Source organism: Hylobates moloch, unplaced genomic scaffold (genome assembly GCF_009828535.3).
Source record: "Hylobates moloch isolate HMO894 unplaced genomic scaffold, HMol_V3 SCAFFOLD_12, whole genome shotgun sequence".
NCBI classification, from domain to species: Eukaryota; Metazoa; Chordata; class Mammalia; order Primates; family Hylobatidae; genus Hylobates; species Hylobates moloch.
Genome location: NW_026652287.1, coordinates 33,850,097 through 33,991,191, shown reverse-complemented (window position 1 = coordinate 33,991,191; position 141,095 = coordinate 33,850,097). Strand labels below are relative to the sequence as shown.

Genomic DNA, 141,095 nt, shown 5'->3' with positions numbered 1-141,095 from the left:
AGAGAGGGGAAGATGGAGACTCAGAGTGAGGGGAGGATGGAGACTCAGAGAGAGGGGAAGATGGAGACTCAGAGTGAGGGGAGAATGGTGACTCAGAGAGGGGAGGATGGAGACTCAGGGGAAGATGGACACTCGGGAGGATGGAGAGTCAGGAGGATGGAGACTCAGAGAGAGGGGAGGATGGATATTCAGAGAGGGGAGGATGGAGAGTCAGACAGGAGAGGATAGAGACTGGAGAGGGAACAGAGACCCAGAGAGGGGAGGATGGACACTCAGGGGAGGATGGAGAGTCAGTAGGATGGAGACTCATAGAGAGGGGAGGGTGGAGAGTCAGGAGAGGATGGAGACTGGAGAGGGAATAGAGACCCAGAGAGGGGAGGATGGAGACTCAGAGAGGGGAGGATGGTGACTCAGAGGGGGGAAGATGGAGACTCAAAGAGGATGGAAACCCAGAGAGGGGAGGATAGAGATGAGGCAGAGACTAGGGGAAGCAGGATAGAGACTGGTCGGGGGCAGAGACTCAGGGAGGATGGAGACTCACAGAGAGGTGAGGATAGAGACTTGGGCGGGACTCAGGAAAAATAGTGACTGTGGGGCTGAGAGTCAGAGAGGGGAGGGTACAGACTTGAGAGGGCAGAGACTGAGAGACAGAATGTTCCCATTAGGGACATGGTGTTGCGGGGAGCTGCCTCCCCCAGCCCCTGCTCCCTCCCTCACCACCAGACTATGATGAGAGAAGCCACCTGCATGACACCTTCACCCAGATGACCCACGCCCTGCAGGAGCTGGCTGCTGCCCAGGGTGAGTGTGTGGGCAGGGGGAGATGGGAGATGTGGACTTGAAGCCCCCAAGAGATGGGTATGTGGGAGGGCCCGGGGCAGAGGAAGGAGGCCCCTAAAGTTGGGCAGTGATTTGGGAGGTGAAAGCTGGGAAGCCATTAAGCTCAGCTGCTTGTCCAAACGAAGGTCAAAGGCAGCTCCAAGAGCCAGGGGCTGAAGCTGGTGAAGGGGAAGGGACACTGCAGAAATTGCCTAGAGCTGGAAGTCCAGATGGGGTCGGGTAGGCATAGGTTCTGCCATGGCTGCATGGCTCATACTCTACTGGCTATGAAGTTCTGGGTGGGTCACTACCCCTCTCCTGACCTCAACTTACCCATCTGTAAAGTGGGACAATCTTCTTGCCTCCTAGGATGGCCACAGAGCTCAGTGCAGGTGTTGGGGCTGCCTGATGAGCCTGATCTTAGGGAAGGCAACTTCCTCTAGGATAGAACACACACACACACACACACACACACACACACACTCGCACACAGACACACTCAGAGACACACACTCACACACAGATTCCTTATAAAGCGAATCCACATTTTTGAGGTATGAGGCAATTAGAGGGCAGGAAAACAGGAACAGCAGAGTGGATCGCTCAGGTGACAGCAGTGAAGAGAGACGAGGTGTGACTGTCCTGGTGAGACAGGCACATGTGACAGCCTTGAGGTGTGTGGCCATGTGAAGAGACCTGAGGGCTGGGGGCCACGCGTGGCCGATGGGCAGCATGGGCAGTAATCATGCCTGGTCACCATGGCCATGATCCCCATGAGGTGCCATGGGGCACCCGGAACTGTGGAGGCTCGGAGTTGCAGGAGTTACAGAGCCCTGCGCTGTAGAATAAACCGGCTTCCTCTTAGGTCCAGGAGCTCAGGGCTTATTCCCACATCCACAGTCGCTCCTTTTGCTTCCTGTTTTGCCCTCCAAGCGTGTTGTCAACGATCCCAGAAGAGAGAAGGTTCCCATCCACCCAGGGGGCATGCAGGGCCAGCCTGGAGAAGGCCTCAGCTGTGGTTCCCCCACTCTCCACCCTAAAGGGAAACCTGAGGCCCTAAAGCTCTCCATGGTAGGGGGGGGCGGGGGTGTGCAGGATTCCAAGAAATGCCCTTTCTCCCCACGTAGGCGGCCTTGTCACAGAAGCTTTTGAAAAGATCAGGAACCTTTGGATCTGGGAGTGGAAGCCTTCTGTGGGGCCGCATGTGGGACAAACTTGGAGGGGAGAGAGAAGGGGCTGGGTGAGGGTCCAGCCAGAGCGGAGGCCCAAGTGGGGGCTGGGGCTGTGAAGGTGGAGAAGAAGGGCCAGGGCCAGAGAGTTCGGTCTGCTGGGCTGTTTCAGGAAGCGTAGAGAACAGCATCGGAGACAGGTCCTGCCCCGTGCCTGTTGGGCGGTGGGTCATCACTGAAAGAAGGAGCCTGAGAGAAAGAGCCAGGGGCAGATGATGAGCTGGGTTGGAATGTAGTGACTTTGAGGGGTCCCGGCGACGTTTAGGAGGCAGCTAAATACCCAGGTACAAAGTTCAGCAGAAAAGTCAGAGAGTTTTGAGTCTCTTTCCTCAGGGCACTGGGGAGCTGCAGCAGGAGTGTGAGCAGTGAAGAAGTAGGGGCAGCTCTGGGTGTAGAAAGAACCCTCTGGGGTCGTGTCAAAGATGGACCAGAGGGAGAGTCTGGAGGCCGGGAGAAGCTGGTGCAATACGTTCAATGATATTTACTGAATGTGCCGGGAACAACCCTGGGAACACAGCTGTGACCAAAACTGCGAACCACCTGCCCTGGGGTTGCTTATATTGGGGTGGAGTCTGGGGAGACAGGCAATAAACATAATCGATAAAATATCTTAGTATCTCAGCATGTCAGTTGGTGATCCCTGCTGTGGAGGAAAACAGAGAAGGGGAAGAGAAAGGGGTGATCTTTTTTTTGTTGTTTTTTTTTTTTGTTTGTTTTTTTTTGAGATAGGGTCTCACTTTGTCACCCAAGCTGGAGTGCAGTGGCGTGATTATAGCTCATTACAGCTTCAAACTCCTGGGCTCAAGCGATCTTCCTGCCTCAGCCTCCCAAGTAGCTGGGACTATAGGTGTGCGCCACCATCTTTGGCTAATTTTTTAAATAGTTCGTAACGATGGTGTCTTGCTATGTTGCATGGGTTGGTCTTGAATTCCTGGGCTCAAGTGATCTTCCCACCTCAGCCTCCCAAAGTGCTGGGATTACAGGCATGAACTACCGTGCCTGGCTGGGTGATAATTTTAAATAGGTTGGTCAGGGCAGGTGGAAATGACAGGGTCCAGTTGAGCAAAGACCTGAACAAGGTGACAGCGACAGCGACAGCCATGCAGATAATCTGAGGAAAGAGATTTTCAGGCCACAAGGAATAGCCAGTGCAAGACCCTGGGGCCCGTGGGGCTGGAGTGAAGGTGAAATCAGAGAGATAGCAAGGGGCCACCTCCTGTAGATCCTCATAGACAGGGGGTTCTCAAGCCCCAGCATACATCAGAATCCCCTGGGAGCTTATTTAAAATGCAGATTTCCGGGCTTCACCGCCTCTCACCAGAAGGTCCAAGGTAGGGCCCAGAAATGGACGTTTCTGTCAAGATCCCAGGGAATGCTGCTGCTGCTGCTCCGGGAACACTCTTTGAGAATCACTGTTGTAGGCCCTTGGAATGACTTTTGTTTTTCGCTCTTGAAATGGGGGAGCTATTGGAGGACTTTACACAGAGAGACAGGATCTGACCTGGGATTTGACAAGATCTCTCTGGCAGCTGTATGGGGCCTGGACAAAGGCAGGAAAACTTCCAGTGAGAAGCCGGCCCGTAGTGGCTTGGACCAGTCACAGTGGTCCGTGGGGCCCAGATGAGGTCTGAGCAGAGTGAGGTGGGCATAAGGATTTGACCGTGTGCCGGGCCTGCCCATGCGTGTGAAAGGCTGTGTTTGCCATACACAGAGTCATTCATATTAAGTATCTTCCTAAAGGATATCCTCTACCGGCCCTGTGAGGCTGGGTTTTATAGCCCCGCTTATCAGATGGGAACGCTGGGGCTCTTCTGGACAAGAACAGTAGGCCCAGGATATATTTGGAGATAGACTGGACCAGATGTAGGTGGGTGAGGACAACGGGAAGAATCAAGGATGACTTTTGCATCTCCTCCAGAGGGAGCAGCAGAGAGATGGAGGAGCTGACGCGGGCTGACTGCCTCTTGGTGATCCCAGTTGATCTTATTTGTATATATGTATATATAAACCATGGAGTAGATGACCTGGTACAGACTGGTTGCAGTATTAGGTGTGTAGATTATGTATGCAGCAATTAGGTGTGGAGGCTCTGGAGCCTGACCACCAGGGTCAAATGTAGCCCTGTGACTTTGGACCACTTCTGTAATCTCCCCATGCCTCCGTTTCCCCATCTCAAACTTGGAGATGGCAATCCTAAGTTTGCCAGCCTTCTCTAACACTCACTACATGCCAGGAGCCATTCTACACACTTAGCGACACCATCTCATACAATCATTAAACGATGCCATGAAAGAGTGGGGTTGAGGATGCTTTCATGGTCGTATGGCGTCTCATCCTCCCGCTAATCCTGTGATACAGACACTGCTATCATCCTCATTTGATGAATGAGGAAACTGAGGATCAGGAAGGTGAAATCACTTGGCCAAGGTCGCATGGGGAGGAGGGCTTGTGACTGATACTCAGATCTGAGACAGGTGTGCTCAAGACGGAAGCACCAGGACTCAGACCCAGATGATCTGAACCAGGGTCAGAGCTCCTGACGATATGCAACTCCTCTAGGGGAGACTTGACAACACCTACCCACGCCGCTTTATGGCCTGCTTGCTATAACCCAGGCCGCTTGGTCTGTTGGGAACATTTCACCCCACTTATACTCCCCCGGTGGGTTATAAGCCCCCCCCCCCCCGCCACCATGGCTTACTTGGTATATCCCATGCTCACCCTGCCCATGAGTCATTTGATTTGGCCATAGAAATTCTTTGGATGACTCCTCCAACATCCCGGCCTCTCATTTGTGCACCCCAATCTGACCACATGCTCCTGATCATTCTGCCATCTTGAGACCACACTCCTGCTCTGTGGCCAAGGAGAGACCACTAGGTCCTCATTTGGAACCCACTTCTCGGCATCAGTGCTTCCTCTCTCCAAGTGTATATCCAATGATCGTCGTTTCAGCCACTGTCTTGCCAGTATCCTCAGTTCCCTCCCTTTTTGTATGGCTTTAATCACAGAGGACACTTTCCCCTGTCCCTGCAATGGCTTAAGCCCATAGGAAGTTTATTTCTCCTATATAAAGTAAGTCTTGAGGTAGGCACTTAAGGCTAGTATGGCACCTCCATTTCTTGGGCATCCAAGCTCCTTCAAGACTTAGTATCCAAGGGAGTAGCCCTTGTCCTCATGGTCCTGTGTGGCTGCTAGAGCTCCAACCATCAAAACAAATTTTCAGGCAGCGGGATGGATGAGGGAAACAATAAGATGGCACCACCTTCTCTGTCTTTGTTTTTTTAGAGACAGAGTCTTGCTCTATTGCCCAGGCTGGGTGGAGGGTAGTGGTGCAATCATAGCTCACTACAGCCTCGAACTCCTGGGCTCAACCATCCTCCCACTTCAGCTTCGTGAGTAGCTAAGACTACAGGCACGCCATCACACCTGGCTGATTTAGAAAAATGTGTTTAGAGATAGTGTCTTGATGTGTTGCCCAGGCTTGTCTCGAACTCCTGGCCTCAAGTGATCCTGTCACCTCAGCCTCCCGAGTAGCTGTGATTCCAGGTGCGGGTACCACCTCCCTTTTAAGGCCACCTCCTGTGACTCATATAACACATCCATTTACATCCTATGGCTACAACTTGGTCACATGACCACAACTGCAAGGAAGGCTGGGAGATGAAGCCCTTTATCTGTGTTCTGTGGATATAGATTATAGATATATAGGTATTTGGAGGCAGTGGACAATTCCTGTGTATCGGTTTGCGAGGACCACTGTAACAAAGTACTGTAGACTGGGTGACTCGAACAACAGAAGTTTCTGCCTTCCAGAAGTCTGAGATCAAGGTTTTGGTGTCAGCAGGGTTAGTTTCTTCTCACGCCTCTCTCTTTGGCTTGTAGATGCTCTCTTCATATGTCCCTGTGTGCAACTCTGTGTCCTAATTTCCTCTTCTCATAAGGACACCAATCATACTGCATTACGGCCCACCCTAATGACCTCATTTTAACTTAATCACCTCTTTAAAAACCAAGTACAGTCACATTCTGAGGTACTGGGAGTTAGGACTTCAACATACGAATTTGGTTGCGGTGGGGGGCAGGCACGATTTAGCCCATAAAACCCTGCCACATTTCTGATTTCCACAAACCACCACGAGATCAAGTCAGCTGTCTATTCTTATTCCACTGGAACAAGCCACAAACCCATACAGTTTGGAGGCCATTGCAGTGGTCAAAACACAAGGCCAGGCATGGTGGCCCACACCTGTAATCCCAGCACTTTGGGAGGCCGTGGCAGGCGGATCACCTGAGGTGAGGAGTTTGAGACCAGCCTGGCCAACATGGTGAAACCCCATCTCTACTAAAAATACAAAAATTAGCCGGGCATGGTGGTGGGTGCCTGTAATCCTAGCTACTGGGGAGGCTGAGGCAGGAGAATCGCTTGAACCTGGGAGGTGGAAGTTGCAGTGAGCCAAGATCACACCACTGTACCCCAGCCTGGGCAACAGAGCGAGACTCTATCTCAAAACAAAACAAAAACACCTACAACGACAAGGAACATAAAAGAGTAAAAGATGGGTAAATATAGAAGTGAATAGAGGCTGAGGACTACGGAGAAGTGGCCGGTGTGTGCCCCATTTCAAGGAAGTGACTGCTACACATCTCCAGTTAATCGCTGCATTATGGAAATGTGATCTCTGTGTTACAGCTCTTCCAACTTCGTAAAAAAGAGATGCCAAACATTTTATGTGACATTCCAAATTTTATATGTTGGCAACTGGTTCATTTTCTTTTAAACACTTTCCAGGCCAAATATAACACATCCCAGGGATGGATTTGGGTCACAGGCCACCAGTTGGGGTCTCCAGTTCAAGTTGGATCCTGGAATTCATTGTACAAATACTTACTGAGCACTTCTAAGACTGAGGGCCCTCCAGGATTCAGAGGACAGCGCCACAGAAGAACATGTTTATTTACTTATGAGACAGACATAAATGGTCATCATCTATATATAAATATATGTAATTGCAGACGGATGAGAGCTAGGAATGAAATGATTGCGATGAGAGACAAAAACAGGGAACTTGGTTAGATTTGTGGTGGTGGAAGGATGATTAGGAGAAGGAAAAATGTGCTAAAAACAAGCTAGCATGTGCAAAGGCCCTGAGGTGCTAGGGAATGTGGTTGTTTTCATATTAAAGAAAATGAGGCCAGGCACGGTGGCTCATGCCTGTAACCCCAGCACTTTGGGAGGCTGAGGTGGGTGGATCACTTGAGGTCAGGAGTTCGAGACCAGCCTGGTCAACATGGTGAAACCCCGTGTCTACTAAAAACACAAAAATTAGCCAGGTGTGGTGGTGCACACCTGCAGTCCCTGCTACTCGGGAGGCTAGGGCAGGAGAATCACTTGAACCCGGGAGGCAGAGGTTGCAGTGAGCTGAGATCGCACCACTGCACTCCAGCCTGGGTGACAGTGAGACGCTGTCTCAATAAAATAAAATAAAATAAACGAAATGAAAGGTGGGCAGTAGGGATGGGACAGGGAGGGAGGGGGAACTAGGCCAAACCATGTAAGACCTAATAGGCCTTGGTGAGGAATTTGATCTTTATCCTCCCCTTCTCCCCCCAACAAGCTACATGCAGGTGATGTCCAGGAGGGCTTCCATCCTGGAGAGATTCAGGAGGCAGAAAGGAGACTTAGGGACTTGTTAGCCTTCAACTACAGAGGGCGGGAGATGAGAAGAGGAGCAGAGAATATGATAATCAGAGAGGGGTGAAGAGGGGCCAGGGAAGGGCAGATACCATGACGGCACGCCCTGTGAGCTAGGGCCAGCCTAGCCCTAGCCAGGCTAGATCAGAATGCAGGACCAAGGACCAAGCCCTAGGGGGAAGGGCTTTACTACACAGGCCGTCCTCCCCTCCACTCTCCAGGATCCTTTGAGGTTGCCTTCCCTGATGCTGCGGAGAAAATGAAGAAGGTCATTACACAGCTTAAAGAAGGTAAAATACACTCCATCTCTCCTTCCCCTGACACACACACACAATTAGAAAACCCCACTTTTGGCCAGGGACAGTGGCTCACGCCTGTAATCCCAGCACTTTGGAAGGCTGAGGCGGGCAGATCACTTGAGGTCAGGAGTTCAAAACCAGTCTGACCAACATGGTGATACTCATATCTACTGAAGATACTAAAATTAGCTGGGCATGGTAACGCATGCCTGTAATCTCATCTACTCAGGAGGCTGAGGCAGGAAAATTGCTTGAACCCTGGAGGCGGGGTTGCAGTGACCGGAGATCCTGCCACTGCACTCCAGCCTGGGTGACAGAGCAAGACTCCATCTCAAAACAAAACCCACTTCTGAGACCCCCATCCACTCCCCTTAAAATCCCCTGGCCCCATCTCTGAGCCTCAGACCTTGAGGAACGACTCTTTCCCCGCGTGGACCATTTTTGATCGGGCCCCGCCCCTTCGATGAAAGGTTTCGTCTCCAACTGAGCCCCTTTCAGGGACTACTTCTAGCCTGGCCACTTCTCTAACTGGGCCACCACCTTAGCCCCGGTCTCCTGCAAGGATCTCTCAGGATCTAGCCCCGCCTCGGTGGAATACACCTGGATTGCCCATCCCCATCAGGGCCTACAGCAAACCAGTGTGTTTCCCTCTAAACCCCAAGTAGAAGGCTGGCAGCAGGCCTGGGCCTGACCTCCTAGTGGAATGCTCAGGCTTGGCCCCGCCCCAAGGTGGAACCCAGCCGGCTTGACCCCGCCCCCAGGTTATGACGAAAGCTTGGCCCCGCCCCCCCCGGAGCAGTGCGTCGGGCCTTGTAACATCAGGTAGGGGAGCATCAGGCAGGGTTCTTCCTACGACTTTAAGGTAGTGATGTTTCCTTTTCCTCTACAGCCCAGGCTTGCATCCCTCCCTGCGGTAAGGACTTCATTTAAAATTTGGAATTGCGGGGTAAGGGAGGCGGTCGTAGCCGAAACCTACGACATCAAGTGGGGGAAATCGGGTGAGCTTCAAATCCTTAGGAGGCCAGTAAGAGCCCTGGAGAAAAGGAAGTAAACCAGGTATTGCGCTCAATCCTCAGGAGGTGGGTGTGAGAGCCGAAGCAAACCAATAGGAATCCTAGAGGGCGGAGAGGAGTGAGAGTCGGCCTAGGACAGCAGGGAGGGCGGGGTCAAGATGCCACCTGGCCGATGGACCCCGGGAAGCTGCATGGATCTCAAACGGGCCAAGGGCCCCGGGCTTGGGAGGGCAGGTGGCGCCTAGACCCAGCGTACCCGCTCCACAGGTCTCCAGGAGTTCGCCCGGCGTTTCCTCTGCAGCGGGTGCTACTCCAGGGTCTGCGACCTCCCGCTGGACTGCCCAGGTGAGGGGGCGGGGCCTCGGGGTGCAGGAGACCAACCTGAGAAACGGGACCAGAGCACCGAGGGGCATGAGCTGGTGGCGAGGCCAGACGTGGGCGGGGCCCAACGAGTGAACCCTGCTCCGTCTCCAGTTAAGGATGTGACAGTGACTCGGGGCGACCAGGCTACGTTTTCTTGCATCGTGAACTTCCAGCTGCCAAAGGAGGAGATCACCTATTCCTGGAAGTTCGCAGGAGGAGGTGTGAGTCGGGGCGGGGCCGGCGCGAAGGGTTTAGACGGGCGAGTTAGCCTTCACTAGAGGTTGGGGAGTCAGCTTGCGGGGACGGGACTCCGGGAAGCTCCGTCCAGACACAAGCATCAGCAAGAGGAGGGTCGCGGGATTTAGGGGAGAGCTCGAAGATCAGAATGCAGGACCAAGGACCTGGGGCGATGGCTCACGCCTGTAATCCCAGCGCTTTTGGAGACCAAGGCGGGAGGATGGCTTGAGCCCAGGAGTTTGAGGCCGGCCTCGGCAACATACTAAGACCCCTCCTCTACCAAACAATTTAAAAAATAGCCGGGCGTGATGGTGCACGCCTATAGTCCCAGCCACTGGGGAGGCTGAGCGGGAAGACTGCCTAAGTCCAGGAGTTCGAGGCTGCAGTGAGCTATGATCGCGCCACTGCACTGCAGCCTGGGCGCCAGAACGAGACCCTGTCTGGAAGAAAAAAAAAATAATCACATACATAAATAAAAGCAGATTCTAGGGGTAGGTTATGCGTAAAGGTTTAAGGAGTGAGGGGAAGGGGTGCGTTTAGGGCAGGGGAGCGAGAAGGCTCGGGGGCGGGCTCAAGACTCAGGGCCAGGACTCCAGGAGGCGTGGTCCGGCTCGGGGGCGGGGCTTGTAGGTTACCCAGTGGCAAGCCGTCGTTGAGGAGTTTAAGCCCGCGTGTCCCGCAGCTCCGGACTCAGGACTTGTCCTATTTCCGAGATATGCCGCGGGCCGAAGGATACCTGGCGCGGATCCGGCCGGCGCAGCTCACGCACCGCGGGACGTTCTCCTGCGTGATCAAGCAAGATCAGCGCCCCCTGGCCCGGCTCTACTTCTTTCTTAACGGTGGGGCGGGGCGCGGCGGCGCGAGTTAGCGGGGCGGGGAGAGGGGTGGGGCGCGTGCCTGGCTGACGTGCGCGCCCCCGCAGTGACGGGCCCGCCCCCGCGGGCGGAGACAGAGTTGCAGGCCTCGTTCCGGGAAGTGCTGCGCTGGGCGCCGCGGGACGCCGAGCTGATCGAGCCCTGGAGGCCCAGCCTGGGCGAGCTGCTGGCCAGGCCCGAGGCTCTGACGCCCAGCAACCTGTTCCTGCTTGCAGCCCTCGGGGCCCTCGCATCAGCGAGTGCGACAGTGTTGGCGTGGTGAGTCCTCGGGACCCCGGAGCCCCAGCATCGAGCTCCCCGCTGTCTCAGATCCCACCGAGAAGTCTGGGTTCCCAGCAACCTCCAACCCAGGAGGTCAGGCTTTCAATCCCTGCTCTCTCAGACCCACGAGTCCAGGTCCCAGCCCCTCTTTACTCAGCCCAGAAATCCAAGTCCCCAGCCCCCTCCTCCCTTAGATCTAAGAGTCCAGGCCCCCAGCCCCTCCTCCCTCAGACTCTCCTTCAGACCCAGGAGTCCAAGTCCCCAGTCCCCTCCTCCCGCAGATCCAAGAGTCCAGGCCCCCAGCCCCTCCTCCTGCAGACCCAGGAGTCCAGGGCCTCAGCCCCTCCTCCCTCAGATCCAAGAGTCTAGGCCCCCAGGTTCCTCCTCCCTGAGACCCAGAAGCCCAGGCCCCAGCCCCTGCTCCTTCAGACCCAAGAGTCCAGGCCGCCAGTCCTTCTACCTGCAGACCCAGAAATCCATGCCGCTAGCCCCTCATCCCTCAGACCCAGGGGTCCAGGACCCCAGCCCCTTCCTCCCTCAGACCCAGATTTCCATCCAGGCCCCTGGCCCCTCCTCCCTCAGACCCAGAAGTCCAGGTCCCCAGTCCTTCCACCCGCAGACCCAGAAATCCAAGCCCCCAGCCCCTCCTCCCTAAGACCCAGGAGTCCAGGCCCCCAGTCCCCTCCTCCCTCAGACCCAGGTTTCCATCCAGGCCCCCAGCCCCTCCTCCTTCAGACCCAGGAGTCCAGGCCCCCAGCCCTCTCCTTCCTCAGACCCAGGTTTCCATCCAGGCCCCTGGCCCCTCCTCCCTCAGACCCTGGAGTTCAGGCCCCCAGGCCCCCTCCTCCCTCAGACCCAGGAGTCCAGGTCCCCAGCCCCTCCTCCCTCAGATCCAAGAGTCCAGACCCCCAAGTTTCTCTTCCTTCAGACCCAGAAGCCCAGGCTCCAGCCCCTCCTCCCTCAGACCCAAGAGTCCAGGCCCCCTGCCCCCTCCTCCCTCAGACCTAGGAGTCTGGGCTCCCATCCCCTCCTCCCTCAGAACCAGGAGTCCAGGCCCTGTCCACCTTTTCGACCCTGGTGTCCAGGCCTCCGGGACCTAGGTTTCTAGTCACCAACCCCTCCTGTAACACACATACCTCTTTGTTTCCCCAGGATGTTCTTTCGATGGTACTGCAGTGGCAACTAACAAAGGTATCTCTTTCCTCCTTCCGTATCCTATTTCCATCCTGAAAATAAAGAATATATTTCAACTCTAGATTGTTTTGTCTCTGAAGGTGGTCACTACTAACTCAGGTAGGAGGAGGTGCAGCAAGCCCACACGTGCCCAGATGAATATGGCCCACATAATGACAGTGATAGGCATAGCTATCCCAGTGCAAGTTAGGTGGGAACCCAGATACCCCCCTCAGGTTACTGGCTGTCTCCTTGACATTTCCACCTGCAGAAGGTACCCTCAAATAGAGTCCTCCTTGTTGCCCTCAGAGGCTGTTCCTCCCCAACGCTTTCCTCCTACCAGAAAGAACAACACCATCCACCTAGCAGTTCAAACCAGAAACCTTGGAATCTAACTTCTCCTCCACTTCCAATTCATTTTCATTTCCAGCTCTCAGACTTTTTAACTCCTAAATATCTCATGAAGATGCCTTCTCTGTGGTCCCAGTCACCCCAACCTCATGTCTGGATCACTGGAGCAGCCCCCCGCCTCTCCTTGGCCTCTCTCCACTGTAGCCCATTCTCTACATACTAGCAGGACTTGTTTTATTTTATTTTATTTTTTTCGGAGACAGGATCTCACTCCAAGGCCCAGGCTGCAGTGCAGTGGTATGATGTCAGCTCAGTGCAACCTCCGTCTCCCTGGTTCAAGCGATTCTTCTGCCTCAGCCTCCCAAGTAGCTGGGATTACAGGCATGCACCACCACACCCAGCTAATTTTTGTATTTTTAGTATAGACAGGGTTTCACCAGGTGGCCAGGCTGTTCTCGAACTCCTGACCTCAAGTGATCCACCTGCCTTGGCCTCCCAAAGTGCTGGGATTACAGGCGTGAGCCACCGAGCCCGGCCAAGGACTTAGGTTTTAAAGTGTGTTAGATTGAGTTACTCCTCTGCCCAGAATCCTTTAGTGGCTCCCTGTTGCCATTGAGACAAAATCCAATTCCTTGTCAAAGCCTCAGAGGTTCCACAGGTCTGGCCTTTGCTGACCTCACCAGCAGCCTTGTCCCGTACCCCTTTCCTCCTTGATCTTGCCACCCTGCGGTTTTTCTGAGGCCTTTCCGCCTTCCTCGCATTCATCATGATAGTTCTTGCCCTCTCTAGGGTCTTGATTCACATTGTTTCTTGCCTAGAATAGTATTTTCTCCTTTTTTTTGTCTAGTTAACTGTATTATGATTTCCCCTGAGTAGCCATTACATGTATTAACCCCGTTAATCCCCTTGACAAGTCTGCAAGGCTGGCACTGTATTGACTTTACTGACTCTACCTCTTCCCTCAGGCCCCTTGCTGCTTTCCAGCCCCAGTGGCCTCCTTATATGGTCCCTGGAACATGCAAGTCTCAGTCCCATTTCCAGGCCTTTGCTGTGCTTCATACTTGAAATGACTTTCCTCTGAACATCACAAACCCACCTCTCTCTCATTGCACAGATCCCAGATCAAATGTCTCCTTCTTTAACTACCCCTCTCTCCCTGTTTGACATTGCCCAATTTCACCTTGTTCACTGAGCTCATCTGGACCTAATGTTAACTCTTTTTTTTTTTTTTTTTTTTTTTTTTTGAGTTTCGCTCTTGTTGCCCAGGCTGGAGTGCAATGGCACGATGTCAGCTAACTGCAACCTCCGCCTTCCGGGTTCAAGCGATTCTGCTGCCTCAGCCTCCCGAGTAGCTGGGATCACAGGCATGCGCCACCACACCTGGCTAATTTTGTATTTTTAGAAGAGACAGGGTTTCGCCATTTTGGCCAGGCTGATCTCGAGCTCCTGACCTCAGGTGATCCACCTGCCTCAGCCTCCCAAAGTGCTAGGATTACAGGCGTGAGCCACTGCGCCCGGCCATTAACTCATTTTTTCATTTGGTTTTGCCTTTCCTACCTGAAAGGGAAGCTCCTTTTGAGCATGTACTCATTCTTGTTCACTGGTCTATTTCCCTTTGTTGATTTGTTCATTCGGCAAATATTTATTGAGTGCTTACTATTTTGTCATGTATTTTCAAGGCACTGTAGAGATCCCAATGAAGAAATCAGAAGAGACAAAAAGTTTGTATAGTACTCACATGGAACTTACATTCTAGTGGACAGTAAAAGAAAACCGTTTCTCTCTCTCTCTTTTTTTTTTTGTTTGTTTGAGATGGAGTCCTGGAGTGCAGTGGCAAAATCTTGGTTTACTGCAGCCTTCGCCTCCTAGGTTCAAGCAATTCTCGTGCCTCAGCGTCCCAAGTAGCTGGGACTACAAAGGCGTGTGCCACCATGCCCGGCTAATTTTTGTATTTTTAGTAGAAATGTGGTTTCGCCATGTTGGCCAGGCTGGTCTCAAACTCCTGACCTCAAGTGATTGCCTGCTCAGCCTCCCAGAGTGCTGAGATTATAGGTGTGAGCCACTGCGCCCGGCCAGAAAACTGTTTCTCTACTCCCAACATTTCTGACACTACATGTATGGGATTCTACCTCCTGCCCCCATACCAACCAGTTCTCTAACTCTCTGGGACACCAGTTGAGTGTCCTATAATTCATTCAATTCTAAAATCAACAACCCAGAGTTAGCGTCACACTACACAGGTTTTAAGAGCTCAGGCCCACAAGACTGCCCCCACTTCAGATACCAGTCGCAAGTCGGGGGCTCCTGCAACCTGCAGCCCCCAGCTCAGTAATTTGCTAGAATAGCTTGAATAACTCAAGGAAACATATTTACTGGTTTATTATAAAGGAGAATGTGAAGGAAATAGGTTAATAGCCAGATGAAGAGGTAGATAGGGTGAGCTCCAGAAGGGTCCCAAGTGCAGAAGTTTCTGTCTCCATGTGAGTTGGGATGCAGCAGCCTATCAGTGTGTGGATGCATTCACCAGCCTGGAAGCTCTGCAAACCCCATAGTTCAGGGATTGTTCTGGAGGCTGCATCATGTAGGCATGATCACTTATTAACTCAGTCTCCACCCCTTTTTCCTTCCCCAAGGACTGGAGCGGGGGCGGGTGAGGCCGAAAGCTCCAAGCTCCTAATCATAGTCTAGTCTTGCTGGTGACCAGCGCTCAGCCAGGAGACCACCAAGAGTCACTTGAGTAGAACAAACGATGCTGTTATCACCCAGGAAATTCAAGGGATTAGGAGCTCTATGTAAGACGCTTCTGTTGCCCACATCATTCCAGAAAGTACAAGGGTTTAAGACTGTCAGAAACCAGGGATGGACACCAAGTATGTATTTCTTACTATGTCACAGACAATAAGAAAACAAAGTAAAATACGAAATATGGTAATATGTGTGATGGAGAAGATAAGCAGAGAAATGGAATATGGGGCCGAGGGAAGTAGCAGTAGGATCTTTGGAGAAACCCTCACTGAGAAAGTGACGTTTGAATAAAAACTTGAAGGGGATGACGGCATGAGCCATTATGGATATTTGTGTGAAGAGTGTTCCAGGTGGCCAGGCGAGATGACTCATGCCTGTAATCCCAACACTTTGGGAGGCCGAGATGGGTGGATTACCTGAGGTCAGGAGTTCCAGACCAGCCTGGCCAACATGGTGAAACCCTGTCTCTACCAAAAATACAAAAATTAGCCTGGCATGGTAGCACATGCCTGTAATCCCAGCTACTCAGGAGGCTGAAGCACGAGAATTGCTTGAACCCGGGAGGCAGAAGTTGCAGTGAGCTGAGATTGTGCCATTGCACTCCGGCCTGGGCAACAGAGTGAGACTCTGTCTAAAAAAGGAAAAAAAAACTGTTCCAGGCAAAAATTTAAAAAGGGAAAAGCCCTGAGGCAGGAGTGCCAGGCACGTGGGAGGACAGCCAGGAGGACATCCAGGAGGCCAGTGTAACTGGAACAAGGCCTTAGGAAGTGAATACACAGTGAAGTCAGAGACCATGGGGACCAGATGGTGCCGCTGGCTGCTGTAAAGTCTAGACTCACCTCTGTAAGAGATGAGGGTCGGCTGGGTGTGGTGGCTCACACCTGTAATCCCAGCACTTTGGGGGACCGAGGCTTGAGCTTGAGAGGTCAAGGCTGCAGTGAGCCATGATTACATCACTGCAGTCCAACCTGGGCTACAGAGTGAGACCCTGACTCAGAAAAAAAAAAGGGCAAGGTGCAGTGGCTTGTGCCTGTAATTCCAGCACTTTGGGAAGCCGTGGCAGGCGGATCACATGAGGTCAGGAGTTCAAGACCAGCCTGGCCAACGTGGTGAAACCCTGCCTCTCCTAAAAATAAAAAATTAGCCAGGCGTGGTAGCAGGCGCCTATAATCCCAGCTACTTTGGAGGCTGAAGCAGGAGAATCGCTTGAACCCGGGAGGCGGAGGTTGCAGTGAGCTGAGATCGCGCCATTGCACTCCAGCCTGGGCAAAAAGAGTGAAACTGCATCTCAGAAAAAAAAAAAAAGAGATGACGTGAGTCATGACTGCACCACTGCAGTCCAGCCTGGGCTACAGAGCGAGACCCTGTCAAAAAAAAAAAAAAAAAAAAAGAAAGAAAAGATGAGCGTCATGGGTGGCTTTTGAGCCAAGCAAGAGCAGGTCATGATTTGATTTCCATGGCTACTGTATGGCTAAGAGACTGGGGCAAGGTGGAAGCAGCCATCACTGTGAGGTGCTGCAGTAATCCAGGGACGAGATGCAGCCCTGGGGAACAAGGTCGTGAGGAGCAATGGCTCTAGATATGTCTTGAAGGTAGAATCAGTGGGATTTGCTGACAGTTCAGAACGTTGGATGAGAGGAGGAGAGAGGCCAAGAGTAACTACAGTGGCACTGTCACTGTCCAGTCGAACCCTCTGCCATGTTGGAAATATTCTAGATCTGCACCGTCCAGTAGCGCAGCACCAGCCACAGGTGGCCATGAAGCACGTGAAAGGTGACCTGTGCAACTGAGGAACTGAATCTATAATCTTAGGTAGCTCTTCAGGCAAGAAACGGTGTCAAAAAAAATAAAAGTAAGAAAAAATCAACTCAGGTAGCTTTAATTACTTTAACATTACATAGTTCCTGCTCTATGACAACAGAATCATAGAGGCCTATGTGAGTATTCTTACCTGTGGATCACTCTTAACTCTTTGTTTACTTGACTAAGAGCTCCTTGAAGGCAAGCTTCTTAATTGTTTCTATACTTGCAGACTTGGCAGAGTGTGTGGCATTCAATAGGTACTTGAATGTTTTGGTGACTGATGAATCAAAGAATGCATGAATGGGAAAAAAATGTTTTAGATTTCCATGTGGTAGTGGCTAGTGATGGACAGTTAACAGCTCTAGCATTTTTTGGCCTGAGCAGCTGGGAGGATGAAGTTCTGTTTACTGAGATAGACTGATGGAGGAGCAGGTTTCACGGGGATTAGCAGGGAGGAAGGCGAGAAGATATTAGGAGTCTGGTTTGAGACGCCTATTAGGCATCCAAGTGGAAATGTCTTGGAGGCAGTTGGATATACAAGCCTGGAATTTAAGGGCGAGGTCTGGTCTGAAGATCTGTTTGAGAGTCCCGTCTCCATACATGGAGCATGAATGAAGTATTCAGAGCCATAACACTGGAGGCACAAGGGAAATGGGTATAGATGGGTAAGAGACGAGGATGAGAGGATCCAGGAAAGAAAACAAGGTGGAGGAAAGCAAGGTAACTGTGGCTTTCTGAAAGCCAAGTAGCTGTGCTTGGTGGCTCACACCTGTAATCCCAGCATTTTGGGAAGCCGAGGCTGGTGGATCACTTGAGGTCACGATTTTGAGACCAGCCTGGCCAACGTGGTGAAACCCCGTCTCTATTAAAAATGCAAAAATCAGCTGGGTGTGGTGGCACATGCCTGTAATCCCAGCTACTTGGGAGGCTGAGGCAGGAGAATTGCTTGAACCTGGGAGGCAGAGGTTGCAGTGAGCTGAGTTCACACCACTGAACTCCAGCCTGGGCGACAGAGCAAGACCCCGTCTCAAAAAAGAATAAAAGGAAGTCAAGTAAAGAAAGCGTTTCAAGGAGGAGTGATCAACTGTGTCAGACACAGCCAAATCAGGAAATAGGGCTGAGAATTGGCTATTGGTTTTAGCAACATGGATATCATTGATGAACTTGACAAGGGCAGTTTCTATGGAGAACTAGGGGAAAGCATGACCATCTGATTGGCTTGGGTTTAAGAGTTAATGGAAGTCAACATCATTAGTCATTAGGGAAGGGCAAATCAAAACCACAATGAAATGCCACTTCACACCTGCGAGGAGGGCTGTAATCAAAAAGTCAGGTAATACAAAATGTAGCAAGGGTGTAGAGAAATTAGAACCCTCATACATTGCTGGTGGGAATGTAAAATGGTACAGTCCCTGTGCAAAACAGTCTAGCAGTTCCTCAAAAAAATTAAACATAGAAGTAACATAGGACCCAGCAATTCAATTTCTAAGTATATACCCAAGAAAATTAAAAAGCTGTGCCCACACCAAAACTTGCACACGAATGTTCATAGTAGCATCATTCATACAGCCAAGAGGTGGAGACATCCCAAATGTCCATCAACTGATAAATACATAAACACAATGCAATATAGCCATACTGTGGAATATTATTTGGCCATAAAAAGGAATGAATCAGTGATACATGCAACAACATGGATGAACCTTGATATGCTAAATGAAAGAAGTCACAAAAAAAGCACATACTGCAGGATTGCATTGATATGAAATAGCCAGAATAGGTAAATCTATAAAGAGAAAGCAGATGAGCAGCTGCCCAGGTCTTAGGGGGATAAAGGGGTGAGAAAGGAGAAGTGAGCTGCCAATGAATATGGGGTTCCTTTTGTGGGGTGATGAAAATGTTCTAAAATTAGATCATGGTGGTGGCTGTGCAAACCTGTAAACTTACTAAAAGCCATTGACTTATACACTTCTTTTTTTTAGATGGAGTCTCATTCTGTCACCCAGGCTGGAGTGCAGTGGCACGGTCTCAGCTCACTGCAACCTCTGCCTCCCAGGTTCAAGCGATTGTCCTGCTTCAGCCTCCTGAGTAGCTGGGATTACAGGCACACGCCACCATCTCTGGCTAATTTTTTTTGTATTTTTAGTAGAAATGGGGTTTCACCATGTTGGCCACGCTGGTCTCGAACTCGTGACCTCAAGTGTTCTCCAAGCCTCGGCCTCCCAAAGTGCTGGGATTACAGGTGTAAGCCACCGCGCCCAGCCAAATTGTACACTTTGCATGAGTGAACTCTGTGCGAGATAAATTGGAGGCAAATATGGACAACTCTCCCGAGGAAATTTGCTATTAACAGAAATAGAAATGGAACAGTTGTTTACGGGGAAACTGAGGTCAAGAGTGGGGGTCTTAAAAATGGGAGAGTAACAATATGTTCAGATGCTGATGAGAAAGGCTCCGAAGGGAAAGGAGAATTGACGGAGGATCAGGTGGAAAGAACTGCTGGAGTGAAGTCTTTGAGCAGACAAAGAGGACATAGGGTCTGGTGCCCTGATGGAAGAGGTTGGCATTGGCTTGGAGCACAGACAGGTCATCCTCAGCAACAGGAAGAAGGTGGAGTGTATGGACACAGGGGCAAGTGAGTGGGAAGACGTGGAGATGGGGACTCCAGCAAAAGTTTTCTTTTTTAACCCCTATTTTCTCAGTGAGATAGGAAGCCGGCTAAGAGGCTGGGGGAGGAGGTGCTGGAGGTTTGAGAAAAGGGCTGTGTTACCTTTCTAAGTAGACGGACCAGAGATAAAAGCACCACCTGCAGTACCTGACAGTGTGCGGCAGGTGGCAAGTGCTTCGTAAGTACCCGCGAATGAGTTGAGTAACCCTTACACCAACCCTGCCCCATGGGATTAATAATCCCTGTTTTCAAAAGAGGGAACCCCAGGTTCCAAGGAAGGAGAGTGTCTCGTCCAGGTTCAAACGGCTAGCACCCAGCACTGAGCCCAGCGTCCCCAATTCTCAATCATCCAGTCCCCTTAGTTCTCAAAAAGGAGGAGGCTGGGGGAAAATAAATAAAATTCTTTATTACATCGTGATCACACAGTAGAAATGGAGATTAAATAAGAACGAGGAGAAAGCAGGACCCTTTCCCCTCCACTCCTCACATCCCACACCCTGACCAATAAATACCCTCCCTAGAGACCCAGAAGTCCCAGTCCCAATATAGTCCAGACCGAAGAATCTTGGGCTGACCCCCTCGTTTTGCAGAGGAGGGAAACTGAGGCCCAGAGAACCACCCAGCAAGTTCGTGGCTCGGGGCCCTGCGGGTCTCCTCCGGCCTCCCTTGAAGACCCTTGGGGCGGCATCCGCGTGGCTGGACTCACACCTGGACGCGGTAGCCCCCGGTCCGCCGCCGGCAAAGCCTCCGCACGCCCACCCAGTACAGCGTCAACATGACTACCCAGTAGCCCACGTAGGCGCCGGCCCCCGCGGCCAAGTGGGAGGCCTCGGCTGCGCGGGAAGGGCCGCTCCAGTCGGCCCCGGCCTCGTGTGCCACGCTGCGGACCAGGCCCCCAAGCAGCAGCAGCGCCCAGAGCGCCAGGGGCAGCAGAGGGACGTAGTTAGCGGCCAGCTTCCGCCGGCCCGAGGTGCCCCAGCCACTCTGGTTCATGGTGACTAGCGCCAGGAACTTGGCAGGCAGGAGGCCACACATGTAGAGGGGAGCGTAGAGCGACAGCAGCACCATGCGCAGGCAGCCCCGCAGCCAGGCCGCGAAGGCCGCCTTGGCCAGTGCCACGCCCTGCACGCATAGCAGCACCCACAGCAGCGCCCACGGGCGGCCCGCGTAGAACAGACGCAGCACGGTGGCCGCCACGAAGAAGGGGAACAGGCCGGAGACCACCGCCTCGTAGGTCATCCACGCATGGTGCCGGTGCCACCAGAGCGCGTTGTACAGCCACTCACGGAAGTACGACTTGGACCAGCGTGTCTGCTGGCTCAGCCACCGCAGGAAGGAAGAGGGCGTCTCTGAGTAGCAGCGGGACCTGGAGGTGTACCTGCACGGGGGCGAGGAATGAGGGCATCATCGCGTGCTGCCTGGGGCCTGGGCAGGATTCTGGAGGCAGAAATGACCACTGTGGATGGCCACTGGGGGCGAGTTTCTTAACCTCTCTAGGCCTCAGTGTTTTCATGTGTAGAATAGGGTGGATAACGGTTCCTAGGCCTGGACGCGGTGGCTCACTCCTGTAATCCCAGCACTTTGGGAGGCTGAGGGATAAGGAGTTCAAGACCAGCCTGGTCAACATAGCAAGACCCCATCTCTACTAAATAAATAAATAAATAAATAAGCACCAATGGGTGGGATGCAATGGCTCATGCCTGTTATCCCAGCACTTTAGGAGGCTGAGATAGGGGGATCACTTGAGGCTAAGAGTTCGAGATCAGCCTAGGCAACATAGTGAGACCGCATCTCTAAAAAAAAAAGAAAAAAAAAAAATTAGCTGAGCGTGGTGGCCTGTAGTCCCAGCTATTTGGGAGGCTGAGATGGGAGAATCACTTGAGCTCAGGAGTTTGAGGCTGCAGTGAGCCGTGATCATGCCCCTGCACTCCAGCCTGAGCCTGAGCAACACAGCAAGACTCTATCTAAAAAAAAAAAAAAAAAAAAAAAAGGCTCTCATAAGACAAGGATACTGTAAGGATTGAATGAAGATTAAATGCCAAGTGCTTAGGACCAGTAGATAGTATTGGCTCAATAAATGTTAGCTACTACTGTTTTTACTATGACTAATACCATTACTATTGCTGTTACTAATATCATGTTGGTTACTGACACTATTACTAGTACTATCACTAACATATTACTAATACTACCATGCTTACTATTACTGGCAGGCCGTATAGTGAGGAGCAAGATGGGCGTGGTTGCTACCCAGGGTAGTCTACGTATTAGAACTTCTCAAGGGAACCATCAGGCCTTCTTCCTGTTTTGTGGCAGACATCATTAATCAATCCCTGCATGGTTTCCAGCCAAGCCCACACAAGACTAGAATCCTGGGCATTACTTGACAGTGTCCAGTCTCCTTCCCCTGTGTCATTTGGCATCCTCAGTGGCCTCCCTGCTTCTGATCTTGCCTTTTGTAGTCTGTACTCAAAACAGCTGCCAGAGGGACCCCATTACAACGAGTCACTTCTCTGCTTAAAACCCTCCCATAGCTCCCTCATCTTAGTCAGAGTCCTTAGACCTATAAGTCTTTCATGAGTGGACCCCTCCTTAACTCTCCATCTTACTCTCCTAATACTCCCCCAGTTCAGTGCTCCAGCCACACTATTCTCAGCCTTGAGCCCCATCCTACCTCAGGCACTCCACCTAACACTTCAGCCTCCACCCCAAAACTTCCTATCCACCCCCCTGCCTGGCATTATTTATCTCCATAACACATACCATGAACATACTGTATGTTCTACTTATTTATTTCTTGTGTGTCTCCCCAACTGATGTAATCAATTGGTGCCCTGTCTGCTTATTGCTGTATCCCCGCAGCTTAAACATTCTAGGCACCGACTGAATATTTATTGAGTGAATTAATGCATGGATTCCCTTGGATTATCCCAAGTTCCCTCTGGGTCTTTCAGTGGACCTGGCTTTGCAAAAATCACTCTCCCCTGAACTTCACTTGGTCTAGGTCATCCTCCCCTGAGTCTCATGGAATTACTTGTCTTCTCTTGAAGAACTTACTAGAGTTCAGGTGCTCCTCTTCTCTCACTTGATTCTTTCTCCACGGCTCTCTCACTAGTTAGATCCCACTCTATCCATTTGTCTCTTGCCCTTCCTACTTCACTCCCCACTGTGCTACCTTGGTCTCCATGGCAGAACCAACTCACCCTATCTCAATTCTAGGTGGAATTCTCTACCCTCACCTTGCCTGTCTTGGTAGAGTTCACTGCATTCCATGGTTCAATGCAAATGCCAGCCTTGTCCCTTATAGTATCTTCCCCTCTCCCCTAATATCTCACTTGGTAGAGTCCATTGGCTCAATGCAAATGGCCCCTCTGCCCATTATGGTATCCTCCTCTCTCTTCTAAAGTCTCACTTGATAGAGCCCATTGTCTGGTGAGTTACTTTGGATTTGGAGAACTCTCAGCATGCACACACGCTAGGATATTCACTGGCCTCCACACATACCCGACCACCTGGTCCCCTCAACTTACTTGGTAGCATAACCCATGCTGAGCATGCGGTTGGTGAGGTGCCGGTCGTCCCCAAAAGTACAGTGGGTGCCCAGGAACTTCTGGTTGTACCAGGCCTCAAGAAACTGCTGCAAGAGGTTATTCCTATATAGGCCTGGGTGGAGGGGAGGTGTGAAAGAGGGTCAGCCTCCGCTGTCACCAACACCAACTCCAATGCTGTTTCCAGCCCCAACCCCACTCCAGTTCCAACCCCATCCTCAGTCATCATAATCTCAATCTCAGCACTATCTCCAATCCCATCTCCAGCCCCAATCCTGTCCTCAACCTCATACCCACTCCAACTTGCCTGTCATTGAACTATACCCACTGTGAGTGCAAACCTGCCCACCCCAGTCTCATCACCAATCCCATATCCACTCTCAGCCCCATCCAAAACCCACTGCAACTTCAAACCTGGCTCCAACTCTGTCTTTGACTCCAAGCCTATCCCATCTTCTTCCCCAGCCCCAGCCCCAATCGTCATCCATATCCTTTCTCCAACCTCACTCCCCACACCAAACTCAGCTCGAGCCCAAGCAGCATCCTCATCGCCAGCTTCCAGTTTTATCCCATCCCCAATTCCTGCCCTGCTGCATCTTTGTTCCCAACCCCAGTCACATCCTCAGCCCCATCTGGCTTCCCTTCTCCCTTTCCAGCCCATCCACGGCCCTCCCAATCTCTGCCCCTGCTTACCTAGAGGACCGCTGATGCAGGACACACAATGGAAGTAGCTCTGACAAGCCCGCTCCACATTGAAGGCTACCCAGTATCGCAGGCTGCTTAGGAAGCTGACCCAGGAGTCCAGAGGGTTAAGGATCCGCACGTCCCCACCAACAGCCCCTACCCGGGGGTCCTCGTCCAGTACCTGCACGAGCTCCAGCAGTGCCATGGGGTCCAACCTTGTGTCCGAGTCACAGACCTGTGAGGTGGAAGGGGCCAGGATCAGCACAGACCCCCGCATCAGGCTGATGCTTGAGAGGAGGGCACCAAGGGGTGCAATGCAGCTGGGGCACTCTGCAACCGATCTGAACGTAATTTTGAGTTTTGTTTAGTCATTTTCAATGTGTAATCGCAGTTTAACATGTACTCCAAGATGCACATCCTTGTATGAACATGAACAATAAGACATATACCATCTCCTCTGGTGTGTGAGTGAGACCCCTAACTTGCTACTAAGCAATAGAATATGGCAGAAGTTATGGGATATAACTACCGTGATTATATTACCTAATATGGAAATGGTGAATGAGTTTTGCAATGTAATCAAGTCCCCAAATCTCTTGATTATAAGTTAATCAAAGGGAGATTATCCTGGGTGGGCCTGACCTAATCAGGAGAACCCTTTAAAAGCAGATCTAGAAGTCAAAGAGTCTCCTTGCTGGCCTTGAAGAGGCAAGCTACTGCTACCATGAGTTCTGTGGCTGCAAGAAAGTGAATTCTGTCAACCAACAAATACATAAGCTTGAAAGATAACCCCAAGCCTTAAAAAAGACCCAGCTCCAGCTGACACCTTGATTGCAACCTGGTGATATCCTGAAAAAAGGACCCAGTTGAGCTGTGCTGACTCTTGGCTTATAGAAACTATGAGATAATAAATGTGTTTTGTTCAAGCTGCCAAACATATGGTAACTTGTTATGCAGCAGTGGGAAACTAATATAATGCATTAGAATTGCTACACTAGGCCGGGTGTGGTGGCTCACACCTGTAATCCCAGCACTTTGGGAGGCTGAAGTGGGCAGATCACCTGAGGTCAGGAGTTTGAGACCAGCTTAGCCAACATGGTGAACCCTGTCTCTACAAAAATACAAAAATTAGCCAGGCATGTTGGCAAGTGCCTGTAACACCAGCTACTGGAGAGGCTGAGGTGGGAGAATCACTTGAACCCAGGAGGCGGAGGTTGCAGTGAGCCGAGATTGACCCATTGCACTCCAGCCTGGGCAAAAGAGTGAGATTCCATCTCAAAACAAACAAAAAAAGAAGATTGCTACACCAAATGGGATGGATGAATGAGTAAATAAATGAAATTAATCTGTATATTGAATACATAGATAGATGGCTGAATGGATGAACAAAAGAATCTCAACAATGAAGGAGGGGAAAGGAAGGAGGGAAGAAGGAAAGAAGAAAGGGAACAAATCTCCACATTTAATAGATAAATGAATGAATAAATGAGTAAATGATCTCCATATTGGATGGATAGATGGCATATCCATGAGTGAGTGAAGAAAAAGAATTTCTACACTGAATGAAGTAAGGAAGAACTTTTATTTATTTATTTATTTATTTATTTATTTGAGACGGAGTTTTGCTCTTGTTGCCCAGGCTGGAGTGCAATGGTGGGATCTTGGCTCACCGCAACCTCCACCTCCCGGGTTCAGAAGATTCTCCTGCCTCAGCTTCCTGAGTAGCTGGGATTATAGGCACTTGCCACCATGCTCGGCTAATTTTTGTATTTTAGTAGAGACAGGGTTTCACCATGTTGGCCAGGCTAGTCTAGAACTGGTGACCTCAGGTGATCCGCCCACCTCAGCCTCCCAAAGTGCCCGGCTGGAAGGGCTTAATTTTACATTGAATGGATGGATAACTGAGTCACTGGATGAATGGATGAATGAACAAATGAATCTCTATATTGAATGGATGGATAGATGAATGGATGAGTCAAGAATGAGTGAAATTGTCTCTTCCTGGAATGCGTAGGTGAATGAAGAAAGGAAAGAATGCCTCTACACTGAATGGATAAATGAATGAATAAATGAACGAATGATCTCCATATTGGATAAAGGGATAGATGGATGGATGAAAGAATGAGTGAAGGAAAGAATCTCTCCACTGCATGGATGAATGAATAAAGAAAGGGAGAGAGTCATTCAAATCTGTACGTTGAAGGAAAGACCCCAGGAAAGTGGGATTCGGGTGTTCGGGTCACGAGTGGGCTGAAGGCGCCTCTACTCACCTGCACGTAGTCCACCGAGTCTCCGAGCGCCTTGAAGGCCGTGTACATGACCTCGCGCTTGCCGCCCCAGCGCTGCGCCACGCACACGCACCTGCGAGTCCTCACCAGCGCCTCCACCGCCAGCCGCCCGGGATCCTCTGCCTCCACCTCCCGGTAGGCTCCGGCGCCCACTGCGCCCGCCGCCGCGGGTTCCCAGGGCTGGTGGTAGTTGCCGTCCCACACGTAGGTGGCGGGGTCCTCGTCAGCGAAGACATCCCGGAACATGTCGACCATGTAGAGGTCCTCGGCGCGGTTGCCATCCACCACCATGAGGACGCGCAGCCGCGCACGCGGGTACAGCAGGGCGCGGGCGGACGCCAGGCACTGGCGCAGGTACGCGGGGTCCTCCTGGTAGGCGGAGATGGTCAGCGCCACGCTGCGCGCGGTGGCTGCATCCAGGGGCCCCCGCGCCGCCGCGCGCCGCGCCGCCGCCGCCACCCGCCGGTGCTCCAGGTACGCGAAGAGGCTCTGCGCCACCAGGTGCGCTGAAAGGAAGGCCCCGTAGAGGCCGAAGGCCAGGAGGCCGTAGCGATCGGAGGCCAGCGGCACCCCGGCGGCGTAGGCCCAGGTCATGAGGCCCAGGATGAGCAGGGCGAAGGCGATGGTCAGCACCCTCCGGGCCAGGCCGGAGCAGCGGCGGGCTGCAGGAGTGGGCTTGGGCGCGTCCTGCTGGGAGCGAGAGGGGAAAGGAAGGGGCATGAGTCCCGGGGGCATGAGCCTCCTCCGACAGAAGATTACAAAATCCCTTCCTTCCTTCCTTCCTTCCTTCCTTCCTTCCTTCCTTCCTTCCTTCCTTCCTTCCCTTCCCTTCCCCTCCCCTCCCTCCCTTTCTCCCTTCCTCCGTCCTTCCTTCTCTTTATCTCTCTCTCTGTGTGTCTGTCTTGCTGTCTCTCTCTCTGTCTCTCTCTCGCTCTCCCTTTCTCTCTCTCCTTTCGCTTTTTTTTTTTTTTTTTTTTTTTTACTTTTGAGACAGGGTCTCACTCCAGCCCAGTGTCGCCATCTGGGCTCACTGCAGCCTCAGCTTCCCGAGCTCAGGCTCAGCCTCCCACCTCAGCCTCCCGAGTAGCTGGGACTACAAAGCGTGTGCCACAACTCCTGGCAAGTTTTTAAATTTTTGGTAGAGCCGGGGGTCTCCCTACATTACCTAGGCTGGTCTGGAACCCCTGGGCTCCAGTGACATGCCTGCCCCCGCCTCCCTAAGTGCTGAGGTTATAGGCATGAGCTACCTCGCCGGGCCCAAAATTATTTTCATTAACGAAAATAATTGGAGCAAATAGCTATCTAGGCTTCATGCTGATTAGATTCCTTCTTTTCATTATTATTTATTTATTTTTATAGACAGGGTCTTGCTCTGTCGCCCAGGCTGGGGTGCAGTGGCACCATCATAGTTCACTGTAGCTTCTAACTCCTAGGCTCTGGCGATCCTCTCACCTCAGCCTCCCAAGTAGCTAGGACAACCAGGCTGGAGTCACAATGCCTTGCTAATTAAAAAAAAAAAAAATTAGAGGAGAGGTCTCACTATGTCACCCCAGTCTCCCAAAGTGCTATGAATACAGGCATGAGCCACCAAGCCCAGCCTGATTTTGTTCCTTCCAATACAGCTTTTTTCCACGTTTTGAAATCTCTTAAATCCGTGAGGATGATTGCATGCGGTGGAGTGTCACAATTTAATTACTAGGGCGTTTTCCTCCTCTTTCTTAGTGGCACATACAATGAGGATTTATCTCCCAATCAAAGGTTTCTTAGGGTTGAGACAGTAATAATAATAACACGTACTAAAAAACCAAAATGCTATGTACCAGTCCCTGCTCTGAGCCTTTAAGATGAATGAATTTATTTTAATCTTTACAACAGCACTGTAAGGTAGGTACTGTTATTATTATCCCCATTCTACAGATGAGGCAACTGAGTCACATAGAGGTTCAGCAATTTGCCCAAGGTCATCCCCGGAAAGCAGAGGAGCCTGGATTTGAACCCTAGGAATCGAATCGCTAAACCTCAACCTTTAGCCCTCAGGAGAGCCCTAGGGGACAGATAGTGCTTGCTGCCACCATGCAGGTGGCCAAACTGAGGACTGATTGGCCAGAAGGAGTGGCTTGCACAAGATCAGCAGCCCACGGCGGAGGACTCTTCTCTCCGACTTTCCAGAGGCATAGCCTGGTTCTCCTTTTCCACTGCCCAACTCCCCAGCAGAACCAGGTGCCCCAGTAAATGTTGCTGGAAGAGCCGAGAATCAGAGGAAAAAGTACTTTCTGTGTGCCAGACACTACTGTACAACAACCTTAATATATATATATAAATTTTTTTTAATTGAGGCAGGGAGCCAGACACTGTGGCTCACGCCTGTAATACCAGCACTTTGGGAGGCAGAGGCGGGTGGACCACCTGAGGTCAGGAGTTCGAGATTAGCCTGGCTAACATGGTGAAACCAAAATACAAAAATTAGACAGGCTTGGTGGTGCACGACTGTAGTCTCAGCTTCTCAGAAGGCTAAGGCAGGGGAATTGCTTGAACCCCTGAGGTGGAGGTTGCAGTGAGCCAAGATGGCACCACTACATTTCAGCCTGGGTGACAGTGCGAGACTTCATCTCGAAATTAATAATAATAATAATAATAATAATAATAATAATAATAATAATAATTGAGACAGGGTCTTGCTCTGTTGCTCAGGCTGGTCTTGAACTCCCAGGCTCGAGCGATCCTCCTGCCTTGGCCCCCTAAAGTGCTGGGATTATAGGCGTGAGCTACTGCACCCGGTCTCTACAACAACCTTATAAGGCAGATACCTTTACTGTCTTCTGTTACAGATGAGGAAACAGACACCGAGAGGCAAATACTTTTACCCAAGGTCACTCAGGTAATAAGCAGAGTTTCGAAGTAAAACTCAGGCAGTCTGGCTCTGGCGTCCCCTCTACGCTAAACTGCCTCCTATGCCACCAGTTCCTGCCTCATAGGCTTACTGTGGGTTATTTAAATGCGTCATTAAGATGTAGATCTTTGTGTCCAATACAGGTGTCACCAGCCACATGTATCTACCGAGTACTTGAAATGCAGCCAGTACCACCGAGGAACTGAGTTTTAAATTTTATTTAATTTTAATTCATTTAAGTTTAAAAACTCTTACTTGATTCAGTGATTGGAAAGCTTTTAAATATGTCTGGAACAAGTTGCATCTACGATGCCCTTTTTATAACTGTAAATTTTATAAAATCTAAACCCGGATTAGGTATTTCCAATGAAAAGGTAGCATCTAAGTGAGAAGTGCTATGAACACACTGGATTTCGAAGCCCAAGTCTGGGGAAAAGAAAGTAAAATAGCTCATTAACATTTATGTATTGATTACATATTGAAATGATCGTGTCTTATACATAGCAGGGGTCAGCAGTCTAAGACCTGCCACAGCCTGCAGGCTAAGAATTTTTGTGTGTGTTTTTAGATGGTTTTTGAAAGCTAAAAGAAGAATAATAGTTTGTGGAGCACGAAAAATATGAAATTCAAATTTCAGTGTCCTTAAAGGAAGTTTTATTTGCATACAACCATATTCATTTGTTTATACATCATCTGTGGCTGATTCTACATTTACAGCATTGAAGTTGAGTACTTTCAAGAGACCAGATGGCCCCCAAAAGCCTCAAATATTTAATATTGGGCCCTTTATTTAAAAAAATGTGCTGGCCCCTGGCACACTGGGTTAAATAAAAATATATCATTAAAATTAATTTCACCTGTTTGTTTTTAGTTTTTCAAATGTGGCCACAAGAAAATTTTAAATTAGATATTGTGGTTTTTGTTACATTTCTAGAGGACAAAGCTGAGGTACAGCTTTTAAACTCTCAACATTAAACGTTATTCTTTCTTCTCAAATCCCCCTTCTCTCTTCCTTTGCCTCAAACCTGGCCTTGTCTGAGTTCCTAAGGGTGGCCCAATTCATGCTGGGGATCCAGAGAGTTGATTCCAGAAACACAGATGAACACACGTGTAGACACACTCCCCCACACGTGAACTCACACATGATGAGTGACACACAGAACGAAATTACTCGTGTTCTACAGGATGACCCGAGACACCCACTCAGGCCAAACACAGCAATCCCGTGACCCCCACCGACGGCCACACAGGTGAACCTGCAGACACACACCCCTCGGCAGGAAAAAGCAACACCAGCAAGGGATGCCCACGTGGCCACAAACACATAGAGCCCCAACTGAGAGTCTGGGGCAATGGGACGCACAGGGAAGATTTCAAGAGAAATAGTAGGTGACTGTCAAGCTGATACTGAACCAGATGAAATTGCTACTCTCCCAAGTTTAGAGTGGCTCAGTATCGGCGATTTCATTTGGTTCAACTTAATAGCTGTTGAACGCATGAAACAGAAATCCATTCCCACGTGCCACAGGCAAATCCAACTCTTTCTCACTCAGTCTCTTTCACTCACTCACTGTCTCACTCCCTCTTTCTCTCTGCCTCCCAGGAAACATAGACATACACAAGTTTATAGCAAGATACACAGACACAGAAATACGGACATGGCACATCTCACCTACATGTACTTGGGATGGCTGCTCACACAGCCTCACATGCTCACTGTCCCCTACACACATACGGTCACTGTCACGCACATGGATACACACATGAAATCATGCACACACAGTTCCCCAACACACGTGGTCACACATATGGCAGTAGTTTTCCCCACATGGCTGTACACACACACACACACACACACACACACACACACACAACCTGTCTCATCGCAGTGGGTCTGGCCGGGCTCTCTCTTCTCTCCGGCTCGCTCTCCCAGCCTCTCTGTGGCCAGAGAGCTGGAGGGGGTTCATTTGAAGACCAGCACAGGCGGGGGCGGGAGCAAGCGCTGACGTCAGTCAGGCTAAGCTGGGCCAGGGGCTCTGAGGTCACGGCCCAGCCGGGCAGCTCCACCCGCTTCCCGCTATTACTCCCACCCCCCTCAGCCAGACGGGCCTCCCTTCCCAGGCCCCCATGTCTACCCGCGCCCCTCCTCTAGTCCTCTCTGCCATCGCTCCCCCTCCTCTCCCTCTCTCCTCTATGTCTTCTTCTCTCTTCCTCCCCCCTCTTGTCCCTTGCCTCCCCTGAATTTTCTCTTCCACCTCGCTTGCCTTTCGGGGGTTCCCCTCATCCCCCTCATCCCCTATCCTTGTATTTCCCTCCATCCCTTCCTTTCTCCCCAACCCACTATTTCTCCTCATCTCTGTCTTGGTACCCTCATCTCTCTCCCCATTACCACATTTCTCCAAGTTTCTGTCTTTCTCTCCATCCCTTTCTTCCTCTCCACTTCTCTTGCCTCCTCTCACCCTCATTTCTTTCTCTTCTTGCTTTAAAGCTCTCCCCACCTCCCCCTTCTCACCTTCCCCAGTCACCCCCGCCCTGCCTCTCCACACAGCCGCCTCTCCTGTCCCCAGAATCCATCTTTGGGTTGGGCCCCCCAGGGACATGTCTCAGCAACTGGTAGATGGAACGAAACACACACACGTGCGTGCTGTGGGTGTGCCTGTGTGTACGCTGGCCCGAGGCACGGCTGCCTGGAACCGGAGCTGTGAGTGAACGTCTGTCCATTCAGCGCCTAACTGACGTGGGTCTGCGTGTGTGCACCAGGGTCTGGGGTGGAGAGCTGGGGCGCTGGGATTTGTATCCCCAGGGACTCAGGGATGAACACAGAGAGTTGTCGGTCAGCTGCCCCTGGGGAGCCAGCCAGGGTCTGTCAGTGCTCTCACCCATCAGGGAAACTGAGTCAGAGGAAGGGTGGAAAAGAGATGCGGGACCTGGGGTGCCTGGACTCCAGGCTCTTAGGACCAGATCTGTGATAAATGTCTGTTTACATGCCCTTCTTTCCATGAATTAAAAAAAAAAACTATCTGTATCTAATTCTGTTCTTCTCTCTGCTCCTCTTACTGTGAACTCTTGATGTCTCACTTTCTGCCTTGGTAGCTGCCTCGTTCTTTTCTCCCTGCCTGTGACTCCAATGACCTTTGGTGTCTGGCACGGGCCAGCTCCAGGACAGGCTGAAAGACATGGAGCAGCAGAGAGAAATTCCCCCATCCTTCTCTCTCCTCGTCTGTGTCTCCCTGAATCTCTGTCATTTTGTATCTGTCTCCCCATCTCTGTTTCTCGGTCCATCTATCTGGGTCTCCGCCTCTGTGTATTCCTGTCTGTTTCTCCCCTCATCCCCCCTCACAACCATTCTCTCTCTGTTTTCACCCGGGAGTGTCTGTCCCTTTGCATTTCTCAAGTCTCCCTGACTTTGTTCTTGTGTGGCTCTCTCTCTTTCTGAGTGACTCTCCTTGACTTTCTCACTGTGTGTCCATGTGTGTGTGTCTCTTTCTCTTTTTCCCTCTATCTCCCTCTCTAGCTCTGTCTCGATCCTCCCTCCGTCTCTCTGCATCCCCATCTCTTTTTTTTTTTTTTTTTTTTTGAGACACAGTCTCACTCTGTCACCCAGGCTGGAGTGCAGTGGCGTGATCTCGGCTCACTGCAACCTCCACCTCCCGGGTTCAAGCGATTCTCCTGCCTCAGCCTCCCGAGTAGCTGGAACTACAAGCGCGCACCACCACACCCGGCTAATTTTTTGTATTTTTAGTAGAGATGGGGTTTCACTGTGTTGGCCAGGCTGGTCTCCAACTCCTGACCTCAAGTGATCCATCTGCCTTGGCCTTCCAAAGTGTTGGGATTACAGGCGTGAGCCACCGCACCTATCTCTTTGTAAGGCTCTATCTCTGTATGTGTTTTTTTCTCTCTCTCTCTCTCATTCAGTTTCTCTCCATTTCTCTGTTTCTACATCTTCATCTTTCCCTGCAGTTCCATCTCTTCCAGCCCGTCCCGGAGCTGTCCCCTGCCAGACACCAAGTCCTCAAACCCTGGGGTTTTCCCGAGGAGGCTGCGCCAGGCCAAGCCTCTGCCTGGGCCTGTCAGGGAGAAGGTGCATTCCCAAGGAGCCCGAACGCCCCGCCCACCCACCAGGGCGGGCCGGGCTGTGTCTGACGCTGCTGCCGGGAGCGGGGCCGCCTGGTGTCTGGCTGTGTCAGGATGATGGGTCCTCAGATGATCTGAGGCCAGCCCAGAGCAGAAGGGGAGGGTGAGTCCTCCGCCCAGTGGGAGGGGGCAGCGCAGGCTCCTCCCCAGAAGTGGGGCATTTGGCTGCCCAGCCCCCACCCCGCCCTGCTCGGGTGGAGCAGCTGTATAAAACCAGATGTTTCTAAAACCAGAGTGCGGATGAGGAAGGATAACCAGGACTTTAATCCTCAAAGGTTCCCTCCTCTAAGACCCAGGAGTCCAGGTTCCCAGCCCCCTCCTCCTTCAGACCCGAGAGTCCAGACCCCAGCCCTTCCTCTCTCAGGCCCAGGAGTCCAGGTTCCCATGCCCCTCCTCCCTGAGACCCAGGAGCCCAGGACCCCAGCCCTCCTCCCGCAGACCCAGACATCCGAGTTCCCAGTCCCCTCCAAGTCAGACTCAGGAGCCCAGACCCCCAGCCCCTCCTCCCTCAGACCCAGGAGCCCAGACCCCCAGCCCCCCCTCCCTCAGATCCAGGGTTCCAGACTCCCAGCCTTTCCTCCCTCAGACCCAGGAGTCCAGGCCCCCAGCCCCTCCTCCCTCAGACCCAGGAGTGCAGGCCCCCAGCCCCTCCTCCCTCAGACCCAGGAGTCTCAACTCCCAGTTTCCTTATCCCTTAGACCTACATGTCCAGTCCCCAGAATTTCTTGCAGGAAGAGATCACCAAGGCTGGAAGCAGCCCAGACAAGTGCTGAAAGACAGGGAGCAGTGAAGCTGGACACTCCCACAGGAGGCCGAGGCTGGTGGTGGAGGGACAGGTAGGGACCCCGCACCCCTCGCTAATACCCATGGCTCCTGGAAACCCCCACTCCTGTGGTGGCTGCTCTCCAGTCCCTGCCCTGGGTCCACAGTGGCCTTCCCAGCATTTCAGCCATCATCAGGAAACCTCAGGGTACAGCTTACAGAATAGCTGGACAGAAGGAGCGCAGGGTGGGAGAGGTAAGGCAAAAATGGAGCAAAGGTAGAGGAGAGAACATTCATTCATTTTGGGGACATCTCCTGAGCCCTGGTGGACAGGGCTGGGCTGGGCGATGCCGGGTACACAGAGATGACTCAGCCCTGGGCCCTGCCCTTGGGGAGATGCCAGTCTGGTGGAGAAGACAGCTGTGTAAACAGAGGGCCACAAAACAGTGCAAGGATGCACCAACCCAGCCCAAGAGTCAGGGAGGGCTTCCTGGAGGAGGTGATGCTGGCTGATGAGGCGTTAGCCGTGGTCAGGGTGGGGGTGGAAGGTGGGGCAAGAAAGGGGCATCCGAGACAAGAAATGGTGTGGCCAGTCAAAAAAGTAAGGGCGGACTGATACTGTGGAGCACGAAGGGTGAAACAAGGGGCTGGGGGGTTGCAGGGTCCCTAGTGAGGTCCACCCATTTGGGTTTAAAAAAATTTTTTTGGCCAGGCACAGTGGCTCGTGCCTGTAATCCCAGCACTTTGGGAGGCCAAGGCGGGCAGATCACTTGAGGTCAGGAGTTTGAGACCAGCCTGTCCAAAATGGTGAAACCCCGTCTATACTAAAAATACAAAAGTTAGCCGGGTGTGGTGGCGTGCACCTGTAATCCCAGCTACTCAGGTGACTGAGGTGGGAGAGTCACTTGAATGGGAGGCGGAGGTTTCAGTGAACGAAGATTGCGCCACTGCACTCCAGCCTCCCGTCTCAAAAAAAAAATTTTTTTTTAACTAAGTAACATACATATTTATGGTATACAACATGACGTTTGCTATATACATATATGTATTCGTTGTGAAATGGCTAAATCAAGCTATTTAACACGTGCAACGTGTCGGGTTTTGAATGCAGGAATCAGAAGCTAGGACTTTGCTCTGGTGGCAATGGGGAGCCATGGAAGGGCTGTGAGCAAGGGACGGGCAGGATCAGCTCTTTGTCTGAGTAAGGGACAAACTGGAGGGAGAGGCAGGGGGCTCTGGGCCAGGAGAGCATTAGAACAAATACCTAATGCATGCTGGGGGGTGGGGTTGCATCAGAGATCCCTGGGGCTTTTCCAGGCTAGAGAGGAAGTGTGAGTGAGGTTGGGCAGAGGTGCAGGACCCCGAGGAGCCAGGACCAAGAAGACTGGGAGATGGACACAGACATGGCAGGCTAACTTGCCAAGCCCCTAACCTCAGCTAGTTCTGGCTACAGTTGCTCCTCGCTTTGCTCCATCTCAGGCAGGTACCTACTGGGGAACCAGTGAGGGCAAGGGGCCCCTGGGCAGTAACCCGAAGAGATCCTTGTTTTATTAAATGCTTGAATCCAGGTAGATGATTTCTTTGCTAGGTGTCCTGGGTTGGGAAGGGAAGTGAACATTGTGGGGATCTAGATACCGAGAGACAGAGGAGAAAAGGGGGGAGGGAGAGGAATGAAAGACAGAAGCTGGCTTCCGCTACCATCTATTCAACAGTGAAACCTGCCCTACCCCTGGATTCCTGACCCCCTTTACTCTCCTCTGCTTTTTCTTTTTCTTTTTCCCCATAGCATTGGTCCCCTTCCTATATAACGTATAACTTGCATAAGGTACGTTTAGTATCTTTTTTGTATAATGTGTGTCTTCCTGGTTCGAATGCAAGCTCTAGACAGGCAGCTGTCTTTATCTGGTTTGTTCATGGCTCATTCCTCAGAGCCTGGACCTGTGTCTAGTACCTGGTAGGTGCTCAACAAATATGTGTTGAACAAATGTGTGAGGTCAGGATAGAAAGTCAGATTGGTAGATGGAGAGGGGAAAGAAAAAGGAGAGCAGCCGGGTGTGGTGGCTCTCGCCTGTAATCCCAGCACTTTGGGAGGCCAAGGCAGGTGGAGCACTTGAGGTCAGGAGTTCAAGACTAGCCTAGCTGACATGGTGAAACCCCGTCTCTACTAAAAATACAAAAATTAGATGGGCGTGGTGGTGCATGCCTGTAGTCCCAGCTACTCAGGAGGCTGAGGCAGGAGAATCGCTTGCACCCGGGAGGTGGAGTTTGCAATGAGCCAAGATCACGCCACTGCACTTCTGCCTAGGTGACAAAGCAACTCTATCTGGGGAAAAAAAAAACGGAGAGGAAGGAAGGCGGGGAAGGAAAGATGAGGGAAGAAGGAGGAAAGAGAGGAGGAGGGAGGGAAAGACAGAAGGAGGGGGAGGAAGGTCAGAAGAGGAGGAGGAGATTGGAGGAAGGAGAGAGAGAGGGAAGGATAGGGAAGAGGGGGAGGAGAGAAGTTGGGGAGAGAGGGCCTAGCAGCTGGGACCCCCACCCCACTCCTACATAATAGTTCTATGGACACACTCAGAGTGGCCAGTCCTGGGACGATGGGTTAAGGAGCTCTGAGGAGGTGGGACCTTAGACAAAAAAGACTCCAGGATCAGCAAAGACCCTACGTCTGTAAAGAGACTGCCTCTGGACTTCCAGGAACTCAGAGCCTTGGATGGGCTGGAGTTACACGGGACCTTTTCTCCCCCACACGCATATTCTGGGAAACCCCTAGGCTTCTATGATTCTGCTGAAATCCAGGGAGGGAGGGAGGGAGCCTAGCCAGCAATTATGACTGTACATCCACCTTCTGCCTCCAGCCAGTTCCTCTGGGAGAAACTGTAGGACTTCCAGAGCTGGGAGGAGGGAGAGAAAGGCCTGGAGGGGGAGAGCCCTGCCTGTATCCAGTTGAAGGCACTTTCTACCCCAGCACCCACCATCTCTCTTGCCGCTTTCCCTGGAGAGAAACAGAGACAGTAAGAGCCAGACAGAGGGAGAGGGAGGGAGGGGTTTCCTTTTGCAAAAGCTGTTTATCCTTTCCAGGGAAGCAAGAGAGGAGGAGACCCATTTTCCAGATAGGGAAACTGAGGCACAAGAAGAGTAGGTTCCTGGGACAAGTGATACAGCACACAGGCAGCATGGCTGGGTAACAGAAATCAGGTGGTAGGCATTAAGTCACTAGACTATACCCTGCCAGTCACAGAGGAAGGAGGAGCTGGGGGCTTAGACTAAGATCTGAGAGCCTGGATTCCTGGGTCTGAGGGAGGAGCGGCTGGGATCTGAACTCCCTGGTCTGAGGAAGGAGGGGCTGGATCTGGACTTCCGGGTCTAAGGGAGGAGGGGCTGGACCTGGACTCCTGGATCTGAGGGAGGAGGGCCTGGGACCTGGACTTCTGGGTCTGAGGGAGGAGGGGCTGGGGGCCTAGACTCTGGGGTCTGAGGGAGAAGGGGCTGGACCTGGACTCCTGGGTCTGAGGGAGGAGGGGGTGGGGGGCTGGCATCCAGTGGGTTCAAGATGAGGCCTGGACCCCTAGATTCTCAGCTCTACTGCGTTCTGAGCTATGGGGGAACCTGCCCCGATATTCACATAGGTTCTTTTCTATTTTTCCTAAGCATCGGCCAGCTTGAGAAATAAAGGGACAGAGTACAAAAGAGAGAAATGTTAAAGCTGGGCGTCCGGGGGAGACATCACATGTTGGTAGGTTCCGTGATGCCCCACAAGCCACAAAAACCAGCAAGTTTTTATTAGGGATTTTCAAAAAGGGAGGGAGTGTCTAAATAGGTGTGGGTCACAGACATCAAGTACTTTACAAGGTAATAGAATATCACAAGGCAAGTGGAGGCAGGGTGAGATCACAGGACCACAGGACCGAGGCGAAATTAAAATTGCTAATGAAGTTTCAGGCACCATTGTCATTGATAACATCTTATCAGGAGACAGGGTTTTGAGATCAACCGGTCTGAACAAAATGTATTAGGTGGGAATTTCCTCTTCCTAATAAGCCTGGGAGTGCTGTGGGAGACTGGAGTCTATTTTACCCCTGCAGTCTCGACCATAAGAGACAGGAGCACCTGGGGGGTGCTGTTTATAAGCCTATACCTCCAGGCGTGTATTCTCTTTCCCAGGGGTGTTCCATGCTGAGAAAAATAATTCAGCAATATTTCTCCCATTTCCTTTTGAAAGAAGAGAAATATGGCTCTCTTCTGCCCGGCTCACCAGCGGTCAGAATTTAAGGTTATCTCTCTTATTCCCTGAACAATTGCTGTTATCCTGTTCTTTTTTCAAGGTGCCCACATTTCATATTGCTCAAACACACATGCTCTACAATTTGTGCAGTTAATGCAATTATCACATGGTCCTGAGGCGATATACATCCTCCTCAGCTGACAGGATTAAGAGATTAAAGTAAAGACAGGCGTAGGAAATCACAAGGGTATTGATTGGGGAAGTGATAAGTGTCCATGAAATCTTTACAGTTTATGTTTAGAGATTGCAGTAAAGACAGGCGTAAGAAATTACCAAAGTATTAATTTGGGGAACTAATAAATGTCCATGAAATCTTCACAATCTACGTTCTTCTGCCATGGCTTCAGCCGGTCCCTCCATTTGGGGTCCTTGACTTCCTGCAACACCGAGCCCTGACAGAAAACTTCCCAAGCCCAGGTTCCTCTTGCACATGTGGTTTAGCTCTGCAGGTTACCCCCTCCTCTCTGCAAGTTCCCATTGTCCACCTTGCCTCCTGCATTGGCCTCCACCACAGTCAGGGCAGAAGAGTCTCTGTAGGACAAACACAGCAATCAGATTCAGAAAATAGATCCAAAGGTGGGGATCCAGGGCCCAGGGCTGGTGGCCTGGACCTCTGGGGCCGCCAGGGAGGAGTGGGTTTGAAAGAAAACCCTGGGCTGGGCGTGGTGGCTCACGCCTGTGATCCCAGCACTTTGAGAAGCCGAAGCAGGCGGATCATGTGAGGTCAGGAGTTGGAGGCCAGCCTGGCCAACGTGATGAAATCCCGCCTCTACCAAAAATACAAAAATTAGCTGGGCATGGTGGTGGGCGCCTGTAATCCCAGCTACTAGGGAGGCTGAGGCAGGAGAATTGCTTGAACCCAGGAGCTGGAGGTGGGAGCAAGCCAAGATCACGCCACTGCACTCCAGCCTGGGGGACAGAGTGAAACTGTGTCTCGAAAAAGATGAATAAATGAAAGAAGTCCCTGTTTCTCCACTCCACACTTCTGACATCAAAGAGGCCGGGCTGCATTCCCACCAACAATCAATTCTCCAGCTCTCTGGACAGCAAATGCATGTGTAACGATTCACTTCAGTTCTAACACTAACTCCCTGGAGTTAGCGCAGCCCCCACAGGTTGAGGGCTCAGTCCCACGGGAGTGCCCCCTACTTCACATACCAGTCACAGGCACTGGGACCGCAGGGTACCCACACTTCTGACTTGGCTACAAATCAGGGGTCCCACAACCCCTTCCTGACATTCCATAATTTGCTATCACAGCTCACAGAACTCAGGGGGGTGCTTTACTTCCATGTACCAGTTTATTATAAGGAGTATTATAAAGGTTAGAGGTGAGTGGCCAGATGAGGGGGAACATAAGGTAAGGTCCAGAAGGGTTCTAAGTGCGAGAGCTTCTGTCTGCAATGGCGCCATCTGGACGTCTTCATCAACCTGGAACCACTCCGAACCCCATTGTTTAGGGTTTTTGTGGATGTTCCTTTACCTGGGCATTGTTAACAGAAAAATCAAACTCTATAAAGTATCTTATTTTATTTATTTATTAATTTTTGGAGTCAAGATCTCACTCTGGAGTGCAGTGGCACAATCATGGCTCACTGCAGCCTCGACCTTCTGGGCTTAGGTGATCCTCCCACCTCAGTTTCTTGAGTAGTTGGGGCTATAGGCGTGTGCCACCACACCCAGCTACTTTTTTAATTTTTAAGTTATCCTCCCCCCTCAGCTTCCCAAAGTGCTGGGATTTTTGGTGTGAGCCACCACACCTGGACTCTGGAAAATATTTTAAAGAAGTTTATGCTGGGACAATTTCAGTGACTGTGGTGTGCCCAAGGTTGGCCAGATTAAGTTTGGTTTGATGTTGCAGCCATAAAAAAGAATGAGTTCATGTCCTTTGCAGGAACATGGATGAAGCTGGAAGCTATCATTTTCAGCAAAGTAACACAGGAACAGAAAATCAAAGACCGCATGTTCTCACTCATGCGATCATGAGTTGAACAATGAGAACACATGGACACAGGGAGGGGAACATCGCCCACCGGAGCCTGTCGAGGGAGGGGGGGGTGGGAGATAAGGGAGGGAGAGCGTTAGGACAAATACCTAATGCATGCAGGGCTTAAAACCTAGATGATGGTGCAGCAAACCACCATGGCACACGTATACCTATGTAACAAACCTGCACATTCTGCCCATGTATCCCAGAACTTAAAGTAAAAATTGATTTGATGCATTTTAGGGAGAAAGGAGTTACAGGCAAAGTCGTAAATCAATACGTGGAAGACATACATTGGTTTGGCCTGAAAAGGCAGAATATCTTGAAGAGGGGCGGGCTTACAGGTTACAGATGGATTCAGGGATTCTTTAATTTGCAGTTAGTTAAAGGAATAAGGTCTGCTTAAAACCTGGAGTCTGCAAAACCTGGAGTCTGCAAAAAAGAATGTTTTAAGATAAGGATGTGGTGTAGCAAGATTGATGGCCCTTAGAAGTGACTTAACACTTGCCTTAGGTCTTGTATGTAATTTGGTATCTTATCATCACAAAGAGTCTGTTTTGTCAATCTTATGACGTCTATTTTAACTATAATGCTTGTCTTCTGTGTTCCTAAACTCCAAAAGGGAAGGGGCATAAGAAAGCCTGTCCCACCTCCCTTGAAGTCACGGCCAGGAACTCAGTTTTTAGGTTTCTCTGGGATCCCTTTGGCTAAGAAAGGGTCTTTTTGAGTCAGTGGTGGTGGTGGTGGTGAGCGGGGTGGAGGGAGGGCCTTAGGATTTTATTTTTATTTTACAGCATGATTGATTAAATCATCAGCCACTGGTGATTAGTCAATCTCCAGCCCCTCTCCCCTCTTCGAATTTGGGGCATGAGGCTAAAAATTCCACTGGGATCACAGGGTTCATCTCTCTGGCAACCATCCCTGATCCGCCCAGATCCTCCTCATTAGCTCATAAACTCATAAACTCAGGTATGGCTGATAGGGGCTAATTATGAATAACAAAATATGCTCTTCTCATCTCCTCACTCAGGAAGTTACAAGAATTTTAGGAGCTCGGTGCTAGAAATTAGGGGCAGAAAACAAATATATATTTATTTATTTTTAGACAAGTTTTCACTCTGTGGCCCAGGCTAGAATGCAGTGGTGCAGTCACTGTTCACTGCAGCCTCGACCTCCCAGACTCAAGCGATCCTCCCACCTTAGCCTCCTGAGTAGCTGAAAATAAAGGCTGTGCCACTGTGCCCAGCTAATTTTATTATTTTTTGTAGAGACAGAAGCTCACTATATTGCCCAGGCTGGTCTCAAACTCCTAGCCCCAAGTGATTCTCCCACCTTGACCTCCCAAAGTACTGGGATTACAGGTGTAAGCCACCACACCTGGCCCAAATATATATTTATTTATTTTTATTTGTTATTTTTTGAGACAGAGTCTTGCTGTATCATCCTGGCTGGAGTGCAGTGGCACAATCTCGGCTCACTGCAACCTCCACCTCCCAGGTTCAAGCAATTCTCCTGCCTCAGCCTCCTGAGTAGACAGGATTACAGGCGTGTGTCACCACACCCAGCTAATTTTTGTATTTTTAGTAGAGAAGGGGTTTCACCGTGTTGGCCAGGCTGGTCTCGAACTCCTGGCCTCAAGTGATCCGCCCACCTTAGCCTCCCAAAGTGCTGGGATTAAAGGCATGAGCCACTGCGCCTGGCCCCAGATATGTATTTCTTATTGTCTTAGTCCCTTCTGGCTGCTCTATCAAAATACCCTAAGCTGGGTGGCTTATAAACAACAGAAATTTTATTTGTCACAGTTCTGAGGCTGGCAAGTCCAGGACCTGGGTACTGACAGATTTGGTGTCTGGTGAGAGTGGATTTTCTGATTCATAAATGGGGTCTTCTTGCTGTGTCCTCACATGGTGGTGGGGGCAGGGTCTTCTCTCTCGGGCTTCTTTTGCAAAAGCACCAACTGCATGCATAAGGGCTCCACCCTCATAACCTCATCCCCTCCTAAACATGCCCACTTCTAATATCATCTCCTTGGGGATTAGGATTTCAACAATGAAGTTTAGGGGGACCCGAACACTTATTCCCTCACCGTTAGTTGCCCGTTCTTGGCATGGAGCCATTTCATTCCTCTGAGCCTCTCTTTTTTCGTCTGTAAAATGGGACTGTCTCAATTTGTCCTTCATAGGATAGCCCTTAAGATTAAGAGAGAGAGTCTGTCTGGCACATTGGAATATGAGGTGAATTTAGCCATTCTTGAAAGAGCAGAGGCTGAAGGTCTCCAAGACTAACTCAGGTGGCAACAGGGGGATGCTTCCCTGGATACCCCACCCCTTCACCCTCCCTGGATACCCCACCTCTCCTCTGAGGAGTAAGCCAGGTTGGAGCTGGGAGGAGCCCACACTCTGTCATCAGACACCCCTGGGTTCCAAGGCAGGCAGCCTTGTGGAAGCCAACTCCTGGCTCTAAGCCTCCCCCTCCACCTTAGCCACCTGCAGACAAGGAGAACCCTTCCCCATGTTGATGCAGGTGAGTGGAACTCTGTTTGGTTCCTAGTCTCTCAAGTATGGGGTGAATAGACCCTCTTATCCAGGACCTAGCAGAAAGCTCCAAACAGTTTGGTGAACAGCCAAACTGTGCAGCACAAGGAGTGTGTCATCAAAGGGCATCAAAGGGGCACGCCTGTGGGCTCCAGATAGAGGACACAGAGCTGCAGAAGTCCGGCGGCCCCTTTCTGTGACCTGGGCTGCAGGCACCCACAGTCCAGAGGCTCAAAACCACAATGCTGTCATTCCCGGTGAATGCTGTAAGATGAAGAGGAAGTAACGCTGCCATGGTTTCCCATGAGGGCATTACTTAAGAGGATGTCCTAACCCCCAGAAGCTCTGACTGCAACCTTATTTGGAAAGAGGGGTTTTGCAAATGTCATAACATTAAGAATTTCAAGATGAGCATATCTAGATTTAAGGTCGGCCCCAAACGCCATGGCAGGTGTCCTTATAAGAGTGAGGCACCAGGAGGTAGACACTAAACAGAGAGAAGAAGGTGATGTAAAGATGGGGGCAGAGATTGCAGTGATGCACCCACAAGCCAAGTGTATTAGTTTTCTAAGGCTTCTATAATAACAAAGTACATCTGTCCCTCGGTATCCTTGGTTCCACATGTAGTGGGGTTGACGGGTGGCCCCCAAAAGATACATCTAAGTCCTAACCCGCAGAACCTATGGATGTGACCTTATTTGGATAAAGGGTTTTAAGAGCTTTTGCAGGTGTCATGAAGTTAAGGATTTTGAGATGAGATCTGGCTTTTCAACCCTGATACCATCCTGGCCAACACCCTTCTGGTCCTTGTGATAATTTCCATTTTCCAAATGTTAAGAGATAACAGAGATGAAGGAAGCTGCCCCAAAGCACATGAGACACAGCCTCTGCTCTCAGCTCTTGTCACCGTATGTTCAAGTGTCCTGCAAAACCGGTCCGTGGAGCCCAAAGCGTCCACATCATCTGTGTGCACTTGCTAAACATGACGACTACTGGTCTTCACTGTCACTTATTCAGATTTTGTGAGCTCAGGGCTATGGAAATGATTTAAACAAATGCCCCAGGTAATTCTTACATACAGTTTGAGAACCATCTTATTAGGGAAAAAAAAAAAATGCCTCCCAAAGTGAAATAATAAGACTGAATGCCTGTAATCCCAGCACTTTGGGAAGCTGAGGTGGGAGCCCCAGGGGGGTTCAAGAGCAGCCTGGCAACACAGTGAGACCTTGTCACTGAAAAAAATTTAAAAATTAGCTGGATGTGGTGGCATACGCTTATAGTTCCAATTACTTGAGGGGCTGAGGTGGGAGGATCTCTTGAGCCCAGGAGGTCGAGGCTGCAGTGAGCTATGATTGTACCACTGCACTCCAGCCTGGGCGACAGAGGGACACCCTGTATCAAAAAGAAAAAGAACGTGATGCAGAGACATAGGCGGAGATTGGAGTGATGTTTCACAAACCAAGTGTACTAGTTTTCTAAGACTTCTGTAATAAAAAAGTACAGCTGTCCCTCAGTATTCTCTGAAGATTGCTTCCAAGACCCTGTGGATACTAAAATGCACAGATGAGTTCAAGACACTTACATAAAATGGTGTAGTATTTGCACATAACCTATGCACATCCTCCCGTATACTTTATTTTTATTTATTTATTTATTATTATTTGTTTGAGATGGAGTCTTGCTCTGTCATCCAGGCTGGAGTGCAGTGGTGCAATCTCAGCTCTGCCCCCTGGGTTCAAGCGATTCTCCTGCCTCAGTCTCCTGAGAAGCTGGGATTATAGGCACCCTCCAACATGCCTGGCTATTTTTTGTATTTTTACTAGAGATGGGGTTTTGCCATGTTGGCCAGGCTGGTCTCGAACTCCCGACCTCAAGTGATCTGCCTGCCTCGGCCCTCAAATTGCTCCCATATACTTTAAACCATCTCTAGCTTACTTATGATACCTAATACAATGTAAATGATAGACAGTTTTTCTACTGCATTTTTAAAATTTGTATTTTTTTATTACTTTTTGCAAATATTTTCTATTCGTGATTGGTTGAATCCTTACATGTAGAAACCACAAATATGAAGGGCCAGCTGTGACACAAACTCAGGGGATTAAACAACAGAAATTTACTGTCTCAAAGTTTTGCCAGCTAGAAGTCCAGGATCAGGATGTCCCAGCAGGCTTGGTTTCTTCTGAGGGTTGTGAGGCAGAATCTATTCTATGCCCCTTGCCTAGATTCTGGTGATTTTTTTTTTCTTTCTTCGAGACAGGCTCTTTCTCTGCTGCCCAAGATGGAGTACAGTCAGCTCACTGCCCACTAGCCTCTGAGCCAGTGAGCTGACCCAGCCACAATCAGCTCTTTACAACTTCTGCCTCTCAGGCTTTAGCCGACCTCCCATCTCAGCCTTCCAAATAGCTGGGGCTACAGGCGCAGGCCACTATGCTCAGCTAATTAAAAAAATTTTTTTGCAGCGATGAGTTCTCATTACATTGCCAGGCTAGCCTTGAACTTCTGGGCTCAAGCAATCCTCCCCCATCAGCCTCCCAAGTAGCTGGGACTATAGGTGGGAGACACCTCACCTGGTTAGCTTGTTTTTTATTTTTATTTATTTATTTATTTTTGAGAGGAAGTCTCCCTCTGTCGCCCAGGCTGGAGTACAGTGGCGCGATCTCGGCTCACTGCAACCTCTGCCTCCCGGATTCAAGCAGTTCTCCTGCCTCAGCCTCCTGAGTAGCTGAGATTACAGGCGCGCGCCACCACTCCTGGCTAATTTTTGTATTTTTAGTAGAGACGGGATTTCGCCATGTTGACCAGTCTGTTCTCGAACTCCTGACCTCTGTTGATCCGCCTGTCTCGGTGTCCCAAAGTGCTGGGATTACAGGCATGAGCCGCAGTGCCCTGCCTATTTTTATTTTTTAGACAGGGTCTTGGTCTGTCACCTGGGCTGGAGTACAGTGGTGTGATCGTAGCTCACCACAACTTGGAACTCCTGGGCTCAAGTGATCCTCCTGCCTCAGCCTCCCAAGTAGCTAGGACCATAGGTATGCATCACCACACCCTGCTCACTTTTTAATATTTTGTAAGGACAGGGTCTTTCTATGTTGCCCAGGTTGGCCTCAAACTCCTGAGCTCAAGCAATCCTCCTACTTCAGCCTCCCAAAGTGCTGAGATTACAGGCATGAGCCACTGCACTGGGCTGCTTCTGGTGCCCGACACTGACAATCTTTGGTGATTTGCTGACAGTCTGTGGTGTTCCTTGGCTTGTGGAAGCATCACTGTAACCTCTGCCTTCCTCATCAACATGGTGTTCTTCCTGTGTGTGCGTCTACATCCAAATTTCCCTTTTTCGTAAGGACACCAGTCATGTTGGATTATGGGTCCACCCTAGTCCAGTATGACCTCACCTTAACTTAAATAATTACATCTGCCATGATCCAGTATCCAAATAAGGACACGTTCTGAGGGGCTGGGGGTTAGGACTTCAATGTAGGAATGGAGGGTGTGGAAAGGACAAAATTACATCCCTAACACCAAGGAACGCGAAGGATGGCAGCCACCACCAGGAGCTAGGAGAGAGGCATGGAAGGGATTTTCCCCCAGAGCCTCCAAAAGGAGCCAACCCTGCAGACACTTTAATTTCAGACTTCTGGCCTCCAGGACTGTGAGATAATCCATTTCTGTGGTTTGAAGCCACTTGGTTTGTGGTAATGAGTTACAGCACCCTAGCAAACTAACATGCCAGCCCAGTGCAGGGCACATGTGGAGCGTAGGATGAACAAGCTCCTCTCTGTGCCCTGGGGAGGCTCACAGGGACCATGCATGCTCTTCTAAGGTGCACGTGATCAAAGCAGATCACTAGGGGAGCGTTTCCTGTCCCCTAACCCCAGGTGCAGGGACTTCAGAGTAATGCCTACTGAATGACCCCTACCTCTGTTGCTTGACAAAGGGAGGTGCAAGGGGGAAAAAGACTATGAGAATGGAAGAGGGCGGGTCATACAGGAAGTGTCACGTCACTCTGGTTGCAGAGGACAGAGAAAACAACCCTGTCTCCAGCAGGTGGAAATGGTCATAATGTTGATGGTGGCCATGATATATATGTTTTTATTTTATTTTATTTTGAGACAGGGTCTTGCTCTTACTGCCCAGGCTAGAGTTCATTGGCATGATCATGACTCACTGCAGCCTCGACTCCCAGGCCCAGCCTTGATCCTCCTGCCTTAGCCTCTTGAGTAGCTGGGACTACAGGTGTGTGCCACCAATCCTGGCTGATTTTTTTATTTTTGTAGAGACACAACTTCGCCATGTTGCCCAGGCTGGTCTGGAACTCCTGGGCTCAAATGATCCGCCTGCTTTGGCCTGAAGTGTTGGGGTTACAGGTGTGAGCCACTGTGCCTGGCCAGCCGTGATACGGATGATCAGCTCTGTGCTTCCCGTCTCATCTTCATGAGCTCCAACAAAAGATTCCCTCAGGTAGCTACTACTGCTCCCATGTTAAAGAAGAGAAAATTGACATTCAAAGAGGGAAATGACTTGTCTGAGGTCACACGAGCAGTGACAGCCGGGATCTGAACATGACTGTCACAGGATCCAAAATACATGTGCTTTCTACACTGTGATGTGCTGGTAAATGTTTAACAACTGGCTCTCCAAGGGGAAAAACGTATGTCTGTGTATAAACACATACGTTTATAACAAATTTTGTAATTTTACTGATTATAAAGGATATGTACCACACACTTTACCAAGAATAATAATATAATCTAAAATTCTCTTTATTGTAAATGCCATACAATTGTAACTTCAGGGTGACTTGCTATTTCTTGCAAAATCCAGTACTAGTTTTTATTTTTATTTTTATTTTTATTTTTTTTTTTGAGCTAGAGTCTCGCTCTGTCGCCCAGGCTGGAGTGCAATGGTGCAGTCTTGGCTCACTGCAACCTCTGCCTCCCAAGTTTAAGTGATTCTCCTGCCTCAGCCTCCTGAGTAGCTGGGATTACAGGTATGCGCCACCACACCCAGCTAATTTTTGTATTTTTAGTAGAGATGAGGTTTCACCATGTTGGCCGGGCTGGTCTCAAACTCCTGACCTCAGGTAGCCTACCTGCCTCAACCTCCCAAAGTGCTGGGATTACAAGCATGAGCCACCGTGCCCAGCCTGTTTGCAAATTTTTAAAATGTCTAGTTTAATAAAGGACAGATGAACTCTCTTATCTTCTGTATCCAAACCATTGCAATAATTTTGGTTTTTGTTTTTGTTTGTTTGTTTTGAGGCAGGGTCTCACTCTGTCATCCACGCTGGGCAACATCGTGAGATCCCATCTCTGCAAAAAAAAAAAATAATAATAATAAATAAATAAATTAGTTGGGCATGGTGGCATGCACTTGTAGTCCTAACTACCTGGGAGGATGAGGTGGGAGTTTGAAGCTGCAGTGAGCTATGATCATACCACTGCACTCCAGCCTAGGTGACAGAGCGAGACCTTGTCTCAAAAAAAAAAAAAAAAAAAAGGAAGAATACAGCTTTAGGCTAAACTTAATAAGATTAACATTTATTTATTTAATTTTATTATTATTATTATTTTTGTGACAAAGTCTCTGTGTCACCCAATCTCAGCTCACTGCAACCTCCACCTCCCCGGTTCAAGTGATTCTCCTGCCTCAGCCTCCCGAGTAGCTGGGACTACAGGTGCCTACCACCACACCTGGCTACTTTTTGTATTTTCAGTAGAGACAGAGTTTTGCCATGTTCGCCAGGCTGTTCTCGAACTCTTGACTTCAGGTTATCTGCTCACCTCAGCCTCCCAAAGTGCTGGGGTTACCGATGTGAGCCACCATGCCCGACCCAAGATTAACATTTAAAACAGTAGATTTAGTAACACAGGGTACCCTCTCTATCGTGGGCGGGCTGCATCCAATCTGTTGAAGGCCTGAATAAAACAAAAAGGCTGGCCCTCCTATGAATAAAAGGAGCTCCTTGCCTGTCAACCTTTAAGCTGAGACATGAGTTTTTTTCTTGCTTTTGGACATAAAATAAAAACATTAGCTCTTTCTGGGTCTCAAGCCTGCTAGCCTTTGGACTGGAACTACACAATTGTGTCTCCTGGTTCTCAGCCCTTCAGACTAGGACTGGGACTGCACCACCAGCATTCCTGGGTCTCCAGCTCTCTTCAACGAAATCATTTTAGTGTGCTGCCTTTTTCTTGAGGGGACCATTACTGATACAGAAAAAGTAATGGAGCCTGGGCGCAGTGGCTCACGCCTGTAATCCCAGCACTTTGGGAGGCCAAGGCAGGCAGATCACCAGAGGTCAGGAGTTCGAGACCAGCCTAGTCAACATGGAGAAACCCTGTCTCTATTAAAAATACAAAAATTAGCCGGGCATGTTGATGCGCGCCTGTAATCCCAGCTACTCGGGAGGCTGAGGCAGGAGAATTGTTTGAACCTGGGAGGTGGAGGTTACAGTGAGCCAAGATTGTGCCATTACACTCCAGCCTGGGCAACAAGAGTGAAACTCTATCTCAAAAAAAAAAAAAGAGAAAAAAAAAGAGAAAAAGTAATTGATTTTCCCCAGATCACAGAGCTTATAAAAGATGAGGTCCAGATTCCAATCCAGTCAACTTGTTAGGATGGTCTGTATTCTTAACGTCTAAATTCTACAAGAGGGATTTTTTTTCCCCATAGAGGCACCATTCAGGGTGAGCCGGATATTGTTAGGATTTGGGAGCTGACAGGGGCTATCATTTATTCTCGTTCTTTGACCACATCATAGGCCATTGCCTCTTCTCTGTTTGCTGGTTCATGCAAGACCAGCAGCTCCCCCAGTAAGTGGCCGGAAGGGCAATACCCATCCCCCGCAAGCCAAGTCTCTCCCCATTCTCTTGCTCAGCCTCAGTCACAGGAACCACCCTGTGGTTGATTCATTCTGACGATTATTATAGGTAGCTTAGGAATGGATGGTTGAGTTGTGAGTTGTGGAAACTCAGTCAAGCTGGCTTAAGTTAAACTTGCTTTCTGGAAGAACACAAGGGAATTTAAAGGAAGCCAACTGCAGACAGTGTGTCTAGACCTTAGAGGAACTGGAACATTATCTGGTAGCTTCTCCCTACCCTTTGCAATCTGGGGCTTCATCATCTCTCACTTCTTCCGTGTTCAAATCCTCTGCTCAATTCTCTCTCTGTGACTCTTCTTAGCAAATGATCCAGCCGGAGGGTGTTCTGGAGATTCTGCAAATTTGCAGCTGGTGTCAGTGGCGAGGGTGGTCTTGTCTGAAGGCTCTGCCCTCTAACTTTGTAGCAGGGTCCTATTTTACTACACTCTCCTTCTGGGCCTCAATTTCTCCATGTGTCAAAATAGGAAGAACTTGCTGACTTCATGGAGTTGGTGACCTAAGGGGTTCCTGGATTTGCAAGTATCCTGGGTAATTATAAAAGAGGTACAGAAGCAAAAGGTTTAGTTAAACCATCGTTCATTGAAGCCTTTTATATGCAGGGAAAAGGCAAGGATGACACGATGCCCTCCAGAAGCTCTGGGGTCAGTGGCATAGATTAAATAAATGCATTGGATGCTGCTGAGTAAGGCTTGCAGAGCTTCGTGGAGGGGTGTGCAGAAAAAACCATCATGGGAGTCTAGAGGAGAGCTAGATTCCCAAGGACCACAGCATGTCATCAAAACTCAGGAATCTCCCCTTGCACTGAAATGAAATTAGCCCTCATCACCCAGCCCCTCACCCAAAGACAGGTTCTGCTGTAAGTTAACTCTGGATGCTCCAAGCTTCTCCTTCATCTCTCTTCTTCCTATTCATTCTCTCTCTATTTCTCTTCTGTTTCTTGTTTATAATAAAATGATGGCCAGGCGCAGTGGCTCACTCCTGTAATCCCAGCACTCTGGGAGGCCGAGGCAGGCAGATCACCTGAGGTAAGGAGTTCGAGACCAGCCTGACCAACATGGAGAAACTCCGTCTCTACTAAAAATACAAAGTGAGCTGGGTGCGATGCATGCCTGTAATCCCAGCTACTCTGGAGGCTGAGGCAGGAGAATCGCTTAAACCCAGTAGGTGGAGGTTGCAGTGAGCCGAGATCACGCCATTGCACTCTAGCCTGGGCAACAAGAGTGAAACTGTCTCAAAAATAAATAAACAAATAAAATAAAATAAAATAATGATGTCTGTAATGGTAATTAAATGATTACTTCAAGATCCAACAACAGGAATCTTCTTGATGGGGTGTCGTGGCTCACACCTGTAATCCCAGCACTTTGGGAGGCTGAGGTGGGTGGATCACAAGGTCAGGAGTTCAAAACCAGCCTGGCCAATATGGCAAAACCCCGTCTCTACTAAAAATACAAAAAAATTTAGCTGGGCGCGGTGGCGGGCGCCTGTAGTCCCAGCTACCCTGGAGGCTGAGGCAGGAGAATCGCTTGAACCTGGGAGGCAGAGGTTGCAGTGAGCTGAGATCGGGCCACTGCACTCCGGCCTGGGCGACAGAGTAAGACTCTATCTCAAAAAAAAAAAAAGAGCTGGCACCAGAAATCTTCTTAAGGAGGATGCTATTATTGATAAATGACTTGAGTTAGGAAAGGAGACCTGAGGGATAAAGAGTCAGAGTCAAGGGTAGGATGGCTAAATTTCTCTGCATTGTTAAAAAAAAAAAAAAAAAAAAAGCAGGAATCTGGAGGTGAGGAGATAGGAGGGAGGGTATACTTTTAAAAGGATGTCTTAAGTTCAACTGGAAGTTTTCATGTTTATCCGTTGCTGGCCAGTTGCATACTCTAACATTGCCAAGCTTCTTTCTGTAAAGTGTGTTTCATATTTAAATACCTTGTGCAGGTAGCTTTTCAGTAAATTGAGGGAAATGTCTGAGTTCCTCTCTGGGTTAATTTCATTCAGGGCAGCAACCACCAGACATTGTGTGAATTGTAGTGACTCAGTTGAAGGAAGACTTAGAGCCACAGGTAAAAACACGGGCCCTGGGGGCCCTCCCTTGTGGGGAGGACAATCTGTTTCCCAAAATTTATTATATAAAAGATTAGGTAATCAGGTAGATCTCAAGGGGATGAGGGGTCTTCAGCTGACATCTCGATAACTTTATATTTTTACTGAGTTGTTCTTTTTTTTTTTTTTTTTTTTGAGACGGAGTCTTGCTCTGTCGCCCAGGCTGGAGTGCAGTGGCGCAGTCTCTGCTCACTGCAAGCTCCGCCTCCCAGATTCACGCCATTCTCCTGCCTCAGCCTCCCGAGTAGCTGGGACTACAGGCGCCCGCCACTATGCCCGGCTAATTTTTTGTATTTTTAGTAGAGACGAGGTTTCACCGCATTAGCCAGGATGGTCTCGATCTCCTGACCTCGTGATCCACCCGCCTCGGCCTCCCAAAGTGCTGGGATTACAGGCGTGAGCCACCACGCCCGGCCTTTTACTGAGTTGTTGACCAGTGAAGGCTGAGGACTTTATATAAAGTATCTTCTTTTTTTTTTTTTTCTGAGCCGGAGTGTCACTCTGTCACCCAGGCTGGAGTGCAGTGGCGTTTTCTTGGCTCACTACAACCTCCGCCTTCCGGGTTCAAGCGATTCTCCTGCCTCAGTCTCCTGAGTAGCTGGGATTACAGGCGCCCGCCACTACGCCCAGCTAATTTTTGTATTTTTAGTAGACACAAGGTTTCACCATGTTGGCCAGGCTGTTCTCGAACTCCTGACCTCTGGTGATCCGCCTGCCTCGGCCTCCCAAAGTGCTGGGATTACAGGCGTGAGCCACCGCTCCTGACCTATATAAAGTATCTTCTTGTATATCTTGTCTGATTTAAGCCATACTCTTTCACACTTCTCCCTCCTCCTTCATTTACCTAGGATGACTATATAATTTATTTTTCACAGCAGGGCACTTTTTAGAATGGAAGTGGACACTACTCATCATGATGCCAGAATGACGGGTATCATTCACTACTCATAATTCAGCACTAATAATAATGGGTATCATTCGGGTTCATTTCAGGCAAACTAGGATGCAGATGACAGCTTCTTCCTATCATTTCCTACCCTGACCACCAAGGCTGAGGTCCAAAACCAAAAAAGAAGTCAATAATAAACTCATATCTGTTTATTCTCCCCAAATCAGGGGACACAAAGACTTTTTTTTTTCTGATGAGTGGGTAATCCTAAAATAAGCAGGAAATGCCTGTGGCTCAGCCTAACTCAAGGTGAGACGAAGCTGGAGCTGGGAGCTCGAAAGTGTCCCCCAGCTCCCTCCTCACTTCGCCTGTAACTCCACCTCTGCAGAAGGTACAGTAGAATTGGTAGCTGTGTCACTGGTTTGGGTTGAGTCCTCGGTCAGGGCCCTCTCCAGACTGGCGGGAAGGGAGTGGATCAGCCTCTCCCGGAAGTCCTGGCCCATGAAGACATAGAGCATCGGGTTGAGGCAGCTGTTGAAGAAGGCCAGGGCACTTGTCACATCCACTGCAATGCTAATTTCTTTGTACATGCCTTGCAACAACTCATAGATTCTGAGTGTGGCTATAATGGCCACCACCTGATATGGGGACCAGCAGAGAAAAAAGGCAGCTGCGACAAAGGAGATGACCCGCAAGGGACGACTGGACTTAATCAAGCCTTGCTTGTAGATCTTGATGGCAATAAGCCCATAACTGACAGCGATAATGGTCACGGGTGCGCTGAAGCCAATGATGAACCGGATGATGCCTCTCACCGTAAACATGGCAATGGCCACCTTCATCCTCTCTTTAGGGTCGTTGGTCCAGGGTGAAAAGTTAAAAGTGCAGGCTACTGTCCCTGGCCCCATTTTATGAGGTACTGTAGTCACATAAATGATAACTGGCAATGTGAGGAGCAGAGCCATCACCCAGGGCCCCATGATCACCTTCTTGGCCAGGCTCACGGTGCGGTGGTTCTGGGTCCAGATTGGATTCAGGACACAAACACAGCGGTCCAGAGCAATGAGGGTGATCAGGAAGACACTTCCAAACAAGTTGATATCCACTATGGTAAAGATGAATTTGCACAGGAACCAACCGAAAGGCCAATGGCCTCCCATGGCCTTCCTGACTATGAAGAATGGCAAAGTGGAGGTGAAACAGAAGTCAGCCACGGCCAGGTTCAGGTAACTGATGGTGGTGACTGTGCGTGTCATCCGGAATCCAGCCACCCAGATCACAAGCCCATTGCCCAGGACCCCGAGGACAAAGGTGACTGCAAATACCAGATAAGTGACAATATCCAGGAAGAGATAGCCAGCAGATACAGCAGATGTCCCTCCAGCCATGTTCGTGGGGAAAGAGGAATTTGTCTCCATCTTGTCTGCTCCTGAAATAGTGCAGTCGTGGTCATTCCTCAGTTACGAACCTCCTCACCATTTCCCCACCCCCTCATTTCTGCCCCTGCCAGTTTTCCCGCTCCTAGCTTTCTCACCTTCCCCTAGAGCTCCCACAACAGCCAGAACATCCTCACCACTGTCCCTTACACATGCCCACATCTATACATTGGCAATCTTTTATTGTACCTGCTGGGCAAGATTACATCTTTTTTTTTTTTTTTTTTTTTTTTTGAGATGGAATATTGCTCTGTCACCCAGGCTGGAGTGCAGTGGCGTGATCTCTCACTGCAACCTCCGCCTCCCGGGTTCAATTGATTCTCCTGCCTCAGCGTCCTGAGTAGCTGGGACTACAGGTATGCACCACCCCACTCTTGGCTAATTTTTGTATATTTAGTAGAGGTGGGGTTTTGCCATGTTGGCCAGGCTGGTCCTGAACTGCCGACCCCAAGTGATCCACCCACCTCAGCCTCCCAAAGTGCTGGGATTACAGACGTGAGCTACCACGCATGGCCAAGATTGCATCTTATGACACATCCTCATAATTGCTAACATGCAACCCCCTACCAGGGAGATTAAATGGCTAAGGAAGATAGGGTCCTTGACCTCCAAGAGGAGAATATGGGGCCAAAGATGTATAGAGAAAACATGTATTCAGACAAAAATGTTCATAGAGACACTCCTCACTATAGCCAAAAGGTAGAAACAACCCAGATGTCCATCAGCAGATGAATGGATAAACAAAATGTGGTTTATCCACCCAATGGAATATTATTCAGCCATAAAAAACAATGAAGCACTGATACATGCTACAATGTGGCTGAACCTTGAGAACATTACGCTAAACAAAAGAGGGCTGGATGTGGTGGCTCACGCCTGTCATCCCAGTGCTTTGGGAAGCTGATGTAAGAGGATTGCTTGAGCTCAGGAGTTCATGATCGGCCTGAGCCACATAGCAAGATCCTCATCTCTACAAAAAAAAAAAAAAAAAATTAAACTAAATTAGCTGGATGTGGTGGCACACACCTGTAGTCCTAGCTACTCAGGAGGGTGAGATAGGAGGCTCACTTGAGCCCAGGAATTCAAAGTTAATAATGTGCTATGATTGAGCCACTGCACTCCAGCCTGGGCAACAAAGCGAGACGCTGTCTCTAAAATCAAAAAAGAAAGGAAGGAAAGAAGGAAGGAAGGAGAGAAGGAAGGAAGACACCACAAGTCACATTTTGTATGATTCCACTTGTACGAAATATCCAGAGTTGCCAAACTCACAGAGCACGAATGCAGATTAGTGATTGCTATGGACTGGGGAAAGTAGGAAGTGGGGAATTATTGCGTAATGCATATGCAGTTTTTTGTTTGGTGTGATAAAAAAAGTTCTGGAACTAGATAATGGTTATGGTTGCAACACATTATAGATGTACTTAATGCCATTGAATTGTACATTTAAATGGTTAACTTTTTTGTTGTTTGAGATGCAGTCTCATTCTGTCACCCAGACTGGAGTGCAGTGGTGCGATCTTGGCTCACTGCAACCTCTGCCTCCCGCATTTAAGTGATTCTCCTGCCTCAGCCTCCTGAGTAGCTGGAATTACAGGCGCTTGCCACCATGCCCGGCTAATTTTTATATTTTTGTAGAGATGGGGTTTCACCATGTTGGCCAGCCTGGTCTCAAACTCCTTGACCTCAGGTGATAGGCCCACCTTGGCCTCCCAAAGTGCTGAGATCATAGGCGTGAGCCACTGTGCCCAGCCTAAAATGGTTAACTTTTTGTTATGTGTATTTTACCATCAATTTAATAAAGAAAAAATAACAGTGTAAGATATGAGAAAATCAGTGGGCGACAGCTTCAGTGACCTAGTGTCACACAAACGTGGACTAAGACTTTCTCTTGCCCATGACTCTGCATGAGAACTATAAGATATGCAACTTCTTGGCCGGGTACAGTGGCTCACACCTGTAATCCCAGTACTTTGGGAGGCCGAGGCAGGCAGATCACGAGGTGAGCAGTTCGAGACCAGCCTGGCCAACATGGTGAAGCCCTGTCTCTACTAAAAATACAAAAATTAGCCAGGCATGGCGGCGGGCGCTTGTAGTCCCAGCTACTCCAGAGGCTGAGGCGGGAGAATCACTTGAACCTGGGAGGTGGAGGTTGCAGTGAGCAGAGACTGCGCCATTGCACTCCAGCCTGGGCGACAGAGCAAGACGCCGTTTCAAAAAAAAAAAAAAAAAGATATGCAACTTCTCCACTCCAAATTCTGCTCCCTCTCTCTCTTTAAGGTCATGAAATCTCCCTTTCTTCTCTCATCGTGGGAAGCAAGGCATAGTACTTGGTTAGTTTTTCAACATAGGTCAAATGGATCTGTGAGTGATACTAAACGATGTATAATCAAGTATTATATCCAATGGATTCTGTGCTAGAAGAAGTCAGAACAACAGACTCCGTTTTCACTCTCGTCTCTGTGGTTACCTTGGCCAGATGGATGGGAGGTGCTTCTCCATCCATTGGATGGGCTCAGCACTCTTGGGGATGTAGAAGACCATCATAGAAATAATAGTCCAAATATGTATTGGATATGACATTTCATTAGATCAGGTATGCAAAGTGCATGCCAGGTTCTTGCCAAGAGCTGGTCTTCTCTCTTTTTTATTAAATTTTATTTATTTATTTTTTTTTGAGATGGAGTCTCTCTCTATCACCCAGGCTGGAGTGCAGTGGCGTGATCTGAGCTCACTGCAACCTCCGCCTCCCAGGTTCAAGCAATTCTCCTGTCTCAGCCTCCTGAGTAGCTGGGATTTCAGGTGCATGCTGCCATGCCTGGCTAATTTTTTTTTTATTGTATTTTAGTAGACATGGGGTTTCACCATGTTGCCCAGGCTGGTCTCGAACTCCTGAGCTCAGGCAATCCACCTGCCTCAGCCTCCCAAAGTGCTAGGATTACAGGTGTGAGCCACTGCACCTGGCCTGGTCTTCTCTTCTAATGCTTGCAGCAGCCTTCCTCAAAATTGTTACTTTGAGGGTCACTGTCTTCATGGTACCCATTTTGCAGATGAGGAAAGTGACACTTAGAGCATTTCAGTTAATTCCTTAAAGTCACCCAACAGCCCAGGCTGTCAAATTCCAGCAAAAGTCTCTTTATGCCTCTGCCCTGCCATGCTACCAGCACAGAAGAGCTGTCTAATACACTAGTCGCTCACCACATGTGGTTTTTAAGCACCTGAATTGTGGCTAGTCCAATTGGAGATAGGCTGTAGGAGTAAAATACCCATCAGATTTCAAAGACTTAGTATGAAAAATATATTGGGACCATCTCATTAATAGTTTTTATATTGACTACATGTTAAAATGATAATAATTTAGCTATTTAAGTTTAGGTTAGATATTTTATTAAAATTAAGTTCACATGTTTCTCTTCACCTTTTTAAAGTGCCTACTTGACACTTTGAATTACATGTGTGGCTCACATTTCTAATGAACTTTGATACTCTACAATCTCAGAAACAACTCAGAGATGTCTCCCTCCCCTACCATCCATCCAACCACCAAAATACCCCGAGGACTCTTTGTCCTCAAGAATCTCTAAGGCAACCAGTTCAGAAGATTGTTGCAATGAATGAGGAAGATTCTGCAATAATGAGCCGGAACATACCAGAGAGGAAAACGTGTGCAATTTTGTCCAATTATGTATGGTTCAAGGGAAAAATCCTGTGATTTGCAATGAACACAGACCTTGGTGGCTGCCATCGATGAAGCACTTTATGCTTGGCAATCATTGTACCACATCCTCAACTTTCTTGCCTCTGATCTCAACAAGCGCAGCATTGATTATACATCATCATCACTGTGTGACACACGAGGAAACTAGGCGCTTGGTGAGAAATGACCAGCCAATGTCTGCAGATTCATGAGAGGGCAGGGCTGTATTCCGCTGCTGGGTCTCATGCACCATGCAGAACCAGTCTCTTCATGTGGAGACTCATCACTGATCTGAAAGGCGACTGCTTCTGTATTACACTCATTTCCCCATGACCCGTCATAATCATTAGGGCTCTTTTGCTTTCTCCTGAAAGCTTCAAACCAAACATGCTTTCCCACCCCGACTCAAGCCCTCAAGCTGATGCCCTTGCCTCTTGCTCCACCAGATTCTCCTCCTGCTGGCTCCTGTATCACTGTTCTCTGCCTTCACCTCAGTGACCAGAAAACAAGTGTTCCCATCCAAGAACTACCCTCTACTGGTCCCACAAAACTCATTCCCCCATTTACTCAAGAAATTCCCTCCTTCACTTATCCCCTCTCTCTCCTGCAGCATCATACTGTCTCTGTATTCCATCATTCCCATCAGGACCCCAATAAAGTCTACAGCCTATTTGTTTATTTATTTATTTATTTATTTATTTATTTATTTATTTATTTATTTAAGATGGAGTCTCACTCTCTCACCCAGGCTGGAGTGCAGTGGTGCAATCTGAGCTCACTGCAACCTCCACCTCCCAGATTCAAGCAATTCTCCTGCCTCAGCCTCCCAAGTAGCTTGAATTACAGACGCCTACCACCATGCCTGGCTAATTTTTGTATTTTTAATAGAGGTAAGGTTTCAATATGTTGGCCAGACTGGTCTCGAACTCCTGACCTCAAGTTATCCATCTGCCTTGGCATCCCAAAGTGCTGGGATTACAGGCATGAGTCACTGTGCCTGGCCTGTCTAGAACCTCTTTAAAAAAATTATTCTTCAACTCCACATCCTTCTTCAACCAAAGAGTCTATTGTGTTCACCAGTGTGTTAAGTGTGTCTATGTCAGGCTACCCAGTCCCCCAGAATATGTTTCTTACCTGGACCGTCCACCAGCTGTGGTCTTGCTCTGGGTAGTTCTAGGTCTGGGTCTCCTGGGGAGTGTGACTCAGGCTCTAATGATCTCAGCAAAACATATACCAAGGAACAGGAGGAGGGGTAAAGGAGCTGAAACCAGCTAGGTAGCAGGAAATAGGAAGTCAGAGCTTCTGCTGATTTTTAATGGCCCCAAGAATACACCAATATAATGTCTGTTTTAATGGCATTAGGACAGTGGGCTGGGCCTGTTTAGAAACTCATGTACCTGACTGTATTTCTCAGCCTCAGTCTCTGTGGGATGCAGAGGTTCAATGCTCTCAACATCAAGGGCCAAGACATCCAAGTGTCCGGGCCCCTGTTCCCTCCAAGGGTCAAGGTAAAGAAAGCAGCAAGTACTGAGGTGAGAAGAATCAGAGGGAAGCAATGAAAGGCAGAGAAGAAGTCATGAGGGATGGAGAACAGAAACACAGAGAGAGGTAAGGGAGGTGGGGAAGTTGAGACAGTTGGCGGGACAGCGCGTCCACAACCACACACACCACCAAGATTAACCCCATAATCCTCTGATCTTGTGGAAGCTCGTTTGTAGTCGTCTAGCCCAAAGAAATAACTGTTTTTCTGAAATGTTAAGCATCCTTCCAAGGGTATCAGAGTGATATGGAGAAATATGGGAAGATGGTTAGAGTCAGAGATAACAACACTGATTCTAAAAGCATTATTACCAAGGCCTTGTTGCATTAAGGCTGTTTTTTTTTTTTTTTTTTTTCTTTTAGAGACGGTATCCTGCTACGTTGCCCAGGCATGTCTCAGACCCCTGGGTTTAGTGATCTTCCTGCCTCAGCCTCCCCAAATGCTGGGATTGCAGGCGTGAGCCAGGCTGTTTTTAACTCTAAGTAATTTACAATTTACAATTACACCTAACAATGGCTTAACCAGGGGTGTCCAATCTTTTGCCTTCCCTGGGCCACACTGGAAGAAGAAGAATTGTCTTGGGCCATGCATAAAATACACTAACACTAACGATACCTGATGAGCTTAAAAAAAAAAAAAAAAAAAACCCCAAAAATCTCATAATGTTTTAAGAAAGTTTATGAATTTGTGTTGGGCTGCATTCAAAGCCATCTTAGGCCATGGGCTGGACAAGTTTAGCTTAGAACAAAGAGGAAATTTATGGTTTACTTTAGAAGAATTTTGCAACAGGGTAATACTAGGTTAGGTTATATCTGGAAAATATCATCAAGAACTACGTTCATTTTAATCTTTTCTCTTTATTATCCCTAATATGGTGACTTTTTTTCTTGGGGATTGCCACTTCATGGCTCCAAGAAAGCCACCATAGCTCCTGACTTCACACTATAGCAGAGGTCCCCAACCTCCAGGCCATAGACCAATACACAGACCGATACTGGTCTGTGGCCTGTTAGGAAGTGGGCTGCAGAGCGGGTGACCGGCAGGCGAGCAAGAGAAGCTTCATCTGTATTTACAGCCACTCCCCATTGCCAGCATTACTGCCTGAGCTCTGCCTCCTGTCAGATTAGTGGCGGCATTAGATTCTCATAACAGTGTGAACCCTACTGTGAACTGTGCATGCCAGGGATCTGGGTTGTGTGCTCCTTATGAGAATCTAATGCCTGATGATCTGTCACTGTCTCCCATCACTCCCAGATGGGGCTGTCTAGTTGCAGGAAAACAAGCTCAGGGCTCCCACGGATTCTACATCATTGTGAGTTGTATAATTATTTCATTGTATATTACAACATAATAATAATAATAGAAATAAAGTCTACAATAAATGCAATGGGCTTAAATCATCCTGAAACCATCTACCCCGCCACCCCGTGGAGAAATTGTTTTTTATGAAAGTGGTCCCTGGTGCCAAAAAGGTTGGGGACTGCTACACTCCAGCATCCCACACCAGGAGGATGGGGATAAGATGGAGAATCACTGAAGATCTTTAATCAGAAGGGTGATATGTTCATTTGTACTTTATAAACATTTATGTTTGTATTTTATAAACATTTTCTTGGGATCATAACAACAGATGCATTTTAGAAGGTTCCCAAGGTACGAAGGGTAACAAATGAAGACATGTCTAGGAGTCACATGGAAGCCAACACTTTGTAAGGGGATTAAAATAAAGGGAATGGCAGAGGACATCATCATGCACAGAGGAGAAGGGCCCAAATGTCAAGAGAAAACAAGAGACAAGGGACTCCACAGAGAGTAATTGCCAGAAAAGTTTGTAGGTCTTTTGAAGGCTGACTGTTCTTCCTAAAACGGGGGTCCTGGGATACCCCTACCTGTTTCCCATGAGCCCTCTTTCCTAAAACATAAGTAGGTTTTCTCCCTGGCTACCAAATGGCCCGTGATGAGCACACTAGGTTAGGCAAAAATGGAGCCAAGTGTGTGTTCCAAAGTGACTATGGTGAAGAAAAAAGGGAAAGTCTTAAAATGGACTTCCACTTCTGTGTTTGCATAAGGCTAAAAGGGAAGATGTCTTAGGGTTGACCGGAGTGGGAGTATTCCTGCCTATGCTGCAAAAATCCCTGACTCTTCTGGTAACTGAAACATCAGAAATGGCCTCTGCCAGCAGCACAGCCTCCCAGTAAAGCACTGGACTGAGGTGGTGAAGCCAGATTGCCTGGACTAGAATCCCAGGACTACTGTTCACTAACTCCGGACAAGCCAGCTAATCCAGGGGTCTCAAACATTTCCCCCAACTTTTTTTTTTTTTTGAGACAGAGTCTCACTGTGTCACCCAGGCTGGAGTACAGTGGTGTGACCTTGGCTCACTGCAGTTTTGCCTCCTAGGTTCAAGTGATTCCCCTGCCTCAGCCTCTCCAGTAGCTGGGATTACAGGTGCCCGCCACCATGCCTGGCTAATTTTTGTATTTTTTAAGTAGAGATGTGGTTTTGCCACGTTGACCAGGCTGGTCTTGAACTCCTGACCTCAAACAATCACCTGCCTTGGCCTCCCAAAGTGCTGGGATTACAGGATGGAACCACTGCACTGGGCCACAACATTTCCTATGAAGGGCCAGATGGTCAATATATTTCATTTGGCAGGCCATAGGGTCTCCATCACAACTCCTTGGCTCTGCTGTTGTAGCCTGAAAACAGCCACAAGCAAAGTTGTAAATGAGGAGCATGACTGTGTGTCAATAAAACTTTATTTAAAACACTACAATTGGACTTCATGTAAGTTTTACATGGCACAAAATACCCTTCATTTGATTTCCTTTAGCCGGTAAGAAATATTAAAGCCATTCTTGGCTCTTGGGCCATACAAAAACAAGCGGTGTGCTAGATTTGACCCCTAATTTAACTGCACTGGGTCCCAGTCACTTCACCTGTGAATTGAGAGCAATGATACTTACAGAGGTGTTTTCTGGAGCAGAACAAGTAAGATCAGTGATACAAAGCACTTGGCATGAATTCCAGTGCAATAAGTATTATCAATATCTTAGTAATTACATAAACCTCTCTATCTGCTGTTTCACATTCTCTGCGGTGAACCCATCCATGCTTAAAACTTGAACCACACCTTAGCTAACATTCACCAGACCCCTGTCTCTAGCTCAGACCTGCCCTTGATGTCCAGACACATCATTTTGCGTTCCTGTTTCCTTTCAAACTCATCTGCAGCCTTTGCTCTCCTCCCCTTCTCCCACAACTCTGTTAAGGACTAAATTGTGTCACATTCCCCTTCAAATTCTTAGGTTGAAGCCCTCACTCCATGATATGGTTTGGCTGTGTCCCAACCCTGATCTCATCTTGAATTGTAGCTCCCATAATTCCCATGTGTTATGGGAGGAACCAGGTGGGAGATAGTTGTTTCATGGGGGCGGTTCCCCCGTAATGTTCTCATGGTAGTGAATATGTCTCACGAGATCTGACGATTTTATAAGGCGTTTCCCCTTTCACTTGGTTCTCATTCTCTTTTGCCTGCTGCCATGTAAGAGGTCCCTTTGTTCTTCCTTCACCTTCCGCCATGATTGCGAGGCCTCCCCAGCCATGTGGAACTGTGAGTCCATTAAACCTCTTCCCTTTATAAATTACCCAATCTTGGGTATGTCATTATTAGCAGCATGAGAACTGACCAATACACCCCAGCATATCAGAATGTGACCATATTTGGGGATACAACCTTTAAAGAGGTAATTAGCTGAAACTGAGGCCATTAGGGTGTGCCCCAACTTAATATGACTGATATCCTTATGAAAAGAGGAGATCCAGACACAAACAGGCACAGAGGGAAAACCATGTGAAACTATGAGGAGGAGGTGGTATCTGCAAGCCAAGGAGAGAGGACTCAGGAGGAATCAACCCTGCTGACACCTTAATCTTAAACTTCCAGCTGATAAAACTGTGAGAAAATACATTTCTATTGTTGTAGCCACCCAGTCAATGGTATTGTGTTATGGCAGCTCTAACAAACTAAACACTCTGCTTCTTTTCATTGACTCGTCTCAATGACAGCCCCCACATCCACGCAGTTACCTTGGTGCAACAATTCTGAAGAAAATGGCCACAATATTCTTGGACACTCCTTCCACTGAGAGAAAGGCAGGCATATTCTATCCCCTCTCCCCTGGAACCTGGGTAGGGTTGGGATTACTTTGACCAAAGAATGTGGCAGAAATGACTCCAAATAGCTTTCAAGGCTAGGTCAAAAAAGGCTAGGAAGCATCTTCTGGTTCTCCCGGGACTCGTGTTCTGGAGGAAGGCAGCCATTGTCCTGGGATTCTGATTCCTCTGAGACCACCATGCTGGAAAGGCTGCCCATAGGCACTTGCTGCAATACCAGCCTAGTTCAGCATTTGAGTCATTCCAACCCGGGCATATGACGTGTGAATGAAGGAGCTCTAGATGACTCCAGTACCCAGTCTTCTAGTCACCCCCAAACCTTTGAGTTTTGGGTGGCAAAGACAAGCATCCCCTCTGTGCCTTATCCTAATTCCCAACCCACATAATCCATGAACATAATGAAATGGTTGTTTTACATGCTATGATTTGGGTGGTTATACAGCAATCATGAATTATGAATGTGGGCTTCATAAAGACCCTTCATGCTTCCTCATTCTCCAGAGCCATTTGTCTCCAAGCCCAGTCTACCAAGCCTGGAAATCTCTCCCTAAACTACACCTCCTCTCTAGCACACTACTCCAGCACAGGCAACTATTCGACAAGTTCACCTTGATCTCTGGCAACTTCTTACCCTTTAAGATCTCTGCCTCCAACTGGGAACATTCTCAGAGTCATCCCTTTGTAGGAGCACTCTAGAACAATGTTTTTTGGAAGCACACACCTGACAAGTCACTCTCCTGCTTAAATAGCTTTTCGTGTTCTTAAGGAGAAATTCCAAGTTCTTTTTATAGCAGTCAAGACCATCCAAGAAATTGCCTCTGCCACCCTCTACATACTTAATGCTTATTGCTGTCTGTCTCATCATCTATGCTCCAGTAACCAAAAGTAACCTGCTTTGTTGTGATCCCTTTCCTTGGTGTTTTTACTCCCCTCTGACCAGAATGCATTATTTTTTCTCCTTTATCTGAGTCTTTAAGACTCAGCCTACATGTTCCCTCCTCCCGATATTGACTCTAGATCTGTGAATCTGAGTTAGTCGTTCCTTTTAGGGGACCCCACAAGGAGCCAGGCATCTGTCTATCACTACATGCCCCCACCCTATTGTAACTAAGCACTGCATTCTCACCTCTCTATTAAGGTGGTCCGCAGAGTCCATGTCTGATTGATCTCTATGTCTCCAGCAGCCAGCAAGGAAGCACCTCTTTAGAAACCTGCACCTATACAATACCTACCACCATTTATTTCTTGATATGTGAACTCCATTGAGAACAAACAAGTAAATGTAAGTAATGTGCCTTCTTCTTTTCTTTTTTTTAGATGGAGTCTCGCTGTGTTGCCCAGGCTGGAGTTTAGTGGCACAATCTCGGCTCACTGTAACCTCCGCCTCCCGGGTTCAAGCGATTCTGCCGCCTCAGCCTACAAAGTAGTTGGGATTACAGGTGCCCACCACCACGCCCAGCTAATTTTTTTTGTATTTTTAGTAGAGGCGGGGGTTTCACCATGTTGGCCAGGATGGTTTTGAACTCCTGACCTCAAGTGATCCACCCACCTCGGCCTCCCAAAGTGCTAGGATTACAGGTGTAAGCCACAGCGCCCGGCCAGTAATGTGCCTTTTTAAGTTCTGTGAGCCATTCTAACAAATTATCAAAACAGAGGAAGGGGTTATAAACATCCTCCCACCCCCGATTTATAGCCAGTCAGTCAGAAGTACAGGTGGCCACCTGGGACTTGGATTGGTGTCTGAAGTGAGGACAGTCTTGGGAGAGTGAGCCCTTTAACTTGTGGGATCTGACACTAACTCCAGGTAGACAGCGTCGGAGCTGAATTGAATTGTGAGATACCCAGTGGTGCCCCAGAGAATTGGAGAATTGCTTGATACGGAAAAGACCCACACATTTGATGCCAGAAGGACTGCGTAAGTCGAGAATTCAGTTTGACTTAATCATCGTATTTGGGCTTTATTGTGTGACTGAAACTCTTCTCACTTCAGTAATTGTTTCTTTCATTTTCATGAAACTCTGAAGAAGGAAGGGCTGGACATTCAGATTCCTTGACCCTTAACATTTGGAAGCATGAACTCCAGTCTCTCGCTGAAGGCTAGAGGTGAAGGAACATTCAGACACATTGGTTTCTAAGAAGAGTCCGCTGACAACATACCCAAGGTGTCTTCTGAAAATTATAAGAAATCCTGAGTTTCTGTTACGGGATTGGCTTCAGCTCCATTGTCCCTCCCCCATCATTCAACAGTCTCTGCAAAAGCCCTTGGAGCCCGTGTTGCTCCACAGGAAGCCAAGAAGCACACAGGAGAAGGAGCTTAGCTGCTGGTAAGTTGGGGACTGACAATTTAAAATTTATCGTTGGAACTCCTGCTCTCTGACAAACACCTCCTAAATTCTAGAGCAGTGCTGTAATGGAGAATCCACCTGCCACAGGCGGCTTTTGAGCGCTTATGTTTCTATCTTGATCTGAAATGTGCTTAAGTGTAAAATATACTTAGTGTAGTTTAATCATTAGTATGATCAAAATAATACAACTTATCTCATTAATAACTTGTATTTTGGTTACGCGTTCCAATGTTTTTTTTTCATTTGCAGGGTTACATGAAACATATTATTATAATTAATTTCCCCCAATGATTTTACTTTTGTAACACGGCTACTAGAAAGTTGTAAGTCAGATGTGTGGCTGGCATTTAGGGCTTGCATTACCCCGTCTCTACTAAAAATGCAAGCAACAACAACAACAACAACAAAATAGCCAGGCGTAGTGGTGGGAGCCTGTAATCCCAGCTACTCAGGAGGCTGAGGCAGGAGAATCGCTTGAACCCAGGAGGCCGAGGTTGCAGTGAGCCGAGACCGTGCCATTGCACTTCAGCCTGGGCGAGAAGAGTGAAACTCTACCTCAAAGATAAATAAATAAACATGTGAAGGAGCCAGGCGTGAGGAGCTTAAGAGGAAGAGCATGGTAGGCAGAAGGAACAGAGAAGGCAGAAGCTCTGAGATGAAAATGAGCTGCATGTTCAAGGAATCGAGCCCACTGTGCGTGGAGCACGGTGTGTCCCACGAATGTGCAGAGATGAGGTCTGAGGAACGCACGGGGCAGGTCCAGGGATACTGGAGGGAACTTAAGATAAGGATAAGTTAGAAGTTTGGAAGCCATTAGAAGGTGTTGAAACTAACATCACCATTTTATTGGACCCTGTTTTTTTTGGGTTTTTTTTGAGACAGAATCTTGCTCTGTCGCCCAGGCCGAAGTGCAGTGGCACAGTCTCGGCCCACTGCAAACTCTGCCTCTCAGGGTCAAGCGATTCTCCTGCCTCAGCCTCCCGAGTAGCTGGGATTACAGGCGCCCGCCATCATTTGGGCAGTTGGTCTGAATCCTGACCTCAGGTGATCCACCCACCTCGGCCTCCCAAAGTGTGGTTACAGAGTCCTGGCCTTTTGAGACAGAGTTTTGCTCTTGTTGCCCAGGCTGGAGTGCAATGGCACGATCTCAGCTCACTGCAACCTCCGCCTCCCTGGTTCAAGCGATTCTCCTGCGTCAGCCTCCGAGCAGCTGGAATTACAGACACGTACCACCATGCCCAGCTAATTTTGTATTTTTAGTAGAGATGGGGTTTCTTCATGTAGGCCAGGTTGGTCTCGAACTCCTGACCTCTGGTGACCCGCCTGCCTCGGCCTCCCAAAGTGCTGGGATTACAGGCGTGAGCCACTGCACCTGGCCCTTACTGAACTTTTTAAAAGCTCATTTGGTTGCCTTCTGGAGATTGGATTGTAGGGCAGGGGAAAGCAGGACCAGGAACAACCTATTTGCAAAGTTGGCGCAAACATTCCTGCCTGACAGGACCACGGACACGGGTTGTGGAGATAGAGATGGCCGTGGCTGTGCATTCAGCAGGTTCTGTAGAGAGAATTAATAGGACTTGGATGGGATTGTGGTGAGAGAAAGGGAAATGAAAGATAAGTTCTAGTTTGGAAGCTTTAACAACTGAATGTTTAAACTCAAATAGACACAAAATACTGGAAGAGTGAGTGGCACGTTTGGGAGGATGAGACAATCAACTGTGTGGTTGAGCCACGTTAGGTTTGGAGTGTCTACGGGACTCCCGTGGGGAGAGGTTATATCAGACTGGAGCACCAGAGAGAGGCCAAGGCTGATAGTTTAGATGAAAAGAGAGCACGATATTTTAAGCCCTGAGACTGGATAATATCACCCATAGAAAGACTATATAGAGATAAGAGAGGTGGGGAACAAGTAAAAGCTGCAGGACGCTCCTAAATTTAGAGTCAAATTTAGAGCAGAAAATACTAGCAAAGGGGACTGAAAAGAGGTGGCCAATTGAGCTTTAAAGGCAAGTGAAAGTGTGTTGTGTGTACATTTATCATCTCATGGCACAGGAAAAACGTGATTTAAGGAGAAGGAAGCGATCCAATGGGTCCTATATCACGAAGATATTGAGATAAGGAACCAGTATGGATTTGCACCCACTGCACTTGCAGCCTTGAGGTCATAAGCATTCTCAGGAAAATGCACCAGGTCAGTGCTAAGGACTGGAGTCAATACAGGCTGGATTCAGGAGAAAAAGTGAGGCAGGGAATCAAAGGGAGCAAACACAGAAAACTCCTTCCAAAATCTGGCTGCAAATTCTTTTCATAGAAAGAATTCTCTTAGGAGAAATAGGGTTAACACCAGAAAGGAATATAGTCCAAGGATCTTTTTGGTTGTTTTTTGTTTTGTTTTTTGGGGTGGTTTTTATTTTGTTTCTGTTTAGTTTTGTTGTTGTTTGTTTGTTTGTTTGTTTGTTTTTGAGACGGACTCACTGTCGCCCAAGCTGGAGTGCAGTGGTGCAATCTCAGCTCACTGCAACCTCCGCCTTCCAGGGTTCAAGAGGTCTTCCTGCCTCAGCTTCCCAAGTAGCTGGGATTGCAAGCGCGCGCCATCACGTCCAGCTAATTTTTGTACTTTTAGTAGAGATGGGGTTTCACCATGTTGGCCAGTCTGGTCTCAAACTCCTGGCCTCAAGTGATCCGCTTGCCTCAGCCTCCCTAAATGTTGGGATTACAGGCGTGAGCCACCGCACCTGGCCAAGGATGGTTTCTTTTTAAAAGGAGGGGATATGATTTATGTAATGTTTATGTAATAGTGAGAATGATCTAGTAGAAATAACATCTTGAGGGTTTGTTTTTGGCAGAAAATGGAAGGACAAATGCAGGGGGAAAGTTTGTGGGAAGATGAGAGGGCATCCTGGGCCAATGTAGGGAGGGAAATTATTGGAAAGAACAAGAAGTCTTTATTCACAGTGACAGGGGCAGGTAGACTGAGGGTCGGGGAGGAACGGCTGAAAATCTCACATCTAGTTATTACCATTTTCTCATTATAATGTCAGTCAAGGGCATCTGCTGAGAGTGGGAAAAACAGTAAATGGGGTACTTTTTGGAGAAAGCAGGACTGAAATAATTAAGGTGTGGGATAGCAAGTGCGCTGGAGAAGTAGAGTAACCTAATGAGGAACTGCTGAGTTTTCATTTGAACTCTGTGGTCACAAATTCAATTGCAACCCTCAATAATTGTGAAAGTCACTTCCGTTCTCCGAGCCGTACTTCCCTACCTGTTACGCAAGGATAGCACTTGTCCAAAAGCAAGGATATTGTAATCAGAGATGATAAAATATATAGTGACTGGCACATATTAAGGACTCACCAAATAGCAGCCCTCATAATCAGTACAGGTATCATCTGTGGTTCGCAGTTCTCCTCCTTACATTACAACTAGGGTGGACCCAAAACTTTGCAATTTTTGCCTTGTTAATCTGTCCTCACCTGTCATTGCACAATCATCCTTCCTTGTTGTATCAACATTTTTTTTTTTTTTTTTTGAGACGGAGTCTCGCTCTTTCACCCAGGCTGGAGTGCTGTGGCCCGATCTTGGCTCACTGCAACCTCTGCCTCCTGGACTCAAGTGATTCTCCTGCCTCAGCCTCCCAAGTAACTGGGATTACAGGCACCCGCCACCATGCCCAGCCAATTTTTGTATTTTTAGTAGAGACAGGGTTTCACCATGTTGGCCAGGCTGGTTTCGAATTCCTGGCCTCAAGTGATCCACCTATCTTGGCTTCCCAAATTGCTAGGATTACAGCGTGAGCCACCGCGCCCAGCCTGTATCAACATTTTAAAATGAATTTGAGATTATGGATAGATCATGTCTTCTAAGTGCCTTGTAGAATGTTTGGAGGGTGGATAGAGAAAATCTGAGTCTGTTGAGGAACTATGGGGTAGAAAAGGGTTAACAGCACAATTCTGTTGTAATCAATCTGACTGAGCTCCAGTTCTGTCTCTACTCTTTCTACCTGGGAACGTTGAACAATTCACGTAGCCCATCTAAGTCTTAACTTCCTCGTCTGTACAATGGTTATACTAATTATCAGGTTGCTGCAAAAGTGCTTGTGGGTTTTGCTATTATTTTCAATGGCAAAAACGGCAGTTACTTTTGCACCAACCTAATATTGACTAAGATTAATCAATATTCACTGTGTCTCAGGAGTGCTCAGTGCTTACACATATTAACACAGCCCATCCACAGATCCTGTGAGAGGCGTTGTTAGGGTTAAAGGAGAAGCTCTTGGCGTGTGGGTAATGTTCATAAGTAGAAGCAACTATTGCTATGAGCATCATTCTTGTTCTGACCTTGAACTTCATAATGGATTGAGCCCCATGACACAGCACACAGCCTGGTGAGGGCCAAGAGTTCCCATTTGTCATAGATGTACTCAGTCTAGCCTAAAAGATTTCCGTGTCAATTCTCACTTAATCCTCACCTGAAAGTTAGACTTCACCATAAAATTGTCCTCGTTCTGCAGAGCAGAAAACTGAGGCTCAAAGAGATGTCACTGACTAAAAACTCATAGTTTTAGACGTCACAGATGAGATTAGAAGAGAGATCTAGCTGACTTCAGAGCCCAGTTTTTTTTTTTTTTTTTTTAGACAGAGTCTCACTCTGTCCCCCAGGCTGGAGTGCAGTGGCGTGGCTCACTGCAACCTCCGCTTCCCGGGTTCAAGCGATTCTCCTGCCTCAGCCTCCCGAGTAGCTGGGACTGCAAGCGCGCACCACCGGGCGCGGCTAATTTTTTGTATTTTCGGTAGAGATGGAGCTTCACTGTATTGCCCAGGGTGGTCTGGAACTCCTGACCTCAGGCAATCCACCCCCCTTGGCCTCCCAAAGTGCTGGGATTACAGGCGTGAGCCACCGCATCTGGCTGAGCCCAGTATTCTTTATAACAGTGACTATCAATTGGGGGTGACTTTGCCTCCGAGGGGACCTTTGACAATGTTTTTGGAACCTGTTGATTGTCATTGCTGGAGAAGGAGTTGCTACTGGTATCTGTGGATAGAGGCCAGGGGTGCTGCTAAACATCCTGCTGTGTCCAGAACAGTCCGCCACAACAAAGAATTACCCAGACCCAGATGTCAATGGTGCCAAGGTTGAGAAACCCTGAGCTACATTAAATAATGTCCATGGAATACCTCAGTGAAACTCACTGGTAATAGCAGGAAGAAAAGGAGGAAATAAGGAAAAGGAAGAAGGCTAAAAATCATCAGACTGGGGCATAGCCCTATCCTAGTAATCTCGGGGGAATCCCTTTCAAAGGCAAGACTTCTGTACGCAAAGGCAGTGGCTCTGGAGGTGTTCTTATTGGTTTCCATATCTTGCTGCCTCCACTGACTGACTGGGCATGATGTTGAAAAAACTACGGAAGTTGCCGGGCCATGAATTCCCCCAGATGTGATTGCTGTTTCACAATGTTATTATGAGCATTAGATGTGAACAAGTGCTAGGGGATTGCTATTTCTCTTAAAGGTGCTGAATAGCCCAGTCTGAGATGATTCTCAAATTCTCATGGCCATAACAAATCATCCTGGCTTTTACACAAACAGATTCTAGAATGAGATTTATGGATATAATTGTTTTTCATTTTTATTATAAGTTCAGGGGTATATGTGCAGGTTTGTTATATAGGTAAACTTGTATCATGGTGTTTTCTTGTACAGATTATTTCATCACTGAGGTATTAAGCCTAATACCCACTACTTATTTTTCTTGATACTGTCCCTCCCCCCAACCCTCTTCCTTCCGGTAGGCCCCAGTGTTCCCCTCTTTGTGTCCATGTGTTCTCATCATTTACCTCCCATTTGTAAATGAGAACATGTGGTAGTTGGTTTTCTGTTCCTGTGTTAGTTTGCTAAGGATAATGAATACAATTTTAACAGGCAGCCTGGATGTTTCTGATAAAGTCCACAGACCACAGCATAAGAAAATGTGCTCAAGTGACATGGGACTTTGTGTTGAATTGGATACAAACATTACAGATGTGACCTGGACCAGAGGCAGGGACTACATGTTTTGGGTTTTTGTTCTTAAAAGAAAAAAACAAACAAAAAAACTTGATCTGAGAAGCTCTGTGGGTTATATTCTTAATGTTATTGTCCACAATTCAGTCACATGTCCACTACTAAAGCAATCCCTCGCAAAGTAAAAGGAATTCTAGTTAGTGCTAATTAGAGTAGTCAAGATTTACTCCCAACATGGAGAAAAGACACCTTCTCTGCAGGGTGAGCAACTAAACACAATTGTGGTTTTTCGAGCAGAGAAGAATGGGGAACAGTTGCTGGGTGGGCAACCAGCAATATCTGTCAAGAGTAAGGGTTTAGAAGTCAGACCAAGCCAAACTGAAGTCCTTAATCTATTATCTACTACCTAAGTGACCTTCAACACATTTCACAATTGCCCTGAGCTTTAATTTATTCTAATGAAAACTAGAAGTAATGAATATTACACAGCTATTGCATAGGCCAAACCGGATCCCATATGTAGTAATTAACACAATGCATAGTCTCTAATAAGAACTTCACAAGTATTAATATGACTTATTATTCTCATAGTCTTTATCCCACAGACACCAAAGCTATACAGATCGGCACTGATTATTTGCATTCCAAACAGAGAAGAGCTCCACATCAAGCAGGGACAGGGAAGAGCAGAGGGTAGAAAGCAGAGATGGAACTCTCTTTGCTGACTTCCTCTAGTGCAGAATCCTCAGGATATAACATACTACTACATGTTACCAGTGACTGCTCAAAATTCTCTTCAACAATAACCTCAAGCCAAACCCTCAAACTTTATCTTGAGTACTAGCCAAGCAATAGGTCAAGGGTTCTCACAGTGCGAGGGACAGGAGTTGGGAGACTGGAAAAACCTGGGGCTGAAAGAGGTTGCAGAGCTTGCCAGCGTGTTTGCATTGAGTGATGGGAGACACAGATGTGAGCCTTCTGATTCTGAGTCTTGTGCCTTCCTCACAATGCTGAGGCTGCCTATGCTCAATTTTCCATTGTCCATACAACATCAGTTCAGTATTTTTGCTGGTGGACAGAGCCTTGTAATCCCCTTGGTAAAGTGATCAGCCCGATAAGTGAAATGCATATTGATAATGATGGGAATATGGAGGACTATCCCTTCCCAAAGGAGCATCCAAGAGAATGCTAATTCTATAGCACCATTGTCAACAAGGCTTAGTAGATAGAGTAGGTCTCCTGGTAGGAGTGGGAGCTTTAGTGGAAGTTGATGTGAGCTATAAATACAGATGCTGTAAGATGGTTCCACAGCTGAGAAATGGCCATTGTTAGAATGTTTCAGGTGCTGCCAAGATGGAAACCAACTTCTCCACTCCTCCGAATGAATATGAAGTGTCCTATGAGTCTGCTGGCTACACTGTTCTGCGGATCCTCCCATTGGTGGTGCTTGGGGTCACCTTTGTCCTCGGGGTCCTGGGCAATGGGCTTGTGATCTGGGTGGCTGGATTCCAGATGACACGCACAGTCACCACCATCTGTTACCTGAACCTGGCCCTGGCTGACTTTTCTTTCACGGCCACGTTACAATTCCTCATTGTCTCCATGGCCATGGGAGAAAAATGGCCTTTTGGCTGGTTCCTGTGTAAGTTAATTCACATCGTGGTGGACATCAACCTCTTTGGAAGTGTCTTCTTGATTGGTTTCATTGCACTGGACCGCTGCATTTGTGTCCTGCATCCAGTCTGGGCCCAGAACCACCGCACCGTGAGTCTGGCCATGAAGGTGATCATCGGACCTTGGATTCTTGCCCTAGTCCTTACCTTGCCAGTTTTCCTCTTTTTGACTACAGTAACTATTGCAAATGGGGACACATACTGTACTTTCAACTTTGCATCCTGGGGTGACACCCCTGAGGAGAAGAAGAAGGTGGCCATTACCATGCTGACAGCCAGAGGGATTATCCGGTTTGTCATTGGCTTCAGCATGCCGATGTCCATTGTTGCCATCTGCTATGGGCTCATTGCAGCCAAGATCCACAAAAAGGGCATGATTAAATCCAGCCGTCCCTTACGGGTCCTCACTGCTGTGGTGGCTTCTTTCTTCATCTGTTGGTTCCCCTTTCAACTGGTTGCCCTTCTGAGCACTGTCTGGCTCAAAGAGATGTTGTTCGAAGGCAAGTACAAAATCATTGGCATCCTGGTTAACCCAACAAGCTCCCTGGCCTTCTTCAACAGCTGCCTCAACCCCATGCTCTACGTCTTTGTAGGCCAGGACTTCCGAGAGAGACTGATCCAGTCCCTGCCCACCAGTCTGGAGAGGGCCCTGTCTGAGGACTCAGCCCCAACCAATGACACGGCTGCCAATTCTGCTTCACCTCCTGCAGAGACTGAGTTACGGGCAATGTGAGGATGGGGTCAGGGATATTTTGAGTTCTGTTCATCCTACCCTAACGCCAGTTCCAGCTTCATCTACCCTTGAGTCATATTGAGGCATTCAAGGATGCGCAGCTCAAGTATTTATTCAGGAAAAATGCTTTTGTGTCCCTGATTTGGGGCTAAGAAATAGACAGTCAGGCTACTATAATATTAGTGTTATTTTTTGTTTTTTGACTTCTGCCTATACCCCGGGGTAAGTGGAGTTGGGAAATACGAGAAGAGAAAGCCTGGTTGGGATTTGTAAGACTTAGACGAGATAGCGCATAACAAGGGGAAGAGACTTTAAAGTATAAAGGAAAATGTTTGCTGTAGGTTTGTTATAGCTATTTTAAAAAATCAGACTATGTAAGTTTTCTTCTATTTTTAGTTTGCTAAGAGTTTTCTGTTTCTTTTTCTTACATCATGAATGACTTTGCATATTATCAAATGCATTTTCTACATGTATTAAGATGGTCAGATTATTATTCTTCTTTTATGTAAATCATTATAAATAATGTTCATTAAATTCTGAATGTTAAACTACTCTTGAATTCTTGGAATAAACCACACTTAGTCCTGATGTACTTCAAATATTTATATCTCACAACAGTTTGTTAGAATTTCTGTGTTTATGTTTATATAAAAATGGCTCTGTTATTTCACTTTTTCTACTATCCTTGCTAAGTTTTACTTCAAACTTGTAATGGTCTCTGAAAAGGAATTGAGAAGTAATTCCTCTGATTCTGTTTTCTGGTGTTATATCTTTATTAAATATTCCGAAAAATTCACCAGTGAAGCCAACTTGGTCTTGTGTTTTCTTTCTGGGAAGATTTTTAATAAGAGGTTTGTTTTCTTTAACAGTCATTAGACTCTTCCGTTTTTTGTTTTTTTGTTTTTTTCCTATCTGTCAGTTTTGGTAAACTGAATTTCAAGGAATTTGGCCATTTCATTCAAACTGTCAAACTCATCGGCATGAAATAGTATAATAACTGTTTAAAAGTTATAAAATGGTATGAAACTTGGCTGGGTGCGGTGGCTCATGCCTGTAATCCAAGCACTTTGGGAGGCCAAGAAGGGTGGATCACCTGAGGTCAGGAGTTCGAGACCAGCCTGGCCAAAATGGTAAAACCCCCATCTCTACTTAAAATACAAAAATTAGCTGGGCATGGTGGTGTGCACCTGTAATCCCAGCTACCTGGGAGGCTGAGGCAGGAGAATCGCTTGAACCCGGGAGGTGGAGGTTGCAGTGAGCCAAGACTGCGCCATTGCACTCCAGCCTGGGGGACAAGAGTGAGACTTTGTCTGAAAAAAAAAAAAGTATGAAACTTGAAATGCTTTCTTTTATTTATTTATTAATTTCTGATTTTTGTTCTTCTTGTTGTTGTTATTATCCTAGAGCACAGCCATTGGAGATACGTTTTCTTTTAAACAATGAAAAGGTAAGCTCTCTGAAGTCAGGGATTTTGGTCTGTATGGTTCGCTGATTGAACCCCATCCCCTATGTGTAAGATACTGTCTGATATGTAATAGACATTCATTAAATACTCATTGAATAAATGAATCAATAAACAATAGTATCACCTAGGTGTCAAGTGAGAAGTTTTAATGTCAAATCAAAATTATCTCCAACCTTCATTACATGAACCAGACCATGTCTAGTAAACACCCATCCTCAAGCACACAATATTTAGAAATTCTCATGTGGCTTACTTTTTCATCAATTTCTGGTTTTGAGCTTCTGCTTTAAGGAAAGTACCACGGCTAACTGTTGCCTCACGCCTTTGTTTTGAAATAACCCACAAAGGTACTCAGCCCTTTACTTTGCTTTCAGGAAATAAACACTCAGAAATGGTCCTTCGGTGCGGAACATACTTTCCGGATGCACAGGCAAAAGGCAGAACTCTACACGAATATGAGGCAGTCCCGTTATCAGTGTCCACACTCACTCCACCTCTTCTCCCTTTCCCTCCTGTTTCCCCTAAAGTTATTGCATTTCCAACATTTCCAAAACAGAGAAGTTTACTTAGTTCATTTGCATTCTTGACTCCTATAAATGCTTTCCAGTTCCTAAGAAAAGTATACCCTTTAATGCCCAACTAAGTTGTGGCCACAGAAAATAAGGAACAAAGAGAAAACGCAAGAAGGAAAAACCTGGAGCCAAGAACAGCATATGACCTTGAAACAGGAGAACCAGGGCTTCTAGATTGGCTAATTAACAGCCTTCCCCCACTGCCAGGACAGAGGAGTCTTACTTTCCTTCCCACTGGCCTTGGTTAATTGCAGTAGAACAATGCCTGCTGCATCCCCCCCATTTTTCTTTTCTTCATTGGAAGTTGCCATTGTGGATTCTCAGCTCCAATTGCACCCTTGTGTATTGGGGTCTTCAGAAGCTGAGGATTCTTGGTGTTTACGGGACATTCACCACCAATAAACATTTCTAGACTTGCTTGAATCTGGAAGTCCAAAATAAAACTCTGGGGATAGCGCCCATGGGAAGAACAGGACCACTTTTTCTGTTTGGGGAGAAGAGTGTAGAGACTGTTGAGTACCCAAAGGCATAAGCTCCCCTGGAGACTGCCAGCTGCCTACCCAATATTCTTCCCCCTACTTTATTAACAAATGTGGGCAGCAATTCATTCAGCTAAAATAATCCTTTTCTCAGTCATCCTTCCAGCTAGGTGTGGGTAAATTCTAGACAGTAAGATACAAAAATAGTATCACATTAGTACATAAGGGGCTGCCTCATTATTTTATTAACAGAGTGTTTATTGATTGATTGATTGATTGAGACAGGGTTTCACTCTGTCACCCAGGCTGGAGTGCAGTGGCACTAATCACGGCTCACTGCAGCCTTGACTTCCCAGGCTTAGGTGGTTCTCCCACCTCAGCCTCTCGAGTAGCTGAGACTGCAGGCTTGTGCCACCATGCCCAGCTAATTTTTGTATTTTTTGTAAAGACAGGGATTCACCAAGTTGCCCAGGCTGGCCTTGAACTCCTGAGCTCAAGCAATCCTCCTGCCTTGCCCTCCTAAAGTGCTGGGATTATAGGCATGAGCCACTGTACGTGGCATAGAGTTTATTTTTTAGGGCAATTTTAGATTCACAGCAAATTGGGAAGAAAATACAGAGATTTCCCATAAACCCACTGCCCCTGCACATGCACAACCCCTCTCATTATCAACATCCCCGACCAGAGTAAACATTTCTTACAGTTGATAGACCTACATAGATACATCATTAATCCAAAGCCCACAGTTTACATTAGGGTTCATTCTTGGTGTTTTACTTGCAGCGGGTGATATGGTTAGGCTTTATGTCCCCACCCAGATCTCAGCTTGAATTGTAATCCCCATAATCCCCACGTGTCAAGGGAGACACCAGGTGGAAGTAATTGAATCACGGGGGCAGTTCCATGATGGTCTTGTGGTAGTGAGTGAGTTCTCATGAGATCTTGATGGTTTCATAAGGGGCTCTTCCCCCTTCACTGGGCACTTCTTCCTGCTGTCTTGTGAAGAAGGTGGCTTGTTTCCCCTTCCCCTTCTGCCATGATTGTAAGTTTCCTGTGGCTTCCCCAGCCATGCTGAACTCTGAGTCAATTAAACCTCTCCTTTATAAATTACCCAGTCTCAGGCAGCTCTTTATAGCAGTATGAAAACAGACTGTCCAGGCACAGTGGCTCATGCCTGTAATCCCAGCACTTTGGGAGGCCGAGGCAAGCAAATCACAAAGTCAGGAGATCGAGACCATCCTGGCTAACAAGGTGAAACCCCATCTCTACTAAAAATACAAAAAATTAGCTGGGCGTGGTGGCAGACGCCTGTAGTCCCAGCTACTTGGGAGGCTGAGGCAGGAAAATGGTGTGAACCCAGGAGGCGGAGCTTGCAGTGAGCCGAGATCGCGCCACTGCACTCCAGCCTGGGCGACAGTGCGAGACTCCATCTTAAAAAAAGAAAAGAAAAAAGAAAAAAGAAAACAGACTAATACAGTGGGTTTGGACAAAAGTATAATGACCTATATCCACCATTACAGTATCATACAGACTCGTTTCATTGCCCTAAAAATCCTCTATGCTCTGCCTATTCACCCCTCCCTCCTCCCTATCTCCTGGAAACCACTGATATTTTCATTGTCTTTATAGTTTTTTCCTGTTCCAGGATGTCATATAGTAGAAATCATGAAGTATGTGGCCTTTTACGATTGGCATCTCTTCTTTAGTAGGATGCATTTAAAGTTTCCTCCATCTCTTTTCATAGACTGATAGCTCATTGCTTTTTACCATTGAATAATGTCCACTGTCTGGATGTACCATCATTTATTTATCCATTCACCTACTGAAAAACATCTTGGTTGCTTCCCAATTGGGCAATTATAAATAAAGCTGCTATAAACATCCATGTGCAGGTTTTTGTGTGGACAGAAGTTTATAACTTATTGGGATAAATACCAAAGAACATGATTGCTGGATTGTATGGTAAACATATGTTTAGTTGCATGGGAAACTGCCAAACTCTCTTCCAAGGTGACTGTATCATTTTGCATTCCCACCAATAGTGAATGAGGATGTTCCATGTCTTTGCCAGCATTTGGTTTTGTCAGTGTTCTGGATTTTGGCCATTTCTAATAGGTGTAGGGTGGTATCTCATTGTTTTAACTTGCATTTCCCTGATGATATATGATGTGGATCACCCTCTCATATGTTAACCTGGCATCTGTATATCTTCTTTCTTGAGGTGCCTGTTAAGGGCTTGGCCCATTTTTAAAATGGGCTTTCTGTGTTCTTATCGTTGAGTTTTAGGAGCTCTTTGCATATTTTGGATAACAGTCCTTTATCTGATATGTCTTTTGCAACACTCTCCCACAGAGCAGATTTTTTTTTTTTAGATTTTTTTTGGTTTGTTTTGTTTTTGAGACAGAGTCTCACTCTGTCACCCACACAGGAGTGCAGTGGCACCATTACGGCTCACAGCAGCCTCAACCTCATGGACTCAAGTGATCCCCCCACTTCATCCTCCCAAGTAGCTAGGACTACAGGTGTGCACCACTCTGCCCAGCTAATCATTTATTTTCTGTAGAGATGGGGGTCTCACTTTGTTGCCCAGGTTGGTCTCAAATTCCTGGGCTCAAGTGGTCCTCCCACCTCAGCCTCCCAAAGTGCTGGGATTATAGGTGTGAGCCACCATGCCCAGCCAGAAATTTTCAATTTTAATAAGGCAAAAATTGCCTTTTTGATTCTTTCTTTCACGGATTGTGCCTTTTGTTTTGTAATTACAAAGTCATTGTCAAACCAAACGTCATCTAGATTTTCTCCTCTGTTATCTTCTAGGTGTTTTATAGTTTTGTCTTTTACATTTAAGTCTGTGATCCATTTTAAGTTAATTTTAGCAAAGCACGTAAGCTCTGTTTCTAAATTTACTTTTTTGCACATGGATGTCTAGTCATTCCAGAACCATTTGTTGAAAAGACTATCTTTTCTCCATTGAATTGCCTTTGCTCCTTTGATAAAGATCATTTGACTTTAATGTCTTTAAATAGATTTGGTTATTCAGGTGATTATGGATTTATCATGAGTTGGAAAGGTTCCTTCTGTCTATATAGTCTCAAAGTTCCTCATTCTTTTTAATTTTTGCATTGTATTTTATTGGATGAATGTAACAAAATTTAATCTGACCAGTCACATGTGAATGAACATTAAAATTGCTTTTGATCTTTTGCTCATTACAAAAAAAAGTGCTACAATGAATACCTGTGCACACACACATTCCTTTGCATAACTGTGGGTTTGTCTGTAGAAAAAAATTAAAATAGTTTGTAACCTAAGTGTCTATCAACAGATGAATGAACAAAAAAAATGTGGTTCATATACATAATGGAGTACTATTCTGCCATGAAAAATAATGAGACTCTGTCATTTGCAACAACATGGATGGAACTGGAGGTCATTATGTTAAGTGAAATGGATCAGGCACAGAAAGACAAACTTTGCATGTTCTCACTTATCTGTGGGAGCTAAAAATCAAAACAACTGAACTCACGGAGATAGAGAACAGAAGGATAGTTACCAGAAATTGGGAAGGGTAGCAGGGGTCAGGGGAGAAGTGGGGATGGTTAATAGGTACAAAAAGAATAGAAAGAATGAATGAGACCTAGTATTCAATGGCACAATAGAGTGAATATAGTCAATAATAATTTAATTGTATATTTTTAAAAAACTAAAAGAGTATAACTGGATTCTTTATAATCCAAAGGATGAATGTTTGAGGGAATGGATACTCTATTTTCCATGATGTGATTATTATACATTGCATGCCTGATATCAAAGTATCTCATGTACCCCATAAATATACACAACTACTATGTACTATGTACCCACAAAAATTAAAAATTAAAAAAAGTAATACTAAAAAAGATAGTTTGTAATTTGATTTCTCTGCTCTTATCTACTATCAGAGCTATAAAGCCCATTGCCACATCTTAGGAAGAAAACTTTTCTGAAAAACGAATAGTGATCTATTTCTTGACATGAGTGGGAGTACATGAGCATTTTGTTTTACACAAACATATTAATCTTCACGTTTATCTTTTTCTCATTGTGTGTGTGTGGTGGGGGCGGGGGCGGTTGTTGTAGTCCACATTTTAGAAGCTAAGAGAAATAAGTCAGCTGGATGTAGCGGCTCATGCCTGTAATCCCACCACTTTGGGAGGCCGAAGTGGGCGAATTGCTTGAGCCCAGGAGTTCGAGACCAGCCTGGGAAACATAGTGAGACTTCGTCTCTACTGAAAATACAAAAATTACCTGGGCGTGGTGGTGCGTGCCTGTAGTCCCCGCTGAAGGACTGGGGCTGAGGTGGGAGGATAGTTTGGGCCTGGGAGGCGAAGGCTGCAGTGAGCTATGATTGTGGCGCTGCACTCCAGCCTGGGTGACACAGCGAGACCTTGTCTCAAAAAGAAGAGGAAAAAATGAAAAATAAGTCAATCGAATTCGGGTCCCCTTTTCTTTATACCAGTAAAGCTTCATAGCTCCTGAAATTAGGCTGCTTGAAGCAGGACACCTTTCATATAGGTGCTGCAATTCTCTAAATTCATACTTGCTAGGACAGGGAGGACAGGGTCAAAGGCAGCAGGAGGAAGCCATCCCCGGCATGACTGGCTCGGGTCTCCTGGGTCTCCTGGGTCTCCTGGGCTCGTGAAAACAAACTCATTAGACATCGAGCGCCATCTTGTGGCAGCTAAGAAAACACAAGGAAATGCAAGTCTTGCTTCACTCAGTTCTGTGACCGCACTGGGAGATAACCCTTGGAAAGCTTGATTATTTGTGGGCTAGCTCGCTCAGAATACATTTCTAAGCACATATGTACAAGTAACTTTGTTCTTTCAATGCAGGAAGTCCCATTCATTCCAAAGTGTACGTTCCAGAGACGGTGGAGGCTAGAGATCTCTCCCGTATCTCATCCCATTCTGAGTTACCAGTGTCATTAGACGAAAGAAAATCCATGTAAATGCTTCATGATCTTAGGATGCAGGGGACTGTTCAACTGTGATTCCATTCTATCTTTCCATCTCATGCTTTCTCCAGCTCCAAACACCATCTAGTTAACTGCGTCCCAAATGTTGACCTCCACTGATGCTGTTTCATCAGAATCAGTTGGGGAGGTGTTTGTTTGTTTGTTTTAATATGGGTTAGGTCACTGCAACATCAAAGCGTCTTGATTTATAAAGTTTGGAGCAGAGCACAATAATCTGTATTTAATCACAGATTAACTTTGTTCCCTTTAGGTATTCCCTGGTAAATTATAACGTGCAATCAGATTCCCCTGTTTTCTTTTTTTGTTTTGTTTTGTTTTTGAGTCAGGGTCTTGCTCTATGGTCAAGGCTGGAGTGCAGTGGTGCAATCATGGCTCTCTGCAGCCTCAACCTCACCAGCTCAAGCAATCCTCCCACCTCTGTCTCCCGCGTAGCTGGGACCACAGGCACATGCCACCACACGGGGCTTATTTCTACTTTTTTTTTTTTTTTTTTTTTGTAGAGAGAGGGTTGCACCAGGTTGCCCAGGCTGGTCTCGAACTCCTGGGCTCAAGTGCTCTGCCTGTCTCAGCCTCCCAAACTGCTGGGATTACAGGTGTGAGCCACTGCGCCCAGCAATGATTCCCCTGCTTTCTAGCAGTTGAATAAATACTCTCTTAACTAGAGGACATAATAAGAACTAATATTAGACCATGAGAATTAGAACTAATATAACCTCTTGGAAACACGGATATATCTTTATGGTCCACACCATAGAAAAAATGGTCTTTTTTATATGCGGTGGTAACACAGCCATTGAGAGGGAAACATGGGGAGAAGTCCTAGTTAGGAAAGCAAATTTGGAGAGTGAGGCTGTGGTCTTGAAATCACAGGTGTGGGCAAGCTAAGCTGTCAATACTCTGTTCTTCTGAAAGAAGAAGTTCTCAGCAACAGTGAACAGAATTAATAATTCATCAGAAAAAGTCCTCATGTCCTTTACACCTCAATTCTTACCACAAATCGCAAACCAACTAAATCTGGATCCGATTTTTGTATGTACACGCAAAGCACATAACTGTTACTGAAAAACACAGTGAAAGAGGAAGGACAACCTCTGATACAAAAAGAGCCAATATTGACTCCAAAAACTATGTCCCTTACTCTCACTCCCTCAGGTCCTAACACTAACTTCCTGTCCCAATTTGTAGGGAAGTAGGTGCTCAGTGGTTCCTCTTGCCCAGTGTGTTCTCTTCCAGTTGAAATGGCAATCTAGGCGTAAAGTCTGGAAGATAGAGTCAAAGAATTAACTACTAATGATGGAGATTTTGTGAGACCCACACAGAGTTGGGAGGCTTGCTGGTTGATAAAACTCCTGGCCATTCATAATGTTTCACCTATTCTAAGTCACACTTGAGCTAATATTATACCAGGTTGTCTCTGTGTTAGTTATCTATTGCTGCAGAGCAAATCACTCTCAAAACAGTGGCTTAAAACAATAGTAATCTAATTTGTTATCTGTTACAATTTCTCTGGGTCAGGAATTTGGGAGTCTCTGGCTTGAGTGTTTCTGGATCGAAATCTCTCATGAGTTTGTAGTCAGATGTGAGCTGAGGCTGCTGTCATCTGAAGGCTTGACTGAGGCTAGAAAATTCACTTCCAGGTGACATAATCCCATAGATAATGAGTTGTTGCTGGAAAGTTGCTTCCTCACCACAGAACTGCTGGAGTATTCTCATAACATGGCTGATGGTATCTCCCAGGGTGAGTGATCTGAGGGGGAAAGTGTTAAATGGAAGTTTCATTCTTTTTATGAACTACACTTGGAAGGGATATAGCATTACTTCTGCCATACTCCATTGGTCAGGGCTGTCACAAGTCCTGGTCCAGATTGAAGAGGAGGGGGAAAAAGCCCTCACCCCTCTGTGGGAGGAGTGTGAATTACCTGTACAGACAACATGTGGGATGAGATAAATATGTGACATAGATATCAGTGGAAAATATAGTCTGCCACTGTCTCTAGAGATCATTCTAGATAGTCAAATCACAGTAAACATTTTACCAGTCATGATGGGTATCTAGACTATGGGAATAGGAATGTAATTTCAAGCCCAGTTTTAGGGAAGGGAAAGATTTTAAAAGTTTATATAGGTCATGCTGTTGTACATCAAATACAATTTCTTTCCATTTGGCACCTCTTATCCCATTATTGTTACAGTCAAAAAACTATAAGAAGTAGATACATTCAGAGAAATCTAGTTTCTATCCTTGATCATTCTAACATGTTTCCTGCTTCTACAGTTTCAGTGGCAGGAATGGAAGCTGTTCCTGGGATCAGCAACATAGACTTTCACTTGCCAAGGCCAATCTGGCCACACTCACTGCTGAGTGCCCAATCTGCCCACAGCAGAGATGGACACTGAGTCCCTGATATGGCACCATTCCCTGGGTAATCACCCAGCTCCCCAGTGGCAGGTTGAACACACTGGACCACTTCCCTTGTGGGAGAAGCAGAGCCTTGTTTTTATCGGGATAGATGTTAACTCTGAACATGAATGTGCTTTCTCTGCACATAATGCTTCTGCCAAAACTATAATCTGTGGACTTACAGAATGCCTTGTCCATCATCTTGGTATTCCATACAGCATTGGTTTGATTGTGGGGTTAAATTCACAGCAAATAAACTGTGGCAATGGGTCCACATTCCGGAATTCACTGGTCCTACCATATTGTCCATTTTGAAGTAGCTGGCTTGAAGGAATGGTAGGATGACCTTTTGAAGCCTTACCCAAGTACCAGCGAGCAGGCAATACCTTGCAGGGCTGAAGCAATAACCTTTAGGAAGCTATATATACTCTAAATCAGCACTCAGTATATGGTGCTCTCTCCCATAACTAGAATCCAAGGATCCAGGAACGAAGGGGTAGAAATGGGAATTGTACCACTCATTATTACCCTTAGTGATCCACTAGAAAAATTTCTGCTTCCCATCCTCATGACCTTATGCTGTGTTGGCTCAGAGGTCTTGGTTCCAAAGGAAGAAATGTATCCACCCAGCGACAATGTTTCTACTGAACTGGAAGGTACCGCTGCCCATCACTACTTTGGGCTCCTCTTGCTCTGAATCAGCAGGCAAAGAAGGGAGTTACTGTATGGATGGGGTGACTGATCCTGGCTACTAAGAAGGAAATTGGTATGCTACTATATTAAACAGAGATAATGAAGAACATGTCTGGAATACGAGAGACCCATTAGTACCACCTTGTTCTGTCATTGTAAAACTACAACAGTCCATGTAAAACTACAACTATATCAAGCAGGACTGCTAATGCCCCAGATCTTTCAGGAATGAAGATTTGGGTTTCCCCACTAGGAACAGATAATGACCAACTGAGGTACTAGTTAAGGGAAAATGGAATATGGAATGAGGAGTGAAAGATGGTAGTTATAAATACCACCATGATCACAGAATCAGTTACAGAAGTGAAGACTATAATTTTAATGAATATTTCTTATTTTGTCATGAATAAATTTGTGTGTATCAAAAATTTTTGTTTTCTTTCCTCTTTTATCTCATTATCACCTAACATAAAATGTATTAATAATAGGTAATTTTAAATCATGGTGTTTATGTTAGAGGAGATCAAAAAGAAGAGAGAAGGTCGGGTGTGGTGGCTGACACCTGTAATCCCAGCACTTTGGGATACCAAGGCGGGTAGATCACTTGAGGTCAGTAGTTTGAGACCAGCCTGGCCAATGTGATAAAACCCTGTCTCCACTAAAAACACAAAAAGTAGCCTGGTGTGGTGGTGTGCAGCTATAATCCCAGCTACTTGGAAGGCTGAGGCAGGAGAATCCCTTGAACTCAGGATGCGGAGTTCGCAGTGAAGTGAGATTGCACCACTGCACTGCAGCCTGGGCAAAGAAAAAGAAGAAGAGGAAGAGGAAGAGGAGGAGAAGGAGGAGGAGGAGAAGGAGAGGAGGAGGAGGAGGGGAAGGGGAAGAGGAAGGAGAAGGAGAAGGAGAAGAAGAAACATCACCCAAGGACTCTGCATCCTCTTCTTCTGAAGAAAGAGTCAGTGCATTTTTGGCTATAAGGAAGATAGGTGTAACATGTTAGGAGGAAAGGGAACTTTGTTCTTGCTTTTCTTTGGAAAATAAACATGATTTAAGGAAACATGTATGGGTGACCGGATGACAAGAATGGACTGTGAGGGTTAGCTTTGTGTGTCAATGCGGCTAGGTATAGTGTCCTCCTCATTAAAAATTATTATAGATGTTGCAGTGAATTTCTTTTCAGATATGATGAACATTTACAACCAGTTGACTTTAAGTAAAGCAGACTAACCTTTATAATCTGAATGGGCCTGAAACAAAAAATTGAGAGGTTTTAAGAGCAGAACCAAGGTTTCCATGAAGAAGAAGAAACTCTCTGTGGACAGAAGCATCAACTCCAACCTGGGAGTTTCCAGCCTTCCCTTCCTGATGGTCTGCCCTGTGGATTTCAGACTTACTGAGCCAGCTTCCAAAGTCTCATAAACCAATAAATCTCATATATATGTTCTATTTACCTGGTAGAACCCTGACTGATATATAATACGTTTTCAGTGTTTTCCCCCCAGAGGGGGGGGGGGAATAGGTCTACTGCTCTGTAAAAAAAACTGAACATAATTATTATTGCTTTAAATTTTCTCATTTGATTCTTTACCATCTGACATCCCAGGTACTTACACTAATTATTTTTATTTATCTATGGAAACTCTGTAATTATGAACTGTGTTTTGAAACGCCAACAATGTCTACTTAATTTCTCATTGAAATAATAAGGCTTTATATTTCGCTCCATTTAAAAACTGTCATATTACTTTTATCGCTTCTGTACTTTCTATTAAAAATCACATATTCTGAGAAAAAACAGAGGAATGATAAAACTTTAACTAATATATATGAGTAGGTAATGAGAGGAAGAGATGGAGGTGATCTCTCTTTCTCTCTCTGTCTCCACTGTATCATTAAATTTTATTTTGTCATTGCCATCAGCATATATATATATATATATATAAAATATGTTCTCTAATCTAACTGAAAAAAAAAAAAAACTCCTTGTAGCACACACCTCCTCCTGAACGTTACAACCAATCTCTGTTCTCCTTGACAGCAAATACAAGGGCCACTTCCACTTCAGTTCTCTACTTCCTCATTTCACATCTTCACAACAACCCATTCTACGTGGGTTCGTTTCCTGATTACTGCACCGGGACTACTCTTATTACGGACAACAGTGACATCTGTTGACATGTTACCGCACTGCAGGTTCAGACATTTGGTGCTTGGCTAAGAATCCAATGGGGGTAAAATCTACCATCTCTCAGGTAACAATGGAATCTTAAGCCCCTAAACATATATGACTCAGTTGACCAGTCCTTTCATCTTTAAATATATAATGTTTCTGGTGACATCACACGTGTTTGGTTTTCCTCCCACCTCAGTGACTTCTCTTTCTCAATTTCCTTGATTGGCCCTTTTCTGACTTTTAAATATTGGTGTACCCAAGGGCTCAATTCTAGACCCCCTCACCTATTTGTGTCAATGTAGTCATCCTAGGTAATGTGTTCCTATAACTTGAAATCCCACCTGTCCATTGATGACCCCTCCCAAATCTCCATCATAATCCACAACCTCTTCTCAGAATAAGTCCTGACTGGTATCTACCTCCCTCCTCTGCATCTCCACTTGAAAATCTAACTGAAGTATTTTATGTGGCATGACCAAAACAGAACTATCAATTTGATTCTTCCCAGAAAACTGATTGCCATGTTTTCCACATCATTTCCAATTTTAGAAAAAGTCACCACCCTCTACCTAATATCTTAAGTACCAAATATGAGTTATTCCTGATTCTTTTACTGTCATCCATCACCAAATCACATTGACTCTATGTCAGAAATACCGACCAAATCTGTGTGTTTCTTTTCTATGCACTGCTATCACATGACTCCAATCCACCTCCATCTGGACGACTGTAATAGTCTCCTAATTCTTCTTTCTGCTTCCACTCTTGCTTTGTAGCAATCCATCTTTACAAACCTTTTTCATAGTGTAAGCATCATCATGCTCCTCACCTGATTAACACCCTATAATAGCTTTCTATTGCACTAATAAAACAAACATTTAAAGCCTCTCTCTAGGAAAGCCTCATATTATCTGGTTCTTGCGTATTCTCTTATGTCACGTTTCTTCTCACTTATTATGATGTAACTACACTAGTAATATTTTTATTTCTCAAACACACCAAGCTTACTCTTGTCTCACAGTCTTTGTACTAACCACTCCTCTGCCTGGAATATTTCTTCCCTTGAACTTCTGAAACCACCTTTGCAAAACTATGACTGAGACAGTGAAAGAGATCTAATTTAATCAGCGCCATTTTGCTTCTAACCTCCGAGCTGTCCTTGTTCATTTCTGGGTGTAGGCTGAACTGACTTTGGGGAAAACTTAGTTTGTAGTTTAAAACAAAGATAACAGCCCTTTCCCAAAGCAGACCTCCTTCTTGCCTGGGGACTAGATTGCCTTGTAAGACGAACATTAGCCACAAGATTAGAAATTATGGTTTAGGAGTCATGCAGCTGGAGGCTACAAGATTCTGACCCTCCCTAAACTGCTCCTAAGATCAGTGTTTGAGATATTTTGCAGACCCTACACTTGATGGATCAACTGGTACCACCCAGACGGATAAACTGGCTCATCTGATCTTGTGGCCTCCACCCAGGAACTGACTCACTGCAAGAAGACAGTTTCAATTCCCTGTGATTTCATCTCTGACCCAACCAATCAACACTCTTGGCTCCACGGCTTCCCCCCACGCACCAAGTTCTTCTTAAAAACTCTGCTCTCTGAATGGTTGGGGAGGCTGATTTGAGTAATAATGAAACTCCAGTCTCCTGCGTAGCTGGCTCTGCGTGACTTACTCTTTCTCTATTGCAATTTCCCTGCCTTGATAAATTGACTCTGTTTAGGCAGCCGGCAAGGTGAACCCATTGGGTGGTTACATTTCACATTAGCAGTTCATGTAATTCTGATTTCAGCTCACATGTCACCTCCTCAAGATATTGTTTTCTGAGTCTCTAAGATAAAGTAGCCTCTCACTCTCCATTCTAGTCCATGAAACTGTACTTATTCTCTTGATAACCTTCATTGCTGCCTTCTGTCAATCACAAAATTACCCTTTTCCCTCAGTCTTTACAGTCACTGATCTGAGTGCCTTTGCATCTCCCACTCTCTGTCTCTTCATCTATTGAAACAGCCTCTGCATTCACCTGCTATTCTGTGAAAGGGAGAGTAGATTTCCACCAAATGATGTCTGTGCCAGTTCTGGTAGAGCTTGGTAAGCATGAGTTAGAAATTTGGAAACCACTGGAGAATGAAGAGCAGGGTAATGTCATGATTCGATATGTTTTTTAAATTTTTTTTTCTTTTTTAAATTTTATTTTGTTTTAAAAATTTTTATTTTGACTCTGAAGCCGAATAGCAACTTTCAAAAGAGTAAACATTTTCCATTTTAATTAAGTCCAATTTATACTTTTTTCTTCCGTGGATTGTGCTTTTGGTATCATGTCTATGAACTCTCTGCTTAGCCTTAAGTCTTCACTATTTCTTCTATGTTTTCTTCTTTTTTTTGTTTTTTGAGACGGAGTCTCGCTCTGTCGCCCAGGCTGGAGTGCAGTGGCGCGATCTCGGCTCACTGCAAGCTCCGCCTCCCGAGTTCACACCATTCTCCTGTCTCAGCCTCCCGAATAGCTGGGACTACAGGCGCCCGCCACCACGCCCGGCTAATTTTTTGTATTTTTAGTAGAGGGAGATTCTGCAATGACAGAAGGAGTCCTGCCAGCGAGAAAAAGCTGTGCCGCTGTGCCGTGATGACTCCACCATGGTTTGAGGGAGAAAACCCGTGATTTACAATGAACAATAAACACAGCGGATACTGCTTTTTTGAACCCCTTCTTTGTGGCAATCACTGGATCACACTCTCATCGTTCTCGCCTCTGATCTCAGCAAGCTCAGTGTTGACTCTACCTCGTCCTCATTGTGGGACAGGAGAGGACACTAGGGCTTTGAGAGGGGAGGGAGGGGACCAGCCTAAGTCTGCAGTTCTTGAGAAGGCGGAGCTGAATTCTAGTGAAGGGTCCCATGCACCACGGAGGACCTGTCTCTTCATGTGGAGACTCATCACTGCTCTGAAAGGCGACTGCTTCCACATTACACTCATTTTCCCATTACCCATAAATAATCACTGGGGCCCTTCTGTTTTTCTTTCAAAGCTATGAAACTCCTCACTGACACCCACTCATGCTCTCAAGCTGACACCTCTGCCACCTACTCCACCAGATTTTCCTCCTGCCAGTTCCTGCACCGCTGTTCTCTGCCTTCATTTCAATGTTGAGAAACAAGTGTTCCTTCCCAAGTGTTCCTCTACTAGTCCTGCAAAACTCACACCCTCGTTAACTTAAGAATTTCCCTTCTTTACTTGCTCCCTGTGTCTCCTGCAGTATCAATACATTCTCTATATTCTATCATTCCTATCAGCACTCTGATACTCTCTAGAATCTCTTTTTTTATTATTTTATTTTATTTTACTTTATTGTTTTGAGACGGAGTCTCGCTCTATTGCCCAGGCTGGAGTGCTGTGGCACAATCTCGGCTCACTGCAAGCTCCGCCCCCCTGGGTTCACGCCATTCTCCTGCCTCAGCCTCCTGAGTAGCTGGGATTACAGGCGCCCACCACCACGCCCGGCTAATTTTTTGTATTTTTAGTAGAGACAGGGTTTCACCGTGTTAGCCAGGATGGTCTCGATCTCCTGACCTCGTGATCCACCTGCCTCGGCCTCCTAAAGTGCTGGGATTACAGGCACGAGCCACCGCGCCCTGCCTAGAATCTCTTACATGTTCTCACTCCTAAGTGGGAGTTGAACAATGAGAACACGTGGACACAGGGAGGGGAATATCACACACCGGGGCCTGTCGGGGGCTGGGGGGCTAGGGGAGGGATAGCATTAGGAGAACTACCTAATGCAGATGACAGGTTGATGGGTGCAGCAAACCACCATGGCACATGTATACCTATGAAACAAACCTGCATGTTCTGCATATGTACCCCAGAACTTAGAGTAAAAAAGAAAAGAAAAGAAATTATTCTTCAACTTCACATTCTTCTACTCACTCCAAAGAGTCTATTGTACTCCAAAGGGTCTATTAAGTATGCCCTTAACAAGCTCCCCATCCCCAGAGATATGTTCTTCATCTGGATTTTATTTTCCACCAGCTGGGTCCTTGCTCTGGGAAGTTCTAGGTCCTGATCTCCTGGAGAGAGTCACTGTCATGTAATTTTCACAGCAGAAGTTACCCCAAGGGACAGGAGGAGGAGTAAGAGAACTGAAACCAGTTGGGGAACAGGAAACAGAAACCAGAGCTCCTGATTTTTAATGGCCCCAAGAACACACCAATATACTACTTGTTTTAATAGCACTTGTGGATTGGGGTGGGCCCATTTAGAAACTAAAGTACCCGCCTGTGTTTCTCAACCTCAATCTTTGTGGGATGCAGAGGTTCAACCCTCTCAACATAAAGGGCCAAGGAATCTGGGTGTCCAGGGCCCTTCTCTCTCCAAGGGTCAAGGTAAAGAGAGGAGCAAGTACTGCAATGATGTCAGAGGCATTGGAACCAGAGCAAGTCCATGTTGAAAAGCGGCTGGGTAAAATGAGGGTGAGACCTACTGGGCTGCATTCCCAGATGGTGAAGGCATTCTAAGTCACAGGATGAGATAGGAGGTCAGCACAAAATACAGGTCATAAAGACCTTGCTGATAAAACAGGCTGCAGTAAAGAAGGCGGCCAAAAGCCACCAAAACCAAGATGGCTATGAGAGTGACCTCCGGTCGTCCTCACTGCTACACCCCCACCGGCGCCATGACAGGTTACAGATGCCATGGCAACGTCAGGAAGTTACCCTATATGGTGTAAAAAGGGGTGGTGTAATCCACCCCTTGTTTAGCGTATCATCAAGAAATAACCATAAAAATGGCCAACTAGCAGCCCTCAGGGCTACTTTGTCTATGCAATAGCCATGCTTTATTCCTTTACTTTCTTTTTTTTTTTTTTTGAGACAGAGTCTCGCTCTGTCGCCCAGGCTGGAGTGCAGTGGCGCAATCTCGGCTCACTGCAAGCTCCGCCTCCCGGGTTCATGCCATTCTCCTGCCTCAGCCTCTCCGAGTAGCTGGGACTACAGGCGCCCGCCACCACGCCCGGCTAATTTTTTTTTTGTATTTTTAGTAGAGACGGGGTTTCACCGTGGTCTCGATCTCCTGACCTCGTGATCCGCCCGCCTCAGCCTCCCAAAGTGTTGGGATTACAAGCGTGAGCCACCGTGCCCAGCCCTTACTTTCTTAATAAACTTGTTTTCACTTTGTTCTATGGAGTCACGCTGAATTCTTCCTTGTGCGAGATCAAGAACCCTCCCTTGGGGTGTGGATCAGGACCCCCTTCCAGTAACAGAAGAATTAGAGGGAAGCATGAAAGGCAGAATGAAGATGAGAAGGATGGAGACCAAAACCACAGAGAGACTGAAAGGAGGCAGAGAAGTTGACAGGACAGAGCATCCACACCCAGGCACTTTGCCAAGATTAACCCCATAATTTTTGGCTCCAGTGGAAGCTCATTTGTAGGTTTCTAGTGCAAAGAGGTGGTGGGCTTTCTGAAATACTAGGTTCTATCCAAGGGTATCAGAGTGGTATGGAGAGAAATGGGAAGCAGAGACAGAAATAAGGTAGTCCTCCTAAAAGCATTATTCCCAAGGCTTTGTGTCATTAAGGCTGTTTACAATTTTAAGTAGTTTACAATTTAAAATTACACCTAACAATGGCTTAAACCAAAGACAACATTTATGGTTTATTTACTTTCCAAGAATTTTGCAAGTGAGTAGTACTCAGTTACTTTCTGTCTGAATTATATCAGTAAAAAGTTTATTTTAATCTTTTCACTTTTTCATCACTATTTTGGCAGTTTTTTTTTTTCCTGGAAATTGCCACCTCACGGCCCCAAGATAGCTGCCATAGCTCCTGATCTCACAACACAGCATCTCATGCCAGGAAGATAGGGATGAAATGAAAAAATACTGAAGATTTTAGATCCGAGGCAAGATATGTTCAAATTTATTTCATAAAAAATTATTTTTGGGTCCTAATAACCAGAAGCATTTTAGAAGATTCCCAAGGAAGGAAGGGTAAGAAGTATAGATGTGTCTAAGAGGCACAAGGAAACCAAAATATTGTGTGTGTGTGATGGTTGGGAGGGGGGAATTAAAATAAGGGAAATGGCAGAGGACATTATTATGCATAAAGGAGAAGGACCCAGATGTCAAGAGAAAAAAAGAGGCAAAGGACCCCACAGAGACTAATTGCCAAACACATTTGCAAGTCTTTTGAAGTCCAATTGTTCTTCCTAAAGCTGGGCTCCTGGATGCCTCTGCATGTTTCCCATAAACTCTCGTTATTAAAACATAAGAGGCTGGGTATGGTGGCTCACACCTGTAATCCCAGCACTTTGGGAGGTCAAGGTGGACGGATCATCTGAGGTCAGGAGTTCGAGACAAGCCTGGCCAACACGGCAAAACCCTATCTGTACTAAAAACACAAAAATGAGCCGAGCGTGGTGGCGCATGCCTATAATCCCAGCTACTCAGGAGGCTGAGGCAGGAGAATCGCTTGAACCTGGTTTCATGCGCGTCCGTGTGAAGAGACCACCAAACAGGCTTTGTGTGAGCAACATGACTGTTTATTTCACCTGGGTGCAGGCGGGCTGAGTCCGAAAAGAGAGTCAGTGAAGGGAGATGCATTATCACTAGTTCTTATAGGTTTTGGGATAGGCAGTGAAGTTAAGAGCAATGTTTTGCGGGCAGGGGGTGGATCTCGAAAAGTACATTCTCAAGGGTAGGGAGAATTACAAAGAACCTTCTTAAGGGTGGGAGAGACCACAAAGTACATTGATCAGTTAGGGTGGGGCAGAAACAAATCACAATGGTGGAATGTCATCAGTTAAGGCTATCTTTACTTCTTTTGTGGATCTTCAGTTACTTCAGGCCATCTGGATGTATACCTGCAAGTCACAGGGGATGCAATGGCTTGGCTTGGGCTCAGAGGCCTAACACCTGGGAGGTGGAGGTTGCAGTGAGCTGAGATCATGCTACTGCATTCCAACCTGGTTGACAGATCAAGACTCCGTCTAAAAAAAAAAAAAAACCAACAAAAAAACAAAACATAGGGAAGTTTTCTTTCTTGCTATGAAATGGCCCATGATTAACAAAAATGCCTAGAAGCAAGTAAACAGAATAAGAGTCTTAAAATGAACTTTCACTCCGATGGGGCAAAAATCATCTAAGGATCGTCTCAATCAGCCATGCGTGAGACTCAAAGTATGATTCATCCTGAGGCTAATTCCTCTTCAGCTGTAAGCCTGTTAAATCAGACAATTACGTGCTTTCAAACAGTGGTGGGACAGTCTAGGATTGACATTCCCGTATCAAAAAGGAGAAACAGGAAGGAAGAAAGGGGAACCAGATCCTGAGGAAGTCCAAAACAACGTGGCAAATACATTTTAAGGCCTCAGTATAATGTTCTTTGACTCCATGTTCTGCTTTTTGGACACATTGGAGCTGGGGTTGGGCCACCACAGCTCTGGGCAGAACCACCGTCATGGCTTTCCTGGATGTAGCTGATGCAGCAGCTCTCGGGTTGAAGTCAGGTGCTGCAGCTCCCCAAGGGTGGTATTGCACACAGGTGGCTACACAGTTCTGAGGTCTCAGGGGCAGCCTCACCCCCAGGGTTCCACTGGACATTGCCCTAGTGGAGGCACTCTGTGGTGGCCCCATCCCCACTGCTTACCGGGCACTCTCTTAATGCCATCATATTGGGGGAGGTACTCTCTGTGGAGAGACAGAGAGTCGCTGGAGACCCTCTCTGGGTCTCCATCCTGGACACAGCCCTCTCCCTGAGTTGCATGCCTGCGACTCTAGGTAGCGTCTTCCTTCATAATCTAAGGGGAGGCAGCCACAACCCCACAGCTCATGCACTCTGTGCCCTGGTGGAGATGACACCACACAGATGTAGCCTTGGCTTACAGCCTGTGCCATCCAGAGAAGTGGCCTGAGCCGCACTCTGGCGTGCTTGAGCCAAAGCTTGGAAGGCCAAGGAGTGCTATACTGGAATATGGGGAATACAACCTTGAAATTGTTTGCATTCTGTGCCTGTGATGGGCAGGGAAGATGTGAAGATCTGTGAGATGCCTTCAGAGTCATTCTTCCGTTGTCTTGATGAATACTATCTGGCTTATATCCATACTAATCTCCGTATCAAATGTTCACTTACCCACACCATTGGTGTTCTCCCCTGAACATATTTTTGCACTTTTTACAGGCTGAGAATTTTCCAAATCTTTAGGTTCTACTTCCCTTTTGATTATAATTGCCATTTTTTTTTTTGAGATGGAGTCTCACTCTGTTGCCCAGGCTGGGGTGCGCAGTGGCACGATCTCGGCTCACTGCAACCTCTGCCTCCCAGGTTCAAGCAATTCTGTTGCCTCAGCCTCCTGAGCAGCTGGGATTGCAGACGTTCGCCACCACACCTGGCTCATTTTTGTATTTTTAGTAGAGACAGGGTTTCTCTATGTTGGCCAGGCTGGTCTTGAACTCCTGATCCACCTGCCTCGGCCTCCCAAAGTGCTGGGATTACAGGCATAAGCCACCGTGCCTGGCCTATAATCGCCATTTTTTGTGTAACTCTTTTCCTGCGTTTTACTACAAGCAGTCAAGAGAAGCCATGCCACACCCTCAATGCTCTGCTTAGATGTATCTTCCACCAAACATCTTATTCCATCACTCGGAAGTTCTACCTTCCACAAAGCACAAGGACACAGACACAATTCAGCCAAGTTCTTTGCCACTTTATAACGAGGCTGTCCTTTCCTACAGTCTTCCAAAAATGTTTCTCATTTTCATGAGATCTCATCAGAATGACCTACCTCTACATTTCTACCAGTGCTCTGATCATTATTGCAATCTTCTTCTGAGCCTGTAGCAGAATCACCCTTAATGTTACATTCATGGAAATGTAGAGTTTTTTCTAGCACTCACATATAAACTCTTCCAGCCTCTCACATTACCCAGTTCCAAAGCCATTTCCACATTTTTAGGTATTTCTAATTATAATACCTCTACTTCTTGGTACAAATTAGTCTTTTAGCCCATTTGAGTTGCTATAACAAAATCTATTAGGGTAAGTTATGATCAACATACATTTATTACTCACAGTACTGGAGGATAGAAAAACCAACCTTAAGGCTGGGCACAGTGGCTCATGCCACCATAATCTCAGCACTTTGGGATTGCTTGAGGCCAGGAGTTTGAGATCAGCCTGGACAACATGGCAAAATCCCATCTTTACTAGAAAAAAAAAAAAATTAGGCGGGCATGGTGGCACGTGCCTGTAATCCCAGCTACTTGAGAGGCTGAGGCACGAGAATCCCCTGAACTCAGGAGGCGGAAGTTGCAGTGAGCCGAGATTGCACCACTGCACTCCAACCTGGGTGACAAAGCAAGACTCTGTCTCAAAAAACAAAAAAAAAGAAAGAAAAAAAAAAAAAAAAAGAAAGACCAAGGTTAGGGCGCCCACAGATTCCATGTCTGATGAGGGCCCATTACTCATAGACAGCGCCTTCCATATGTCCTCACATGGTGGAAGAGACAGACAAGCTCCCTCAAGGCTTTCTTATAAAGGCACTAATCCTATTTATGAAGGCGCAACCATCACGCTCTAATCTCCTCCGTATGGTCTCGCCTTTTAATACCATAACCTGGGGGGTTAGGATTTCCCATACAAATCTGGGGAGGGGAGAAACAAACATTCAGACTGTAGCAGATGCAGCAATAGTAACTTTAGGAATGTGGAATTTATAAAGAGCACTCATTCTTCCCCATTCCCCATAGCCATCCAGTCTCCAAGGCTGGTCTACTCAGCCTGGACAATCTCTCTCTAAGATACGCCTCCTCTTGATCACACTACACCTGCCCTGGGTAGCTCTTCAAGAACCTTACCTTGATCTCTGGTGACATTCTCCATTCTAATATCTCTGTCTCCAATTAGAAACATTCTCAAAGCCATCCCTTTGCAGAACTACAGAACAATATTTTTCAGAAGCACACACTTGACAAGTCACTCTCCTGCTTAAATGGTTATTCATGTTATTATGAAGAAATTCCAAGTCCTTCTTGTAGCATTCAAGACCCTCCAACAGATGGCCTCTGCCACTTGCCACACACTCAGTGTTTATTGCTGTCTGCCTCATCATCTATGCTCCAATAACCACAGGTAACCTGCTATTTCTCGGTCCTTTCCTATGTGCTTTCACTCTCCTCTGCCTGGAATGTATTTTTTCTTCTTTATCTGAGTCTTTAACACTCATCCCAGATGTTACCTGCATTGCACTTGGAAGTGACCCTGGACCCTGTCAGTCTCAGTTAGTTGTTCCTTTTGGGAAATCTCATAATGAACCAGGCATCTGTCTATCACTATGTACCCCCACTCTACTGTGACTGCTTAGGGAAATGGCAGAAGACACCATTGTGCACAAAGGGTGCAAAAGACTATGCTTAGTCACAGTAGAGTGACTCTGTCACCTCTTTACCTGGGTAGTCGGCATCTCCAGGGTAAAGCATATGTCTGTTTAAGCTCTATGTCTGCAGGAGCCAGCAAGGGAGCACCTCTTCAGAGGCCTCACCTGTGCAATACGCACCACCCTTTATTATACTGATAAGTAAATTCCATTTTAACCAAGTGGCAGGTAGCAATGTGCCACTGTCCTAGGAAATCAATCATGATTGGCCTAAGCCAATATGAAGAACTTCTTTGTCTTTTTTTTTTTTTTTTGAGATAAGGTATTGCTCATTGCCCAGGCTTGAGGGCAGTGGCATCATCATGGCTCACTGCAGCCTCAACCTCCCTGACAAAGCAGCCCTCCCACTTCACCTCCGGAGTAGCCGGAACTGCAGGTCCTCACCACCACACCAGCTAATATTTGTTTTTTTAGAGATGGGGTCTCACTATGTTGCCCAGGCTGGTCTTGAACTCCTGAGCTCAAGCAATTCTCCTGCCTCAGCCTCTCAAAATGCTGGGATTACAGGCCATGAAACACTGTCCCTGACCTTTATTTTTATGTATTGGTATTTTTGTTATTTCTTGGCCATTTATTGGTCTAGAGATGGCATGCTCTGGCAATGAAAGACAAGGAGAGGTCCTGAAGAGACTCTGGACAAGGTTTCCCTCTGTGATACAATGAAAGAGGCATGTGAATGAGTCACGTTTTCTGCCTGTCTCATGATTCTGGCTCAGGAGGGCCTGTTGATGTGATGTCCAGAACAGTGGCAGCCATTCTGTGGTCACTTTCAAGAAGGCCCTAGAAGAAAACCAATATGATGATGGAGTGGAAGGGTGACATTGAACTCAATTTTTGTTCAGACTCCAGATCTATCCCCTTCCAAAACTTTTTTTAATACTAAATTTCTCCATGGTTTATGTGCTTCAATGGTTTACTCTACCTTATCACTGAAAACATCCAGTGAATCACAGAGGAAATAGAAAATAGTTGACTCTTGTTTTGTGGCTCTCCACTGTTTTTCATGGTTCTATTCTTTGGGCTTGAGAGCAACATTCTGATGGTGTTTAAAAACTCAGAAAGAGCCCATCTCCTCAGATCAGTAGTCCATAGAGCATCTCCCTAGGAGCAGAAGGTTAGGGGGTTAATCTTGGCAATGGTGTGGAATGAAAAGTGTCTCTCATTTACCTTCCTTACCTCTCTCCATGCTCCTAGTTACTGCTTCTTTTTGTAACTCTGAGGTATAAAATACCTCAAAGCATATTTGACTTTGTTACATATTTCTGGCACAGGGCTCTTTTTCTTTTTTTTTTTTTTTTGAGATGGAGTCTCGCTCTGTCACCCAGGCTGGAGTGCAGTGGCGCAATCTCGGCTCACTGCAAGCTCTGCCTCCCGGGTTCACGCCATTCTCCCACCTCAGCCTCTCCGAGTAGCTGGGACTACAGGCGCCCGCCACCACGCCCGGCTAATTTTTTGTATTTTTAGTAGAGACGGGGTTTCACTGTGGTCTCGATCTCCTGACCTCGTGATTCGCCCGCCTCAGCCTCCCAAAGTGCTGGGATTACAAGCGTGAGCCACCGCGCCCGGCCAGGCACAGGGCTCTTAAAACCCTTGGAATTTCCTCAGTGATAAGAGTATTATTTGTTATTCATAAACAGCCCCTTTTGATCACAGCTGAGTTTATGCTAAGGAGATGATGGCCTTAGGCTGGGACTGGTCACCAGAAAGACCAAGGGATTAGAGGGTTGGAGCTGTCAGCCCCACCTACTGACCTCCAGGAAGGGAAGGCAGGGACTGGAGATTGAGTTCCATAAAAACTTGAACAATGAGATTTGATGAGCTTCCACACTGGTGAACACTCAGGGGTGCTGGGAGAGTGGCTGCCTGAAGAGAGCATGGAAGCTCTATGCACCACCCAACCCCTTCCCTGCCATATACCTGCCATATGCCTCTTTCCAATGGACTATTCCTGAGGTATATTCCTTATATAAAGCAACAAATGCAAACAAAGTGCTTTCCTGAGTTCTGTGTGCCATTCTAGCAATTTATTGGTGTCATTGGAACACCCAATTTATAGCCTGTCAGTCAGAAGTACAAGTAGCCACCTGGGACTTGCAACAGATGTCTGATCTGATCTGAGAACAGTTTGTGGGAGTGAGCCCTTTAACTTTTGGGATCTGATGCTAAATCCAGGTAGACAGCATCATAACTGAATTTTAATTGCAGGTGGCCCAGGTGGTGTCCCCAGAGAATTGGAGAATTTCTTGGTGTGGAGAAAAACTACATTTGGTCAGAAGGATTGTGAAAGTAGAGAATCGAGTTTTTGTTTAACTGTGCATCTTTGTTTTTTATTGTTTTCCTCTCATTCTTCTCACCTTGGTAATTGTTTCTTTCACTTTCCTGAATCTCTGAAAAGAAAGGGCCTGGACTCTCAGATTTCTTGGCCTTTGATATTTGGAAGGATGAACTCCAGTCTCCCATAGAAGGCTAGAGGCGAAGGAACATTCAGACATATAAGTTTCTAAGATAAATCATCTGAGAACATCTCCAAAGTGTCTTTTGGGAATGGTAAGAGACCCTGAGTTTGTGTCAGGGTTGATTCCAGCTCCATTGTCCCCGTGTCCTTCAACTAAGTCTCTGCTGAAGTCTGTTCTATAAAAACAGGAAGTAAGTGGCTTGGACTGACCAATTGTACTAGGTTCGACAAAGCAAACCAAATGCAGTCAGTCATACTAAAACTCCACATCACCAAACCAAAACTAATTTATCTGAACTTTTGAGAAATCAAGAGAGAGAGAAAATGAACACATTCCTAAAACAGGCCAGTTTCAGTGGGCATGAAAATGAAGTTCTCTCTGCTTTCATCTTTACAAAAAAAAAAAAAAGGAATCTGTGGTAACTTGACTTCAATCAATCAGTTGTTCCTTATTGCTGTCTCTCTATTCCTGCTGCACACAAAAAAAAATGCAACATCCAAATGACCAATCAGGTTTTTGTTCTCTGTTTCTGCTTTCTTTAGCCCTCCTATCCCTGTAAAACCAACTTCCTTGGCTCTAACTATCAAAACATTCGTTTTATTTTATAGCATGAAAGGCTGTCCGATTCCATCTTTATAACCAAAGCCAATTAAGATCTTAAAACTAAACATATAACTTCATCTTTTGACAGGTCCTTAGAGGCTGAGTTGCTCCACAAGAATCCAGGAACTGGGCACAGGAAAAGGATCTCAGCTGGTGGTAAGTTGGGGTCTGAAAATTTAAAAGTTATTGTTGAAATGCCTGCTATATGACAGAGCCCTTCTAACTCTGGAGTAGTGTAGTCTAGTGAAGAATCCACTTCATTAGTATGAAAAAAATGTTAACTATTTCATTAACAATGTTTAATTTGGTTACATCTTCCGGTAACATTCTTTTTTTTTTTTTTTTTTTTTTTTTTGATGGAGTCTTGCACTGTCGTCCAGGCTGGAGTGCAGTGGCACAATCTCAGCCCACTGCAACCTCTGCCTCCCGGGTTCAAGCGATTCTCCTGCCTCAGCCTCCCGAGTAGCTGGGGTTACAGGCACCTGCCACCACGCCCAGCTAATTTTTTGTATTTTTAGTAGAGATGAGGTTTCAATATGTTGGCCAGGCTGGTCTTCAACTCCTGACCTCGTGATCCACCCGCCTCAGCCTCCCAAAGTGCTAGGATTATAGGCGTGAGCCAATGTGACTGGCCAATTCTTTATCATATATGTAATTAAATAAAATGTATTACTAAAATAATGTCCCCAAAGGTGTTTTACTTTTTTAAAAACAGTGGCTACAAAAAAATTTTTAAGTCCCATATGTAGCTAAAGTTAACACATTATATTTCTACTGGACATGTAGCACTGTAGAGATGTAGCATTGAAGGATCTTGATAGTCCTATGGAGCTTACGTACTAGTGTGGAGGGTATTCAAGAGACAAGATAAATGAACAAACAAATAAAGGAGAAAAGTATCTGGTGAGATAGGCTGTACCTGGGCATTCTGCTTTGCAGAGTGGGTCAGGTGGGATCTCTCTGAAATATTTGACCTGAAATATGAATATTCAGAACGAGCCAGGTGCAGGAAGCTCAAGACGAAGAGCACGGTAGGCAGAAGGAATAGAGAAAGCAGAAGCCCTGAGATGACAATGAGCTGCAAGTTCAAGGAATTAGAGCCCAGTGGGTGGAGCCCAGTGTGTCTCATGAGAGTGCAGAGATGAGGTCTGAGGGATGCACAGGGCACATGTGGCCATGGATAAGGGAACCTAAGATAAGGGTAACTTAGAAGTCTGGAAGCCATCGGAAGGTATTGAGAATAACATCACCATCTTATTGGACCTTTTTAAAGCTCATTTGGTTTCTGTCTGGAGAATAGATCTTAGAGAAGGGGGCAGTAGGACCAGGAAAAAGCTATTTGCAAGGCTTGTGCAAATATCCAAGCCTGACAGGGCCATGGACACCAGTCGTGGAGATGGCAATGGTTCTGGCTGTGCATTCAGCATGTTCTGCAGATAGAATGAATAAGACGTGGATGGCATTAGGTGGTGAGGAAAAGAGAAATAAAAGGTGAGTTCCAGATCTGGAGCTTTAACAACTGAATATTTAATCTCCAAATAGATACAGAATATTGGAAGAGTGGCAGGTTTGGGAGGCAGAGAACATCAACAGCTTGGTAAAACCATGTGAGGTTTGGAGTCTATGGGACTCCCATGGGGAGAGGTTTTATCAGACTTGAGTGCCAGGGAGAGGCCATGGCTGATAATTTAGATGAAAAGACAGCATAACGGTTTAATCCCAGAGACTGGATGATATCATTTATAGAGGGTGAGATACCCCAACATTTAGAGTCAAATTTAGAATAGAAAACACCGTAAATTGGACTAAAAAGAGGAAGAGAATTGAGCCGTAGAGATGACCAAGAGTGTATTGTGTGTACATATCTCTTGGATATATCTCATGGCATAGGAAAATTGTGTTTGAAAAGGGAGAAAGTGATCCAGTGGGTCCTGTGTCATTGGGATATCAGGTCTTAAAAACTGAGAAGGACTCACAGGAGTTGGCAGCCTGGGGGTCATAAGCATCCTTGGGAAAATGCATTAGGTGGAGTGCTAAGGACAGAAGTCAATATGGAGTGGATTAAGGAGAACGGCTGAGGCGAGGAAGGAAAAGGAGGAATTAGAGACATTCTCTTTGGATGTTTGGCTGGAAATTCCCCTTACAGAGAGGTCATTTGGCTAGATAGGGTTGAAGCTGGAAAGAAATATGGTTCAAAGGAGGTTTCTCTTGAAAGAGAGGGGGCGTGATTATGTGATAGAATGATCTAGTAGAAATACAATTTTCAATTTTTTTGATATAAAAAATGATCTTTTATCCCTCACCACATCCCACCTCAATCTAAGTCTTAACTTTCTCATCTGTACAATGGTTATACGAATTAAAACTAGCATTAATCAATATTCACCGTGTCTCCGGGTGTGTTCAGTGCTTACACATATTAACACATCCTATCCGCAGAGCCTATGAGAGGAGTTGTGAGGGTTAAGGGAGAAGCTCTTGGTGTGTGGCTAATGTTCACAAGTAGAAGCTACTATTGCTATAAGCATCGTTCTTGTCCTGACCCTGAGCTTCATAGTGCAGGGTTCAGGATTGTACCCCACAACACAGCACACAGCCTGGTGACGGCTAAGAGTTCTAATTTGTTACAGATTTACCGACCTATCCTAGATGATTTCCATGTCTATTCTTTTTTTTTCTTTTTTTTTTTTTTTTGAGACGGAGTCTCGCTCTGTTGCCAAGCTGGAGTGCGGTGGTGCAATCTCAGCTCACTGCAACCTCCGCCTCCCGGGTTCAGGCGATTCCCCTGCCTCAGCCTCCTGTGCATGTCTATTCTATTTAATCCTCCCCTGAAAATCAGTCTTCATCAAGAAACCATTTCAGTTCTGCAGAGGGGAAAATGGGGACTCAAAGAGATGTCACTGATCAAGAATTTACACTGTCGAGGTGTCAGAGATAAGATTAGAGTGGAGATCTAACTGACTCCAGAGCCTGGTACTCTACACCATTACGGTGACACTCAACTGGCAGAGGGAGGGGGTGGGGAGGTATTTTGCCCCCTAGGGGATCTTTGATAATGTCTTTTGGTTGTCACTCCTGAATGGGGAGTTGCTACTGGCATCTGTGGATAGACACCGGGGGCACTGATAAACATCCTACTGTGTACAGAACAGTCCCCCACAACAAAGAATTAACCAGCCCTAAATGCCATTGGTGTCAAGGTTGAGAAACCCTGAGCTACACTAAACAATGTCCCTGGGAAGACCTCAGTGAAAGTGACTGGTAATGACAGGAAAAAAGGAGGAAATGAGTAAAAGAAATAGGAGAAAAAAATTATTATATGAGGGCAGGACCCTATCCTGGTGATTTTGGGATAAAGCCTTTCAATGGCAGCACTTGAGCGTGCAAAGGTAGTGGCTCTGTTCGGTCTGGTTTACAAATCTTGCTGTCTCCACTGATTGGCTAGGCATGATGCTGAAAAAGCTACAGGAGTCCCTGGGCTATGGATTCTCCCTAGTAAAAAAGGGATGATGATGGCTGCCTCACAGTGTTATTATGAGTATTAGATGTAAACAAGTGCTAGATAATTGTTATCATTCTTAAAGAGGCTAAATAGCCCAGGGTGGGAAGATTCTCAGATTTTCATGATCATAGAAAATTGCTGTAGCTTGGCTGGGCGCGGTGGCTCACACCTGTAATCCCAGCACTTTGGGAGGCTGAGGAGTTCGAGACAGCCTGGCCAACATGGTGAAACCCCATCTCTACTAAAAATACAAAAAATTAGCCGGGCGTGGTGGTGGCGTCCAGCTACTGGGGAGGCTGAGGCAGAAGAATTACTTGAATCCAGGAGGCGAAGGTTTCAGTGAGCCGAGATCACACCGCTGCACTCCAGCCTGGGCAATGGAGGAAAAAAGGGAAACATTCGGACATTTGCCCCTGAACTTGAAGTGTGCCACACCCCACTCCCACTGCCAGTTGCCACCCCCGTCAGCTCTCTTTCTGCCTGTTCTCTTGCTCCTCTGAGTGTGGCCTCCAGATGTCTCATGTACCTCCCAGGGTCTGTGAATACTAAAACCTCTCAAACTTTAACACTGTAGTCGCATCATTGAAGCCGCACCCACAATCCGACCCACGATGTGAGGTTGCCCGAAAGCAACCTGGGCAGTTGGATCCCCTCTTGATGTTCTTTTGTCCTGGCCTCTGGTGGCTGCTGAGGACGGTCACTACCAGCTGAGTTGATAGAGAAACTTGAAGAGCTTCATTTAATACCACTGGCATACCAGGCAGGCTTTTGGCTGTGTCTTGGACACAATCCCAATGTCTGTGTGTGGATGACTCACGCACTTCCTGCATCAGACAGCCCAGTCGGTCTGGCCCAGATGGCACTACAGCTTGCTGGTGCTGGATTCTGCTGCTTCATGCAGCTTAGTACTGCTGTCCTCAGCTGTTACCTTGGAGATTCTCCAGAAATTCCAGTGGCTGTGGATGGCTCTTTGAGGCTCCAGGCTCCCCAGCAGCCGCTGGAGGACAGATCCTACTGTAATGAGGGTGTTTCCCTGTGGGACATCAGACACCCTTTCTGGGATCAGGCCCCTGCCAGGGGGCCACTACTGGAGGGCATGTTGCCCCTTGAGCCATACATGCTTCTCTGGTGACCTAGGGCCACAATAGTGGTCCAGCCTGTATTGGCTCTAAGCTACAAAGTACTGGCCTCCAGCCAGAGTGAGCTGGCCACCTCGTGGCCCATGGCTCGATCCTCAGCTCTACCTCCATCTTGCTGATGATAGGGCCATGGGCCACCAGGCTCCTGGGGAGCAGCGATTCTCCCATAGTGAAGTTGAAGAGGATGACAGCATGCTGGCTTCACTGGGTCAGTGAAGGGGAGCTGGGTGAAAGGATCCAGTCGCCTAACTCTAACCTGTGACACGGCAACTGCACCTGAGTCCCCAGGGCACCTTGCAAGAGCAGGTGCTGCTGAGGCCAGCGTCTCCTTGGTTGCTGCATTCCTTGGTGCTATCACTTCTCATTCTCCCAGCCCCTCAGAGATCGATCGGGTCACCCTGGAAAGAAAAGCAGCTGCCTACAAGGCCGGTGCAAGTGGAGCTCATTGTTCGGTTTTGAAGAGAGGTTAAAGAAAGACACACAAAGACAGAGTGTCTCAACAGCAAATGCAGGCATTTATGTCCAGCATAAACCTGCAGAGGTGCCAGTGCCCACCACTGCTTACAGGCTGGGGCAATTACAGGCCTGGGTGGGAGAGGTCTGGAAGTGGAGCGTGGCCTGTTGCCTGGGAAAATGTTGATAACATGTTCCCATGATGAGGTGGTTTGGCACTTGTTCCTGCAGAATGTGATAGTGATGTTCCTTGGGCCTTTGCCCGGCAGGGTGTGATAAGGATGTTCGTGTGCCTTGTGGTCAGGTGGTTAGGCAGGATGTTTCTCATGGCCCGAAACCCCATGGAATGTTTCACTTTGACCAAGGTCTGCAAAATGGTGGGGGGCTTACAAAGTGGTGCAGTTTGGACTAACTCTATCACCATTTTTTTTCTTTTTTGGTAACAATGTGTAAAGTGAAAACAGCAGAGTGCTACTCCATACCACTGGGACCTTGTCCAGTAAACATCCAGAGAGTGAGGATAGGAAATAAAAAGTATATAAATATTAGATGCCTAGAAATGCAAGTCACTTTAAAGATTTTATGTGAAATAGAAAAAAAGAGAGGAGAGGGATTCATTGTCTTGTAATGGGTCCTTCCCAGAGAGACGTGACTGTCCAGCGGCACTGGGCCCTTTTCCTCCTTCCCCTTTTTCTCTTATCAGCTAGGACAGAAACTAAGAATTTTGGCTTCAAGTAGCTAGAAGATTGATGGGGGAAAAAAGAAAATAGAAAAAAATAACAGAGAGACTGACGCTCTAGGCAGTTACAAGTCCAAGAAAAAAGAGAGAAACTTTTAACTTTAAGTGTTGAGCCAAACCAGGTTTAGCAAACACAATGCTGGCCCTAGATTATTTATTAATTTATGAAGAAACTTCTAGATAGGGGGGTGACAAAAGGAAATTAAATCCATTATATATGCATATATTTTAATGTAAATATATAATAGATAAATTATGTATACATAATACGTAACCAAATTGAAACAGTTTTATAATTTGATTTGACTGGAAATTCAAAATCCATATATTAATTTTTGTAGTAAAAGTTTATGTAAAAAAAGACAAAAAGGACACTGATTGGCTTTTGTTCCTCTACAATATAGGTTCTAACTTAACTTTTAACATTAGTGGCCGAATGGGGTGGCTCACACCTGTAATCCCAACACTTTGGGAGGCCAAGGTGGGCAGATCACCTGAGGTCAGGGGTTCAAGATCAGCCTGGCCAACATGGTGAAACCCCATCTCTACTAAAAGTACAGAAATTAGCCAGGCATGATGCTGGGTGCCTGTAATCCCAGCTACTCAGGAGGCTGAGGCAGGAGAATTGCTTGAACCTGGGAGGTGGAGGTTGCAGTGAGCCGAGATTGTGCTACTAAACTCCAGCCGCATGAATTGACAAAAATTTATGGACTTAATAGTGGGCTCAAATTATAGTTATACACAGGGATCCCATTAAATTTACTTACTCTACCCCCCATAATCTTGAGAAGCTAACTAAAATTTTGAAAAATGAGTAGACCTCACTTTAGCTGTAGCGTCGCCTAAATTTCCCATAGTCATACAGTCATTGCTCTAAAATATTCGATGTTGGACATAGATTCTGTGACACAATATCAAATTAAAATTAAAGTAAGCTTTTGGCACTTACAAATTGGCTTGATCAAATGGGGCCCCTTAGTCCCACAGTTAAGATAACTTATTATGGCCCAATAGAAGTTGAAACAGCACCTTCAAGGATTAAAATGTATTATATAAAACCTAATTAATAAAAGCGTGATTATCGACACCACATCTCCATTTAGCAACCCAAAAGTTCTTCCTGTTCCCAAATCTAAAAAAAAAAAAAAAAAAAAAAATTCATAAAAATGCCTTATGATGGATGACTACAGCAGATGGGCTATTGAGGGCTGCCTCAGCCCTTCAGCCCAGACCAGTGACAGAGCTACCAACACTGCTTCACCTCCTGCAGAGGTGGAGGTACAGACAACGTGAGGAGGGGGTCAGGGATATTTTTTAGCTCTTTCTCATCCTACCCTCATGCCAGTCCCAGCTTCTTCTACCCTTGAGTCACATTAAGCCATTCAAGGATGAGTGGATCAAGTTTTTAATCAAGAAAAAATACTTCCATGCCCCCTGATTTGAGAGTAAGAAATAGAAAAATGAGGCTATTGTGGGTGTCATTTCTAATTTCTGGACCTCAGCCTGTACCCTGGGGTAAGTGGAAGTGGAAAAAAACTACAAGAAAACAGAAAGAGTGGTGGGCATTTGTAAGGCTTGGATGAGATAGTATATATTAAAGGGAAAACTTAATTACTTTACCCTTAAGTATAATGTTTGCTGTCACCTTTTTGTATCTTTCTCTTTTTAATCAGACTGTTGAAAGTGTCCTCTATTCTTACTTTTTAAGAGTTTTCTTCTTCTATTGCTTAAATTATGAATGGATGTTAAATGTTTTCAAATGTAATATCTGCCAATATTAACATGATTATTTTTATTCTTTCATTTACATCGTTACAAATTAGGTTGATGAATTCTTCAATGTTAAACTACCTTGTGTTTCTGAAATGAATCATGCTTCCTCATGATGTATCTTATATATTTGTAATTGATCTCCTAGATTTCTTTAGAATTTCTGTATTTATGTTTATGTAAAGATGGCTCTGTTATTTCACTTTTCTCTACTGTCTTGCTCTGTCGCCTAGGATGGAGTGCAGTGGAGTGATCTCAGCTCACTGCAACCTCTGGCTCCCGGGTTCAAATGATTCTCATGCCTCAGCCTCCTGAGTAGCTGGGACTACAGGCAGGCGCCACCACGCCCAGCTAATTTTTAGTAGAGATGGGGTTTCACTATGTTGGCCAGGCTGGTCTCGAACTCCTGACCTCAAGTGATCTGCCCACCTCAGCCTCCCAAAGTGCTGGGATTACAGGCATGAGCCACCGTGCCCAGCATCAAAATTTATAAAAAGTGTTTATTAAAAACACTTTTAGAAACATTTACATGAAGCCAACTGGGTCTTGGGTTTTCTTTCTGGGAGAGATTTTAAATATATGTTTAATGTCTTTAACAATTATTACATTGTTCAGTTTTCTTTTTCATATCTTTCACTTTTGGTAAACTATTATTTTCAAGAAATTTGGTCATTTCATCTGAACTATGACGTTTATTGGCATGAAGAGGGGTAACAACTGTATTCAAACTTCATATGGTTCCTTTCATATAATAAGAATGCAAGCTATCTGAGGGCAGGGATTGTGGTCTATATTGCTTACAGATGAATCCTCACCCTCTATGTGTAAATAGTGTCTGACATGTGGTAGGCACTCAATAAATACTGAATTAATGAATCAAAAAATAGTGTCACCTAGATATTTAAGTGAGAAACATTTGATGTCTAATTAAAATTATCTCTGGCCCTCATAACATGAACCAAGTCATGTCTAGTAAATTCTCATCCTCATGTGCACAATATTTATAAATTCCCAGGTGGCTTCCATTTTCATGAACACCTTAAATTTTGAGTTTCTGCTTCAATAGAATACTCTCGCTAACAACTGCCTAATGACTTTGTATTTAAATAAATCAGCTCATAACTCAGCCCTTTACCTTGCTTTCTCCACATAAACATTCAGAAATTGTCAGTCCTGTATTGTGTAACATACTTTCCTGATGCACTGGCAAAAGACACCACTCAACATGAATATCAAGGAGTCCTGTTATCAACGTCCTCTCTCACTCCACTGCTTTACTCACTCATTTTTCTCCTTTCTCTAGAGTTCTGTGCATTTCCCAGGCAGAGCAGTTTGCCCATTTCGTTCACACTTTTGACTCCTATAAATGCTTTCAATTTCCAAAAAAAAAAAAAAGTATATTCTTTAACGCCCAACTAAGTTGTGGCCATAGAAAATGAGGAACAATGAAAACAATGCAAGACAGAAAGTCAGGAGCCACGAAGGACAGCGTGTCACCTCTAGATAGGAGAGCCAGGGCTTCCAGATGGGCTAATTAATAGACTTCGTCCACTGCCAGGACAGGGGATTCTTACCTTTCCTTCCCACTGGCCTTGGTTAATTGCAGTAGAACAGTGCCCGCTACATCTCCTCGTTTTTCTTTTCCTCATTAGGAGTTTCCATTGTGGATTCCCAATTCTCATTGCATCGTTGTATACTGGGGCTTTGAAGAAGAATATTCTTTTAAGTTATGGGACACTTATCACAAAGAAACTTCAACATAAAACGTTGGGGATATCATCCTTGGGAAGGATGGCTCTACTTCTTCTGTTTGGAAGAAGAGTGTAAAGGGATCTTGAGTACCCGAAGGCATAATTCTGGCCAAGACTGACAGCTGCCTAACCAACGTTCATCACCCTTCTTCACTGCAGTGTATGCTTTTAAGGGTCTGTTGCCTCAGCATCCAGTCTGAATACAAGCTTAATTTTCTCATACAAGGCTCAGGGCTCAGTCACCCTTGACACAGTTTCCAGTTCTACACCACAGTCACGAGTCCAAGAAAAAAAAAAAGAGGAACTTTAAGTACTGAGCAGAATCCAGATCTAGGAAACATAATCCTAGCCCTAGAATACTTACTGATTTATGAACAAACTTCTAATGGGAGGGTGATAAAAAGGAAATTAAATACATCATATGTATATATGTATATAATATTTTCATGTAAACATATGACAAATAGGTGAATTATGTACATTTAATATATAACCGCATCAAAGTTTTACAATTTGATTTGATTGGGAATTCAAAATTCATCTATTAATTTTTATACCAAAAAAATTATATAACAAAAAGATAAAAAGGCACTGATTTGGTTTTGTGCCTTTACAACATAGGTACCTAACCTAACTTCAACAACAGCAAAATGCTCAAATTGACAAAAATTTATGGACTTCACATTGGGGCTCAAATTATAGTTATATATGAGGATCTATCAAGCACTCGATTCTGTCGGCTGTTCGGGGCGCCACTATGTAACCTGCCATGATCCCTGGTGGACTGAACAAAGGGGGCTGAACACGGGAATAAAAGACAAGAGACAAAAGACCACATTTGGAAGAAGGGGTCAGGGGGCACCTTGCCTCTAGTGGACAAGGCCCTGAGCTTTACATGGCCCTCTGTATTTATTAGACAAAAGAGATAGTGAGATAGGGAGTGGAAGAAGAGGTCAGTTGGTTGGTCCAGAGTAGGCTTGCAAGACTGCATTCTCTAGATGTCTCATGTCTCAGTAGATAACTTCAAAGAGCTTGGCACCAGGAAGCGATTGCCCTCGGCAAACCTTCTGGTGGCAGGCACAGTGGTGAGTTCGCTCACATCCTGTATTCATGATAAACAGTTTGCTGTTTGATCATATAGCCTCCAATGGAATACTGAGTTGGTCACGTCCCATGGGCCTTTGGCTCCCTGCATATCCCCTTTTCTGTTTATGAATTAATTGAAAGAATGTAAGGCCAGGCTGGGCAGCTCTCATTCGCCGATTGGCGGTCCATCCGATTTTACAGACTATAAACAGAAGACAGAGACAAAACGACATTATTCCAAGAACTACATATAAGATGTTACTGTGGCGCCTTAGATAGGTCCAAGGGTTGAGGCTCTCCAGGCCTTCCTGGAATTCAGCCCAATCTTCTAAAGAAGGCTGAAATTCTTGAGTTTGCCTATTTAAATCAAGAATTTGGTTTTGTAATTCACCAATATCAAAGGTGATGTTGGATGTGAAAGCTCCTTGCAAATGGGCTTTCACAAGGTCCCACGGATACTCACTTTCGTTATATTCTAAGTTGGTTACACAAATATGAGTGTGATTAAAGTGACAGCGCAATTGCTGCTGCAACTTCAAGCTTTGTACTTGTTCCCCTAACCACAGAACCGTGGATTTCAACATTGCCACTTCAGTTTGTAACTCAGTGTTAATTTTATTCTGAAGTAGCCTCGCTTGGTTGGCTGTACGTGTCCAATTCTCTACGTACTGAGCCGTTTGAACAGAACTGTGCAGAGAAACAGACGACATCACAACAGAAGTTATTAGTGTGACCAAGGAAACAATAGCAAAAATTATCATGCCTAAGGCTCTACGGGCACAGTGAGTAACCTGAGGTAGAAGATGTTTCACAAAATGCAAAGCAGGTGTGGCAGCCCAAGCCTCGGACAGATTAACAGGAATCCCTAGCCCAGGGATGTGACCTAAAATCATCACAGTAGAGATATTATGTGTTCACAATGTGCTATGATTAATGCAGTGATATAACTAGTATAAGCGGGTCCATTGTCAATTTGTAATTGTTTAGGTATTCCCATATGAGCAAATGATGACAGACAATGTCGCTGTACATGACCAGCTGTCTCAGCTGTTTGGCATGTACCATGCAGCATATGAGAATAAGTGAAACAAATTAAGCAGTTCTGGGTCTAGTGTACTTTTAACTGTGGCAGTTTCTATGCGACTGGCTAAATTTACAACATAAGCTGAACAAGAAGAATCTCCTTGCAGGGTTTGGTAAAGATGTGTAAGTTGATAGGTAGCAATACCTAACATTGGGCGTAGCCAATTAATATCTCCTAATAATTGTTGAAAATCATTTAAAGTCTGTAACATGTCTTTATGGTTGACAATGTTGATTGTAGCCTGCCACAATCCCTGGTGGACTGAACAAAGTGGGTGAGCGTGGGAATAAAAGACAAGAGATAAAAGAGTATATTTGGAAGAAGCGGTCAGGGGGCAGCTTGCCTCTAGTGGACAGGGCCCTGAGTGTTACACAGCCCTCTGTATTTATCAGGCAAAAGAGATAACGAGAAGTAGGGGTAGGGGGTGGTTGTTGGCTAGCAGCTTGATTCACGGCAGGCTTGCAAGACTGCATTCTTAAAACAGTAGGCGCTAGATTCCTCAATAGATAACTCTCAGTAGATAACTTCAAAGAGCCAGGGAGTGAGGCCCTCCACAAACCTTTTGGTGGCAGGGCAGTGTGGGTTTGCCCACATCCTGCATTCATGATAAACAGTTTGCTGTTTGATCATATAGCCTCCAGTGGAATCCTGAGTTGGTCAGGTCTCATGGGCCTTCGGCTCCCTGTAGTTGATAGGATCTGAAGCTGTGAGCTGTAAAACCTCACAGCTGACTGCAATTAGCTCTGAGCATTGAGCTGAAATCCCAGAGATCATTATTGTTTGAGTATGTTTTGGTCCATAGACGGTGGCATGACCTTTGGGAGAGCCATCAGTAAAATAAGTCTGTCCACCTGGAATAGGTTTGTGATGAGTAATCACAGGAAGAATGAAAGAATGGATTTTATAAAACTGTAAAATTTTGTCTGAGGGTAGTGGTTATCTATCGCGCCCATGAAGTCTGCGAAAGCAGTTTGCCAGGCAGTCAACATTTCCCAAGCTGCAGCTTGTTGCTGAGAGTCTAAAGGAACAATAATTTTGTCAAGATCACATCCTGTAAGCATTTTTGATCTATGCCCATAGTCACAATTTGCGTAACGAAAGAAAGATAAACTTGCAAGGTTTTGACTGTTTGATTAGATAGAAAGAACCATTCTATTACTGTTACAGACTTGTCTATAAACTGGCCCAAAAGTCCTGCTGGGGAGTAAGGGGTAGGAAGAATAAACAACAGCAAAGGTTTTTGTGGTTGTAGCCATGAGGCATGTCTCTGCTGTAACATTTGCTCTACAAGCTGTAATTCGGCTTCTGCCTCTTTAGTTAGTTGCCGCAGAGAATTTAAAGAAGAATCTCCTTGCAGGGTTTGGTAAATAAGTGTAAGTTGATAGGTAGCAATACCTAACATAGGTCGTGGCCAATTAATATCTCCTAGTAATTGCTGAAAATCATTTACAGTCTGTAACGTGTCTTTATGAAGAACTACTTTCTGAGTCCGTACACTTCTCTCTGTAACAATAGTTCCTAAGTATTTGTATGGGGAAGTTGTTTGTACCTTTTCTGGAGCTATTTTGAGAGTCCATTTAGTCAAAGCCTGCTTTGTTTCTCTGAATAACTGATGTAGGTTTTGATCGGTAGGAACAGCCAAAAGAATATCATCCATAAAATGAATGATGTAAGCAGTAGGAAACATATTCCAAGGCTTCTTTAATGCCTGTCCTACAAAATGCTGACATAGCGTAGGACTGTTAAGCATGCCTTGGGGTAAAACTCTCCATTGATAATGAGAAACAGGTTCTGTTTGATTAATAGAAGGCACAGAGAATGCACATCAAGGCTTATCCTTCTCATGTAAGGGTGTAGTAAAGAAACAATCCTTCAGATCTATTACTACAAGAGGCCAGTCTCTTGGAATAGCCGCTGGAAATGGTAAAAGTTTTTGTAAAGGCACCCATCAGTTTTATGGGTACATAAATAGCTCTTAAATCATGTAGTAGTCGCCATCTTCCGGACTTTTTTGGAATAACAAACACTGGAGAATTCCAGGGTTATGTGTCCGGCATCCCATTGTTCTTTTACTAGCCGCTGAAGTTGCATCAGGTTCTTCTGAGATAGGGGCCATTGATCCACCCATACAGGTTTGTCACTGAGCCATTCTAATAGTAAGGCAGCGGGCAGAGGAGAAGTATCAATGACCCTCATTAGAAATCCTGATGTCCTAGCCCTTTTCTATCTGTTTTTCCAGTTACTGATATTGGGTTAGGATTTCCTTGAAGAAATTTTCCTAAATATTTTCCCCTCTGATATCCCATGTTCTTCAACATTTTAAATCCTGGGTTATCAAAGTTTTCATTTGTAAGTCTCATATTCCATGTTATAAGTAAGTCTCAACCCCATAAGTTGATAGCTATATTTTCAACATAAGACTGAAAAGTACATGACTGTCCATCCGGACCAAGACAAGGTAAAATCTCAGTGCTCTGTTGAACACTTTGAGCTGTTTCTACTCCCACTAGGGATGTAGAAGTTAATTCCAAGGGCCAGGATGGGGGCCAACTGTCTTTAGATATTACTGACACATCAGCTCCCGTATCCATAAGCCCATAAAATTTCTTTAATTTGTACTACACAGGTGGGTCTATTAGAGGCTATGGGTTGGGACAGATAGATTTCCCATGTAGTTGTGCTCCCAAACTCTTTATTTTCTCATTTCTCCTTTCATGGAGAGAAGTGTGTGATTTGCAGGGAATAAGCAACAATTGAGCAGTATATTGTCCCAGCTCAAAACCCCACAGATCTTGTGACATTAAAACTACTTGAATTTCTCCTTCATAATCAGAGTCAACAACTTCTGGGATGACAGTAATGCTCTGTAAGTTAAGGCAGATTTTGCCTAAATTAGTTCCACATATCCTGCTGGTAATGGTCCCCAAATACCAGTGGGAACTTTGATGGGTTTGTCTGCCCCAACTAACATTACCCGTTCTTTGACTGGGAGATCTAATCCTGTACTCCTTGTGTTCCTGGGGTGAGGGAATCAATGTGCCTCTGGGAACCCATGCCAGAAACAGGGTTGAGGTCTGGACTGGGAATGCCCTCATTGTTTGTGGGGCCTGGGTCCAGGCCCCTGTCTCATTTCCCAGCAGGAGGGTGCCATTCTGGTGAAATTTTGAGCGGCACTGATTAGCCCAGTTATTTCCTCTGTTACAGCAAGGACAAAGTCCTGGCGTTTTTTCTGCTGGGTGGGGCACTGCATTGTAAGGTCCTTTCTGTCCTGAGATCTGGTGGCATTCCTTTTTAAAATGTCCAGGTTTTCCACAATTATAACATTTTTTCATTTTAGGGTTTGACCCTTGGCTCCTTTTAGATTTGTCAACTACTAAGTTAGCCACTGCTTGTGCTAATATTGCAAAGCGACGAAGCTCAGTTCCCACATCTTGACAAGCTCTGAGAAAATTTCCCAAGTTTTTTATACACCTCACTGGTGCCAGTGCATGTTTACAATCCACATCTGCATTCTCAAAAGCTAGAGTTAGCACTTCTGCAGCCGCGGTATGAGGAATCTGACACCTAACTGCCTCTTGTGATCTTGCAAGAAATTGCACATAGGGTTCCTGTGACCCTTGCATGATATGTAAAAAGGATTGTACTGGGACTCCCTCTTCAGGAATTGTGGCCCAGGTGCATTTAACAGCCTGTGCACACTGCTGATAAGCAGCGTCTGGGAGTGCCATTTGACTTTCCAGGTCTGAGTAAGGGCCATTACCTAATAGCATATCCTCTGTAATGTCTCCGTGTCCAGCAACACGGTTCTGTTTAGCCTGGTCTGCACACATTTCTTGCCAATTTAAATTCCATGTCAGATATGCACTAGCGGACAAACAAGTTTGTGCCAAGTGTTTCACATCAAAGCGTAAAAGACGCATAGCACCAAACACAGATTCTAGCAATCCTAAGGTCAATGGGCTCTGTACGCCATTATTCACCGCTCTCGCTTTTAATTCCTTCAACAACTTAAACTCTAGTGGGGTGTGTTCATGAATAACCTGCTGTGGATTGTTTGGATCAGGCCTAATGGAAATAGGAAAAGTGCAAGGTCTAAGGGCTCTCCAGCTATGGCAGCAGAGCATAAAATTCTTTGTATTGGGGTCTCTATTTCTGCTACCAAAGGAGGTGGTACAGATGTTTCTGTAACTGGAGGAGGCGGTATAAGCCAATTTTTATCCTCCGTCTCCTGTTTTTTATTTTCAGTTGGAGCTGTGAGTGGGACAACAGATTCTTTCAGATTTTTAGATTCAGCCTGCTGTCCCACAGAATAATACGGAGATAGTGGCAGAAGTACAGTATGAACTAAACTCCAAGTGGAGAAAACAGAAGGATCAATTTTAAGACCTTTTTGATGAGCCCATTTTAATCCTTCTCCTGCTCTGTCCCAATTTTCCACATCAAGGGTGCCTGCCTGTAGAAACCATGGGTTATGTGTAATAACGTCCTGCAGCAGCTTAGTTAATGTCTGAGAACTAACCTGAGCACCAGTTTGTTTCAACAAAACTTTAAGCAATGGCACATAATGTTTTTTTCTCAGTAGACAAATTCTGCCCCATATTACCCTGATTCAGAAAACTTCCCGTTTCCAGTACTTCTTTAAGGCACTGCTCCCAGTACCTCTTTAGGCACTGACCTCATATCCGCTGCCGGCCGACTCATCCCAGGGTCCCCATTTGCCTTGTCAATTTCAGTTCCTCTGTTCCAGGAGATCTTCTTCATTCACATCCTCATAGTCCCATGTTCAGACTGTCGCCTATTTGAGTGCCACTTGCAGGGCACCCGATTCTGTTGCTGTTCGGGGCACCACTATGTAACGTGACATGATCCCTGGTGGACTGAACAAAGGGGGATGAACACGGGAATAAAAGACAAGAGACAAAAGAGTATAACTGGAAGAAGGAGTCAGGGGGCACCTTACCTCTAGTGGACAAGGAGCTTGGCACCAGGAAGCGATGGCCCTCAGCAAACCTTCTGGCAGCGGGAGTAGTCGTGAGTTTGCCCACATCCTGCATTCATGATAAACAGTTGCTGTTTGATCATATAGCCTCCAGCGGAATGCTGAGTTGGTCACATCCCATGGGGCCTTCCGCTCCCTGCAAGGATCCCACTAAATGTACTCACTCTGCCCATATTGTCTTGAGAAGGCAACTATATATAAAATTTTGAAAAATGAGTATACCTCACTTTACAGCCTTGCCTACATTACCCATAGTCATACCTATTGTTCTAAAATAGCCTATGCTGGAGTTAGGTTGCTCTAAAATAGAATATGATGGAGGTAGACATAATAAATAATACATTAAAATTAAAGTAAATTGTTTGCACTTAGAGATTGGCTTGATAAAATGGGATCACTTAGTCCCCCAGTTAAGATAGTTAATATGGCCCAATGTAGGGTGAAATATGGCCTTCAATAATTAAAATCAGTTACACAAAACGTGATTAATAAAAGGGTGACTATCCACATTGCATCTCCATTTAACAGCCCGAAGTGCTTCTTGTTCCCATATCTGAAAATAAAAAATATTATAAAGAATGTCTTACGATGGATGACTACAGCATTAAGGGTATAGTCCCATCTATCAGGGCCCCCATATCTAACATCTAGTATTATTAAAAATTGCTAATACTATTCAATCAAGAACGGGTAAACATTTTGCTCTCATTCATTTGGCTAGCATGTTCTGTTAAGTGCTGATTTCTACAGACCCTCAGCTACAGTTGCCTCCACCTCTGAAGAAACACAATACACCTTTCCAGGCTACCTACGGGTACCCTCACAGCTTTGTCATCACACACAAGCTTTGCAGACAAGAGCTTAATGACATCCACAATCTCCATAAGCACAGATACAGCATTACGTTGAGGACATCCTCCTCCAAGAAGATTCACTTGATACACACGTTATGGTCATTTAGACTAATTTGTCTCTTAGTCCATTCAAGGTACTATAACAAAATTTATTACGCTGGATAATTTTTAAACAACATAAATTTAGGCCAGGCATGGTGGCTCATGCCTGTAATCTCAGCACTTTGAGAGGCTGAGATGGGTGAATCATCTGAGGTTACAAGTTTGAGACCAGCCTGGCCAACATGGTGAAACTCTGTCTCTACCCAAAAATACAAAAATTAGCAGGCATGGTGATGCACCGGTAGTTCTAGCTACTGGGGAGGCTGAAGTAAGGGAATTGGTTGAACCCTGGAGATGGAGGTTGCAATGGGCCGAGATCATGCCACTGCACTCCAGCATGGGTGACAGAATGATGCTCTGTCTCACACACACACACACAAACACACACTCCATAAATTTATTGATCACAGTTCTGGGGGCTTTAAAGTCCATCATCAAGGCTAGCAGATTCAACATCTGGTGAGGGCCATTACTCACAGTGCTTTCTATGAGTCCTCACATGGTAAAAGGGAAAGACAAGTGCCTATAGGACTCTTATAAGGCACTCATCCTACTTATGAGGGCAGAACAATCATAATCTAAAACCCCCACCTTTTAATACCATCATCTTGGTATGAGCAACCTCGTTTTTATTTTTGTTTTTGGCCCAGGGAATGATCTAAGGATGTCATGTTTCAGTGGTGAAAGATAAGGACAGGTCCTGAAGAGATCTGAAGGAGTCTTTATAAAGGAGGATGAGATGTTTTCCTTTTTTTTTTTTTCTTTTTGAGATAGGGTCTCACTCTGTCACCCAGGCTGGAGTGCAGTGGTGTGATCTCAGCTCACTGCAAGCTCCACCTCCCGGGTTCACGCCATTCTCCCACCTCAGCCTCCTGAATATCTGGGACTAGAGGTGACTGCCACCACACCTGGCTAATTTTGCTTTTGTATTTTCAGTAGAGATGGGTTTTCACTGTGTTAGCCAGGATGGTCTCAATCTCCTGACCTCGTGATCCGCCCACCTTGGCCTCCCATAGTGCTGGGAGTACAGGTGTGAGCCACCTCGCCTGGCCAATGTTTTCCTCCTTTATAAAATGAGACAGGCATGTGAATGAAGTCAGTTTTTCTGTTTGTCTTCATCCTTCTGGCTCTGGAGGGCCGGTTGATGTGATGTCCAGAACAGTGGCAGCCATTCTGTGGTCATTTTCAAGAAGCCCCTGGAAGAAAGCCAATAGGATGGTGAAGCGAAGGGCTTAAATGAAACCCAATTCTTATTGAGATTCAGATTCTCTCTCCTTGCAAAACTTTTTGTAATAATAAATTCCTTCTTGGTTTATGTGCTTCATACGTTTACTATACTTTATCACTGAAAACATCCTTTTGGTATAGTGATTCGAGGAGAAAAGAGAAAATAGTTGACTCTTGTTTTCTGCCTCTCCACTTGTCTTCATGGTTGTGTTGCTTCAGCCAGAGGACAATGTTCTGATATTGCTTAAAATCTCAGAAAGGGCCCATCTCCTCAGATTTAGACCTTTAACTCTTCTCAGATTAAGATATTTGAACTAAATTTGTTGTAATTTTGTCTATTAACGAATCCTTAGAGCTGTGTTGCATGTCCCACAAATTATCTCTGGAGCAGAAGGTTAAGGGGTTAATCTTGGTAATGATATTGGATAAAGGGTACTCTCTCATGCATCTGCCTCATCTCTCAAGGTTTTTGTTTTTTGTTTGTTTTGTTTTGTTTTTGTTTTGTTTTGAGACAGAGTCTAGCTCTGTCACCCAGGCTGAAGTGTAGCAGTGTGATCTCGGCTCACTGCAACCTCCACCTACTGGGTTCAAGTGATTCTCCTGCCTCAGTCTCCTGAGCAGCTGGGACTACAGGCATGTGCCATCATGCCAGGCTAATTTTTGTATTTTTAGTAGAGATGGGTTTTCACCACCATGTTGGCCAGGCTAGTCTTGAACTCCTGACTCAGGTGATCTGCCCACCTCGGCCTCCCAAAGAACAGGGATTACAGGCATGAGCCACCGCAACCGGCCTAAAAACCACTTTTTTTGTTTGTTTGGTTTGGTTTGAGACACAGTCTCGCTCTGTCCCACAGGCTGGAGTGCAGTGGCGCCATCTCAGCTCACTGCAACCTCCACCTTCTGGGTTCAAGCGATTCTCCTGCCTCAGCCTCCAAAGTAGCTGGGACTACAGCAGCCTGCCACCACGTCTGGCTAATTTTCGTATTTTTAGTAGAGGCGGGGTTTCACCTTGTTGCCCAGGCTGGTCCTGAACTCCCAACCTCAAATGATCTACCCACCTCGGCCTCCCAAATTGCTGGGATTGCAGGCGCGAGCCACCTTTTATCACATCTCATTTTATGTTAGTGAGGTTATTTAGGGCGAGGTCCCTTGATAGGCTCAGGTTAGGGCTGACCACCACAAAAATCAAGTGACTAGAGGGTTGGAGCTTTCAGCCCCACCCATCGACTTTCAGGAAAGGGAAGTGGGGACTGGAGATTGAGCTCTATAAAAAATGTTGGCTGGGTGTGGTGGCTCATGCCTGTAATCCCAGCACTCTCGAAGGCCGAGGCAGGCGGATCTCAAAGTCAGGAATTCGAGACCAGCCTGGCCAACATGGTGAATCCCTGTCTCTACTAAAAATATAAAAATTAGCCAGGCATGGTGATGCATGCCTATAGCCCCAGCTACTCGGGAGACTGAGGAAGGAGAACCGCTTGAACCGGGGAGGCAGAGGTTGCAGTGAGCCAAGCTCCCGCCACTGCACTCCAGCCTAAGGGACAGAGTGAGACTCTGTCTAAAAAAAAAAAAAAAAAAAAAAGTTAGAGACCAGGCACGGTGGCTCACACTTGTCATCCCAGCACTTTGTGAGGCCAAGGCAGGCAGATCGCTTTAAGCCCAGGAGTTTGAGACCAGTCTGGGATACACGGCGGCGAAACCCTGTTTGTACAAAAAATACAAAAAATTAGTCGGGCGTGGTATCTCACGCCTGTAGTCCCCACTACTTAGGAGGCTGAGGCTGGAGAATCCCTTGAGCCCAGGGAAGTGGAGGTTACAGTGAGCAGCGATCATGACACTAGACTCCAGCCTGGGTGACAGAATGAGACCCTGTCTGAAAAAAAAAAAAAAAAAAAAAAAAAAAAAAATAAAAATAAAAATAAAAATAAATTAGCCAGGCATGGTTCCAGGTAACTACAGTCCCAGCAACTCAGGAGGCTGAGGTGGGAGGATCACTTGAGCCCAGGAGTTTGAGGCTGCAGTGAGCTGTGACCACACCACTACACCCCAGACTGGGGAAGGGAGAGAGATCCTGTCAAAAAAAAAAAAAAAACCCTCTTGAAAAATGAGATTAGATGAGCTTCTTGAGTTGGTGAACACATAGAGGTGCCAGAAGGCTGAGTGCCTGAAGAGATGGAAGCTCCATGTACCACCCCAACCTCTCCCTTGCTATATACTTGCCCTATGCATCTATTTTGACTGTTTTTGAGCTGTATTCTTTTCTCCTTTTTTTTTGAGACAGAGTCTCAGTCTGTTGCCCGGGCTTGGAGTACAGTGGCATGATCTCGGCTGACTACAACCTCTTCTTCCCGGGTTCAAATGATTCTCGTGCCTCAGCCTCCTCAGTAGCTGGAATTACTGGCATGTGCCACTACACCCAGTTAATTTTTGTATTTTTAGTAGAGACAGGGTTTTGCCACATTGGCCAGACTGGTCTCCGAATCCTGGCCTCAAGTGATGCGCCAGCCTCAGACTCTCAAAGTGCTGGGATTACTGGCGTGAACCACCATGCCTGGCCTAAGCTGTACTCTTTAGAATAAACCAGTAAATGAAAGCAAAGTGATTTACTGTGATCTGTGTGACATTCTAGCAAATTACAAACCTGATGAGGGGGTCACAGGAACCCCTGATTTATAGCCCATCAGTCAGAAGTACAGGTGGCCACATGGGACTTGGATTGGTATCTAAAGTGAAGACAGTCTTGTGGGAGTGAGACCTTTAACTTGTGCGACCTGACGCTAGCTCCAGTTAGACAACATCAGAACTGAATTTAATTGTAGAATAGACAGTGGTGTCTCCAGAGAATTGGAGAATTGCTCTGTTTGGAAAAAAGCCCACACATATGCTGTTAGAAGTATGTGTGTAAATAGAGAAGTGAGTTTTTGCTTAACCATGCATCTTTGTTGTTTATTGTTTTCTTCTCATTTTTTCACCTCGGTAATTTTTTGTTTCTTTTCCCTGAATCTCTGAAGAAGAAAGGGCCTGGACTCTCATATTCCTTGACCCTTGTTATTTGGAGGGATGAACTCCAGTCTCCCACAGAAGGTTGGAGGTGAAGGAACATTCAGACACATAGGTTTCTAAGACGAGTAGTTTGATGACATCTCCAAGGTGTCTTCTGGGAATGGTAAGAAACCCTGAGTTTCTGTCACTGGATTGATTCCAGCTCCATTGTCCTCTTGTCCTTCAGCAAAGTCTCTGCTGAAGCCTGTTATGTAAAAATCACAGGACACCATTGGTTTAAACTGAGCTACTGTACTACACTCAACAAACAAAACCAAAATAGAGTCACTCATACTAAAGTTCTATGTCACCAAACCAAAAACTAAGTTGTTTATCTGGCTTTCCAAGAAATCATAAAGAGAGAGAGAGAAAAAAAATAGCCAAATTCCCAAACAGGTCACTTTCAGTAGCCATGAAAATGCCTCTGCTTTAATCCTTACAAAAGAAGTAACATAAGCAACCATGTCAGTCAATCTGTTTTGTTTTTCTTTTTTTAATTATTGTTTCCCTATTCCCACTGTACGGAAAAAGCAACTTTGAAATGACCATCCAGCTTTTTTTTCTTTGTTTCTGCTTTCTTTAGCCCTCCTCTCCCTACAAAATCAAACTTCTCTGTTCTACTCATTAATAGATGCATTCTATTTTGAGGGATGAGGTGTTGTCTGATTCTAGAATTACAAATAAAGCCAATAAAAACTTTACACTAATTAGTTGTAATTTTGTCTTTTGACAAATCCTTGGAGCTTGTGTTGCTCGACAGGAAGCCAGGAACTGGCCACAAGGAAAAGAACTCACCTGGTGGTAAGTCAGGGTCTGGCAATTTAAAATTATTGTTGGAATGCCTGCTCTATGACAGACATTTCCTAAACTCTGGAGCAGGGCTGTGCAATGAAGTATCTACTTGCCAAATGCAGCTTTTGAGTGCTTGCTATTTTTCTCATTTAACCTTAAGTGTGCTATAAATATAAAATGTACTTCATGTCTTCTAAGACTTAGTATGAAAAAAGAATGCCATTTATCTCATTAATAATTTTTATTCTGATTAAATTTTCCAATGATATCCTTTTTGATATGTAGGATTCAAGAAAATATATTATTGGTGTTAATTTCCAAAATGTTTCCTACTCTGTTTACACATGGCTACTTGAAAACTATAAGACACAAATGTGGCCTGTGTTTACAGATCACATTATGTTTCTATTGGACAGTGCTATGCTAGAGACATAGCACTGAAAGAAGGTGCTACTTGTGGAGTTTGTATATCAGTGCCTAAAGTTTTACGATAGAAAATAAATGAATGGACAAATAAGAAAAGCATCTGGTGAGATAGGCTGGACCTGGGGCAGCTGTTTTGCAAATGAGTCAAGAGGACATCTCTGAGGACAAGATATTTAAGCTAAAATGTAAATATTCAGAAAGAGCCAGGTGTGGAAAGCTCCAGAGGAAGATCATAGTAGGCAGAAGGAAGAGAGAAAGCAAAAGCCCTGAAATGGCAAGAAGCTGGCATGGTCAAGGAATCAAGGAGTCCACCATGGGTCCAGCACAGTGTGTCAGGTGAGAGTGCAGAGATGAGGTCTGGGGATACACAAGACACATCCCAGGGTGCTTGAGAAGTGTGAGTCAGAAATGTGGAAGCCATAGAAGAGTGCTGAGAAGAATAACATCATTGTCTTATTTTTCCTTTTGAAATATAATTTGTCTGTGTCTGGATTTTAGGAGAGGGAATAGCAGGACCAGGAACAAGCTATCTGCAAAGTTTGTACAAATATCCAAGCCTGACAGGGCCATGAACATGGGTAGTGGAGATGGAGATGGCTCTGGCTGTGCATTCAGCATCTTCTGTAGATATAATCAATAGGACTTGGATTGTATTGGGTGGTAAGGAAAATGAAAGGTGAGTTCTACATTTAGAGCTTTAATAACTGAATATTTAAACTCCAAATAGATACAGAATATTGGAAGAACGGCAGGTTTGGGAGGAAGGGACAAACAACAGTTTAGTTTGGGCATGTTGGGTTTGGAGTGTCTATGGGACTCTCATGGGGAGATATCAAGAAGTCAGTTGGTTAAATGAGACTAGAGCTCCAGGGGAGGCCAGTGCTAATAATTCAGATGAGAGAATAGCATGGTACTTTAAGCTGTGATACTGAATGATATCACCTATAGAATGTGGGACACCCTAAATTTAGAGACATTTAGAGCAGAAAACACCAGTAAATTGGACTGAAAAGAGGTGGCCAGTTGAGCTGTAAAGACAACCAAGAGTGGATTGTGTGTACATCTCATCATCTTATGATATGGAAAAAAATGTGCTTGAAGTAGAAGAAAGAGATCCAGTGGTTCCTATGTCACTGGAACATCAAGATAAAAACTGAGAAAGGTCCACTGGATTTGGTAGTCTGGAGGTCATGTGTGTCCTTAGGAGAGTGCATTAGCTGGAGTGCTAAGGACTAGAGTCAATATGGAATGGATTCAGCAGAATAGGTGAGGTGAGAAAAAAAAGCAAGCAATTAGAGACAACCATTTCTAAAGTTTGGCTAGGAATTCTCTTTACAGAAAACACTTCTCTTAAAGAAATTGGGTTGAAGCTTGGAAAGAAATATGGGCCAAGACTGGTTTCTTTTTAAAGGGAAGGGATAGATTAATGTTTACTTGGTAACAAGAAGGATCTAGTAGAAATAAAATCTTGAGGGTTTCTTTTTAGCAGAAAGCAGAAGGACAAATACCAGTTCTTTGGAAGATGAGAGACAGTGGGATGGAAAGCAAATGTAAAGAGGGAAGTCATTGGGAAAAAGAAGTCTTTATTCACAATAGCAAGGGCAGGTAAATTGAGGGTTAGGAAAGAAAAGGCTAAAAAATGCACATCTAATTGTTACAATTTTCTCATTAAAATATCAGCCAAGGCCATCAGCTGAGAGTGGAATAGTAGAGGAAGTTGGTTAGTTTGAGGAGAAAGCAGAAGGGCTGAATGTTATTTTAATGCATCAGAAATTACATGTGCTGGAGAAGCACAGATGCTAACAAGGAAGTGCTGAGTTTCCATTTGAAATCTGTAATCATACATCCAGTTGTGCCTCTCAATAACTGTGACATTGAACAAGTCACTTCCCCTTTCTGAGCCATGGTTTCCTATGGCTTATACAAGAACGATATTCGTCCCAAAGCAAGGATGTTGTAATTAGAAATAATAAAATACACATTGGTTGACACACATTGAGATTGCACCAAATAGCAGCCCTCATAATCAGTACAGGTATCATCTCCGGTTCATGGTTCTCTTCCCCACTTTATAAGTAGGGTGGATGCAAAATTTTACAACATTTTCTTGTTGGCCTGTCCCCACCTGCCACTGCACATTCATCTTTTCCTCTTGTGTCAACATTTCCAAATGACTTAGAGATTATTGATACATCATACTGTCTGAATGTCTTCTAGGATATTTGGAGAGTGGGTAGAGAAAATCTGAGTCTGTTGAGGAACTAGGGAATGGGAGAGGGTTAACCATACAATTCTGTTGAAATCAGTCTGGTTGAGCTCCAACCCTGGTTCTACCCCTTTCTGACTGGGGGCTTTAAATAATTAACGTAACTAATATAAGTCAACTTCCTCATCTTTACAATGGTTATACTAATTAAAACTAAGATTAGTCAATATTCACCATGTCTCAGGGTGTGCTCAGTGCTTACACATATTAACACATCTCATCCACAGAGGCTGTGAGAGCAGTTGTTAGGGTTAAAGGAGAAGCTCTTGGCATGTGAGTAATGTTCATAAGTAGTAGCCACTACTGCTATGAGCATTGTTCTTGTCCTGACCTTGGGCTTCATAAGGCATGACCCAGGATTGAGCCCCATGACACAGCACACAGCCTGGTGAGGACCAAGAGTTCCCATTTGTCACAGACACTCAGTCTAGCCTAGAAGATTTCCATGTCCAGTCTCACTTAATCCTCACCTGAAAGTTAGACTTCACCACAAAACTGTCCTTGTTCTGCAGAGGAGAAAACTGAGGCTCAAAGAGATGTCACTGACCAAGAACCCATATTGGCGAGGTGCCAAAGATAAGAGTAGAGATCTAACTGACCCCAAAGCCCAGTGCTCTTTACTCTGTAACAGTGATGCTCAACTGGGGGGAATTTTGCCTCCCACGGGACCTTTGACAATGTCTGTGGACACTTTGAGTTGTCACTCCTGAAGGGGGAGTTGCTACTAGCATCAGTGGATAGAGGCCAGGGGTGCTGCTAAATATCCTACTGTGTACAGAACAGTCCCCCACAACAAAGAATTATGCAGCCCCAATTGTCAGCAGTGCCAAGGTTGAGAAACCTCGAGCTACATTAAACAATGTCCCATGAAAGACCTCAGTGAAAGCGACTGGTAATGACAGGAAGAAAAGAAGGAAGAGAGAAAGGGAAAGGAGGAAAAAACCATGATACTAGGTATGACCATACGCTGGAAATCTTTGGGGAACTCCTTTCAAATGCAGCACTTTAGAGCTGCAATGGTAGTGGCTCTAAAGTTGCTCATCCTGAATTTCAAATCTTGCTGCCTCCACTGACCGCTGGACATGATGCTGAAAAAAAAACCTACAAAAACCCCGAGGCCATGAATTCCCTCTGGTACAAAAAGGGGTAATGCTGGGCGCGGTGGCTCACGCTTGTAATCCCAGCACTTTGGGAGGCCGAGGAGGGCGGATCACAAGGTCAGGAGATCGAGACCACGGTGAAACCCCGTCTCTACTAAAAATACAAAAAAATTAGCCGGGCGTGGTGGCGGGCGCCTGTAGTCCCAGCTACTCGGAGAGGCTGAGGCAGGAGAATGGCGTGAACCCGGGAGGCGGAGCTTGCAGTGAGCCGAGATTGCGCCACTGCACTCCAGCCTGGGCGACAGAGCGAGACTCTGTCTCAAAAAAAAAAAACAAAAACAAAACAAAAAGGGGTAATGATGGCTGCCCACAATATTATGAGTATTATATGTGAACAAGTGCTAGATAATTGCTGTTACTTTTAGAGAGGCTGGATAGCCCAGGGTGGCAAGAGTCTCTAATTTTCCTGGCCATAAAAATCACTGTATCTTTTACACAGAGAGATTCTAGAGTTGGGTTCATGAATATGCATTTTAACAAATACCTTGGATGTTTCTGATACAGTCCACAGACCACAGTATAAGCAAATTTAGTCAAGTGGCAAAGACAAAAGGGACACAGAGACCTTTGGGTTGAGTTGGATGCAACAGCTTCCCATGTGACCTGGTGCAGAGGCAGGGACTGTAATTTTGTGATTCTGTTTCTTAAAAGCAAGGAAATAGATCCCAGAAAGATGCCAGGATATCTTCCTATAGTGTTATTGCCCAGAATTTAGTCATGTTTCCACAAATAAAGCAATCCGTTGCAAGGCAAAAGGAATTCTAGTTAGAACAAATTAGAAAATCAAGATATGCCCGCAAAGATGGAGAAGGGATACCTTCCCCCAAAGAGTGAGTAATTGAACAAAATTGGGATTTGATTTGCAGAGAAGAAATGAGGAACAGTTATTTGTGGGGGGAGGGGGCACCACCAGCAATATCTGTCAGAATTGTTGCATAGAGAAAGGGCTTAGAAGTCAGACTAAGCTAAATTAAAGATCTTTGTCTACTGTTTCCTACTTAAGTGACCAGCAGATTTCACAATTGCTCTCAACATTGAGTCATTCCTGTGGAAACTACAAACAATAAATATTACAGAGCTATTATGTAGACCAAACTACAACCCATATGTAGCAATTAACACAGTGAATAGTCTCTGATAAGAACCCTACAAATACTAGCTAAATATTCATGCTCATTCTGTTTATCCCACAGACCTTGAAGATATACAACGAATGCTAATTCACTGCATCCCAAACAGGCAACTTTATATCAAGTAGGGACAATGAAAAGCAGAAAGGAGAAAGTAAATATAGGGCCCCCTTTGTTGACTTCATCTAGCACAGAATCTATAGGATGTAATGTATTTCTGCTCTTTTTTTGTGTGTGGGGGGAATGGAATCTCACTCTGACACCCAGACTGAAGAGCAGTGGCACGATCTTGGCTCACTGCAACCTCCGCCTCCCAGGTTCAAGCAATTCTTCTGCCTCAGCCTCCTAAGTAGCTGGAGTTACAGGCTCTTGCCACCACACCTGGCTAATTTTTGCATTTTTAGTAGAGATGGAGTTTCACCATGTTGGCCAGGCCAGTCTCCAACTCTTGACCTCAAGTGATCCACTCTCCTCAACCTCCTAAAGTGCTGGGGTTACAGGCATGAGTCACCACACCTGGCCTATAGCACGTAATATAGGTCTACATATTACAAGTAATGGTTCAAAATCCTCTTCAGCTAACTCAACCCAAACCCTAAAACTTCAAATTAAATATCAACTAAAAAATAGGTCAAGGGTCCTCACAGTGGGAGGGACAGGAGCTGGGAGTTTGGGAGAGCATGGGGCTGAAAGAAGTTGCAGAGCTTGCCAGCATGTTTGCATTGAGTGATGGAGGCCACAGATGTGAACCTTCTGACTCTGAGTCTTGTGCCTTCCTCACGACGCTGAAGCTGCCTATGCTCAATTTTCCATTGTCCATACATTCTCAGTTCAGTATTTCTGCTGGTGGACAGAGCCCTTTAATCTTCTTGGTAATCAGCTTGATAGGTGGAATGCATATTAATAATGATGGGAATATACAGAACTATCCTTTCCCAAAGGAACTCCGAGAGAGTGCCAATTTTACGTTATAACCATTCACAAGGCTCACTGGGGTGGGTCTCCTGGTAAGAGGAGGAGCTATAGTGGAAGTTAATCAATAGTTGTATTGTAAGATGGTGCCACAGCTGAGAAATGGCCATTGCTGAAATGTTTCAGGTGTGGGAAGATGGAAACCGACTTCTCCGTTCCTCTGAATGAATCTAAGGAGGTGCTCCCTGAGCCTGCTGGCCACACCGTTCTGTGGATCTTCTCGTTGCTAGTCCACGGAGTCACCTTTGTCTTCGGGGTCCTGGGCAACGGGCTTGTGATCTGGGTGGCCGGATTCCGGATGACACGCACAGTAAGCACCATCTGTTACCTGAACCTGGCCCTAGCTGACTTCTCTTTCAGTGCCGTCCTACCATTCCGAATGGTCTCAGTCGCCATGAGAGAAAAATGGCCTTTTGGCTCATTCCTATGTAAGTTAGTTCATGGCATGATAGACATCAACCTGTTTGTCAGTGTCTACCTGATCACCATCATTGCTCTGGACCGCTGTATTTGTGTCCTGCATCCAGCCTGGGCCCAGAAGCATCGCACCATGAGTCTGGCCAAGAGGGTGATCATGGGACTCTGGATTCTCGCCATAGTCCTTACCTTACCAAATTTCATCTTCTGGACTACAATAAGTACTGAGAACGGGGACACATACTGTATTTTAAACTTTCCACTCTGGGGTGACACTGTTGTAGAGAGGTTGAACATGTTCATTACCATGGCCAAGGTCTTTCTGATCCTCAACTTCATTATTGGCTTCAGCATGCCTATGTCCATCATCACAGTCTGCTATGGGATCATCACTGCCAAAATTCACAGAAAGCGCATGATTAAATCCAGCCATCCCTTACGTGTCTTTGCTGCTGTGGTGGCTTCTTTCTTCATCTGTTGGTTCCCTTATGAACTAATTGGCATTCTAATGGCAGTCTGGCTCAAAGAGATGTTGCTAAATGGCAAATACAAAATCATTCTTGTCCTGGTTCACCCAACAAGCTCCTTGGCCTTTTTTAACAGCTGCCTCAACCCAATTCTCTATGTTTTTATGGGTCGTAACTTCCAAGAAAGACTGATTCGCTCCTTGCCCACTAGTTTGGAGAGGGCCCTGACTGAGGTCCCTGACTCAGCCCAGACCAGCAACACAGACACCAATTCTGCTTCACCTCCTGAGGAGACGGAGTTACAAGCAATGTGAGGTCGGGGATATTTTTGGGCTCTGTCTCTTTCTACCCTGCGTTAAGCAGAAAAAAAAAATTCTGACAGTGTTTTTCTTCCTCTTTCATACCACCACCACCACCACCACCACCACCACAATCATCAACATAAAAGTCTGTACCAAATGTGTAGGGGGTTTTCCCCACAACCAAGCAACAGACACCAGCTGGGTGTCCTACAATTAAATTCCAACACTATCTACCTGGAGCTACTGTCAGATCCCACAGGTTTAAGGGCTCATTCCCCAAGTCTGCTCCTCCAGTTGAGACACAAGTCACAAATCCAGGCTTCTGAAACTTCGGACCAACCAGCTTCAATCAGGGTTCCCACTACCCCCTCTTTGGGGGTAGAGTGGCTCATGGAACTCAGAGAAACATTTATTTCAGCTTGCTGGTTTATTATAAAATCAAGGTTTATTATAAAAGATACTATAAAGGATACAGATGAAGAGACACATAGGGCAAGGTACGGGGTTCCATGTCCTCCCTGAGTGCATCACCCTCCGGCAACCTCCGTGTGTTCACCTCTCATGAAGCTCTCCAAATCCAGTCCTCTTGGGTTTTTATGGAAGCTTCATGATGTCAGCATTCTTTCCTCCAGTATATAGGATGGGACCCTCTCTGGGGAGGGTCTGAAGACCCACAATTAGAAAGGCGAGGGAAGATTAGAGTCCTGCTTTGGGGTAGATGAAAGGAAAGGAGAGAGATTCTGTTTCCTGAGGCTTAACACACCCAACATTATAACAAAGGACTGTAGCAAGGGCTATGGGAGTTCTGAAGCAGAAATCATGGGCCAAAACCAACACACATCTTAATACCAGATACCCTAATCCCAGTCCTAACTTCATTTAACCTTGGTCACACTGAGTCATTCCAGGATGAGTGGCTCAAGTATTTCCTCAGGGAAAATACTTCCGTGGCCCCTAATTTGAGGGTAAGAAGTAGATAATGAGGCCACTGTGGGTGTTATTTTTTCATGTCTGGACCTCAGCCTATATCCTGGCTGAGGATATAGTGGAAGTGGGAAAAGAGTACAAGAGAAGAGACAAAGTGGGGAGATTTGTAAGGCTTAGATGAGATAGTGTTTTTTTAGAAAAAGCTTTATCTTACCATTAAGTAAAATGTTTGCCATAGGTTTTCTGGGGCTTTCTCTTTTTAAAGTCAGACTGTTGAAGGTTTCTTCTATTCTTACTTGTTAAGAGTTTTCTTTTATTGTTTAAATCATGAATGAATGTTGAATTTTATTAAATGCAGTTTCTGTAAATATTAACATGATCATATTATTTTTATTCTTTCATTTACATCATTATAAATTAGATTAAGTTTTCAGTGTTAAGCTACCCTTGCATTTCTGAAATAAACCACGCTTGCTCATGATGGTTTTTGAACATTTATAATCTGTCTCACAGATTTGTTTAGAATTTCTCTATTTATGTTTATGTAGAGATGGCTCTGTTATTTCACTTTTCTCTACTGTCCTTGTTAGCTTTTACATAAAACTTATGTTTTCCTGAAAGGAGTTTGGAAGTGATTTTCTGATTCTATCCTCGGGTATTATATCTTTGTTAAACATTTAGAAAAATTTGCTAGTGAAGCCAACTGGATCTTGGGTTTGCTTTTTGGGAAGGCTTTTAAATATAGGTTCAATTTCTCTAACAATTATTAGACCTGGCAGTTTTCTTTTTCACATTGTTCACTTTTGGTAAGCTGTGATTTTCAAATTCAAGGAATTTGGCCATTTCATCCCAATTACCAAACTTATGTAATCACCCAGTGGGTTCTTCCTGCCTGCTGCATAGACAAAACCAGTTTACTGAGACTGCGGTATTGCCGTAAAGAAAGAGTTTAATTAACATGATGCTGGCGACATGGATGAACTGGAGTTATCAGTCAAATCAGTTTCCCTGAAGGCTGAGAGGTTATGGTTTTTCAAAGATAGTTTAGTGGGCAGGGGACTAGGGAATGGGTGCTGCTGACTGGTTGGGAAGGCAATCATAGGAGAGTGGAAAGTGGTCTTCATGCACTGAGTCTGCCTTGGAGTGAGGGGGTCACAGGACCACTTGAGTCAGGAGTCATGAGCCCTGGTGGGGTCAGTCAGTTGCTAGAATGCAAGTCTGAAAAACATCTCAAAAGACTAATCCTAGGTTCTACAATAGAGGTGTTACCTATAGAAGTGATTGGGGAAGTCACAGATCTTGGTCTTTACTGCCCAGGTGTCTCTGGCCACATGACATCTGGCAATAAAGGATTATAGAAACAATAATCCTACATTTTAGCAGAATTCAGACTCCTTGAATAATCCTAATCTTAGGGCCTTTCATTACTTTTCAGTCTCAGAGCCAGGGGGGTGTTAGTTAGGGAAGGCCTACTATCATCCTTGCTTCCATGTTAAACTACAAACTAAATTCTTCCCCTGGTTATCTTAGCCTACACCCAGGAGTGAACAAAGACAGACAACCTTTGAGGCTAGAGGCAGGAAGGAGTCAGCCATGTTAGATTTCTCTCACTGTCAAAATTTTTGCAAATGTGGTTTCACTTATTGGCATGAAACAGTATAATAACTGTATGGTACTTGATATGTTTCTTTCAAGTAATGAGAATGTAAGCTATCTGAGGGCAGGTATTTTGTTCTATATTGTTTGCTGACAGATCCCAATCCCCTGCAAATAAGATAGTGTCTGATATGTGATAGGCACTCAATAAATGTTTACAGCATTGATAATATCACTTAATGTCCAGTCAAAATTATCTCCAGCCCTGATAATATGAATCAGGTCAGGTCTAGTAAATTCCCATCCTCATGTCCACAGTATTTGTAAATTCCCAGCTGGCTTACATTTTCATGAACATTTCTGATTTTGAGTTTCTGCTTAAGTAAACTACTCTGGTTAACCATTGTCTAAAGACTTCATATTTAAATAAATAACTCATAACTCAGCCTTTTACCTTGCTTTCTGCACATAAACACTCAGAAATTGTCAATTCTGTATTGTGAACATACTTTCCTGATGCACTGGCAAAAGACACCACCCAACATGAATATCAGGCAATCCTGTTATCAACGTTCTCACTCACTCCACTGCTTTACTCAGTTAATTTTCTTCTCCTTTTCCCTTCTGTCTCTCCTAAAGTTATTTGCATTTCCAAGGGAGAGCAGCTTGCGCATTTCATTTGCACGTTTGACTCCTATAAATGCTTTAGAGTTCCCAGGAGGTGTATATTATTAAATGCCCAACCAAGGTGTAGCCATAGAAAATAAGAAACAAGGCTGGGCATGATGGCTGACTCCAGCAATCCCAGCAGTTTGGGAGGCTGAGGTGAGTGGATCATTTGAGGTCAAGAGTTCTAGACCAGCCTGGCCAACATGTTGAAACCCTGTCTCTGCTAAAAATACAAAAATTATCTGGGCATGGTGGTGTGCACCTATAATCCCAGCTACTTGGAAGACTGAGGAAGAAGAATTGTTTGAACCTGGGAGGCGAAGGTTGCAATGAGCTGAGAATGTGCCACTGCACACTAGCCTAGGAGACAGAGAAAGATTCCCAAAAAAAAAAAAAAAAAAAAAAAAAAAAGAAAAGAAAACGAAAAAGAAAGAAAATAAAAAGGCACAAGGACAAAATCTAGATAGGAGAGCCGGGACTTCCAGATGGGCTAATTAAGAGACTTGCTCCACTGCCAAGATAGGGGATTCTTACTATTCCTTCCCACTGGCCTTGGTTAATTGCAGTAGAACAGTGCCTGCTACATCCTCTCCATTTTTCTTTTCCTCTTTAGGAGTTTTCATTGTGGAGTCTTAATTCCCATTGCATTAAGATATATTGTGGGTTCAGGAAACTGAGATTTTTTTTTTTTTTTAAGTTATGGGACAGTTACCACAAAGAAATACTTCCCAATGTATGTCCATGTGGATGGCTCACTAACTTCCTGTGTCAGGCCTGGTCGGTCTGGGACAGCACTACTGCTTGCTGGTTTTAGATTTTGCTGCTTTGTGCAATTTAGTAGTGCTGTTGTCAGGTGTTGCCTTGGGGACTCTCCAGAAACTCTGGTGAATATAGACGGCTCTCTGAGCCTTCAGGCTCCCCTGCAGCTCCTGGAGGGCAGGTTTCGTTGTAATGAGGATGTTTCGCTATGAATAGTAGTCACTCTTTCTCCAGTCAGGCCCCTGGTGACAGGCCACTACTTGAGGGCATGTTGTCCCTTGAGCTATATATGCTGCTCTTGTTACATGAGGTCTTGGTAGTCATCTGGCCTGTACTGGGTATAAGTTGCAAAGTCCTGCTCTCCAGCCAGAGTGAGCTGGCCAGTATGGTGAAACTCTACGTCCATCTCTGCCAGGGTCCGACCTGGCTGAATGACGGATGAACAAATGCACTCTGATACTGATATCCAGTGAAAAAGCAGGCTAGGGGACTGGGAAGCTCACAGACACCAAGGAGGGAGCTGTAAAGAGTCAGTAGCCATGGCCCCAACAAGCTGGCACTGTGGGCATTTATTCAGTACAGATTTAATGACAAAGGCCTGGAGTCAACACATCTTGCGGGTAATTAACATTGTCACCCCCCACAACCCAAGACAGCAGTCCTGTGCACAGATGATTAAAGACCAGGTTCTGAGGCCTAAGTAAACTAACTTATCTAGATCAATTCCTTTACACTTCCTTATTATCCATTCTGAGAAAATTCAGCTGCCTTCGGCCAAATCCTGTTCTGAAGCTATGCAAATCCCAGGCCTTCCGAGAAGGTTTGCGTCCTTTTCCTATAATTTATCTTACAACCTTTCCCACCATCCTGACCAATCTCCTACACATCTCACTGATGAGAGAGCCACAGGATACCAGGCTCCTGGGTAGCAGCAATTCCCTCATAGTGAAGTCAGAAAAGATGATAAAATGCTGGGCTTCAGTGTGTTGATAAAGGAGAGCCAGGATGAAAGGATCAAGTCACCTAAGCCTAACCTGTGATACGGCAACTGCAGGAGTCCCCTTGGCAATTTGCAAGAGCAAGTGCTGCTGAGGCCAGTGCCTCCTTGGTTGCTGCGTTCCTTGCTGCTATCACTCCTTGTCCCCACCAGCCACTCAGAGGTCAAGTGGGGTACCTTCAAAAGAGAAACAACTGCCCACAAGGCCAGTGCAAATGGAGCTCACCCGCAGATGTTTTTAGTAACAATTTGTAATGTCAAAACAACAGGGTGCCAAACCCAAGGTCATCTAGATTTTCTCCTGTTATCTTCTAGGAGTTTCATAATTTTGTCTTTTACATTTAGGTCTGTGATCCATTTTGAGTCCTATTTATCTGGTGGAAAACTGACTGACACAGCATATGCTTCTAGTGTTTAAAAAAAAAAAACAGAGGAAAGATGAAGCATTAACTAATAGAAATTAGTAGAAATTGAGTGGAAGAAATGAAAATGGTCTCTCCCTCTGTCTTCTTTATCAACAAATTTTCTTTTTGTGTTTTTGCCATCAGCATATACATCTGTTCTCTAATCTACTAACTGAAAACATAAAAACCTTTTGTACCACACACGTCCTCCTGAACTTTACAACCAATTTCTCTGCTCTCCTTGACAGCAAACTCAAGGGTCACTTCCAGTTTCTTTCTCTACTTCCTTATTTCACATTTTCTCCAGAACTCATTCTAAATGGGTTCATGTCCTGATTACTACAGTGGGACTACTCTTATCAAGGACAACAGTGACATCCATTGCCGTGTTACTGCACTGCAGGTTCAGACATTTGGTGCTTGCCTATGAATTCAATGGAGTAAATCTGTCATATATGCTTATCTGATAATGATGGGAATCTTAGGCCCCTAAGCATATATGACTCAGTTGTCCACACCCTTTTATTTTAAAATATATAATTCTCTTGGTGACATCACACTTGTTTGGTTTTCTTCCTACCTCAGTGATTTATCTTTCTCAATCTCCTTGACTGGCTCTTTTCTGACTTTTAAATGTTGGTGTACCCGAGGACTCAACTCTAGACCCCCCTCATCTATTTGCATCAATGCAGTCATCCTAGATAATGTGTTCCTATAACTTGAAATCCCATCTGTACATAAATGACTCCCCCTAAAAATCCATCATAATCCACAACTTCTCTTCAGGACTCCAGACTGGTATCTACCTCCCTCCTCTGCATTTCCACTTAAAAACCTATGGGGCATCATCAAAGTAAAACTACCAATTTGATTCCCCCTAAAACAGTTGCTTGCCAAATCTTCTACATTTCTTTCAAATTTAGGAAAAGTCATCACACTCTACCAAATGTCTTAAATCCCAAATATAAGTAATTATTGATTCTTTATTTTATTTATTTATTTTTCATGAGACGGAGTCTCACTCTGTTGTCCAGGTTGGAGTGCTGTGGCGCCATCTTGGCTCACTGCAACCTCCACCTCCCAGGTTCAAGCAATTATCCTGCCTCGGCCTCCTAAGTAGCTGGGGTTACAAGGTGCATGCCACCCTGCCTGGCTAATATTTGTATTTTTAGTAGAGATGGGGTTTCACCATATTGGCCAGGCTGGTCTCAAACTCCTGATCTCAAGTGATCCGCCTGCCTTGGCCTCCCAAAGTGCAAGGATTACAGGCATGAGCCACCGCACCCGGCCTATTGATTCTTTTAATCTAATCCATCACCATATCCCATTGACTCTATGTCGAAAACATGGACCAAATCTGTGTGTTTCTTTCCTGTCCACTACCACCTGACTTCAAACCATCACCATCCAGACCACTACGATAGTTTCCTAATCTTTCTGCATTCACTCTTGCTCTATAGCAATCAGTTATTTACACAGCAGCCAAAGTTTTTTTTTCTAATATAAATATGATCATGCCTGTCTCTTGATTAACACCCTCCAATAGCTTCCCATCATGCTAATAATAAAAACATCTGAATCCGCTATCTGATTCCCAAAGCCTCATATTATCTGGCTTTTGCTTGTCCTTCTGATGTTCTTCCTCAACAGTTTTTCTTTCATCGATTATGATGTAATTACACTAGTAATATCCTTATTTCTCAAACATACCAAATTCATTCTTGTCTCAGAATCTTTGTACTAACTGTTCTCCTGCTTGAAATATTCTTCCTCTTGAACTTTCATGTGACCAGTTCATGTAATTCTAATCTCAGCTTAAACGTAACCTCCTCAGAATATTTTTTTCTGAGTCCCTAAGATAACGTAGCCTCTCAGGCGCTCTCCAGTCCAGTTCAGCAAATATTTTAGTTCTTTTCATAGCACTTGTTGTAGCTTTCTGTCAATCACAAAATCACCTCCTTTCTCTCATTCTTCGCCGGTCTGAGAGCCTTCGACGCCTCTCTTTTTCTTCATCTATTGCAACAGCCTCCACAATCATCTGTCATTGTTCAGTGAGAAAGAGAGTGGGTATCCAGAAAATGAGATCTGAGCCATATACAGCAGAGTTTGTTAAGCCTGAGTTAGACGCCTGGTAGCCATTAAAAGATGCAGAGCAATGTGATGATCTGCTCTATTTTTTTTTTAATTTGTATTGAGTCTAAAGCTTAACTGTAACTTTCTTTTTTCATTTTTTTTTTATTTTTTGAGACAAGGTCTTACTCTGTTTCCCAGGCTGGAGTGCAGTGGTGCAATCTCAGCTCACTGCAGCCTCTGCCCCCCAGGCTCAAGTGATCCTCCTGCCTCAGCCTTCCAAATAGCTGGGACTGGAGGTGCAAACCACCATGCCTGGCTAATCAACCATAAAAATTTTTCATTTGTATAAGTCCAACTTATTCCTTTTTTACAGATTGTGCTTTTGGTGTCATGTCAAAGAATTCTTTGGTTAGCTCTTGGTCCTGGACATTTTTTAATGTTTCTCCTAAAAATGTAGTAGTTCTACATTTAACATTTAAATCTATAATCCATCTTTAATTATCTTTTGCAAAGAACGTGAGGCTTAGGTTGAGTTTCTTTTTTGTTAATATTTTTAATGTCCAATTACGCCAGTATCATTTGTTGAAAATAATATTCTTTCTTCATTGAATTTTTTACTTACGTCAAAAGTCAGTATTGTGTGTGGATCTATTTCTGGACTCTATTGTGTTCCATTGGTCTATCTGTCTACCATTTAGCCAATATCACACTGTCTTGATAATTGTAGCTTAATGGCAAGTCTTGACATTAAGTAGCATGAGTACTCCAATGTTCCTTTTCAAAAGTAATTTGGCTGTTTTAGTTCCTTTGCCTTTCCATATAAATTTTTAGAATTAGGTTGTTAATTTTTTTAACTTGAATCACATTGAATCTATGGATTTGCTTGAAGAAGAATTGATGTCTTAATCATATTCTGTCTGCAGCACTCTCTTATTCAGTACTAATTTTTGAACTCTATCTGCCTTGTTCTTCCCAACTCCAAACTTTATCTTCTTATTTCAAACTCATTTCAAAGAGTCTACCGGGCTCTACCTGTGTTTCCCCTCCTACACTGTGGCGTGGGAACTCTCTCAAGTCAGTAAGCAAGGCAATCATCTTATTTGTTTCCCCTTTTTTGGAGATTACAATGCTACACTACCTGTTGTCCAGTGTCAGAAAACCATTCTTTCCCATTTTTCCTAGATTTTTAGTTGTTTAAGGTAGGAGCATAAATCTGGTCTCTCTTATGCCATCACTGCTGGAAGTAGTTATATGTTTATTGTGTTTTAAAAAGTCATTTTTTGCTTCTGTTCATGGAGAGAGAGAGCTGTTTGCAAAAGCTAGTTCAGGCATCCAGACAAGAGATGGCATGAGCCTGTAGGTGATTCTTGGGGAGCATAAAATCAGCAGCACTTGGATTTTGCTTACCAAATGAGAGAAAAATCAATAATAAATTTTAGACTTGGCACAATCTACTGAGAGGACAATGCCTCTGATTCCTAAAAGAAAGAAAACTGAGGAAGGGGCAGGTCAGGGAATAGGAGAACTGGGGATACTGTTTTCAGAATGTTTAGTTTGTCATGCCTACTGCTTGTGTTCACAGAAATTCCAAGAAGTTGACTGATTTCATGGGGCTGGAATTTTGGGAAGTGGTCAGGGCTGATGGTTTAGATTAACAGGGGTACAGTATATTTTTTTCTTTTAGTTTTAGTTCACATCATAATTGTACATATTTAAGGGATACAGAGTGATATGTTGATACATGTATACAACAATGTGTATAATAGTCAAATCAGGGTAATTGGCATAGCCATCACCTAAAACATTTATCATTTCTTTGTGTGGTGAAGATTCAAAATCCTCTCCTCTAGCTTTTCAAAAACACACAATAAATTTTTTTTCTAGCCACTTATGTAGCTAGCAAAAATAGTACTGGAGTAGGGGCAGGGTCTTGCTCTGTCACCCCCCAGGCTGGAGTGCAGTGGCACAATCATAGCTCACTGCAGCCTTAAAACCCTGGGCTCAAGCGATCCTCCACCTCAGTCTCTGGAGTAGCTGAGGCATGTGCAGCCACACTCCTTTTATTTATTTATTTTTTTTGTAGAAACAAGGTCACACTATGTTGCCCAGGCAAACTCCTGGCCTCAAGATACAGAGAATTAAAAAGCACAATCAAGTAACCTAACTGACATTTATAAACCATTTCTTGCACCTAAGAGTAGGATATTTCACATAATACCCAATATAATTCTTTTCAAGTGCTGGGTTATAAAACAAGTTTCGATAAAAATCTAAGGCTTTAAATTATACTAAGTATATTCCATGACCATAATCTATCAAATTAAAAACCAGCAATAATAACATAACTAGCAAATGCCTAAATCTTTGGAAACTAAACAACATATATATAAATAACCTATGGGCCAAATAAATCTTAATGAAGATTAGAAAATATTTTGAACTGAAGGATAAGAGGAGTACATTTCAAATTTTGTGATTTAAAGCTAAAGGCAGTGTGCATAGGATTTTTTTTTTTTAAGACAGGGTCTTGCTCTGTCACTCAAGCTGCAGTGAAGTGGCAGAATCACGGCTCACTGCAGCTTCAACCTCTTGGGCTCAAGCAATCTTCTGCCTCAGCCTCCTGAATGGCTGAGATTATAGGCACTCACCACCACATCTGGCTAATTTTTAAATTTTTTGTAGAGGTGGGGTCTTGCTATGTTGTCCAGACTGCTCTTGAACTGCTGGCCTCAAGCAATCATCCAACCTGAGCCTCCCTTACAGGGGAATTTTTACTTTAAGTGTTTTTATTAGAGAATAAGTGTGTGAACTCAATGATCTAAGTTTACACTTCAAGAAGCTAGAAAAATATCAAATTAAATCTAAAGAAAATATAAGAAAGTACCTTTTAAAAGTGGAAATAAATGAAATAGAGGTCAATATAAGAGGAAATATTAAAGTTATGTTAAGATATCAATAAAATGGATAAGTGTCTAGTAATACTAATCAAGAAAAAAGAGAAAATACAAATGACCAATCTTAGGAATGAAAAAAGGAACATTATTACAGAGACTAAACACACTAAAATGATATTACAAATCACTTTATACCATTATATTTGACAATTTAGATGAAATGGACAAATTCCTTGAAAAGCACACATATGAAACTGTAATAAAAAGAATTAGAAAATCTAAATAGTCCAATACCTAGTAAAGAAATTGAATTTCTAATCAATACCCATTAAAAACAAAAAAAAAACTTCAGGCCTGCATTGTTTCACCTGTGAATTCTACTGAATATTTAAGAAAGAAGTAACATCAGTCTTACAAGAAACACTTCCAAAAGGCAGGGAAAAAAGGAACACTTACTAGTTTACTTTTAAATACATCTGTTCAATACAAAAATTGTGCTTGAAGAATAAAATGATTTTTATGAAGTTAAAATTAATATTAATTATTTTTTATTTTAACCAATATTTCAGAAAAGTTGTGTTTTCATTGACATGGCCAGACATAACTGAAATCAGTATCTTTTTTTTCTGAGACAGAGTCTTGCTCTGTTCCCCAGGCTGGAGTGCAATGGCACGATCTCGGCTCACTGCAACCTCCGCCTCCCTGGTTCAAGCAATTC

At 45.7% G+C, this 141,095-nt stretch overlaps 5 protein-coding genes across 17 annotated transcripts in view; 3 read left to right on the top strand and 2 right to left on the bottom strand.

The window, feature by feature from the left end:
* The window catches only part of SPACA6 (sperm acrosome associated 6), a 16,911-nt gene extending 4,865 nt beyond the window's left edge, over nucleotides 1-12,046 (top strand). For 2 of the 8 annotated variants that reach the window (XM_032168991.2, XM_032168992.2), the window contains exons 2-9: nucleotides 724-801; nucleotides 7,965-8,033; nucleotides 8,932-8,955; nucleotides 9,323-9,400; nucleotides 9,530-9,639; nucleotides 10,338-10,494; nucleotides 10,578-10,788; nucleotides 11,944-12,046. In XM_032168991.2, the coding sequence (XP_032024882.2) occupies nucleotides 724-801; nucleotides 7,965-8,033; nucleotides 8,932-8,955; nucleotides 9,323-9,400; nucleotides 9,530-9,639; nucleotides 10,338-10,494; nucleotides 10,578-10,788; nucleotides 11,944-11,977 (761 nt within the window). In that variant the 3' untranslated portion in view covers nucleotides 11,978-12,046. Of the gene's footprint in view, nucleotides 1-665; nucleotides 802-7,964; nucleotides 8,034-8,931; nucleotides 8,956-9,322; nucleotides 10,240-10,337; nucleotides 10,789-11,943 lie in introns of those variants that run through there. The other 6 variants (XM_032168989.2, XM_058425614.1, XM_058425618.1 and 3 more) reach the window with 5 other exon arrangements.
* Nucleotides 12,047-19,917: 7,871 nt separating this feature from the next.
* HAS1 (hyaluronan synthase 1) lies at nucleotides 19,918-30,883 on the bottom strand. 2 transcript variants are annotated; one of them, XM_032171515.2, is made up of 5 exons: nucleotides 30,817-30,883; nucleotides 26,034-26,741; nucleotides 23,773-23,998; nucleotides 23,062-23,194; nucleotides 19,918-20,909 (listed from the first exon to the last, which is right to left on the bottom strand). In XM_032171515.2, exons 1-5 carry the CDS (start codon nucleotides 30,823-30,825, stop codon nucleotides 20,234-20,236), a joined length of 1,752 nt encoding a protein of 583 aa, XP_032027406.2. In that variant the 5' UTR covers nucleotides 30,826-30,883; the 3' UTR covers nucleotides 19,918-20,233. The 2 variants fall into 2 exon arrangements, with proteins under 2 accessions (XP_032027406.2, XP_032027407.1); XM_032171516.2 differs by having other exon boundaries at nucleotides 26,034-26,738.
* Nucleotides 30,884-52,100: 21,217 nt separating this feature from the next.
* On the bottom strand, nucleotides 52,101-116,984 carry FPR1 (formyl peptide receptor 1). Of its 4 annotated transcripts, XM_058425390.1 has the most exons (4): nucleotides 116,866-116,984; nucleotides 116,581-116,782; nucleotides 109,559-109,686; nucleotides 52,866-53,935 (listed from the first exon to the last, which is right to left on the bottom strand). In XM_058425390.1, the coding sequence occupies exon 4, from the start codon at nucleotides 53,922-53,924 to the stop codon at nucleotides 52,866-52,868; it is 1,059 nt and encodes a 352-aa protein (XP_058281373.1). In that variant the 5' UTR covers nucleotides 53,925-53,935; nucleotides 109,559-109,686; nucleotides 116,581-116,782; nucleotides 116,866-116,984. The 4 variants fall into 4 exon arrangements, 3 of the variants coding, with proteins under 3 accessions (XP_032024879.1, XP_032024878.1, XP_058281373.1); XM_032168988.1 differs by lacking the exons at nucleotides 109,559-109,686; nucleotides 116,581-116,782; nucleotides 116,866-116,984 and adding exons at nucleotides 57,138-57,188; nucleotides 58,771-58,835 and having other exon boundaries at nucleotides 52,101-53,935; XR_009208995.1 differs by lacking the exons at nucleotides 52,866-53,935; nucleotides 109,559-109,686 and adding an exon at nucleotides 110,638-111,023.
* Nucleotides 65,626-74,911, top strand: FPR2 (formyl peptide receptor 2). 2 transcript variants are annotated; one of them, XM_032168985.2, is made up of 2 exons: nucleotides 65,626-65,676; nucleotides 73,039-74,911. In XM_032168985.2, exon 2 carries the CDS (start codon nucleotides 73,050-73,052, stop codon nucleotides 74,100-74,102), a length of 1,053 nt encoding a protein of 350 aa, XP_032024876.1. In that variant the 5' UTR covers nucleotides 65,626-65,676; nucleotides 73,039-73,049; the 3' UTR covers nucleotides 74,103-74,911. The 2 variants fall into 2 exon arrangements, with proteins under 2 accessions (XP_032024876.1, XP_032024877.1); XM_032168986.2 differs by lacking the exon at nucleotides 65,626-65,676 and adding an exon at nucleotides 67,767-67,888 and having other exon boundaries at nucleotides 73,039-74,906.
* A 12,024-nt stretch (nucleotides 116,985-129,008) lies between the features above and the next one.
* Nucleotides 129,009-130,137, top strand: FPR3 (formyl peptide receptor 3). The gene has a single exon (XM_032168984.2). The coding sequence runs from the start codon at nucleotides 129,009-129,011 to the stop codon at nucleotides 130,068-130,070; it is 1,062 nt and encodes a 353-aa protein (XP_032024875.1). The 3' UTR covers nucleotides 130,071-130,137.
* Nucleotides 130,138-141,095: the final 10,958 nt, after the last annotated feature.

Excerpts from the sequence above, each read along its gene's own strand:
- HAS1 (XM_032171515.2), bottom strand. Across the intron at positions 23,999-26,033 it reads ACTCGGTGGACTACGTGCAG|GTCTGTGACTCGGACACAAG; the intron begins GTGAGTAGAGGC and ends TCCACCTCACAG. Across the intron at positions 20,910-23,061 it reads AGCATGGGTTATGCTACCAA|GTACACCTCCAGGTCCCGCT; the intron begins GTAAGTTGAGGG and ends GCCCCCGTGCAG.
- FPR1 (XM_058425390.1), bottom strand. The coding sequence starts at position 53,924 with ATGGAGACAAATTCCTCTTTCCCCACGAACATGGCTGGAGGGACATCT.
- FPR2 (XM_032168985.2), top strand. The coding sequence starts at position 73,050 with ATGGAAACCAACTTCTCCACTCCTCCGAATGAATATGAAGTGTCCTAT.
- FPR3 (XM_032168984.2), top strand. The coding sequence starts at position 129,009 with ATGGAAACCGACTTCTCCGTTCCTCTGAATGAATCTAAGGAGGTGCTC.